Source organism: Lupinus angustifolius, chromosome LG07, assembly GCF_001865875.1.
Source record: "Lupinus angustifolius cultivar Tanjil chromosome LG07, LupAngTanjil_v1.0, whole genome shotgun sequence".
NCBI classification, from domain to species: domain Eukaryota; kingdom Viridiplantae; phylum Streptophyta; class Magnoliopsida; order Fabales; family Fabaceae; genus Lupinus; species Lupinus angustifolius.
In genome coordinates this window covers 6,165,000-6,309,178 of record NC_032015.1, presented here as the reverse complement: position 1 = coordinate 6,309,178, position 144,179 = coordinate 6,165,000, and the positions used below count along the sequence as shown (strand labels likewise).

General features: G+C 32.8%; 14 protein-coding genes and 2 long non-coding RNA genes across 28 annotated transcripts; 9 read left to right on the top strand and 7 right to left on the bottom strand.

The window, feature by feature from the left end:
• On the bottom strand, positions 1,469-4,416 carry LOC109352036. Of its 2 annotated transcripts, none has more exons than XR_002108318.1 (5): positions 2,872-4,416; positions 2,426-2,534; positions 2,250-2,357; positions 2,013-2,105; positions 1,469-1,925 (listed from the first exon to the last, which is right to left on the bottom strand). It is a non-coding gene; the product is annotated as an uncharacterized LOC109352036 (long non-coding RNA). The 2 variants fall into 2 exon arrangements; XR_002108317.1 differs by having other exon boundaries at positions 1,469-1,917.
• LOC109352871 lies at positions 6,419-11,542 on the top strand. The gene has a single exon (XM_019595052.1). It carries the CDS (start codon positions 6,419-6,421, stop codon positions 11,540-11,542), a length of 5,124 nt encoding a protein of 1,707 aa, XP_019450597.1.
• LOC109352395 (ethylene-responsive transcription factor WRI1-like) lies at positions 26,598-30,905 on the top strand. Its single transcript, XM_019594371.1, has 7 exons — positions 26,598-27,006; positions 27,088-27,170; positions 27,371-27,379; positions 27,585-27,673; positions 27,782-27,906; positions 28,354-28,430; positions 30,142-30,905. The coding sequence occupies exons 1-7, from the start codon at positions 26,831-26,833 to the stop codon at positions 30,771-30,773; spliced, it is 1,191 nt and encodes a 396-aa protein (XP_019449916.1). The 5' UTR covers positions 26,598-26,830; the 3' UTR covers positions 30,774-30,905.
• Positions 32,729-38,232, top strand: LOC109352034 (protein FAR1-RELATED SEQUENCE 3-like). Of its 2 annotated transcripts, XM_019593809.1 has the most exons (6): positions 32,729-32,973; positions 33,985-36,293; positions 36,378-36,467; positions 36,577-36,726; positions 37,200-37,315; positions 37,848-38,232. In XM_019593809.1, exons 2-5 carry the CDS (start codon positions 34,092-34,094, stop codon positions 37,308-37,310), a joined length of 2,553 nt encoding a protein of 850 aa, XP_019449354.1. In that variant the 5' UTR covers positions 32,729-32,973; positions 33,985-34,091; the 3' UTR covers positions 37,311-37,315; positions 37,848-38,232. The 2 variants fall into 2 exon arrangements, with proteins under 2 accessions (XP_019449354.1, XP_019449353.1); XM_019593808.1 differs by lacking the exon at positions 37,848-38,232 and having other exon boundaries at positions 37,200-37,334.
• LOC109352032 (serrate RNA effector molecule-like) lies at positions 38,653-48,397 on the bottom strand. Of its 3 annotated transcripts, none has more exons than XM_019593805.1 (12): positions 47,827-48,397; positions 45,298-45,425; positions 44,495-44,546; positions 42,635-42,709; positions 42,457-42,531; positions 42,280-42,327; positions 42,068-42,136; positions 41,158-41,952; positions 41,028-41,073; positions 39,645-39,913; positions 39,363-39,545; positions 38,653-38,955 (listed from the first exon to the last, which is right to left on the bottom strand). In XM_019593805.1, the coding sequence occupies exons 1-12, from the start codon at positions 48,219-48,221 to the stop codon at positions 38,895-38,897; spliced, it is 2,196 nt and encodes a 731-aa protein (XP_019449350.1). In that variant the 5' UTR covers positions 48,222-48,397; the 3' UTR covers positions 38,653-38,894. The 3 variants fall into 3 exon arrangements, with proteins under 3 accessions (XP_019449350.1, XP_019449351.1, XP_019449352.1); XM_019593806.1 differs by having other exon boundaries at positions 45,298-45,422; XM_019593807.1 differs by lacking the exon at positions 47,827-48,397 and adding an exon at positions 46,284-46,312.
• Positions 50,926-52,503, bottom strand: LOC109352870 (ETHYLENE INSENSITIVE 3-like 1 protein). Its single transcript, XM_019595051.1, has one exon. The coding sequence runs from the start codon at positions 52,501-52,503 to the stop codon at positions 50,926-50,928; it is 1,578 nt and encodes a 525-aa protein (XP_019450596.1).
• LOC109352508 (probable pectinesterase/pectinesterase inhibitor 46) lies at positions 60,928-64,458 on the top strand. The gene is made up of 3 exons (XM_019594520.1): positions 60,928-61,513; positions 62,397-62,897; positions 63,499-64,458. Exons 1-3 carry the CDS (start codon positions 60,967-60,969, stop codon positions 64,176-64,178), a joined length of 1,728 nt encoding a protein of 575 aa, XP_019450065.1. The 5' UTR covers positions 60,928-60,966; the 3' UTR covers positions 64,179-64,458.
• LOC109352774 (probable pectinesterase/pectinesterase inhibitor 47) lies at positions 64,797-69,314 on the bottom strand. Its single transcript, XM_019594970.1, has 3 exons — positions 68,594-69,314; positions 65,847-66,201; positions 64,797-65,585 (listed from the first exon to the last, which is right to left on the bottom strand). Exons 1-3 carry the CDS (start codon positions 69,245-69,247, stop codon positions 64,894-64,896), a joined length of 1,701 nt encoding a protein of 566 aa, XP_019450515.1. The 5' UTR covers positions 69,248-69,314; the 3' UTR covers positions 64,797-64,893.
• Positions 74,030-78,979, bottom strand: LOC109352030 (type I inositol polyphosphate 5-phosphatase 10). Of its 5 annotated transcripts, none has more exons than XM_019593800.1 (10): positions 78,533-78,979; positions 78,091-78,162; positions 77,746-77,827; positions 76,658-76,736; positions 76,463-76,567; positions 75,539-76,058; positions 75,230-75,417; positions 74,992-75,100; positions 74,373-74,524; positions 74,030-74,298 (listed from the first exon to the last, which is right to left on the bottom strand). In XM_019593800.1, the coding sequence occupies exons 2-10, from the start codon at positions 78,160-78,162 to the stop codon at positions 74,094-74,096; spliced, it is 1,512 nt and encodes a 503-aa protein (XP_019449345.1). In that variant the 5' UTR covers positions 78,533-78,979; the 3' UTR covers positions 74,030-74,093. The 5 variants fall into 5 exon arrangements, with proteins under 5 accessions (XP_019449345.1, XP_019449346.1, XP_019449348.1 ...); XM_019593801.1 differs by having other exon boundaries at positions 74,373-74,518; XM_019593802.1 differs by having other exon boundaries at positions 74,094-74,298; positions 78,091-78,131; positions 78,533-78,842.
• Positions 84,488-87,782, bottom strand: LOC109352029 (protein SAD1/UNC-84 domain protein 1-like). Of its 2 annotated transcripts, XM_019593799.1 has the most exons (3): positions 87,028-87,782; positions 86,330-86,901; positions 84,488-85,018 (listed from the first exon to the last, which is right to left on the bottom strand). In XM_019593799.1, the coding sequence occupies exons 1-3, from the start codon at positions 87,452-87,454 to the stop codon at positions 84,716-84,718; spliced, it is 1,302 nt and encodes a 433-aa protein (XP_019449344.1). In that variant the 5' UTR covers positions 87,455-87,782; the 3' UTR covers positions 84,488-84,715. The 2 variants fall into 2 exon arrangements, with proteins under 2 accessions (XP_019449344.1, XP_019449343.1); XM_019593798.1 differs by having other exon boundaries at positions 86,330-87,657.
• Positions 89,989-93,233, top strand: LOC109353040 (cation/H(+) antiporter 15-like). Its single transcript, XM_019595227.1, has 3 exons — positions 89,989-90,207; positions 90,469-91,479; positions 91,962-93,233. Exons 1-3 carry the CDS (start codon positions 90,001-90,003, stop codon positions 93,225-93,227), a joined length of 2,484 nt encoding a protein of 827 aa, XP_019450772.1. The 5' UTR covers positions 89,989-90,000; the 3' UTR covers positions 93,228-93,233.
• Positions 94,243-98,350, top strand: LOC109352028. Of its 2 annotated transcripts, none has more exons than XM_019593795.1 (6): positions 94,243-94,438; positions 94,671-94,966; positions 95,561-96,212; positions 96,314-96,513; positions 96,596-96,840; positions 97,044-98,350. In XM_019593795.1, the coding sequence occupies exons 2-6, from the start codon at positions 94,698-94,700 to the stop codon at positions 97,835-97,837; spliced, it is 2,160 nt and encodes a 719-aa protein (XP_019449340.1). In that variant the 5' UTR covers positions 94,243-94,438; positions 94,671-94,697; the 3' UTR covers positions 97,838-98,350. The 2 variants fall into 2 exon arrangements, with proteins under 2 accessions (XP_019449340.1, XP_019449342.1); XM_019593797.1 differs by lacking the exon at positions 94,243-94,438 and adding an exon at positions 95,141-95,243 and having other exon boundaries at positions 94,869-94,966.
• LOC109352024 (ABSCISIC ACID-INSENSITIVE 5-like protein 2) lies at positions 102,313-106,456 on the top strand. 2 transcript variants are annotated; one of them, XM_019593793.1, is made up of 4 exons: positions 102,313-102,527; positions 103,430-104,378; positions 104,495-104,566; positions 106,129-106,456. In XM_019593793.1, the coding sequence occupies exons 2-4, from the start codon at positions 103,539-103,541 to the stop codon at positions 106,207-106,209; spliced, it is 993 nt and encodes a 330-aa protein (XP_019449338.1). In that variant the 5' UTR covers positions 102,313-102,527; positions 103,430-103,538; the 3' UTR covers positions 106,210-106,456. The 2 variants fall into 2 exon arrangements, with proteins under 2 accessions (XP_019449338.1, XP_019449337.1); XM_019593792.1 differs by having other exon boundaries at positions 102,313-102,530; positions 103,432-104,378.
• On the top strand, positions 113,432-122,295 carry LOC109352026 (protein ZINC INDUCED FACILITATOR-LIKE 1-like). Its single transcript, XM_019593794.1, has 12 exons — positions 113,432-113,562; positions 114,035-114,235; positions 115,321-115,361; positions 115,742-115,802; positions 115,899-116,001; positions 116,084-116,186; positions 116,358-116,411; positions 116,498-116,560; positions 116,856-116,905; positions 117,044-117,120; positions 121,891-122,078; positions 122,207-122,295. Exons 2-11 carry the CDS (start codon positions 114,088-114,090, stop codon positions 121,947-121,949), a joined length of 759 nt encoding a protein of 252 aa, XP_019449339.1. The 5' UTR covers positions 113,432-113,562; positions 114,035-114,087; the 3' UTR covers positions 121,950-122,078; positions 122,207-122,295.
• On the top strand, positions 126,270-131,654 carry LOC109352027. Of its 2 annotated transcripts, XR_002108316.1 has the most exons (6): positions 126,270-126,429; positions 126,528-126,626; positions 126,717-126,821; positions 127,066-127,873; positions 127,952-128,369; positions 131,503-131,654. It is a non-coding gene; the product is annotated as an uncharacterized LOC109352027 (long non-coding RNA). The 2 variants fall into 2 exon arrangements; XR_002108315.1 differs by having other exon boundaries at positions 127,066-128,369.
• Positions 133,815-140,753, bottom strand: LOC109352023 (CO(2)-response secreted protease-like). Its single transcript, XM_019593791.1, has 11 exons — positions 140,479-140,753; positions 140,286-140,389; positions 140,056-140,153; positions 138,779-138,940; positions 137,058-137,169; positions 136,381-136,918; positions 136,173-136,273; positions 135,762-136,004; positions 135,332-135,446; positions 134,984-135,200; positions 133,815-134,651 (listed from the first exon to the last, which is right to left on the bottom strand). The coding sequence occupies exons 1-11, from the start codon at positions 140,563-140,565 to the stop codon at positions 134,101-134,103; spliced, it is 2,328 nt and encodes a 775-aa protein (XP_019449336.1). The 5' UTR covers positions 140,566-140,753; the 3' UTR covers positions 133,815-134,100.

The window sequence follows — 144,179 nt, the reverse complement described above, 5'->3', positions numbered from 1 at the left end:
CAATTTTCTACGATTAATAATTATCTATAAACAGAATATAATTATCTATAAACGTTTAATAATTATTTATAAATCTCTACTCATAATGATATTGAAGTAATATATTTCTCATTTTTATGTAAACAGAGTAAAATAAAATATTAGAGTAATAATCTGTTTTATAATTTTAAGTGAACCATCAATTCATTTTCCAATTTAATTGGACTTAACATGGTCAGACCGAAATTTCTCCGATGGTTCACCTCTCATTCAGTTAAGACGGCAAATCATAATTGTTTTTAAGTCCGGTCAACTATAGGACTAGTCCGAATATACCATCCGGTCTTCACAGTGCTCTTTAGCCCCACGACATATTTTTGAACAACAACTCACTTGTGTTTTGGTATGGTGGTTGAGGGATTTGAGTTTGGAAAGAGATTCCATTGTTATTAACGGTGGTTGTGGATTAGAGAAAATGGGGTGGTTTTGTTGATGATGGCTAGAAGTGAGATATAAAAGATGTAGAGATGGAGTTAATGTTTGTAAATGTTGAATGTGAGTGAAAGGTTGTTGTTTTTATTCCTGTGAAAAAGCAATTTTACAATGACAAGTTGCTTTCAGATGCGAAAATTGGAGTCCCAGTTGGAGCAAAAGAGTGGAGAAACTGGAACTAGTTTGGGAATGAAGTATACCTTAGATCAACCAAATGGAGGCCTTGACTTAGGTTTAGGATACCTTAGATCAAATTTTCATTTGGGTATGAAGTATAATTATGCTAAATTACAAATATTTTATCCAAATATCTTAGATTGTGATTGTTTACTATTAATTCTACTGCTAAGGATTCCCATCAGTTGGGAAAATGTTGAATAAATGGTGCCAGGGAAATGTCATTGTAATGGCCACCACCTAAACTACATCGGTATATTAGAATCTTTCCAATGGCCACATTTAGACCTTACATAAGTTCTACTCTGCATTTGCACTGACTTCCCTTCTTCTAATAACCATAAAACTATTCATAACATTCAAATTATAGTCATTTAGTTTTTTTTTAATTAAAAATGTGATATATTTATCAAATGAATTTACATTGAGGAGTGGGTTGTGTAATGCAATGTCACACCTATTAGTGTTGAATTACCTCTGGATCCCACCCAAACCATATGGCATATCCTATGTCTACAAAATTAACAAGAACTAATTTTTCAAACTACAAAAACCATCTAATCATTCTATTCCTAGATAACTCAAAAAGGCTCTGTCTGCAATAGTGCATTTTTTAGGCAAGATAGTCCTTATTCAAACTCTCACCTCAGCTTATATTTTCTCTATCAAGTCTTTTACCTATTGTGCAGAAAATTACTCTATTTCTTGCACAGCCTATATGATAAGCCAATGCTGATACACGCATACCATACTCTCTGTATTTATTTTATCAGTTGGTCTAGTTAATTTCTATTATAAGCAGTGCTCAATTGGTGGTGAGATAGTCATCATAGTATAATAGTTATTGTAACCTGAGTTATATGTGAATCATTACAGGAGTTAGAATAGTTCAGAAAAGCCTATATATCAGTGTAAAACTGCCTGATGGGACATGAAATAGCTCCTAAGCATAATTTGGGGGCCGTTTGTTTAGGCTTAAGAAAGTAATTTTACCTAGTGATTATTCGAGAAGCTGAAAAATATTGCTTAGAAAAAAATATGCAAGTGTCAGAAGTTACTTTGTTGAAATGGAACTTAAACAAACACATCCTCATTTGAGATCCACTTCAGAAATGGAACTAGAAATAGCCACCGAAGTTAAAAGTAAACCAGAAATTCATGCAGAGCTCGATCACCTTTGTTGGACCACTGATACCCGAAGCTATTAAATTCTTCATATTTTCCGCTGGCAGCATTATAGCCATATCTTGCATGGCCACTGGAAAGAACCTGTAAGGCTGTAACCATCACTTTGAGTTGTCATCACAAGCATATTAACATTTGACAGATCAAATAGAAATACTAATTCTGCCAGATCATAATACCTTCTCACTCACTACATTGCCATTTACTCCAGCATTCCTGGCAATTACTTTAAGAACATAACTAAGAGCTCTTTTCAAAATGTTATCTCCAACCTGCATTGAATCAAGTCAGAATTCTAGGCAATAGACATGTGAGGCTACTGAACAGAAAATGCCAAGGACATTTCGGAACACCAAAAACAAAAAACATCACATTCAAGAAATTTGAGTTTTTGCCAAATAAAAAGAATGGCTTACTTTTTCAACACCGTTGTCAGTGCTCTCCTTGATTGCATCCACATTTGATGCCAGTCTCAGCAGAGTGTACGCAACTACCACAACTACAATACCTTCCTCCGCGGCTGCCTGATTATTAATTTACATGAACTAAATCCAAAACAAATGACTGTGCATTTTGGATAAGATAATAGCACCTTTATAGCATCAAGAGCATCTTCAACTCTCAGTTTCTTTTCTTTGAGCTCTGTCTCAGTTTATGCTCCAACCAATACATGTATATAACAGAAACTCCACTGCTTACATCTGCATTACATATGTCAAAAACTTGAATATTATCAGAGGTCAGTGAGTTAGCTGTATCACAGTGACACCACCTGAAAGTTTTGCAATTCTTTCAATAAAGTTTTTTTCCTTTCATAATCCTACTCTGCAACATGTAACAACATATAACCATTTTAGAACTTAGAGTAAAGGCAGAGAAGAATGAGCATCTCTCTCGATATATCATTTCTACAGTATTTCTCTGTACATGTGACTTTTCTTAACCTCAATATAACATTTAATCCTTCTTGAGTATTATAGTATGCATGCATTCTATACAAAAGCCCGCATAGAGAGATAGGGAGCGAGAGAGGCAAACCTCACTTCGGTTTCTAATCTGGGAAACTCTCTTGTTCACTACTTCCTAGGTAGCTCCATCACTGATTATAATCACGGTATTCTTGGTGATGATGTTGATGGAAGGAAGTATCTTGAAGGGACTCTAAGAGCTCAAAGATAGCTCTCTCGCAGACAAGGGAAAAGACCTTTTATACCTGAATTTGTTAGGATCACCAAATCCTCTCCTTAGCCATTCCTACAGAAACAGGATGTCAGATTGTCCTGAGATTTCATTATATAATACCACAGTTTTAAATGTATCGGCGCATGGAAGGATGTCACTCCAACTGTTGTTGAATATATTATAATCACGGTAAGCATGTGAATGGTTTAGCTACTGAATTTCCTATCCCTCTCTACCCTCCTTGAAGAGGTATTGGAACCCCTTTTATCCCTGCCCATGTTGTACTACATATTTAATAGTTTCTTTTCATCCACTTGGGTGTAAATAACTGAATGAATGAATGACATGCATTGAGGTACAAATAAACATTTACCAAAACTGACCAACAAGAGAATCATTTATGGAGAAAGCAAGATTGACTACAAAAGAGAACTAAGCCAAATAGAGTACTTAAAACAGAATACAACATTAACTATGACAAAGTAAACTAGTGCATCTACAAAATCACCACAAAACACACACATTTACATGCTAAATCAAAAATGGAGCCCATGGAGAAGCAGTGAAGGTAATTTTGGTGGAAACCAAACTACCATTAACTATGATGTGAACTTTCACACTCGATATGAATGAAAAAGTTTATAAGTAGAAAGGGGCACGAAATTATTGCCTTTAAGATTTTTGACATATTGTCTCATGTTTCTCCATTCTTCCCATGTCGTAGTAACAACGAAACTCCTTGGTAGTTAGACTATCGGAAGCTCCCTAGTCGTAGATGGGTAAACAAATTATGTAATGGGCTATAAGCTATAATCCTTTAAGTTAACACAACAATTGAATGTCCCACAAATGACCAATGAGCCTGAAAATCTCCCTTCTCAGAGTCCCAAAAATTTGATACCAAGTTGACAGAAAACTAAAAAAACGATAAAGTATGGCAAAAGCCTATAACATATGTCAAATGCCAAAAGCAGTTCCACTTGTAAATTCATTCAAGGTTATCGAACCAGGTTACAAAACTCAGAAAACTACATCTAACGCGACAAAAAATTCAAGAAGTAAACAACCCAGAAATTAATATCAACACTTTTCACGGCACCAATTAATTATTGGCCAAAACCCCCACTTTTGGGGATAAACCAAACACCATGAACGAATAAAGAGGATAGCAGTTTGTGAACGGAGGAGAATACCAATCAAAAGAAACAAAAAAAAATTTGGACCATTTCTCGATTTGTGCGTGTCATCCTTGCGCAGGGGCCATGCTAATCTTCTCTGTATCGTTCCAATTTTATCGGATGTCCCCGAAGGGACAGACATCTCTGTATGCCTACGCTATATAAACTCCCTTGTTATCTTAGTAATACAGGATGTGGGACTTGTTTAGCTATGCCCAATAACTTTGTTTCTCAAATGTTGAAATAAAGTGCCGGATAAAACTAAAAACAGGTATTAAACAGAGAGGGTGAATAACAATTATATTTTGCATAGATAATAAAAAACCTCTTTTATTTTTAAGCACACGATCAAGTCTTCCAAAATGTACATGTACTTGAAAACGTAAGTGCCTACAAATTTTCAGTGTATTAATTTGTCACACGAAAATGAAATCTACCAAGTAAACCTCAAATATTTTTAAATATAGGTTAAATTGATTTGTATGATAAACTTCAAGAGATATTAGTAATTATCATTATTTGCTTGCTCAAACTAGGAACTCATCTTCTCTCATATAATATGTATCATACAAAAATATAACGCTAATTTATATTTAATTCATGATTTACTTTTTTAATTATGATTAATAAATGAAATGGTATACACTCTAAGATAATAGACGTGGCTCTCTTTACCATTGATCCTTTCATATTTTTCTCACATGATGGTTCCACCCTTCAAATCTTCTCCTCCAAGATGCAACCAATTGTTCTGCAATAAAGCTCTCATTCCCTCGTCAATGAGTGTGTGTGTACCATTATGAGTGGCCCATATTTTTCTCCAAATTAGAGCATACTTCCTTAGCAAATTGCAACTTGTTCAGTGTGATAATAAATTTGTTTAAAAGACTCATTCAAAATGTATGCTGGATCAATTTGATTTCTCAGTAGCTCAATTTATTTAGTTTTTAAATTGTGCATACTCACTCAGACTCAACTCTCTAATGGAGAGAAAAAAAATTAAATCAATAAGACGTCTTGTTGTGTCAATATGAATTATAATTAAAAAATCATTTATAATTAGTGTTAGATCGACATCACTTTTAAGTAACCTAATTTTTAAAATTGTGGGTATATTATAAATTTAAAAAAAAATAAGAATGATAATTGTTATTATAATTTATATTCTTAATTTAAGAAACAAAATTTATAAATTATAAAATAATGATTGAAACTCGTAAAAATTGAAAATCCCCATGATCTTATGTAATACAAACTTAAAGATATTAAAATGTTGGTTTAAAAATGTTTGTGTCTACAATAACTAGAACACATTATTTAGTAGGATTTCATTAAAGTATTTATATACTATGCAGAACGACATTTTGGATGTTTGGCTGCATAAATTATAAAATATGTTTGTCTTATTTTAGATCGTGTACAGAAGAAAAAAACAAATTATATGATTGACCTTAAATAGTTCGACAAAAATAAAAGTTGTTGCAAAAAAGATGGAGTAACTCAATTCTTTACATTGCTGATGATATCTCGCCGAACCATTTTGGCACAGTTTCTCTTAACATGCTTTCCCATAGTTAGGTCCTAGATTGGCTGAGAATTCAACAAAAAATATCCATTAATTATCGTGTACAAATATATATGAACTAAATCTAGTAATGTGCTACTCATGTAGGGGTACATTTCTTTAATATGTTCAATTCTTAGGCAAACCTTGCATTGGGTGTGAGGATAATACTATTTAGCTCTCAGCTCTAAATAGGTTGCCATCATGCATTTTATTTATTTTATTGAATAACTTTCATGTTGTTGCATGCTATCAAGATAATAATATGTATGGATTGTGAGAGTAAATATTTATATATTGCATGTACATCATTCATTACTTATTTATAGGGAGGGTGATAGGGCTGAAGGCACACAAAGGCCCATTCGCATAAAACATAGACCCAATTGGTTATCTGATTTTGTGGTTAAAAAGTAATTACTGTCATTTTACAATTTTTATGTCAATTCGGGCCTCATGTATTTAGCCCATCACTAGTAGTTGAAACCCTAAATTCTCTAGCTCATGTATTTAACCTTATCCAGCTGATGCATGGAGGCTAGGAATGAAATGAATTATCTTTTTTTTCTGCATTAAATTCCTTTTAAATTCCTTGTTTTAGTTCACTGTTCTTCAAACCTTAATCAAAACCCTATCAATTTGGTGCTTTCATTCCTGTACTATGCCTCCTAAGACTACTTCCAAGGATATTGATGAGTCTTTGTTACAAATCTTTGCTGATAAACTTAAAGAACAACAAGAACAGCAAGATTCCAGACATGAGACTATTACAGAAGCTCTTCACACAATCACTGAAAAATTGGCAAATATATCTACCTTACCCCCTCAACCACCAGACCCCCCACAACCATCTTCAAACCAACCTGAATCCTCCAATGTATCACACCCTAATCCAACAGCCCCGGTACCCCCCATTCCACCTCATCAACCATCACCTACCCATTTTCCTAACTATCCACATTCTCCTGTTTCTCCATTTTTCACTCCTAATAACCCTTACATTCGCCGCAACTTTCCCTATATGCCCCCACCCACAACCCAACCAAGACCCCCAAAATTACAACTTACCCCTTTTGACGGATCAGAACCTTTGGATTGGTTATTCCAAGCTGAGCAATTTTTTCAGCTTTACCAAGTCCCTCCAGATCATCGTCTCCATATCATTTCATTTTATATGAATGGGGAAGCCTTAAGCTGGTTCAAATGGGCCTTCCATAATTCTACTTTTACTGATTGGGAGAGTTTCACTAGATCATTGGAGGCACGGTTTGGACCCTCTTGCTATGAAAATCATCAAGCGGAGCTATTCAAGCTTCGACAAACAGGCACAGTAGCTGAATATCAACGGCAGTTTGAAACGCTCTGTAACAGAATTTGGGGTCTGTCCCCGGAGGTAATTCTAAACTGTTTCATTTCTGGGCTTTTGACAGAGATTAGGCGTGAGCTGGCTGTACTTCGCCCCTCTAATATTGCTGAAGCTTTGGGCCTTGCTAAACTTGTGGAATCAAAAATCAAAGACTCCAAACACCCACCACACAGACCATTTCGTTACCCATCTGCCAATACCCAACCCACCCACTTCAACAACCCCCGACCCAATACACTACCTAACCCCCCTCCAACCACACAATCAAACTCACCATCCTTTCCTATACGCCGTCTCACTATGGCCCAAATGCAAGAGAGACGTGCCCAAGGTCTTTGCTATAACTGCGATGAAAAGTTTCACAACGGCCATAAATGTCAACCTAGACGTTTTTTGTTGCTGCTCGATGATGATTTCCAGCAAACAGATGACACTCACACGTCCTCTCTCGAAACTGCAGAGGAGGATCTCACAGTTACTGATGACCTTATTCATTTTCAATTATCTGAACAAGCTCTCGAGGGACAAACTTCCCCTAAGACATTGCGATTTCAGGGATCAATCGCAGGCCATCCGATCATAATTTTGGTCGACACTGGAAGTTCTCATAATGTCATTCAGCCTCGATTGGCAAGCTATCTGCAATTGGAGATTGACCCAACTCCAATGTTTCCAGTTATGGTGGGAAATGGCGCTCACATATATTGTACAGGTTTGTGTTCTAATACACCAGTCAGGATGCAAAACCAGTTGTTTCACATTCCACTTTATTTACTGCCAATTAAGGGAGCTGATATTGTTCTCGGCATTGAATGGCTCCGCACTCTAGGACCAGTCACTTCTGACTTTGCCATTCCGTCCATGACTTTTAGAGTGGGGAATGACACCATCACCCTCCAAGGAGACAATGCCAGCCCCATTTTGCCTTCTTCACTTCATCAACTCACCCGTTTCCTAAGCACAGACTCTATCGCTTCTCTTCACACAATACTCTTTTTACCCATCCTACCCACCACCCACTTACCCCAACAAACAACTCATGAAATCAACCCACAAATACAGACCCTCCTCCACAAACATGAGACCATTTTCCAGACCCCACATAGCCTGCCACTAGACCGCCCTCATAACCACTACATTCCCTTACTACCAAATTCTACACCCATCTCCATTAAACCCTACCGTTATCCACATTCTCAGAAAGACACTATGACCACTATGATTCATGAAATGCTAAAAGATGGAATTATCACACCCAGCAATAGTCCCTTTTCATCCCCAGTTTTGCTAGTTAAAAAGAAGGACGGGACTTGGCGTTTTTGCGTTGATTATCGGGCTTTAAATGCAATCACCATCCGTGATCGCTTTCCAATTCCAACTATTGACGAATTGTTGGATGAATTAGGGGGCTTTACCATTTTTTCAAAGATTTATCTCCGTTCTGGTTATCATCAAATTAAAGTGCAAGAACAAGATACACATAAAACCGCATTCAGGACCTTCGATGGTCATTACGAGTTTTTGGTTATGCCGTTTGGGCTAACTAATGCTCCAGCCACTTTTCAAGCAGCTATGAATGACCTATTGCGCCCTCATTTGCGAAGGTTTGTTTTGGTAGATGATATACTAATTTACAGTTCTAATTTGCATGATCACTTAGTGCACTTGGGCATCATATTAGACCTATTAGTTACTAACCAGTTTTATGCCAAGTTGTCCAAATGTCAGTTTGGTGTTTCTACGGTTGGTTACTTAGGTCACATCATCTCAGCAGGGGTAGTTAAACCGGATCCTGATAAGATCCAAGCAATGCTCGAATGGCCTCAGCCACGTTCACTCACGACACTCAGGGGATTTTTGGGTCTCACCGGTTTCTATCGGAAGTTTGTCAAGCACTACGCCACACTCGCCGCTCCCCTCACCGACCTGTTAAAATTACAGACATTTAAATGGACTACAGAGGCACAAGTCACCTTTCAAGAATTAAAAACAGCAATGTCTACCACCCCGGTCCTACAACTACCCAATTTCTCCAAGGCTTTTGTTGTTGAAACAGATGCTTCCGTGGTGGCCATTGGGGCTGTCCTCTCTCAAGATAGGCATCCAGTGGCGTTCTTCAGCAAGAAAATGACTCTTCGGATGCAACATGCTTCGGCGTATGTCCGTGAGATGTTTGCTGTGACAGAATCTGTAAAAAAATGGCGTCAGTACCTTATTGGTCGGCAATTTTACATTTACACAGATCAACAAAGCTTGAAATATCTAATGACACAGGGTTTACACACACCAGAACAACAAAAGTGGGCAACAAAACTGATAGGTTTTGACTATGAAATAAAATACAGGACGGGTACCTCTAATCGCGTCGTGGATGCCTTATCCAGATGCCATAGTGAGGAGTCAACCACATGCTTTTCCATGTCCTCGTCCTTTCCAACAATTCTGGAACAGATCCGTGCATATTACAGTTCCTCATGTGGACAGCAATTTATACACAAATTAGTATCTGAGGCAGCACAAAGTTCAAAGTTTCATATTTCACAGGGTTTGGTATTTTTTCAAAATCGCATTTTCATACCTGATACTGCAGATCTGCGGGTCACATTGTTGAAGGAGTTCCATGAGGCACCATCTGCGGGTCATTCTGGGTGGAAATCTACTTTGGCTCGACTTACAGCCTCGTGTCAGTGGCCTGGGCTCGCCAAGGATGTCAAGAGCTTCGTCCAACAGTGTGTGGTTTGCCAATCTAACAAGCCCCTAACACAAAAGTCTCAGGGGTTATTACAGCCACTTCCAATACCAGAAAAAGTATGGGACGAAATATCTATGGACTTTATAACACACTTACCCTCATCACAAGGCCATACAGTCATATGGGTTGTCGTGGATCGGCTTACCAAATACGCCCATTTCACCGCACTTCCTACTCGGTTCTCAGCTGAGACACTAGCACGACGGTTTCTGAATGACATTTGCAAGCTCCATGGTGTCCCTAAGAGTATCGTTTCTGACCGTGACCCGTTGTTCCTCAGTGCGTTCTGGAAGGGACTTTTTAAGCTCCTGGGCACTTCCTTATGCTATAGCACCGCCTACCACCCGCAGTCAGACGGTCAAACCGAAGTTGTGAATCGAGGACTCCAAACGTATCTCCGGTGCTTCACAGGGACTCAACCGAACAGATGGTTTTCTCACCTTTCTCTGGCCGAGTATTGGTACAATACAAACCATCACTCAACCCTTCAAGTCACACCCTTTGAAGCACTGTATGGACGACCTCCACCAACATTGCGTGACTACCTTCCCGGTTCCACAAATGACACACCAATCCGGGATATCCTGCAATCCAGAACCGAGATGTTAGTAACACTCAAACAGCATCTCCTTCATGCCCAACAACGTATGAAAGCACAAGCGGATTCAGGTAGAAAAGATGTTACCTTTGAGGTGGGCGAATGGGTTCTTCTCCGCCTTCAACCGTATCGGCAGCAAACAATGGCACGCCGCCGGTCACAGAAACTGTCTCGGCGCTTCCACGGGCCGTTCCAGGTTGTTCGGCGAGTTGGGCAGGTTGCGTATGAACTCAAACTTCCACCAACGGCTCGCATCCACCCGGTGTTTCACGTCTCACTCTTAAGACGTTTTTATGGTGCACCACCGGGACAAAACGAGGACACCTTCCTCACCGGTTCTCTGCCAGAAACAGTGGTGGAACCACCCTTTGACCCCCCAATCGTTCCGTTCATGGAGCCAGGGGTTCAACCGTGTGGGAATGAACACGGCATGCGTGTTGAAGAAGAAGAGAAGAGGAGCACGGGAACAACCAGATTGGTTGGAGAAGAGAATAGCATAAAAGAAAAACTCTTTGTTGAGGCTCACAATGAAAATATGGAAAAAGAAAGTATGGGCAATGAAATGGTTAAGGTGGGAGAAAAACCAGGAGAAGGGGTTTTGGAAAGGGAAAGTACAATGAATATGGGCAATGAAAGATTCCCAACCCACTTGATTAGGTCTCCTGGTGCAAACCGAGGAGTTCAAAGAGGACCGTTAGATTGGGGAGTTTTATCTCCACTGTTGGATGCACTGCACCATTCTGAACCATCTTTAATGCAATCCGGTACTCGAGGCGTGATTGAAGGGATTACACATTCCCCCTTGCTGACTAAATCCCCACCATCCACGCCCCCTCCTCTTTTGGCGCCACACACAATCGCAGCATCCATTCCAACCAGCTGTCATCCACACACATTTTCCACCCGTTTGAATTCAGTCCCACGTGGCCTTGCTGGTGACTCTTCATCACACCTTGAGGACAAGGTGTCTCTCCAAGGGTTGGGCAATGATAGGGCTGAAGGCACACAAAGGCCCATTCGCATAAAACATAGACCCAATTGGTTATCTGATTTTGTGGTTAAAAAGTAATTACTGTCATTTTATAATTTTATGTCAATTCGGGCCTCATGTATTTAGCCCATCACTAGTAGTTGAAACCCTAAATTCTCTAGCTCATGTATTTAACCTTATCCAGCTGATGCATGGAGGCTAGGAATGAAATGAATTATCTTTTTTTTTCTGCATTAAATTCCTTGTTTTAGTTCACTGTTCTTCAAACCTTAATCAAAACCCTATCAGAGGGGATCCACTTATTCTAAGAGTAAGTTTTTTAAACTTACTTCTTCTCATCTTAGCCATCAATTCTAGAGAATTCTAATGATTTGAATTAGTGAGTAAATCTAAATCATTATATGTCCCTAAAATTTTTCACTAGAATGAGGAGTAAGTTTAAAAAACTCACTCTTAGAATAAGTGGATCCACACTCTCATTTATATTACTTTTACTTAATAATCAATGATTATTAAATATGAATCACGAATGATATAAAATCTCTCTAATTTGACTAATTAGTAAAGTGGGCCAAAATGTTGAATTCACTAAGCTAACCTTAACAAATTGTGATAATAACTCTTAAACCATTAAAACTTGATGAAAAGTTGTTGTTTCTGTAGCTCGCAACAATTCTAATAACACAAGATAATATTTACTGGATGAGTCACGACCAGGTCGCTCTCTTTAATTTGTTTCGCGGTACTTCTAAAATTGTACAAGCAGACTATCAACCACGTCGTCCCCAGGATAAAACAGCTCAATTCTCTGTTATACGATATCTTACTACACTGTAAGAATCGCTCTCGAATACACCCACAATACTGACTATCAGTGTCAGTTCTCGAATTCCACAGTATGACTACCTGTGCCAATTCTTTACCCACAATACTGACTATCAGTGTCAGTTCTCGAAATCCCACTTTGGTTGCCTATGCCAATTCTGAAGTACCACGGAAAGAAAGGGGGAGAAGGTAGCCAGAAATGCGTCAACGGAGTATTAGGGGGAGAAAGAAAATTTGAGAAAAACGCCTTCAACTTGGTGCGAATAATAATGAGGGGAGAATGCCTCTATTTATAGCCTGAGGCCTCCAACGAATCCCCCATCCGACGATGCAAAAACACTAACGGTCATCTCACACGGACTTGCCTCCCACTGACCGAATTATTCTCCTTTGGTCGAGTTTCTCTCACACGGATCTCCTCCACTCTCCAACCGTGTTGACTTCATCAAACACGTGTGGAATACATGTGTTGACTTGGTCAACACACGGTCCAAGCCCATATAACCCAAAAATAAATAAAATAAATATTTATTTATTTAAAAAGAATGGTCGTGGTGGTGCGCGCGTCTGGAGGGGTGGTGTGCACGTGTGTGTAGAGGGGTTTTGTTTGTGTGAGTCATCACCCACTCACAAAATCCATTGTATCCCTTGGAGCACACCTCAATGATAAAACTTAAGGCTTATAAAGCCTTCAAACTTCCCTCCTCCAAGGAATGTGAGACTAGTGAGTTTTTTTATTTCACAAACTCAAAAGTCACCATAAATGACCTCATTAATGTACATTAAAACCACTTCAAAAACTTATCATTTTCAACATAATTCAAAAATCCCCTACTTGGAATTAAAAAACGATTTCCGGGAATTTCTTTGGTCACAATAAGATTGTGCATAAACAAAGGTGTCATACGACTTGAACCTTTGCATAGTGAATAAGATCCAGATTTTACTAGAGTGACTAGTAGTCTTAAACTCTATCTCCGGCATCAAACCACATGCAACATTTTCAAAGGTATATTCTGTAAAGCATGTGCGTTAAATGCCATGCACATCTATCCCAGTATAGTGAACGCTTTAGAAATTTATGCCGCAAAATTTCATAGGAAGTGGCCCTCACTTCCACATTCACATAGGTGAGTCTATCTAGAGTACTCATATAGCCTAGGTACTCCACTCCAATTGGAGTATAGATTTCATTCAGAGTTTAACTCATCTTTACATATGCTGCAGGAATCATGTTTCTCATAATTTTATAGCATGTTCATTCTCATATCACTTCACAACTTATTATTACCCATTGAACCTATTTCTTGGGATCTCCAGTCAGTTAGGTCGGGTTACCATCATGAGCGATCATCGTTTTAAGGGCAATAGTCCCATAATCTTAAAAGTATAATGGACTTTCTCTCTAGCTAGTCCTTTCGCCAAAGGATCTGCTAAGTTATTCTCAGTGCGTACATGATCCACTCTAAGAGCTCCTGTAGATAGTAATTCTCTAATGGTGTTGTGCTTACGATGAATTTCTCGTTTCTTACCGTTATAAAATCGATTCTCAAATTTTGCAATAGTTGCGACACTATCATAATGGATCAACACGATTGGAATCAGTTTTTCCCATATGGGAATCTCTACAAGCAAGCTTCTCAGCCAACTTGCTTCTTCACTAGCTGTTGCTAGTGCTATCATCTCAGCTTTCATAGTGGATTGAGCCAAAATAGTTTGTTTCTTTGACTTCCAAGAAATAGCTCCAACATTTATGCTAAATATATAGTCACTAGTTGCTTTGGAATCATCTAAAAGAGTGTTCCAATCAGCATCGCTGAATCCTACTAGGACAGCTGGAAACCTTCGGTAATGTAATCCAAGGTTCATTGTTTTCTTAAGATATCTTATTACCCTTTCTATAGTATACCAATGCTCCATAATAGGTCTACTGGTAAACCTGCATAATAATCCCACAACATAGGTAATGTCGGGTCTAGTGCAATCAGTGGTACACCGGAGGCTGTCAATGATGCTACCATACTTAAAGTTTTACACTTGGATCGTATGGTGTGCTAGCAGGTTTATAGTCAAAGTATTTATATTTCTTTAGGATCTTTTCCACATAGTGAGATTGATCCAAAGAAATTCCTTCTTTTGACATAATAATTTTTATACCAAGGATTACACTTGCCTCTCCAAGGTCTTTCATATCAATGTTGTTACACAACAATGATTTCACATTATTCACAACATGAATGTTGGAACCAAATATGAGTAGATCGTCTACATAGACACATATGATAGTGTAAATGTCATTTTCTGATTTGTAATAAATGCATTTGTCACTTTCATTCACCTTAAACTCATTCGAGATTATTAAGTCGTTAAACTTTTCATGCCACTGTTTAGGTGCTTGCTTAAGACCATATAATGACTTATCTAACTTGTAGACCTTATTTTCTTGCTCATGTATTACAAAACCTTCAAGTTGTTCCATAAAGATTTCTTCTTCTAAATCACCATTTAAAAAGTCAGTCTTAACATCTAGCTGATGTACTACTAAATTATGTATCGCAGCGATCAATATTAGTACTCTAATGGATATAATTCTAGTAATAGGTGAAAATGTGTCGAAGAAATCTACATTTTCTCTTTGCCTGAAACCCTTAGCTACAAGGCGAGCTTGTATTTATCCAGTATGCCATCAGGTTTCAGTTTCTTTTTCAATATCAACTTACAACCAATAGGTTTGCAGCTAGGAGGCAAGTCAGCTAAATGTCAGGTCTTGTTAGACTCTAGAGAATCCATCTCATCATTTATGGCTTCTTGCCACAAATCAGCATCCAAAGAAGTCAAAGCTTCTTAGAGTGTTGATGGATCATCTTCCAATGTATAGACTATATAATCAGATCCATACTCACTAGAAGTTCTTGCTCTCTTACTTCTTCTAGGTTATGTTTCTAACTCATCGTTATTATCATTATTGTTAATCATAGGTATGCGACTAGTTATTGTGCCCCCAATATTCCTCAATTTAAAAGGGAATTTCATTTCATTGAAGTCATCATCGTTAGACTCAATGATCACTTTTGCGTTAAGGTCATAAACTTGTACGCTTTGTTGTTTATAACATACCCAATGAATACACATTCATAGGCTCTACTTACGAGTTTAACTCTCTTGGGGTCTGGTATCTGGATATAAGCCAGACAACCACAAGTTCTCAAATAAGACAAGTTTGGTGGTCTATTCTTAATAATTTCATATGGAGAAATTTTGCTTTTAGTCTTGGGGACTCTATTTAGCACATAACACACAGTTAATAAAATTTCACCCTACTCCACCAAGAGGGTGCTACACCAGAACTTAACATAATAGCTACAACTAACTCAGTTAAAGTTCTATTCTTTCTTTCAGCTTTACCATTCATTTCAGGTGAATATGGTGTATTTGTTTCATGAATAATGTCATTTAATTTATAAAAATCATTAAACATGTTAGAGTCATACTCAATGCCTCTATCACTTATGAGTTTCTTTATTTTCTTGTTGAGTTGATTTTCAATTTCAGTTACATCTAACTTAAACATGTCAAGTGCTTTACTTTTATTTTTCATAAGATATACATAGGTAAAATTAGAACAATCATATATAAAAGTGATAAGATAACGTTTTCCATTTCTAGTTAACGTTCCATCTAATTCAAATATGTTTGAGTGTATTAAATCTAAAGGCTCAGATTCTCGCATAACTGATTTATGTGGTTTTTTTGAAATTTTTGCTTGACTGCATGATTCACAAATTTCAAAATCAATTTTTAGATAACTTTGGAATTAAACCTAAGCTACTCAAATTTGAAATTGCACGTTTATTAATATGACAAAGTCTAAAATGTCAAATATTAAAATCACACAACATGTAAACAGAATCAGAAATTTTATTAATAGAAACATCAACATTTAATTTAAAAATTGTCATCACTGGCGTACCCTTTCCCAACAAATATCTCATTCCTAGTAAGAGTATACAAGTCTGCTCCTATGGTCTGGGTAAAACCAACCTTATTAAGAAGAAAACCATAAACTAGATTCTTCCTCATCTCTGGAGTGTGTCTCACATCTTTGAGAATCAGAGTCTTCCTAGATGTAAACTTCAGCTCCACATCACCAGTTCCAGCAACAATAGTGGTGTAGGAGTCACCCGACAACACCTTCTTATCATCAGCGTCCATGTATGTTCTGAATATAGCACGGTCATAGTAGACATGGCGGGATGTGCCAGTATCTACCCACCACCCATCAGTTCCTCCAACCATAGTGCCCTCAGATAGTACATCCACAAATGGTTCATCAACCATGTTGGCCTGTGGAGGACGATCCATATGTTTATTTTTGCACTTGCGTGCCATATGACATAGCTTCCCACATTTGAAGCAGATGAACAGGTTCCCAGAGTCATTCTTAGTAGGTGGCTTAGCATATTGGACCTTTTGGGGTTCCAATTCTTGTTTTGACTGATGTTCTTAGTCTTATTCTCACTGCGGCGGTTCTGATTCTTGAAGTTAGTGCCAAAGGCTTTAGAACCGCAGGTGACAATTTTTTCTTAGTGCTATTGTTAGAGACAATCAGCACCTCATCTTTCTGATTTTGCTTATGAGCCTCTTCTTCAATATGAAGACGAGTGATCAGAGATTCCAAAGAGATTTCTTTGGTCTTATGCCTCAAAAGGTTTTTGAAGTCCTTCCAACTAGGAAGCAACTTGTTAATTATGACAGCCGCTTGAAATTGTCCATCTAGGGGCATACCCTCAGAAATGATCTCATGAGCAATTTTCTGAATCTCGTGGGACTAAGACTTTACTGATTTATCATCAGTCATTTGATACTTGAGGTAGCGGCTAACAACATATTTCTTAGTCTCAGCATCCTCAATATCATATTTTTTTCTCAAGTGCATACCAAATTAGTTTGGCAGACTTGTATGGGTTGTGGTAATCATAAAGATCATCAGACAACTCATTCAGAATGAAGTTCTTACATAAGTAATCACTTTCATTTTAGAGAGTTATTTCAATAGCCAGTTTATCCCTTTCTTTTTTTTCAGCCTCATCCGACACCACTGGGATATCGGTTTTCAGAACGTGGACAACATTTCTCATAGTGAGGAAAAAATTCATCTTATGTTGTCAACGTTTGAAATTTGTCCCGTCAAATCGAAATGGTTTGTTAAGGTCATAGTTGTTCGGTCTAGTAATATTATCTACAAATGACATTGCAGTCGAAACATCTTAAAAATGTTGTTTGCGTAGCTCGCAACAATTCTAATAGCACGAGATAATCTTTATTGGCTGAGTCATGATCAGGTCGCTCTCTTTAAGACGTTTCGTGGTACTGCTAAAATTGTGCAAGCAGACTATCAATCATGTCGTCCCCAGGATAAAACAACTCAATTCTCTATTATACGATATCTTACTGCACTATAAGAATCGCTCTCGAATACATCCACAATACTCACTATTAGTGTCAGTTCTTGAATTGCCACAGTTTGGTTACCCGTGCCAATTTTTTACCCACAATACTGGCTACTAGTGTCAGTTCTCGGAATCTCACTTTGTCTGCATGTGCCAATTCTCAAGTACCACAGAAAGAAAGGGGGAGAAGGTAGCCGGAAATGCGTCGGCGGAGTATTAGGAGGGAGAAAGAAAAGTTGAGAGGAAATGTCTTCAACTTGGTGCGAGTCTCCTTTGATCGAATTCGTCAAACACATGTGGAATGCATGTGTTGACTTGGTCAACACACAGTCCAAGCCCACATAGCCCAAAAATAAATAAATGTTTATTTAAAAATAATGTTGGGCCCAAGCCCTCGGCCGGACAGCAGCGGTGGTGTGCACGTGTGTGTGGAGGGGTTTTGTTTGTGTGAGTCATCACTCACTCACAAAACCTATTGTATCCCTTGGAGCACACCTTAATGATGAAACTTAAGGCTTATAAAGCCTTCAAACTTCCCTCCTCCAATGAATGTGGGACTAATGAGTTTTTTCATTTCACAAACTCAAAAATCACCATAAATGGTCTCATCAAAACCATTTCAAAAACTCATCATTTTCAACAAAATTCAACAAAAGTTTTTAAAGTGTTCCCCATAATATAGAATCACAATCGTTTGAACTCAAGTTGTGTTGTTTTTCAAATACCTAAAGTTTAATCACAAGTGCTTACTAATTCCTCATGCTTTCCATGTTATTAAATGTCTTAAAACTAGAGATAAGTTACAAATTATAATCATTAATTTTTTTTTTGCAATACATATGGTTAACATCTCGACATTAATATGGATCCTAGAGTTGGGAAAAGTCTCTTTCAATTAAGTTTTGGTATAAAGTGAACAAATAATGTTATACCACCATTAATTTAACATGAAATGCATTGAGATATTAAGTTACTTAAATTTAATGGCGAAAAATCCTAAGGTAGTTCATGCTCCCCCGGCCCATGCAATGCGTTTATAATCACCTCATGATCTCAAATTAGTTTCTTTGTTAATTAGAATAGTCTAAGCTCATTCTTGAATTAGAGAAATTGTAAGACTCATTATCAAAGAAAAGCAACTATAGCAATCAACATTTCTTAAGTATTATATATTTTGTTTTTTCATATATATTAATCATTTAAATAACTTAATAATATTTAAATACAAAAACTTGTTATTTATATTTATTTTTTCATTTAATAATCTATTTATACTTACTATACTATACAAATATTTTTTTTTTACTAACAATGGTATTATCTCACCATTTTGGGTAAGAAACTAATTTCTTTCGAGGTGTGTGGTTGTCAATATCAACAAGTGTCACTCCTAAGAGTCAAACATTTGATATTTTGATCATCTTAGGATCTAACAAAACTTTATATCACTTAACCAATACATTGTTGGTCTATACTATACAGATATTGATAAATGTAATCAATAGTGACACGATATAATTTTCCTTTATCCAATTTTACTGTTATTAAAAAAATTATATTTTCAACTTATATTTTATTTATGTTATTATATCTCTAAAATTAAATATTTCATTATAACTAATAATAAATTTTATAAAATATATTTTTAAATTTTTAATATGTTCCATGTGACATTTATTTATGGTAGTATTAGTATAAAATATTAATAATAATATCTAAGTCTTTAAATTTATTTTTAATTATTTCTCACTTACAATACAATGTTTCAAATTGGGGAATATGATTTTTTTTAATGAAACTATAAGATAAATAATCTCAACATATTCACTTAATAAAAAAGATCTTGAAATTTTTGAATTTATAATTAAAAATAAGTAGAAAATATGGGATTAAAATAAGGGACAACTTATTAATAAGAAAAGGGAGAGGGAGGAAATTGTGCAGCAACCAAGTATTTAACAATTCTACCAAATGTATAACATCTATGTTAAAAATAATATGGGACAAATTAAAGGGGTATTTACTTGCATGAATTTATTTAGCTAGAAACATGATACATGGGTAAGTTTTATTCCATTGTTGGATTATCATATTTGGCTGATATATTGAATTCAAAAAATACCTTTAGTTGAAATAAAATGGTAGAAAAAATAAAAATGAAATAATTTCACAATAGAAATTTGACATTTATATGGGAACCATTGAACATTGCCACTTTACCCATCCAATAGGAATATATCAAATATAACTCCTATTTGTTAACTAAAATTTATATTATATTATCTAAATTAAAAACATTGGTACAATACACAAAAATATTTGTTAATGCTCCATGCTTTCCATGCGTTTTAGATATTATTTACGCTTCATGTTTTCCATGTGCTTTACATATGTTACTAGTTAGACATGAAGTTTTAAATTATAATAATTAATTATTTTAGTCATATGTACTACCAATGTTAGTCCATATTTATATAAGTATAATTTTTTTGGTACTACTAATATTATCTCCTCATCCTCATCTTATTGGTAAGAAATTAATCTCCTTTCAAGTGTGTAATTGCACCTCTCAACAAGCATAACTCTCAGAAATTGAATCATTAGCATTTTGGTCATCGTGAAAATTTAATGAGGCCTTACATTACTTTTAGACTGAGTAAAAAGTCTCACTTGTTTAGTTTATTTTTAAATTAACTGTATCTATCATTTATTTAATATGGAGTAGATTGCAATCTCAATGCATTAATATTTAATAGCTAAAGGATCTTAGAGAGGTTAATATTTATACTTAGGTCCGTGACCCCTCAAACTCATTTTTTTTTCAATTACTAATAGTTTACTCATTAATGCTTGCCGATGCTTCATGCTTTTAAATTTTAACACATGGGTGTTGGAGGTCGGTTTGTAGTATTGTTTAGGCAAAAATTCATCCGATCCAAACACATATTTAAGATGTCGTCCAGTCTGATTTGTTTATATTAAGAAATTCTGGTACAACTGATTCAAATATTATATGAAATTTGAACCCATTTTTATAAAAGATTGGCACTCTACACATACATTTCAAAAATTATAAACATAACTAAAATACTAAGTTTAATATACTTTAAAGTGATAAGTTTATATGCATTTATCTTAATATTGTTACAACATTATCACAATATCGTTTACATACACTATAAAGACGTAACTTTCCCACAACCATGTTATTTTAAAAAAACAAACAACTATTATATAAATTAAAAATATATATATATCAAAGATCGCAACATAATTATGATCACGACAATGGGTAAGAACGTTATATTCATAAATAGATATTCTCATTAAAAATAAAGAAACATGTGCATATCTTGATAGTTGGTATTGATTAATTTTTCATTGTGATTATATTGTATATAAGAAGAAGAAAAACAAATCTAACAAAGTTGTATTTATTATTAAGAGAAAATCATTTCTATAGTCTAATTTTAATATATTACTTAATGATCCTTTATTTTTAAGTCATATCAAATAAACACTACTAAATCTATCATATGACTAAATGAACGATGAATTTGCATTTTAATTTATTTAATAACTTTATTGAACTGAATTATTAAATAGTTAAATACACAATCTTATTTGTGCATATCCTAATAAGTAAAATAAATTTGGTCCAATTACAATTAAAATGATTCATAGAGTCGGATTCAAAAATCGATCAGGACTCCATCACTTTTTTCAAAATCAATCCCCGCAACCTAAAAATGGCTCACCCATATTATCCGTCAATAGCCAACCTAACTCCAATTAATAGTTTAGTCGGTGATGCATCATAAATGCAAGATATGTTCAGGGCTAAACATACAATTGTTTATATAAAATATAATTTAAATGGGGAGTGCTTTTTAAAGTATATTGCTTAAGGTGGATAAATGTACACAATTGAATATGATCCATAATTAAGATTATTAAACATGATTAAAGAATCAATAACATAATTTTATAAGTACATTAGTCACTAAACTGCAGGTAGGGATGGCAACGGATGCAGGCGAGCATGGGTAGTGCTTTCCTGTACCTAAATCCGCAATATTTGCGGGTACACGTAATGGATATTTGCGAGTACCCATTGAGTTTTTAATTTTAATTATATATTTATATAATTTGTAATAATCAATATGTAAAAATAATTGTTACATGAATACTATGATATTTATATGATAAATTTATGACCATAGTCAAATATGTGTAATTTATTATGAAATAATAATAAAATATATGATATATAATCTTAAAATAATAATAAATATATATATAAAAATTTAACTAAAAACTAAATATATAAATTTGTGGGTACCTGCGGGGCGGGTATCACAAAACCCGTTTCCGACCATAAGCTATTATTGCGGGTACCGGTTGTGGGTTTTTCCACGCATACTCACAGGTTGGACTTTTTTGTCATCCCTAACTACAGGTTACATTTTAGAGGAATCCTCAGTAAAATTAATAAAAACTTAATATTTATGTATTATTGATATAATTTTTTACATCATAAATATATTATTTATCATTCATATGTATTACTTTTATAACATACATAATTTCTAATAATATGTTAATAGTATAAAAAATTCTTATATTATGAGTACACAAATATTAAACTCATGAGTTAATTACATTGACACCCCATGAGTTTTAATGAAATTACACAAATCATCCCTCACTTTTCTACACCTACACAAATCTTCCTTAGTTTTTATACTTTCATTACACTGATGTGATAAATGCAATTAAGTTAAAAAAACGTGATATATTGTGAGAAAAATCCAAATAATATACAAATTAATGTATCTTTATTATTTCTGGTTACAAATTGCATCAACAATTCTAAAAAGATATTGTTTAAATCGCTCTTATACTATATCGTAACGAACCAAAAATAATAATGAGGTATCGACTCATATATTATTTGGACTTGTCTCCACAATATATAATGTTTTGTTTAACTTAATTGCATTTATCATATTTTTTGTTCACAGAATTACACTTATTTCTCAGTGTAATGAAAGCATAAAAAGGAGGGGGTTTGTGTAGGTGTAGAATAGTGATTTGTGTAATTTCACTAAAACTCATGGGTGTGAGTATAATTTACTCTAAACTCAATTATTATTATTATTATTATTATCAATATTTCAATATATTACATTAAAGGGAGAGAATCCATTTACTTCAATAGTAAGTTTAAAAACTTATCTCACATCTCATCCATCAATTTTAGGGAAATCCAATTGTTTAAATTAGTGAATAAATTAAAACCATTATATTTTTCTATAATTGATGGCTAAAATGACATTGGAGTAAGTGGAGAACATTCTCCCTGCATTTAAAAGATAATGTTAAATTAATTGATGAATAAATAAATAGCAACTTATACATTACATGAGTTAAAATGTACTTTTTATCCCTTTACTATTAATACACTTTTAATATATATTTTTTTACGCAATAATACTAATTATCATTCATTTATATTATTATTGTTAAAAGAGTGTATGATAATATAATTAACATATAAATGGTGGATAACACTAACAATTTGGGTTACCTTGCTCGTGGTTGCATAATGTCCACCTAAATTAGGTCGAACATGTGAATACTTGTTTGTAAAAAGGACATAAAATATCACGCACACTCTAAATATGGGAAAGATGACTTGCGAGGCACCCACCATACAATTAAAAAAATAAAAATACATAAAACAAAACAAAATTTAAAAATTAATCTTATATTACTATCACATTTTTAAAATTATACCTAGTAAAGTGTTAGTTCAAACTATTAATATTTTATATCTAGTCCAATAAAAAATTAAAATATAATACTTAATAAGTAAAATTGTACCCAACCTACTCTTTCCATAAGAAAAATCCATAAGAGAAACAAATTTTTAGGCTAATAAACATATTTTTAATATTATGTCCATTCAATAACCACAAGAGAACAGACTCATAAACTTAACCCAAATTGCCAATAATAATTATGAGTAAAGTAGTGATAATATAATAAAACTTAGGTTTATACATATCAAATTTTCTATTTAAAAATTGGAACATTTATTGAAGCAAACTTATTGAGCAAAGTATTTACTTCCCACAACTTATAGGAAGGGTATATCATTTATTGTGGCCATTTCCAAATCAGATGATGGCACATGCAGAATTGGGGAGGTGGATTATAACCAGCTCGTTTGGGTAGGTGTAATACATATCCCACATTATTGTAAATATTTATGCACACTCTTGAGTTCATTATTTATTTGAGTTAATTTTTTTAATAATCAATAATTATTATATATGAAAAATAAATCATGGAAAATGTAATAACATTATATAAAAATCATATATATATTATCTTACCTATATTCTCCTAAAATAATTCCTTGAGAATTAGCAAATTTTTAGTACATTTTGAGAAGGAAAAAGTGAGTAGTAAATAAGAGCGTGTTAATGACGTGCCGTCCTCATAAAAATATTCAAAATTAGACTATTACTTTCAGTGATTCAACTTCCAAGTTAGTGGCAATTCCCAATCTTGCACAACAAATTTGACAAGCTTTACTATAATACGTATGTGAGAGGGAAATTTTTATTTCTCATTTGTTTTAAATAACAAATATATTACTTTATTGTAATTAAAAAGATAAATATATTATAATAAATTATATTATTATTTTTATTATTGAAGATGATTTTTACTCGCTTTACTATACTCACGAGAATTGCCACAATAAAAATATCAATATTAAAGGGAAAAGGCCACACAAAAAAATGAATTTTAAGGAGAATATCTATCAATATTTGTTTCCTACCATTATTAGTTGAATTCAAGACCTTACATAACATTCTTAATTAATTGAGATTAAGACATTTATCTTCCTCTCAATCTCCTCTTCTAACATGTAATATATACTAGTGAGAATTTTATTAAAGAACTAGGAGTATAGCTGTCCATTTGCACTGATTGCTATGTTTTTTGAAATTGATTCTCTGAGCAGAAAGTGGAATTTCAAATTTTTTTATTTTAAAATTCATACATCCATCAAAATTAAATATCTTTTATTGTTATACCTTACAAAGTTCAAGTATCTACAATATCATAATATTGAACAACTTGATTTTATGATTTTGAAGACAAAAAATTATAAGTAAATTCATAAATTGATGAGTTAACATGTTGAATATCTGACCTCATTAACACTACACATATTAATAGAACCTGAATTGTTATTTTTCGTCACCTACAATTTTACATATAGAAATATATTAGTATAAATTAAAAAATATTTGCTTTAACTTAATAAAATTATAAATATTTTTACTTGGAATTAGACTCCAAATATATTCATTTATTTGATCTATAATTTCACTAGTTGATGCAGGTATTGTCCTTGCTTGTAAAACTCCTTAGTGTTTTAGGGTTAGTCAAAGAGACAGAATTTAGAGGGGAAAACTTGTGAATCATATCACAAGTGTATTTCATGATTCTTAAACCTTTTATTTCTTTTTATTTCTCTTCAAAATCTAACTTTCAAACTAACCCTTAGTAATATTGTAAATTTAGATAAGTACAAGTCTTTGCTTGTAAGTAGGAAATGTATTAGTAGGAAATCACGTAGTGATGAAAATTGTAAATAAAAAATAAATAATTTAACTATAACTAAAATAGATCAATGTTATTATTATTTTTTTGTAAGCAAATACATACAATTACCAATATTTGCAATAATATTTTTAAGTTCTATCATTCTCTTGAACTATGGTGAGAGAGATTAATATTGTTTATTTCAATATAACATTTTAATTTAATAATAGTTCTTTCAAGAAATGTGTACGTTTTTATGCGGATAAATAACTTACTAATATTATAATAAAAAGCTTGGGTTCATCTTAATTAATGCCACCAATTCCCATAAATATTTTGGAACTATCTATCTTTATTCTATTCTAATAAGTATTAAAAATATTTATTTTTAAGAAATAAATTTATTATCTATTATTTTTTATGTCAGACAGATTATCAATATATCTTCTTATTAACTGTGATATCATAATTCATTTTATTAATAATAATATTGGATTCATACTATTGAAGTTTTAAAAAATAATTAAATGATATGAATTGAGAATGTTTTAAAATTTATTTAAATAATTAGTATTAAAAATAATTATTTATATGAAATAAATTCATTGTCTAATCATTTTTTAAGCGACATGGAATATCAACAAATTTCCTTATTAATTGTAATATCATATTTCATTCTATTAATACTAAGATTGAACTCCTACTATTTAGTTTTAAAAAATAATTAAATAACATTAGTTGAACATGTTTTAAGATATATTTAAATACATAATTACTACATATTCTATTTAGCATTTTAAAATATTTTTTGAAAGTTTCATATCAACTTTAAAATATTATAATATGTCAATTTTAGATTTTAAATATAATGTGATAAATATTATAATACCTTTACCATGATATAATTTACTTCTATAATATGAGAGATAATTCTTTTTCTAATACACATTCCCACTTCCACTTAGGCTAAAATAGAGCACAAGGCAGGTGAGTTATAAAATTTCCATATTTTCTTTCTAATTCATCAGTTTAAGATAATGAACAAAAAGGTTAAGATAGGAATCCAGCTTAAAATAAAAGAACCCCATTGGTAGCATGGCCTGCACCACCTTGACAAGTGTTGGTCAAATATGAAGCCATTTGATTAACCTATGGTTAATTGAAACAAGTTAAATTTCAACCCAAGGTTATAACTTATAACCATTCCCCAAACCCCACAATCCAGAAAACACAGATTCATTTCCTTTATTTAAATATTCTCTTCCTTTTATTACTCACCCAATTCCCTTTACTTTTCCCACTGTCTCTCTTTCTCTATGTTTTGGTAAACCACTTTAGCTAACAAGAAAGATTACACACTGCAAAATACAAAGAGGGTCATTGTTGTATAATTCATCATCTCATTCATATTTGTATTGTTGCTTGTTGTTTTTGGCTTAAAGGGTCATTGAAAGTGAGGCCTAAAATGAAGAGGTCTCATGCATCTTCTTGTTCATCATCTTCATCTTCTTCTGTTGAGTTTGAAACTCCCATTGAAAAAAGAAGACCTAAGCATCCAAGAAGGATTGGTAAGTCACAAGAATGTAATAAGCAGAAACAAAACACTGGCAAAAGAAGCTCCATTTATAGAGGAGTTACAAGGTTTGTGTAACTTTTTTTGTTTTCATTTAAATTTGCATTCTTCTTAATTGCATGTGTGTTAATTATGTGCTTAATTAATAGACATAGATGGACTGGAAGGTTTGAAGCTCACCTATGGGATAAGAGTTCTTGGAACAACATTCAGAAAAAGAAGGGTAGACAAGGTAATTTCCTTTGTTGTGGTGAGAAATTTTGATTAAATTAAGGTTTAAAAAAAACAGTGATAAAGCCAAGGAGATCTATTGTGTTTTGTTTTATGTTTATTTTTTATAATGGTGATTATTATTATTATTATTATCTATTCTGACTTTGTTTTTATTCCTCATATTGCAACGTTCACAAACAACCTTTGGGACTTCTTTAGTTTATTTGGGTAAGTCTTTTCTCATGCACTTAGATTTCACATAATCCTTGTCAACTTTTCCATTTTCTAAATTATTAATTTAATACTATACCCTTTTTTTTCAAATTATACATAAGATCAAGAAAGATTCTGATAATGACATGGTTACTTAGCTTGGATCCAATTCTCTTATTTTATTTATTTACTTACAATATATTATTTTTTTCCCATATAGGGGCATATGATATTGAAGAAGCTGCAGCACGTACCTATGATCTTGCAGCTCTTAAGTATTGGGGAAAGGATGCAACTTTAAATTTCCCGGTATATTAATTTATTTTATATGTCTATATCTAAATGTGTTATAATAATATAATACAAAAATATTGTAATTAAATTTATTTCTTAATTAATTATTAATGAACTTTTCAGATTGAAACTTATAGCAAGGACCTTGAGGAAATGAACAAGGTCACAAAAGAAGAATTCTTGGCCAATTTAAGGCGTCAAAGCAGTGGTTTTTCTAGAGGTGTTTCTAAGTACCGTGGGGTAGCAAGGTTAGTTGCATTGGGGGAAAAAATTGCACATTACTTTTATATCTTGCATTATTTAATTACCTTATTTTTCTTACCCATTCTTGTTCAAAAAAGTTAATTTCTTTAAATTTTACATTACTTTAGTAATTTCTAAGTACCTTGTGTTGTTATTAGTTGCATTGGTTTTAATGAAAATGAATCTCTCTCTAGTAATGGAGGGTCCGATACTATACTATCAGATAAGATTATGACATGTGACTTTTTAAAAATAACAATAGAGATTTTAAAATATTTTTAAACAAAAAATTATTATAAATGATGAAACTAATCTAAGCCTCATATTCTAATATTAAACTCTCGAATACTGGAGAGGATCTACAACCGATTTTAATAATCTCGTATGTTACAAATTCCTTAATAAATACTAATTCTTGGGATGTTGAACACAATGTTTTCTTTGTTCAATAGGCATCACCACAATGGCCGTTGGGAAGCTCGCATTGGGAGAGTGTGTGGTAACAAGTACCTTTACTTAGGGACATATAGTAAGGACTCACTTGCATTTATTTTCGTACTACCCTTTCTCATTTTTATGGTTGATTGGTTGAATAACAAATTAAAAACTCTTATTGAATAAGTAAATATTAATTTATTGAATAATATTCATTATAAGATTAGGCACGAAGTACATATAGAATATTTTACAGCTAGGAAAAGTATAGTTCTCATAATGAATGACACTAGATTCTGTTAAAGCTGCTATTTTGGGCTATTTTGTGTGATTGTGCTGTTTCCATGAGTAGTGAGAGTATTACTATTGTCCCCTAGCTGCAGAGTATATTAATTTGTGGTGACACTATATATGTTAGATCATATAGATATAAAAAATATGATAAGAAAAGTTACATCTAAAAACACTAAGCACCATGTCACGTGCCTAATCCCTCTTCCCTTGTTCAAAAGTGGTCACCACGAGGGGCTGATGTGTAGAGATAAGGGAAAATGCCTTTTTCTCTTTGCTTTTAATACAGCCAAAGCTGTTCCTGTTCCTGTTCTGTGGATCCCCATATCAATTACTGGGAAAATTTAGTATTTTGTACATTTTTACCACACCATTTATCATTCACACCTTTTTACCTAAGAGAAAAAAATAAATGCATTGACATCATAAGAGTTTCTTACACTGTCAATATATTATTCACCATTCATTTTCAATTACATTGATATTTTAAACAAAAGTAATACAAATGAATGATAAATAATGCACTGACTGTTTATAAATCTTTACACTATCATTGCATAGATTTTACCCTCGTTACTTAATGATACTTAATTATCATTGCCTCCTTAGAAAAATATTCCAAGTTAATGGTGAACGATGACTTAAAGCATATTTTTCAACTACCCGGATGAGATATAGTTGTTTTTGTATTTATGTATTTGCATATTTGTTTGATGGAAAAATGTTTATGCCATACCTTTAATTAAAATTTGCAGTAGCTAGTTACATGCAGAATTAGTTGGCCTAGTCCAATCAAACATTTGACTATTGAGACCTAAAATAGACAAGCATGTTGGAAGATACATCAGATTCTTGACTTTATACTTGTTCATGAATGATGATGTGAGTTCATTCATTCAGTGTCCACAATCTCCAGCCAACATGTCAGTTATAAAAGAAATAATAAATTAAAAAGTTAGCAATCTTGAGAGCAGAATAAAATAATAAATACAAATCAAAGTTTCGCAGGAGCAAATATAAAATAAGTAATTTAGTATAGTTTTAAGTTTTAACATTTATAGAACTAGATCAGGCACATGACACTACCAACTTCTAACTAAAACCCACTGGGCACGTGCTGCTGCAACCAATCAACTTTTTGTGATTTTATTTCACAAAGTTATCTTTTTACAAATTTTTAATCTATTAATTAATGAGAAAATAGGCTGCTGTAAGATTCTTTTATGGTATTAGACAATCATTATTAACCCTGATAATTTTTTTTGCTATTAGTAATGGTATGATCTAAAGAACTAATTTCTTTTAGGATGTATGAGAATCTAACGGGACCTTATACCACTAAATTAAGAAGTTGGTTTAGTAATACATTTGAATATGATGAATAATATAATATGTAAAAAACTTTACACTACTTATACATCAAAATTAAACTCTTATTAATATTGGATATAGTTTTTATGTAATACATTATTTCTTATTGCTAATGTATGATTTTTTTTTTGTTTAATTTGAAGAAACTCAAGAGGAAGCAGCTATAGCATATGACATGGCAGCAATAGAACACAGAGGACTAAATGCAGTGACCAATTTTGACATAAGCAACTACATTAACAGGAAAAATGAGCAATCCCAAGAAACTGAAACAGCACCTAGTTCAATTGATTCTGAAGAAGCTGAAGCTGAAGCTGAAGTTGAACAGAAAAACACAGCACCACCACCACCAGAAAATGTAAACAATGAGCCTCAACAAGTTCAAAATACCAATGTTATTCTAAGTGAAGAATCATCACTATTTATTCCTATGGACCATGTTTTTGAGAAGGACATGCCATGGAACTTCATGGATACTAGTTTAACTCAGTTTCAAGACATAGACTTGGGTTTGAGCAAAGAAGAGAATTTATCAAGCATGTTTAATGGTGGAGGCTTTGAGGATGATATTGATTATTTGTTCAGCACAGAACCTAGTGATGGTGATTTTAACTTCAATGCAGTTTTGGATAGTATAATTGAGTGTGGAAATATTGATGGTGCTGCTGGAACAATGGTGGATAATAATAACAATCAAAAGATGTTATCTTCAGCTTCTTATTCACCATCAACATCATCTACAACAACTACAGTTTCATGTTACTATTCTCTATGATCTTTAGAGAGATGTTTGGAACATGTTAGAGATTGTTGGGTTTCTTTTGAAATTTGTTGGGATATGTTGTGATAGGTGGATGGGTTTGGACATTAGGTGAAGTGTGTAAGTGTTCATTGTTTTTTGGTTTTACCTTTTTTTCTCGCTCATTCTCTTTCATTTTAGACACAGATTTTAGTTCACAGAAATAGCTAGTAGACCTACAAAGGAGCAAAAATAATAATAAAAAAAGTGATTTGGGTGTAAACATCAAACACATTTTTTTCTTGTTTAACAATGTGAGTTTTCAGTTCCCAAACCTATATATCTTTTTATGTGTTGTTGTCTTTTTCTTTTTATGGGTTGTTGTCTTTTAAGTTTTAATGAGATTATAGTTTTTGTTTGCGACAATGAGAGTGATAGTATAAATTAGTTGGTATAAAATGAATCTATATTAATTGTATAGCATCAAACATTTAAAAGTATGAAAATAAGTATGTACTTTAAATGCTTTAAAATGGGTTTGGTGATGATATTATCTTAAGACCAGTGACTACGAAATAAAAGAAAAAAGATAAGTTTTCATTAGTATAGGATATTTAATAAATAAAAAATAAAGTGAAATTTAATGATAGTAAAGAGTAACCTCAATTTTGGGGATAGAGATCGACCGTCCAAACAGTGTCTCACAACATGTCACAAGTCAATCAAAATGTTTCGTTTTTTATTTTTTGCTTTTAAAATTTTTATTTTATCCACATGTTAATATGCTAATGAGACAACAGGATCCCATCCCAATTTTGATACATTAACCTCTTAATTCTACATAAAGAGGGATGTGGATACATATCCTCATTTATATCCCAACTTAGTGTACCAAACCAAACAAATCTCCATAAAGAGTAACCTTAAATTCAATTGATTATGGAGTGACCTCAATTCAGTGGAATTGGAGGGTATAAAATTTTAGTGGGTTAAAATGACAATTCACTTTAGGTTTAATCAATTATGTACACATCATTACTTACTTCTTCTTTTTTGAAGAGTTTGTAAAGTTTTTTACACTGTCAGTATATATTCATTATTAATTTGTATTACTTTTGTTTGAGAGTTAATGAAGATTAATAAATTAATGGTAAATAATTTACTGACAATGTAAAAAACTCTTATACTGTTAGTATACACGTATTAACTTCAATTCCAATATAACGAGAACAATTATAAACTTGCAAATAGTTAAATAATGACAACACTTAAAAAACCGTATAACACATCTTCTAATACCTACGGAGAATCTTGCAATCAAATTAAATGGAGTAGAGGCTGTTATAGATTAGACCCTAATATGGTAACAATTTTAAATCCCATAAAGTTTATCTATGAGTCAAATACATGTTCTTTCTTAGATACACCTCAACATCTGAATTGCAAACAACTAAATAATTAATGATTGTATTATTTTTATACCTCATCTCCACCCTTTAACATATCTAGCACCCAATGCAAGTTAGAATAAACTTGATATATAAGTTTTTGGGGTCAATATAAGTTTGTCCTTTAAGAGTGCATTTTGACAATGTTCCCAAGTAATTTATAAGTCAATCAACAAACGTAGCATAAATCATATGGTTATGTTTAACAAATGAGCTTTTTTAAGTCAGTAAAATGACTTCTAAGCTCATTGGGCAATATATTTTCTCTAAAAGTTTGTTAGTTGATTTTCCTTGGTAAAGAATAGAGATGAAAAACTTGATAACCATATTAGAGTGTATTTAGTTTCTCATTCAAAACCCAATCATAAATAAAGTCTAAATTTAAATTGAAAGAAAAAATAAATAAAAATATGCACGAGATATCTATGAAAAATTTAATTAAATTTCTGAGAACAGTACTAGTTAAAAGACAAAGAAGGAACTCTCAAAAAAGAAAAGGGAAAAGGGTGATAATCCTCTTGGTAATACTAAATAATAAGGAAAGGGTGGGCAACTACGCAAGTGTCATCTGCAACAAAAACTGGGTTTGTTTCTGGGTTCGCAAGTCCAACTCGTCCTCCTAACTCGGACTCGCTCATCTGCTATTCTCAAATTCATGCTCCTCTTCCTCTTAACTCAAAATCCCTAATCACTAACACAAATTCTGAAAGATTGCGTGGACAATAAACGCAGCGTTTTGATTCCACCCAAAGTCTCAGCTTAAACCCAACTCTACTTCTTCCCCTCAGGTTGGTGAACTTTGCATTTTGGCTCTAATTTCTTGTTCATTGACAACATATAACGCAAAAAGTTTGGATTTTGAGAATAAGGGTTTTCTGGTTTTGTAATGTACCAATTACCATTCTTCACTGCGTTTTTTTGTTGGAAATGGGTGATGGGAAAACCAAGTGATCAAATCATTGTCAATGAGTTATAATGACAATGGTCTTTGAGAAATTTGAAACTGTAAACATGATTTTGGGTCAGCAATTGTAGTGGATATTATTGTGTATATATTCGTGATAATGTGATATTTTCGTTGTAATATTTTTTTTATTGAATTGTATGTTTGTTGAAGCAATAATAGACTTGTGTTCTGAAATTTGCTTCTTACTAAGGGTAGTTTGTAGAATCTCTATATGGTTAGAATTTTCTTTCCACAAGGCAATGCTCATGTATTTTCAAATTAAAGGATTTCTTAATATATATACAATATTTTAAATAAAAGGGGGAGGCCAGGTGAATGTGGCTATCACATAGTGTAGGCAGTCTTACCCCGGCAAACAGATAGATTATTTTCAAGATTTGAAGCCGTAATCTCCTCCTTACCGTAATGTTGAGGCTTACCATCATATGTAAAAAAATATTTTTATTAAATATTTATCGAAGTGGTAATTTTGTCATCAGAGTCAGTTATGGTTAAAACCTCATCATTTTGTTGTGTCTTTGAGTGAAACTGTTAGATGCTGCCTACAAGGCTATAACACAACCACAGCTCCAGGGTTTGAGTAAACCAGTATTTGCATGCTGAAGGATCTATTGATCTCTGTAATCAGTTGACATTTGGCAATGTTGGTGATTTAGCATTTTAAACTTTTGGCAATTCCTTCATCTTAATTATTTTCTTGCTCTCCTTCCAGTAATCAACATTTCTGGATTCTAGAATTTGAAAATCATTGTTTGTACATGATCATATATTTTCTTGGCATTTTCGGGACATAATATACTTAGCCAATGCCTTGTGTATTTGGATAATGCAGGTGATTTCCATCATTACTTTATAAGGACAAGCATGAGTCACCTTTTCTAGTCCTTACAAGAACGGCCTTTAAGGTGCTCTTATCATTAGCAACACTGTGACACTGACATGGATGTTGTAGCAGTAGACGAAGGGGAAAACACTGCTTCGGAAAATGTTTTAAATGAAAAAGACCAGAAACAAGTTATGATTGTAAACTTGGGTGAAAGACAAGTAAATAATCAGGATGATAATGCATATATGAAACCACAACTGGGCATGCTGTTTGAATCTGAAGATGCTGCAAAAACATTTTATTATGCATATGCAAGGCATGTAGGATTTAGCATCCATGTCGGTCAATTCAGTCGTACTAAGCCTGATGGTCCAATTATAAGTTGGGACTTTGCATGTTCTAGAGAGGTATTGAAAAGGAAGAATGTAGTAAGTTGCAATGCAATGCTTAGGATAGAGAGAAAAGATGCAAACTGGACAGTGACAAAGTTTGTTGAGGACCATAGTCATTCCCTGGCTTCCGCAAGTAAGGTGCACCACCTTCGACCCCGTAGGCACTTTGCAGGTGCTACAAGGAATGTTATGGAGACATTTGATGCTAGTAATGATATGTATGCTTCCATGGATGACATTCCTTTAGAACGAATTGGTAATGCTAGGAGTTCTTCTCCAGCAGAAAAATGTCACCCAACCCGAAACAACGGACCTTTTACCTGTGTAGGATATTCTCAAAAGAGAACACTTGGAAGAGATGCTCACACTCTTCTGAATTATTTTCAGAAGATGCAAGCAGAAAACTCTGGCTTCTATTATGCAATACAGCTTGATGATGAGAACCGCATGACAAACGTATTCTGGGCTGATGCAAGGTCGAGAACAGCTTATAATTACTTTGGTGATGCCGTAATTTTTGACACGATGTATAGACCAAATCATTATCAGGTCCCATTTGCTCCCTTTACAGGAGTCAATCATCACGGTCAGCTGGTTTTATTTGGTTGTGCATTAGTTTTGGACGAATCTGAGTCATCCTTTACTTGGCTGTTCAGGACATGGCTATCTGCTATGAATAATCGACCACCTGCTTCTATAACCACCGACCAAGATCGAGCCATACAAGTAGCTGTTACCCAGGTGTTTCCAGAAACTAGGCACCGTATTTGTAAGTGGCACATTTTAAGAGAGGGTCAAGAACGTTTGGCTCATATTTACCTTGCTCATCCTTCATTCTATGGGGAGCTATATAGCTGCATCAGTTTCTCTGAGAGTATAGAAGATTTCGAATCTACGTGGAAGTCTCTCTTAGATAAATATGACCTCCAAAAAAATGATTGGCTTCAGGCAGTGTATAATGCTCGCAAACAATGGGCCCCTGTTTACTTTCATGGTACTTTCTTTGCTTCACTTACTCCAAGTCATGGGATTAGCTCCTTTTTTGATGGCTATGTAAATCAACAGACATCCCTACCTTTATTTTTTAAGCAGTATGAAAGAGCTCTTGAACATTCATTGGAAAATGAAATAGAAGCAGATAACGACACCATTTGTACAACACCTGAATTGAAGACTCCATCACCAATGGAACAGCAGGCTGCAAATTTGTACACTAAGAAGATTTTTACAAAGTTTCAGGAGGAACTTGTGGAAACTTTTGTATATACTGCAAATAATGTTGAGGATGATGGCGTGGTCAGTAAATACAGGGTTGCAAAATATGAACACGATCACGAGGCATTCATGGTCACATTAGATATTTCTGAAATGAAGGCGAAATGCAGCTGTCAGATGTTTGAGTACTCAGGCATTCTTTGCCGTCATATATTGACTGTCTACACTGTTACAAACGTTCTCACTCTTCCATCGCACTACATTTTGAAACGATGGACAAGGAATGCGAAAACCAATTTTGGAACAGATGAAAGAATACCCGATCCACTTGGCATTGAAAGTCTCACCTTACGTTTTAATAGTTTATGTCGAGAAGCAATTAAGCTTGCAGAAGAAGGGGCAATAGCTGTAGAGACTTATAACACTGCAATGAATGCTTTAAGAGAGGTTGGTAAAAAGGTTACTGTCGTGAAGAAACATGTTGCAAAAGTCACACCTTCAAGCACTCAGGGTAATGGAAGCAGTCAGCAAGACAATGGCAAGATGAGTCCGTCAACTTCTGAAGTCATCCCATCATTATGGCCTTCGCAAGATTCAGTGACACAACACTTTAATCTTAATGATGTTGGCCTTCCTGTTACTGATTTGAATCATCCTACTATGGCTCCTATTTCCATTCACCGAGATGGTGGCCCTCTTGATAACACAGTATTGATCTGAATTGCCCTTATAATTATTATTGCTCACAAGTTGCCCATCATTGCTTTAATTGACTATCATTTACTGATATAGGTTGTCCTTACTTGTTTCAAGTCTATGACTTGGGTTATAGAAAATACAAATTCAAACCCATCCAGTAAAGTCGCAGTGATCAACATGAAGGTAATTGCTCTCTACCTGTGCTATAATGTAGTAGTTGTGTTTAGATAACATGCACACATTGCCGAAAATATTCTTATCGCCTGTTAATTATTTTTCCTGTATCCTGTAGCTGCAAGATTATGGCCAGAGTCCTTCTGGAGAGAGAGAAGTGCAATTCAGGCTGACAAGGGTCACTTTGGAGCCTATGTTGAGGTCTATGGCTCACATCAGTCAGCAGCTCGCTGTACCAGTCAATAGAGTTGCTCTTATCAATCTAAAGGTATGAAAACTTGGACCACAGACTTCTACTTTTCTTATTTCCCAATCATTTTACAGTCAACTGTAAGATTCGTGTTGTAATAATTTGCTCCTTCAGTTGTTCTGACATATCAATGAAACTGCCGAACGGGAGGCATGAAGCATCTGATAAATTGAACGTTTCTTGATTTTGATTGAAATATGCCTGGCATAACCTTTTTGAAAATGTATCAGACTAGGAATTAAAGTTTATGCATTTCTTGTCCCCCTATGTGTTTCTTGTATCAACTCTGAGTTTCTGATTAATAAGGGCATAGAAATTTTATAGGACATGTATGATGAGAACATCCAACAGTTAATACTGCAGTGAAGGATATCTTGAAATGCTTAATAAAACTTAATAGTGCAATCTAAGCAAGTTTGCCATCTTGTGTCTTCTAGAAGATTGTATGTTATGTATTTTAGCATATCTTTTTACTGTTTTACTTGTTTCAGCTCCAGGATACAAAGACAAGTAGTGGGGAAACAGAGGTGAAATTCCAAGTTTCTAAAGATACACTAGGTTCCATGCTGAGATCTATGAACTACATCCGAGACCAGCTATAAGAGTTGTAAGCATTACATTTCCAGCAATTCAATGATATACTTGTTACAATATACGGTTCTTATCATTTTAGGAGTTTTATTATATTGTGCTATTAGGCTCGTCAGCTTGTACTAGTTGTAATGCGCTACTTCTTCACCTGTAATAATATTAACATAAATAGGTTTTCAAGGCTATAATGATCTCATCCTCATGTTATCATATCATAACATAATAACCAAAAATGTATTGTTCTAGTAGTGTGAGGTCCCATTAGATTCCAAGGATGACCAAAAGGTTAAGAGTTCAATTCTTGTGAGCGACACTTATTGAAAAAGTCAGTCACGCACTCCGAAAAGAATTAGTTTTTTACCTATAGGATGAGGGATATCATCGGTGTACAAAAAAAAATCATAACATAATACCTTTCAGAATCCGTACTCCTTTTCTCTTCAAGTAAATTGCCACAACCTCTCTTAAACTGCCTTGTTTTTTAACTTCAACAAACAAACCCTTTGCACTTTTCGGCTCATATATCACCTCAATATGTTCTTGTACAGGGGTGTGATTTGTGAACATAATTCAATCCAAGGTTTAAACAAAACAAGAGACAAGCAAAAATCAAGAGACAGTACAGAAGGAAGGGACCGAGACAATAAGGAAGCGATCCACATTTGATAAAACTGTCTAGCCTAACACAGAAGTGGATGGAATAGTTTAAATGTATCTGTCGATAAACTTTCTACATCAAAGGGAGTATCAAAATTTTCAAGGCTTCTGATGTGTTTAAAGAGGGACACCAAAACATCTGCTTATAATCTCAACACTCTAAAGTTTATCAAGTTTCCCCAATAATCTAGAAGACAAGTTTGAGCAAATCTCCCTCTTCATATTGTGTATTATATACTTGTCCATAAACATATTATTAAAGTTGGAAGCTGCATAATGATAATGTAATCATTGGGGGAAAAATAGTCATTTAATGTCTAATATTTGACCATTGAAATAAGATCCAACCATAAAACTAAAAAAAGCACTCTTAGGATTAATTATTCTCAATTCACACCATGAAAAACAAGTATTCTCACTAATACTAAGACCAGACCTATAAAACTAATGAACAAAGAAGTCATCCAAAGAAAATGCATATGGTTCGATAATTGATGTATATATATATATATATATATATATATATATATATATATATATATATATATATATATATATATATATATATATATATATATATATATATATATATATATATATATATCAATTATGTATAAAAAAATGACACTTGCTATGACTTTAATCTTCTACAGCATAAAAATATTCTTAACATAAATATTCAAAAGTTGTAATTTCAAATCTAAAAGGTTTCATACAAATGTATCTCGTCACATTCAAGATTTAATTATCGGATATTTCTGTAAAAACAAAATCAGTCATACAATAAAAGTAAGATGTAAACTCTAGCACAATATTAAAGTTACTATGCCAGAAGTCTAATTTCTGTAAATAAGAAAATAAAATTGTCCAACAAATTCAATAGAGCCTGGTCCCATGACTGCGTTTTTCCAACTATGAAGGGTGGCCAGCAATGACATCTATAAACTGCGATAGTCTATGACAGTGACCTCGTCATCTGGGGCATCCAGATCTTGATAACTGCACCACCGTTACCCATATAAGTACAAAGTCAATCACAGACCATAACAACTTCAACTACAAAATTGATATCCTCTTCACCTTTGCAAGTTATAAAAATAAAGTCCCCTTTTCTATTTTTCTGGCCAAAATAGCTAAGGAAAGAATAAAAAGAACTACCCTTTCAAAGAAAATATAAATAAATAAAAGGCACTGTTGATCTATCAGGTTATTATGAAAAAATAAACGTAGCAAAGAAGTATTACCTAAGAAATTTTATAACCAAAGTAAAAAGAACATGAAAATATAATATGCTATTTGAGAGGTTCTCCAGAGCAAATATCAGAGAAATGAGTGGGGAAGGGGCTGATTAGAAATACCAAATGAAAATATCAGAGCAATGGTCATTGGTCAAGCAGAACATTTACCTTCGCATCTGTCGAGGATCAGGTCTAAAACCTGGAGGAACAGATATTATTCGTGTCGGTCCACCCATATGAGGGCCAGACTGCAACTTTCTTACAGGGTTATCATATGAAGATGGTCCTCCTTGCTCTCTCAACATCTGCATTGCAACTTCTGGTGGAGCAGGAATAAAGGGTCCCAAAGGCCTGTACAGTTACAAATCTATAAGCTCTAACCAAATCTTAAGAAATTAAAAAAGTGCATAAGATTGTGAAGAGGAAGGAAAATTGGAAGGGGTAACTAACCCGGCACCAGGTACAGGCATCAACACCTGTGGAGGAGGAGGCATATCTGAGGCAAATGGAGGTACACCAGGCCCGCCATATGTATCATACATTGTTTCATCATGGTTTCCCATCTCATGTGCTTTCAACTGCCTATCACGGGATGGAGAATTATCAGGCCTATCTCCATTTATTCTGTCATTCTGATCATAGTCTATCCGGTTACCACGATCATCTCTCAATCGGCCCTCAAGACCAAATCTTCGCCTTAAAGGTAAAGGTTTCTCCTTCTACAAGTAGTACAAAAATGGACTGTAAGAATATGAAACTCACACCTCTGATATTGCGCAGAAATACAATGCTAAGTTTAAGCCATAAAATCCTAAAGGCTGGTACATCAGATTATTGGCAATCAGACGTGCAGCATGCATTTAGAAGAAATTTAAAAAACTGACTATTTGAAATGATGTACTGATCCACATAATTGCCAAAATGCCAAATTAGGGATATAAAACTACCAAAACATATACACCAAAAGGTTACCACAACACATTTATAAAGATAGTTTTATCAGATCATGCATCACTTTTTGTAATATCTTTCTTCTAGGTGTTGAGAATATGTAAATATTTGTCTAGATTGTAATTCAGACACCGTTTCATAATTCATCATATATATATATATATATATAATACACACATATATATATATAATATAGGAAGTGGCTCAGGTGAGAACACTTGTTATTGGGAGAAATGAGAACAGTTAATATGGACAATTGGATCTTATTTGAACAGTTAAGATTAAAATAAATGATCATGTGACCAATAACTAACTTTTAATCCTAATCATCCATGTATGGTTGTAAGGCCCGATTTATTATTCTCACAATTTTTATATGAGAAATGTGCTCACTTGAGTCAATCTTTATATATATATAGAGGGAGCAACTCACATGAGAACAATGTACTATTGTGAGAAATGAGAACAATTAATATAGACCATTGGATCTTATTTGAATGGTCAAGATTAAAAGATACATGCACATGACTATCATGTGTCTAATAACTAACTTTTAATCCTAACCATCCTTAATTGGTTATAAGACCCAAATTTATTGTTCTCATAGTTCTTATATGAAAACTATTCTCACTTGATTCGCTCCCTATATATATATATTCTTTACCTCGGTGTGGTATCAAAGCCTCTAAAGACAAGATATCTAGAGTTTAATCCTCTCCACCCTCATTCTTCTAAATAAAAAGTTAAATTTCAGCACATGGTAAAGATGAGCGTCCACATTGGCCACGATCCAAGCTCAGAAGGCTCTTGTATGAGGGGCATACTAGATACATGAAACCATTAGTGCTTCATGTATATTGCAAATCAAAATTTGTAGTCTACCTGAGATTGCTGCATGACAGGCGTTCCACCAACAGCATCTGGATCACTACAACAACAGTTAGACCATTATAAGTCATATTTCCACCAACATTTGCAATGCAAACAGAAAGAAGCCTCAGTTATTACTTACTTCATGTAATTTTGAAAATATACATCCTCGCGCACTTTTGAAGTTTGTTCCACTACAAGCTCTGGATGTTTTAGCTTAAGATGTTTCTGCACAAATTCAGATGCATGGAAAAGCTTTGTGCAACCCTTAGCTCCACAACCATACTTCCACCCATACTTCTCATCCCTGATTTTTCTTACATATGGATCCAATACTTCAGCTGCTGCAGCCTCTATCTTCTCCTTACCAGTCATTACTTCCAAGGGATCCTGACCATTCAGCCTCCCCTGCCAAAATAAGTCAATTTTCTTCTCCCATTCAGAACTTGACTTATCTGTTTTTTCATGGACAGTTCCTTCCGGCCTCATATGCCTTAAATCCTTGGCCTCATTAGTCTCAATCATACCATAATAATCTACACCATGAATCCGCCAAAGATATGTAATAATTATGTCCAGAAGCTCAACACCCTCCAAACCTTTAACAGATGTTTGGCCCCGTATAATTACTACTGGACCCACAGATCCACTGTGAGACTTATCACCATTTTGATTGTGATCACTGCTGCATAAAATATTATCTTCAATCCCCTTTTCTTTGTCAAGCAAACAAACAAGGGCCTGAGCCTGTTGAATATCTGCCTGTATGCGTCTAGGTTCAGAACTGATAGGGTGAGCCTTTGGAGCAGCTGAGAAATCATTATCTTTATTAGGACCATGTCTTCTTCGTTTACCTCCATTCTCTGCTTCCTCCTCTGAATTTGGCTCACTAGCTTGCCCTGATTTGCTGGATTTAGAGGCATCTAAACCAGGATTTCTGCATTCAGTGTGGTACAGGATATAAAGCATAGGAAGAATATTAAAACACAGGGAGGAAGGATAGAGACATGTCTGTGTGTGTGGGTGGGGGGGGGGCAATGATGAGAACATACATGTCTAATGTTCCACTCTGCAAGTCAAGCAAGAAATCCTTTGCCCGCTGTCGAGCATTTTTATTCCTCCTAAAAGATGATGAACCAAATTACAAATTAGATATCTTAATGAAAGCTATAGTCCACCTGCCTATCGAGGTGATGATCCATCAATATTAAGAGGATAAAATGTAAGTTCTTAATTACCGGGCTGTGAGATGATATAAACTCACCTTTCGATGACTGTAAGTAAATTTGTTGGATGATATTTATCTTTCAACCTACATGAAAAAGTAAAACAAATAATGAAAAAAATATCAGATCTATTGAACTATTCACAATATGGTGATATGACTTTAAGTAACATTTCAGGACTGAACAACAATCTTTACAAGGCAAAAAACACATACCATTCCTCATCCTTATGAGCATTAAAATATGCTCGTTTTTGGGTGGAAATGTACTCTGATTTGTATTCTTGATACCTAGAAAAATCATATGCAAAAGCCATTCATCAATGAGCATCCCGAAAATCATTAAGTTGGATGCCTGGACACAATGTGAAGGATATTACTTTCCAGAACATACCTATGTTCTGCTTCAGCTGGTAGTATATCATCTTCAAGCTCCTGAATGAATTGCTTATAAGACATCAACCCTTCTCTGAAACAACTCACAAATATCATAAAGTTAATGTTTTCCAAGAAAGATCTATTGCGAAACAGATTAAAATAAAGGCAGTATAAAATCACTAAACCAGCAATAATGTAAACATCAAAATGTTACTTCACAATTTAATGAGGAAACTCAAAGTCGAAGACACGCTTAGGCATAGAAATATCACAAGTAGATATGCAGTGATGAGCACAGAACACAACAGTTTGACAGGTTGAAAGTAACAAAATCAAAATAGTAAAAAAGGTAAGGCAAAAGAATAATGACCTAGGTGGTCCTAGAGTTCAGGAAGATCATAACTATTAAAAATATGGAAAATATTTTTCTCAAGATTTCTCTAGCTTAGGCTACAGTTTGTGCTTCTTAGTGACCAAGAGGCCATGGGTTCAAATCCTGATAACAGACTTTCCCCTTGTGGAGGTAAGGTTGCATATTTGCGTACATCTACCCTCCCGAAACCCCACTAGTTGGAGCCTTGTGCACTAGGCTGCTAAAAATGGCTACAGTTTGTGCTGCCATTATTTGATGTGACAACGATGTTAAGTAGAATGAAAAATAAAATAGTGCAGAAGGTAATTCAAGGTTGTTAGATTGAGCCATCGCTAAAACCCAACCAGTAACAAAGAAATTAAGCAATGAACTGGTAGATGATACACTCTCATCAACTAAGTAAGTTGAGGAGACTGTTATCTGTATTCAGTTAGCTATAAGGCTCTCAATACATATATTAAACATATGTAAGCTAGTTACCATGTCTTGATAGATGAAGTGCAGAAAATATATTTTTTTAATGGTAAATTAGAATTGTGTGTGCCAAAAGAACACTATATATATCCTACCTTTAATTCAAAGTCCAAATAAAATAAAACTTCACACCTGTGGTGAGAATTTAAGACAATGCTGAAAAGAACAACTTGATTGAAAAGTCTACAGTGGAGACGTATCAAAGGAAACAGATAAATACAAAGATATAAAACCATAAGTAAGATTTAATTCAACTCAAGACAAATTGAGAAAAAATAATGATAGTAAGACAGTTTAAGATGATTTTAGTTGTATGATGAAAAACCCTAATAGGAAAGAAACATCTATACTATAATCAATATAAGAGGATACAGGGATTGTGGAAAACCAAAAACAATGATGGTGCAGTTAGGAAGGGAGATGAGTGGAATAAAAGCTTACTACTACCATTTTTATAAGGCTTCCTCTCTTTTCAAATTTTCACAAGCTAACCCATACCATAGGGTTCTCAAGATACTACTGTCCTCATCCTCAAGATTACTTACAAAAATTTACTTCCATTACAGAATAGGTTCTTTCTTAAATTTCCTTTGTCAATGGTATCCTTCTTTTTGAATGCAATCTGTTTTCGCACTTAACTAGTCCCATATTATTAGGATTTCAAGCCAGTACTATCATAAATTAATAATATGGCTAAAAAAATTCAAGTTGATTTTTATATCCTTGATATGTAATTAACACCAAATTTGTCTAAGAACATCCATAATTGCAACAGTAAGTTATACCATATATCCTTGATTTTTTATCTTTGATAGTAATTAACACCAATCGTAGCAGTAGGTTTTGTGCGTTGAAATTGAGACTTTGAGACTATACCATATAGGTGTGTTTGTCATATGTCCTTAAATGAAGTACTTCCTACTGATAAATTCCTTATCTATGTTGCTATGTTTGAGAAGAAACACATGATACATGGAAGGTAATATTATTCATTAATGGTTTGGTTTAAAAGAAAATTATAAAGCTGACCTTTGTGCACCGCCACTAGGCAAGTTTGCATACCCACGATTGGATTCCACATCTACAAAAAGTAACACCAAAAACCTTAGAACATAACAGTAAGTTGACTCTATCCCAAAAAGAAATGTCACGACCTGAATCTTGATACTGCATAAGAGTTAGGATGTGCTGCTCTTCAATTAAGTGGACAACACTAGTTCCACATTTAGACACAAGAATTAGAAATTTACAAGATAAAATTAGGAGAATAATGATGAACCGTCTATCGTTCTTCACTGAAGATAAAAATGTATGTACTATGCTTAATTGCTTACTGATTTGTATTATTGCGAATTTGCAGCCTTTACTCTTCTCTGGTTTATTGTTGGGTGATCAGAGTAAGTTTTAAACGTTGGATTTTAGCTTTGGGGGACATTGGGTAAGTCTGGGGATTAGGACTAGGTATCTTTTGCTTGCTCGATGTACTTTACGGGGGTTTAGAAGTTCAGTAGAAAACCTAGAGCTAGAACATTATGGAAATGGCATTTATCATATGGTATAATTTCAATGTTTTATCACAATTGTACCTCTAGTGGTACTAGTACATGTACTCATAGCCATACAAAAGTAAGCAATAACAATATCAATTCAACAAACATCACAGATAACACCATACAATGAAGAAAGAATCATAAGTTGCTGTGCATATATACTTATTAAAAAACAAGAGATGATGAGTATAACTTAGTTCAAATTAAAAAAAAAAGAAAGACAATAAGACTAGAATTAATGATACAGATAAAATGGAATTATATTAGCTACTATTAACATACCAGGAAACCCATTTTGATATCCCCCTCCAGAACGACGTCCAAACCTCCCATAAGACTTCTCATCTACATAACCACCTCTTCCACCAAGTCCCCGTTCATAGCCACCATAATGATCATACCCAAATCTGCTATAATCAGATGATTAGATAAAGTAAGAAACAAACTTATTTGACAAAGTATGATGTATAACTTAGGATAACAAAGAAAGAAAGATAAGTGAAGGAACTAAATTCAACTAGCAGAGAGAAACTACATTGTGTTAAGCAATATATCTAAAACATCTTCGCATTACAACATAAAGAATAACATCCTATCCTGCCTTACATCTCTCAAAGGAACAGTTTAAATAACAACATATAGCATATACAGTACTAAATCTCTCCAAATATAACAATTCATCTTCAAGTAGTCCAAAAATTGTATAATTTTTATTCTTTCAATGATTACGATGTTAGAAATCATAAAAATGGGCATGCCCAGATGTTCATTGGTATTATACATGGAGTGACAGAACTATAGAAAACACACAAATGGTCTTTGTGCAATTTATATTACTTCTTTTAAAGCATAACATAAGAAACACTCAATTCCAATATATACCAGATTCTAGGAAAGCATTATTATTTGATAGGAAACTTGATTGGATTAAAATGATCTCTTCCTCTACATGGTGAAACCATGGTTATCAAATTGTGAATCCAAAAGGCCTACTTTTGAATCGTGAATTGAAACGTATAATGAATCAGATTGTTATAACATATATTTTAACATAACTGTAAATATATAAAAATAGAATAATAGATTTATTTCCTTTTCTATGCACATTAATTTTTTAGACTTCTTCATAATTTTCTCTCTTAAAATTAATTATATTTACACGGATAAAAAACTTACATTATTATTTATTATAACTTCAGGTTTTTGGTATTTTTCATAACTTTCTTTCTAGTCATTAATTACTATATAGTAGAGTATGTATTAGAAACCTAATTTTGTTCATCAGTCCTTAAGTTTCTCTCTTTTCGGCCGCCGCTGGGCATCTCGGATCTACAGATCTGAGGTGTGTTTACCTCCCATCGACCCCACCACTCTCGTCATCAGTGCTAGGAAGCCCATCCAGACACTTGAATCTCAAACAACCATGCATCCACACACTCAAATCTCTTTTTGATGCTTCTATCCATTTGATCCCTTTTTCGGAAGCCAATTTCTCAGATCTCTCCGCCAATGTGATTCCAACGGCAGCCATCATCCCCGCCTCGGTTCATCAACTCGAAGTGGCTGTTTGGCTACCTATCGCTTTGAGATCTGTACAGTTGTAAATGAAGTAGAATCGAGATTCAAGTGCGATTCTTCAATTCAGTATGTGATTCCAGACACAAAACAAAGGTCCATGCAACATGTACAGCTGGAATGATGACTGACATGAGTTGAATTCCGACTACCATAGGTGAGACTACTGCCAGTTTAAACAAGAATTAAAACACTAAATAGAACATCAGAAGCAGTTGACTTCATCTTCCACAGTCTTCTCATAGTTTCTACATATCTCAGGTACTTTGGTAGAAGTTCTCTTTTACAATTTCGGAATTAATTATCAGCAGTTGAGCATCCTCAGTTTTCTCAATTGAATACCAAAAGACTCCCAAGGAATAGGGCCTAGATTTCATGCATAGTTGACTAGCACAGTAGGGTTGTGAATCATTTTACTTGCTAATATCCTATGATTGTTTGAAGTTCAACAATTTACTCAGGCCACAATTCAAAGAGACCTAAAAAGATGTTACTGTTTGTTCTGGGGTGGGGCTGAAATAGAACTTAAATTTGAAACGGATAACATAACAGAATGACCCAGAACATCAGATCAATGGAAAGGGAAAAAGAACTAAAAAAATACAAGAGCAACACAATGATGTTCAATCTGAACCCTGATAACTTACAATTACAAAAATGATTGAGTGAGCCATCCGACTAAACCCTTTTGAGATACCCAAACCAACTTGCAAGTTGGTTTATCCTTCTTTTTTATAGGTATCCACAACATATACATATTATTCCCATTGTAAATAAATTTCAATAAAAGTAAACACAATCTGTAACATCTATGAATATTGTAAAATCCTCAAAAATAGTCTAACACATCAACCGTGCCTTAGCGAACCAGATGGCAAAATTAAGAAATGTAACAATTACTTAACAAAGAACACAGTGTTCAACAAATGCAAACAATTTCCTGCATAAACTTAAAAGTATGTCATAACATCCACCGTTTATTTAGTAAATCCATGATCAGTTTTGATAAATGTATGCCATGGACATGGAGATTAACTGATTCCTTAGACTAGATTATCCTGCAAACATCTAAAAATAAAACAGAGAAAATTGAAGTTCATTGCTGCAGCTGACTAAAATCATAACGAGTAGCTAATAATCAAATGAATTCAGTTCTTGTAATCAAACAACTAGCTATTAACAGTTACATTTGAAGGCAGTTCATTTGAAGGCAGTTAAACAAATTAATTGCATCACCTGTCATCAGGCCCATAACCACCGCGAGGACTGCCTCTCCTGGACCGCTTATAAGGCGGAGGGGAGCGCCGGGAAGGCGGAGAATAGCGGCGACCTCGGTTGGCAGGGCTAGGGCTACGGCGGCGCTTGAAGTCCCTATCTCTGTCTCTAGGAGGTAGCGGTGGAGGCGGCGATCGGTGATCATAGTAATCCGAGGGAGGAGGAGGCTGACGACGGTTATGGTGGCGATCGAAGTCCCTGTCGTCCCTCCTATCACGCCTCCGTGGAGGAGGAGGCGGAGGAGGAAGGTCTTGGTGGTGGTCGAGGTCGACAGCGGGTGAGGGAGAATGAGGAGGAGATTGAGATTTGGAATTGTTGAGAGAAGAATCAATGGGGAAGTTGATAACCTCCGCCATTGAAATTGAAAGAATGAAAGAAAAGTGAACCCTAATTGGTGTGAGATAGTTTCAGATATTGAGATTCAGAAAATGAGAGAGGAGTGTGTGGAAGTGTGACAAGTTTATTGCAAGACACACCTCAACGTGGATAAACCAATAAAGAACCACATACACTCCACACAAGCACTTTTTCTTTGTCTTCTTCTATTCTCTATTCATACTTGCTAACTCTTTCAAACATATTTAATCATCAAACTATTTTGTATTATACTTTGTCTTTTAGAGTCTATTCACTTTATCAACAAGCCATTTTTTCTACAAACTAGTTATATCCTTGTAAAATATTAAAATGTTAACGGTTGGATTCATTTATTAAGAAAGACAGTCACGTAATAAAATAAAATTAGTTTTTTATCATATTAGATACTCTTATTAATACAAAAAACCTAAAGTTCTTATTAAATAGAAACTTAATAATAGAAAGTTTGTATTAGAAGTTGGTGTATTGAAGTTATAAAATTTTAAGTTTTCAATTAAAAATTATTATTTTTAACTCGGAGTAGATATTGGCATTAGTTAGAGATAGTTTTAATTTTAATTTGCATTATTTTCCTCCTAAAAATTATCATATCAGATTATATAAAAATAAACGACTAATAAGATGTTGGTCTAGGGGAGATCTCACGATAATCAAAAGATTAAGAGTTTGATTCTTAAGAGCAACACTTATCAGGAAGAGAAGTTACAAATTCCAAAAATTAGTTTCTTATCTAATAAGGTGAGGGAATACATTTGATACATTAAAAAAAATATAAAGACAAACAAATCAATCATAACAATTCAAAAAATACTCAGATTTTTGTATGAGATTGTAGGAGGGATTCATCTAACTCTAGTTGTGGGACTTTGGGTTTTTTTGTTATAGTGACAAAGGTTAGGGGTTTTTGAGTGCTTTATGATTGGCTTAGCATAAATGGTGAAGTTGGGAGTGAGAAATGAATGTCCCATCGAATATATTGAGTGTTTGCCTACAATCCCTTGTGTAACTTTGGGAGATTGGCCAAGCAAACTATCACATTAAAAACAATATGAAAATAATGTATCTCCTCATATCAGGAGATAGCTTATCTTCTCTAACCCGTAAAAATATAACATGTGTGTTATCTTATTTATTATTTAAAAATATTTTTATAGAAAATGATAAAACATGACACATGTCATGATTCATTGGCAGGAGGAGATACTCCATTCCCAAACAATATATATATTGGTTGGCAAGTGTTTCTCACTTGCACCCTTTAGATTTACATTTCTTGTTTACCAAACATACATAGTAATTGATATGATTTCATTTCATAAATGTTTGTATATTATATTTAATATTTTATCATATTGTTTCTTAATCGTATAAAAAGGTCATTCCAATATTAACATAAATTATTGGACCAGATTGCGACCGAAGAACCTCCAACCATTAGAGTGAAGAATGAAGAGTAAATAGTCACGAATGAGACATTATATTTTGAACAAAAAAAATTTAAACAATGGTTTCATGGTTCTATTTGACTTATAAATTATTTTATTCATTCATCATATACAGTTTAATTTGAAACTTCATATTTGAATGATGGAATTAAAGGGTAACTTATGATGTTTAAGATTTCTTTTAAGGAGAACTCCTTGTTAGAGAAAATCATGTGAAGTTGATACATATATGTGTATTTTTGTATGTTCATTTTTTTAGTCTAATAATTTGGTCTGATCTATAATGTCTTGAAGTCGGTAAACTCCAGGGCAGATTAATTAAAGTGGCATATGTAACAAATCAGTGTAGAAATGTAAATGTCTAATTCTTTTCACAAAGGTCAAATTGCATTTTTCTAATCAGACAAAGTGTTAATATGTGGTGTGTCACAAATGTTCTATACATGTGTCTAATTCTTTTCACAGGTGAATAACAATATGAGAAATTTGGATGCCCAATTTTATGAGTTAAATGAAATTTTAATTTTAAGGATCATGGAAGATTAGAATGCATAGATTCCTAACCGATAGAAGCTCTCATATATCTTGACCATGGTCAACTTAGTGGCCAACCAATATGAAGAAAATACTTCAAGGGTTTATAAAAAAGGGCGTGGGAAACATAGTATTTTGCAATCCTGACAATTAAAAATATGAAACCAGATTTTGAATTTGTCAATGGCTTTTGTGCACAGCTGTATGAATATATATGTAAGATATTGTTACTAATTAATTGCATCGAAAAAAATTATTGGGTGAAATGAGATGAATATCCTAGGAGTTGATCTTCAAGAGGGACTAAAGTAAGAAGTAAGTAGAGACTATTTCCTATGAATTTTAAAAGTGTAGGACCAAAACCAAAATAATGAAAGCTATAGTGATCAAAATTACATTTACGTCAAATGTTTATAAATAAATAAGACATTCTATTTCAAATTTTCCAAAAGAAGTTCAAGTCTATTTCAACATATAACTAACATCACAAGATGTAAAACTCTTGCTGTTTTAGACTTAGAAAGCAAAATAAAACTTCAACAGTTAAGGAAGAGTGCCCTTCACTTTATTTGACTAGATTAAGAAAGACTAAAAGAACAACATCAAAAACTCAGTACAATATCTTATGCACCTCATGGTCTCCTCAGGGAGCTTATTCTTCAATTTGTTGCACCCACCAACCAAGGAAAAGGAACACTTTTCCTTAATTATACCTTGTAGAGAAACTTTCACTAGATCCCTGTTTCATAGTAGAGCCAATAAATATTTGGTTGAAGCAAGTACTGTCAAATTGAGAAGTAATTGGGTTCACCTCAGGACCAATGCATGGTGCAGCAGGGTATCTGGTTACTTCAGAATATGAGTTTCTACTGTCACTAGAATCATTAATCTCTGGACTAAAGATATTCATGTCCATCTGAAGTTTAAGGCTTTGCTGATGTTGGTTATGGTTCATAGGAGGCATCATGTTCCAACTAGCCATAATGTTGTTTTCCTGAATGCTTTTATTGTAGCTTGACATTATATCCTGAACCATGTTCATACCATTTTCTGTAGGTTTAAGAATGTGATCATCTTGAAGATTTGACAACTTAGGCATTTGGAAAGTGTTGTTTCCATTTGAATGATTTAGTTGGTGACTGCTTCTTGTGGTTATGTCACTGAGACCAAGGTGGTAGTTATTGTAAGGCTGTGAAAGGTTACCATAAGTATAAATGTCTTCACTTAGTTTCCTTGCTCTCTTATTAGCAGTTGGTCTAATAACAGTGCTGTTTTCTGAAATATTTGCTTCCATTTGAACCATATTGGCATTATCCAGTTCCTTGTGCTCTTCCAAATTCTGAAATTTTGCACCATCATTAGTAAATTCTACATCAAAATCGCTGATCTCGTCGAACATGTCAGCAGGATCAATATTGCTTCCATTCAAAACAGGTGGGAATCTTTCAGGGTACATCTGTCTAGCCAAGCTTTCTTCTTGATTTATAATAGCTGTCCAAATGGAAACCTCCTTACCAGTCATCTTGTCTTGCAGGCACTTCGATTGGCGCACAACTCGACGAATCTTGTCAAAATCCGGGGCAATGTGCTTAATCACAGCAGTGAGCACAACAATCTTCCAAGCCTTCTTCAAATCATGAGGCTTCTTATAAGGAGGAGGACCCGGATCCATAGCGAAACACAATTGAGGCATCCATTCCTCATTCCCTTTAGGCCACCATGGTGGTGCAACACCATTATCCAAAGGGAACTTCCTTTGTGGAGGGTTACAATGAAACATAAGAGCTGATAAAATTGAACCAAGGATAGTGTCCTGTAGTTCATGCAAATTATGATCAAAAGTTGCATTACTAGTACTATCTTCATTCAACCCTCCATTCATTGTAACATTTTTTCCATTCTCTGCCTCATATTTGGCTACTGCAGCAGGCCCATTGCGATCAAACTTGACCTTTTCCTTCCACCATTGGCGAAGATTCTCCGAAGCTCCGATTATCGGCTTTCCGTTGTCAGGAACTATGCCATAAACAAAACCTTGAGCATTACAAACTTCCATCAGTTTTATCATATGCTTCAATATACCATTTTGTGCATCAGACATAATCTCCCTTTTGCATTGTTCTGATAAATGGACTTCTTCATTTTCCACAGCCTCTCCCTTAAGCTGTTTCAATAGCTTTCTATCATTCCTTATTCTCTCTTCAAGTTCATCCACAGTTAGTCCTACATTGCCATTTCTTTCTTTACTTGAGAAACTAAAATTGTTGAAAATAGGTTCCATTGCTTCTTATATCATCTATCACAATTATTTCAGCACCACAGGCTTCAAATTAGGACCTTTTGCTGTAAACATAAATCAGTTATTAGTGTCACATTCCTAAAATAATCAACAAAATGAACAAACACCACTAATGCATTTTATGACATAGCATCCCATTACAAAGTTTATGGCTTTTTAGGAAAATGTGGGAATGATGATGTGGAGTAATCATAGACTAGTCATTCAATAAATAAATATAAATAAGAAAATAATGTATGCTACTATGCTCTAACAATATAAGAATTTTATACATTCTCAATTTATTATCCACAATTTATTTTCAATTATTATTAACTTTTTAAAAAAGTAATATATGTGAATGTAAAATATATATACTGGCAATGTATAACAAGAGAAGATTTTATGTATATCGGACAAGTGGGCAGCATACAAGGGCCTTTATAAAAAATTTAAAAACAAGTTAAGAATAAAGATAATATTAAATAAAAATTTCAAAACTTATTGTTCAAATAATAGAAATGACTAATTGATTATAATATACATCATACAATCTTTCCCTATAAAAAAATAATTGACCTTAAGACTAATGGAAGAATGTCAAAATAAACTATTTAACTGAAGAGAGAGAAGATGGAGACACAGTCAATTTCAACATAAAGGTGACAATGGAAATTAGTCATCAACATTTATAACAAGCTAATAATTAAAATTTTAAAACTAGAATAACAAATTCATGCATCCATTCTAGCAAAAAAAAAAATTATTATATTTCATTGCATAGTTATGTGTTGAACCAGAAAATTGGTTTTAATATCGATATAATACAACAATTATAACGATTATACAATTATACTAATTAAAATTGGCTAAAAATAACTATATCAACCAATTTTCATTTATTATTTTATGAAATTAACTTCATTTTGATCCAAAAAATATTGTTTGTGATGATGGAACATATCATCCACATTTATTTATATTTTTAAAACAAAATCTATCACTAAATTACAAATTTTGTTTTAACAAATGATAAAATAAAAGTATTTATTAACATCCTTATTAGTTTTCCATTATTATAAGTATTATATATAATTTTACCCGGACCATTGTACCACATTCCAACATCCTCACCAAATTATACCACATCCGAAATTAATTTGATGAAAAATTTGATATTAGTAATATTGTTTCATTATCTATATTCTTTGCATAAAATATATTGTCATAAATATCCTATCAAATCAATTAATTTCCTTAATATAAAAAATGAATGTCTACATAATAATATATTATATGTTTTTTATCAACAAGGAAACTCATTTGAATTTTATTGACTATAATTAATCAAGCAGAGAATATAACAAAAAAAACTATGTAAGTATTTTGAGTGATAGAAGAAGAAAATATAATTAAAAACCAAAGGGATGCAACAATGAAAGTATAAAATAACAAATTCCACAATGCAGAATGATTAGTGACCCTTACATAAATTTAATCTCATGAGCGATGAATATGAGACAAAAATATCACATTACTTGACCATGATTACATATCTCTACACATTTGGAGGACTTGTAGTCTAATGTAATTTATCAATCAATAGTTTGTTTTTCTATTTTTAAGTTGCAAATTCCTTTATCTAAAATTCATGGTCAAACAATTCCAATATTTCATTTTCCTCTTCAATAAATAATATGACTAGTCCATTCAAATTATCTTGTAAATATTATATCTTGAATAAGATTTAAGAAATTTAAAAAAAAAATATTTTTCAATGATAGAAATAGGCACATGTATTAATACCAACAATATTTTTTAAGCAATAAAAACATTTGAAAAATAATCTAATATTTTTCTATAGCAATAATTTGGGAATTCGTTATTTGTAATAAATCATAGAAATAATTTACACTTGGAGCAAATAACAATAATTTAGACTCGGTTGTTTAAAAGTAACCACACCTTCTATATATATATTGAAAAATATTTTTTTTTTAAATTTCTTAAATCTTATTCAAGATATAATATTTACAAGATAAATTGAATGGACTAGTCATATTATTTATTGAAAATGGTATATACATATTGAAGAGGAAAATGAAATATTGGAATTGTTTGACCGTGAATTTTAGATAAAGGAATTTGCAGCTTAAAAATAGAAAAAATAAACTATTTATCTCTTATCCTACGAAGTGTGACGCTCTATATAACATCAGTTCTAATTGGTTATAGAAATATTTAATAATTAAACTTAAATATACATTTTTAAATGATACATAAAATGATATATTTTATATTTAATAATTAAACTTAAATATACATTTTTAAACGATACATAAAGTGATATATTTTATGGGATAAAATATGTGTTCATTTTTTTACCAAGTAACCATGACTATGAATATGATAATAAGATTAACAAAGATGGTAATGTTTCACAAGTCATCCTCAATTTTAGACCCAATAAAATACATTACTTATCAAATTACCGAGAAATTTCACCTTTAATAGTAAAAAAACCAAAAATAGATAAATATGTATGAAACAAGTATTCAAATGTAATCAAAGTATCTAATGTACTACACAAATAAGACCAATATGATGATCGTATTAAAGTATGTCATCTTAATTCACAATAGGCTTACATGAGAAATGGAATGGATCAAAATAAATTGTACTATTTTATGAATGGCAAACCAAAGATCCAATGCAAATTATGAAAGACCAATATATAAAATATGAGATATAAAAAAGCTGATGAAAATTGAAATGCATGTTTTAAATATATCTCTTTCATATCATATAAAGTGTATAGGGAAGAGAAAGAGAAGTGAAAATATACCAGAAATTATGTGGCATTAAGTACGTAGAGAAGGTTATAGAGATGAAGAAGTTGTGAGAAAAGAGTGCCGACGGGAAAGGAGTAGTGAGGTAAGAAATGAGAGAGAAATCTATGTAATATACAACATGTATTCAATAAAAAATAGAAATGAGAGAGATATATATGTAGCAAGAATGATTCAAAACTTTAACTCAACTGTTGTATGTACTAAATAAATTGTTGTTTATAACATAGTTAGTCATTAGACAATTTTAATAATTAAGTTATATGCTGCAAATATAATTATTAATATTCACTAAATGTGTTAATTTATTATAATATATAACTCAATCGATGTGCAAAATAATTAATAAATCATTGACCTAGTTATTGTGTCATTATATTATAGTGTGAGAGAAAACCTTGATTAAACAAAAAAATATTTCATTACTCTAATCAATATGATGTTAATAAAGGTCAATATGTGTTAAATACAATATAATAAAATATTTCATCATGAGGTAAATTATCTTCTCAAACCATTAATATCATGCTATTTTTTTAGTTTTTAGAAATATTTTTGTAAAAAGTAATAAATATAACAAATGCTATAATTTTAGTAGCTGAATAATATAATAATATAGTTTATTCTCTAAATAAAAAGATAGAAATAAGAGATAAAAAGATAGAGATAAGAGATAAGTGATAAAAAGATAGAAATTATATATTATATGTGTTGAAATAAAAAGATAGAGATTAGTGACAATAAGGGAGAAAAGGGGCTATGTCAATTCATGTCTTCCGTTTAATTAATAAGCTCTACCAATTTTCACCATTTTTTTTACATAACGATAGTATATGAGTTTTATACATTGTTAATATATCATTTACCATTCATATTTAATCATTATTGATTTTCCAAAAAAAAACTAATCTAAATAAATGGTAAATAATATAGTAGTTGTATATAAATCTTTACATTGATAATACATACATATAACACTCATTTTTTTAAGGTGTACCATTTTATAAGCATGTTTAAGGGCATATTTAAACAAATTTTAAGGGGTACTATGCTTTCAAAGCCCGTTTGAAGGCATATTTCTGCAATAAAACCGTTAATTATCATAACACGTCTTAACATTTAATTGGTCCATGCCTTTAAATGTGATTGTAAAGGAAATTAGTTATATATAAATAATAGAGTGTCATATATATAACTAATTAAACGTGTTGAACTACTAAAGCCTAAAAGGAAATTTCAATACTTGGATCTTCACACATATGACTAAATAGAGTTTTCAAAAAAACAAAATTAATAATATTGATTTTACGTTTTTATTACACGCACAAAAAGTCTATGACAGATCATAAACTCACCGAACAATAATATGAATAAATAAATATAACTAATGTACACGAAAAAAATAATTTTGATCTTACATTATGTTTCAATGAGAAACTAAATTTTATAAGGAAATCAGTATAATTCTATCTTTGTGAATAGGAATGTTGTTTTTAATAATTCAACTTGTAATCAATGTGCTGTGGGATCCACTTCTCACTTAGTTAAAAAATTATCCTTTAAGATCTTTCTTTCAATTATCCGATGGTTATTACAGTAAAAAGAATATCAACAATTGATATTACCAAAAATATCAACAATTGATCGATATTCAATATAAATATTATCGCTTACTGTTTCTGAAGTTGGGCTTCAACATGGTTATTTCAAGTTTGGGTTTTGATGGCCCAAATATCGAAAGAAAGCTTCATACAAAATGCTTCGATGTCTCACATGACTTGAAGTTAGGGGCACTTTTGTTCTCAAATTTGGACCTGTAGAACTCCACCCTTGTGACGAGGCCCACAAAGAAGACCTAATAATATAATAATAATAATATTTCATCACAAGTAGGAAGGTTCAAAAGGAAAAAAACATTGGTCAAATGATATAAGACTCGACTAGATTTTTAAATAGACTAAAAAATCAAGTGTTCAATTCATGTAAACAATACTTATTCGGAAGGACAATCACATATATCGAAAGAAATTTATTTCTTACTTATAAAGTAAATGAATACCCTTAATGTGTAAAAAATATTCTACAACCACCATTGAGGTAGAGAATAGAGTCAAGCATGGGATCAAGGTACCGTGGGATTCACATTAAAAGGAAAATAAATGAATAAGTGAGAAGGATTTAGATTTTTATTAATGAAGTTTTTGATAAGAAATGTTGTGAGTAGAGATTAAAATGTAGATGTTCACAATTTAAATCAGCCTAATTTCTAATCTTTTATTGATTTATTCATACTTTTAAAAAGCATATTTTTATCTGGAAAAAAAGTGTTGTAAAAAATCATGTAAGATTCCACTTCAGAAGCTTATTTGACATATAATTAGTTCGTGTAACATTTCAAATAAAAAATTATCAATATATATTTATATTTCATTTAATTATTATATACGTGTCACAAATATCAACACCTATATCATAGTCTTATTAAACTCGGACCATTCAATAACTCAGTTAGGATATTGGGTCAATGAATCACTGGTTTAATCAGTGGGTCAACAGTTGGACCAGTTAACTCGGTTTACTTAAAAATATATAAAAAATTCATAAAATTATGTAACAACATTTAATAATGATATACTCAAAATTTAAAAATATTATCACGCATAATTAAACAAAAAAAGATTTTACTACTATAAAATGACACAAGTAAGTTGATGACAACATCAAACAACATATGAATTATACTTTAACTACACAAAAAACGTATAATAAGTTTAAAATTTAATTATACAACGAATATTTTTTATAATGTAAACTAACAAATGACAAACATAACTATGAATAAGTTAAATTTTTTTGTTTTTTTACTGAAAACGAAATCGATTTGGTTGTTTTTAAAAAAAAAATATTTTTTGATTGACTTGGTCGATCCGACCACACGAATCACTAGTTTTAGGCTTAAACTAACTCAGTCAACCCGATTTGATCCAAAACCGGTTAGATAAGAGACTCGGACCGATTAGATGTCCGGTTCATGGTTGAACCAGACGGTTCGAGCCGAATTTTATAACACTGCTATATTATATTGAGAAAAAGATGTATACATCAATACTGTATAAATTTTATATACTGGCATTGTATCATCACCATTTATTTTTAGTTTCATCAACTCTTTAAAAAAATTAATCAAAATGACGATAAATAATACACCAACTATATATAAATATTTAAACGCTCATTACATAAATATTACCCTTTATTATAATTTGCCATACCGGTATAGAAGGAAAGTATTTCAAGGAAGAATCAATTGGAAGTGCCACGTGGATTTATTAATGAAGTTCGTAAAAGATAAAATTATAAAAAAATCAATTGCTATTGATAATTTAATCAAATATCATCCCATTTTATTTTAACCAATAAGATATTAGTCTAATGATTAAGGTTCCGCTAGATTTTTAGGATGACCAAAATGTCAGATTTCAATTTCTATGAGCAACATTTGTTGGAATGGAAAATCACATACCCTAAAAATGATTAATTATATACCAAAAACGTGAAGAAACACTATCGGCAGTACAAAAAAATATTATTATTTTAAAAAATAATATTTAATTGTCATAATTTTCAAATATTGATTGCAATCAATGTGATCGTAATTAAGATGGTTTTATTTGTAACTTCCATAGAAATATCATTATTTACATCAAGCATATTGGCTTTAATATAAAAAATAAAAAGTAAAATAATATTTAACTAGTGACCAAAATGTATACGTATTATTTTTTTATAATAAAAGAATTTGTGCGGTAGCTATAAATAAAGTAATTTTGATGTAGTCAATTGTTAATTTGGACAATACATCTATATCCACCCTTATAGATAAAAAGAAAACATAAAATAACTATCCATGAAATAATTTATGTTTTCATAATTTTACCCTTTCATATTTCTAATTTCGTATCTTTACTTTATACTATAATAAAGATATAACAAGTAATAACTACCACAATGATATAATTTTTATATTCTAAACTTAGCATTTTGTAACTTCTCTTATCAATAACTAATATAAACTTCTACATATTCATTCAAATGTTTTCAATTTTATATTAATATATCATTAATCTTCTACATATTCTATTATTTATATCTTCTCTATTTCTCTATACGAGAAGAATACACAATAACACAAAAAACATTCAACAACTCTCTAATGATTATTAGAGACACAAAATTAGAACTTATATAAATTTTATGTATATTATATTAATTACCATAAATTATCTTCTTAAATCTTTACTCTCTATTGAGTTTATATATTACATTTCTTATATTTAAATTATTTTTTTTTAAATAATATAACATGATGAAGATGATACACTTTATATTATCAGAAAAAATAAGAATATGTGTATGTCGACACAGAATGCCAATCTATACACTCTAGTGATAATAAGGAGGATTCTAGACTAAATTTGTATTTAAGGAAATCCATCTAATCATTTCAACCTTAAGGAGTTCTAGTGATTTAAGTTTTATCAAGCTAAGGTTTTACTAAACCACATTGTATTGTATTAGTACATCTTGTTATATATGTAAGGATGATTAAAATGTTAAGAGTTCGATTTTTATGAGCAATATTGATTGAGAAAGACAGTCACATATCTTAAAGGAGATTATTTACTTACCCAAAAAAGTGATAGAATACCCTTAATAATACAAAAAAGTCTAAAATTTTGAGGTTTAATTCCTAATTTATTATTTGTTTGGAGGTAGTCAAACAACTCGAAAGGAATTATTTAAAATTATACCGTTGGTAATAGAAAACTCTAATGAAAAACACATAGTGTAATTAGTCTTTTTTCGAGTTTAGTTTTAAAGGGAAAGAAAAGAAAATGAATATTTAAAATTATAAAATATACTTGTAGAATAACTCCAAAAAAATTTCATTCCTCTTTCTTTCCTTTTATAATCTAACTTACAAATCAATGGTAAAAATATCAGTTAATTAATAATGTTTGCAACTTTCCAAGGTCTAATGGTGTATAATTATTTTTGCTCCCTTAACCTTAAACAACCCTTTTAGCAAAAGAAATTTAGAAATGACAGATCCTGTTTATTTCTCTCATTTACTTTCCATATAAGATGCTGACACATAATACTACATACTTATAAAATTCCAATCCCAAACCTTTATTATTAGTACACATACACATAATAATAACCACAAATTCTACTTCCTTCTCTGGTTGACTTATTTGCATTATTATTACTACTACTAATACTTTCTGATAGATCAACTTCAGAATTCAAATAATATATAACGAAAAAGATTGAACATTATAATTAAGAAAAGAAAACTGGTAAACCAATTACAAATAAAAAATACATACATGTCTAACATGTTAGCCACTACAATATTATTCAACATGCAACAAATGTTTTGGTGCCTCGCACGTAACACCGCGTTACGCTATACCAAATTTCCACTCTTCCTTTCATCTACAGTAATCTATACTTATATATATCTATATATATATATATACTTTGACAAACATGTTAGTGTCACCAAGCATAACAAGTTTCATTACAACACAAGCTAGCAAAACCTTAAACCATGTCTTCCTCACAATTCTATGGTAAAGTAGATGAATCTGAGCATGCTATGCTCCAAGTTCGCCAAAGAACTCGAAAAAGAATCACTATCATAGCATTGTCTACAATAGTCCTTGTTGCTGTTGTATGTGCTGCTGTGTTTGGAACTGTTGCTCACAAAAATGCTCATGATAATTCAAATGGTAATGGCAATAATGGTGAACCTATATCCAACGCTGTGAAAGCTGTTTGTGATGTGACTTTATACAAGGATGCATGTTATAGAAGCTTTGGTCCTTTGGTGCAGTCAGATCATCTTACACCTGAGGATTTGTTCAAGTTATCAATCCAAGTGGCTTTGGTTGAGGTTTCCAATGCTGTTCAGAAATTCTCTGATCAGGGTTATTTTGAGGGGTTAAATAGTGATAATAGGACCAAGGAAGCTTTGAATAATTGCAAGGATCTTTTGGGTCTTGCTGTTGATCATCTTAATAGTTCTTTGTCTTCTGAGGGAAACTCTTCCTTGTTTGATGTTTTTGATGATCTTACAACTTGGTTGAGTGCTGCAGGTATTGTTATTTATAATTATAAGCATTAAGCTTTTTCTTTTTGTACTTTTCAAACTTACATGCTTCATGCAGCAACTTATTTTTTTGGCACCCCTGAAACTTTTATAAAAAGATGAGATTCTCACGTTGCATTTTACCCAGTCCCTTTTTTCTTACCTCTATATTTTATAGTTGTTGATAAAGAAAGACTTGTCTATGCAAACAATAATAGGTGCCCAATAATAAATGATCAATAGTTATGAAGTAGATATAAAAAGAGTATAGGAAAAAAAAGATAAAGTGAGCATTTGCATTAAGGCTTAATATTTTTATATAACATGTCCTCCTCTATGAGACTTAGTCATCTATATATCTTCTGCTAAAAATGGTTTTATATATAATTCCTTAAGAGTTATATATTATTTGACTAACTGAACATTAAATTTTTTAACTATTTTAAGAATAATGACAGTAAAGATGAAACTCTAAATTACTTGATATAAAAGCTATGATAAAATTTCATAAACCAGTGATTCCAAAAGCTGAAACAATAGGTGAGTGGTTATAAATGGTTTTATATCTATCAACTTTCCTTAATATTTCATCCTGTTTAAGAGCTATGTTTAAATAACATTTCCCTTCTTGCTCTCTCTTTTCAATAAGGGCTGCTTTAAGAGTTTGGTTTTGGAGATGAGAGAAGGGAAAGAGAATGTTTCAACATCTCATAAGTATATTTCATGACTCTTAAGCCTTCATTTTCCATCGCTTCAAAAACTCAATTCACAAACAGACCTTAAAAGAATAGGTGATTGCTCTCATAAGTTGTCCTAGGACAACTCCAACGAAAATCGAACATAAAAGAAGCATTTTTTAAGAACAATGTCTGTTTTTTGTGCTGAAACAGGTACTTACCAGCAGACATGCATTGATGGATTGGAGGAAACAAAACAAACATTGAAGAACACTGTTGAGAGCTACCTCCAAAACTCTACAGAGTTCACTAGTAACAGTCTTTCAATCATAACATGGATTAACAATGCTGCAAACACAGTAAACTTGAGGCGCTTATTGAGTTTACCTTATCAAAATGAAGAACCAAAGTGGCTTCATTCCAAAGACAGGAAGCTACTTCAAACAGTTGATTTGAAAAAGAAAGCTGATATTGTTGTGGCCAAAGATGGCAGTGGAAAATATAGAAAAATTTCTGATGCACTTAAAGCTGTCAAAGATAAAAATAAGAAGAGGACTGTGATATATGTGAAGAAAGGGATTTACTATGAAAATGTTAGGGTGGAGAAGAACAAATGGAATGTAATGATCATTGGTGATGGTATGAGTGCTTCAATTGTATCTGGCAGTCTTAACTTTGTGGATGGTACCCCAACATTTTCATCTGCAACATTTGGTATGTCACACTTTTCATTAAATGTTATTTACATTTAAAAACACAATTTTGATTTCAATAATCAAATTTGCACATCAAAAGATCTATGTAACTTTTACATCAGTATTATCTTAGATAGTAAATTAGGGGTTCAAATTTTGGACTGTCATAAAGCGATCTATTACTTGATATAAGAAAAATAAAAAACTTGAATGGTGATTGGATTAATGTTAAAATAGAATCCTGGGTCTCAAACATCGATTCGATTGAGGATAAAGAAAGAGAACTTTTGGTTCAGTTCTCAACTTTAACGACAGAAAAAGGATTGAAATTCTATTGAGTCTGACTAATAGTGATCATTTATCAAAGAATAACTTTGGTTATCAAATGATTGAACAACCGGGAGCAGTGGACTTTATTTATCCATAATCCTAACTATGATTAGCCTCAAAGTTATATATATGTGGGGTATGATCAAAGACAAAATACACATTCTAATGCACTCTCCACTTTCATTTTATCAAACTGGTAAAGTTTAGATATAATGATTTTGATGTGAAAATATAATATATGTTTGGATGAATGGATAATATTTTATGTCTCTCGTTGTGGTGCAATTCAGCTGCATTTGGGAAGAATTTCATTGCTAGGGACATGGGATTTCGCAACACAGCAGGTCCACAAAAGCATCAAGCAGTGGCAGTAATGACAGGTTCTGATCAATCAGTTTACTATAGGTGTCAATTTGATGCATTTCAAGACACTCTCTATGCCCACTCCAATCGCCAATTCTACAGAGAATGCAACATTTATGGAACAGTTGATTTCATTTTTGGAAACTCTGCAGTTGTAATACAAAACTCCAACATTCTGCCTAAGGCTCCTATGAAAGGCCAACAGAACACAATCACAGCACAAGGCAAAAGTGACCCTAACATGAACACAGGAATCTCAATTCAGAATTGCACCATTTCACCCTTTGGGAACTTAAATTCTGTCCAAACTTTCCTTGGAAGGCCTTGGAAGACTTACTCAACCACAGTGTTTATTCAGTCTCATATTGCAAGCTTCATTAACCCAAAGGGTTGGTTACCATGGGTAGGGAATTCAGCACCAGATACCATATTTTATGCAGAGTATCAGAATGATGGACTAGGTGCTTCAACAAAGAATAGGGTGAAGTGGAAGGGTTTGAAAACCACCCTTAATAGTAATCAAGTTAACAAGTTTACTGTCAAGGCCTTTCTTTCAGGAGACAAATGGATTCCGGCTTCGGGTGCCTCCTATAAATTATCTCTGTGATAACTTTTGATGCATACACAATTTATGATGCTTTATGATATTTGTTTGTAATTTTGTTATTTATGTCCAACTTCCTATTGATTTATCTTGGCATTGCATATTGATTAATTTAATTTGAGGCTTCTTTTGAGACTCTCTAGAGGCATTTTCAGTACCAGATTATTTTTCAACATACATAATATGATACCTATCTTAGATATCATGTCACAATGAGTGTAATTCATTAGTATACTATATGTTATTCTGAAATAAAACTCATATGACCAGAATATTATTTAAATGTTCTGATATGATACTCAAATAGCACAAATCTTTCAGATTTTTTTTGCAGTATGTTTAGACCAAGTTTTTTTTAGTTCAAGCTTGATAAGGAAGTGAAATGAAACAAAACAGAAGGCCTTAAACTTTTTAACCTTCAACTTTGTAACTATTCAATTGAACAAAAAAATCACTTTTATTTTTCCCATGTTTAGCAAACATAACAACCAATACAAGGATGAAATTATTCCAATGCCATTGGTATTTGAAAGGATGTTCTAAATAATCAACAAGGATAACTTATTTATTCTGATACAAAGTTTTGAATTTCATCTTAACACTCATACCCTCAACCCTTCTGAAAGTTTAATTATCCAAAACCCAAAAAATGATATAGTTAAACTATCACATCTAACACAATGAATCAAATTTATTACTTCAATATAAACTCAGTTATCTAATGTAGACCTTCAGCATAGGGTATATCTGTGTTGGGTAGCCATGTATTCCCCAAGGTAAAATTAAGGACAGTAAAGTTCCAAGCTTGTGTAGCATTCAACAGATTGTAACCATGCCATTGTACCCTTTTGTGGGTATTAGAACCTGGTCCATGGTTTTTGAACTCACCATAAAAAAGTGTGTCTAATCCAACTGTGCCATTCCACTCTAACCAACCCAAAGGATGAATCAGATCTCCAATGTATGATTGCAAGTATACAGTCCTTGAATACTGTTTCCATGGCCTACCTAAGTAGTTTTCTGTGGAATTTATCTCTGCTGCCAAATCTGGTGCAGCATCAATTTTACAATTTTGTATGGAAATTCCAGTTACTTGGTTTGGATCATTTCGCCCTTGTGCTGTGATAGCATTCTTCTGGTTTGGCAATGATTTTCTGGCATAGATGTTACACTTTTGGAAAACTACAGCAGCATTGCCAAAAATGAAATCCACAGTGCCATAGATATCACATTCTCTATAGAATTGCCTGAGAGAGTGAACATAGAGAGTGTCTTGGTATCCTTCAAAACTACAACGGTAGAAGACAGATAGGTCTGCATTGTTCCTCACAGCTACTGCTTGGTGCTTTGTAGGGCCTGCTGTGTTTCTGAATGTTACATCCACAGCAATGAAATTTTCTCCAGAAACAGCTGCATTAAACATGCAAGGAAATATGGAATTAGATTTAGCAAAGAACAGCTCAACGACAACGACCAATTCTTTATCTCACTGGGTGTGATCGGCTAAATTAATTAAAGGAGACTTCCTTCGTTACAAACTTTAGGGATATGATCTTAGAGCATTTCCATCCATGCATTGTTATTGAAGCAAGAACATTGTTAAGGTTATTCTTATAAGAGAGTAATGCATTAATTGAATTTTCAAGCAAAAAAGAGGAATAGTACACTGACCAAAGGTTGAAGAATTGAAAGTTGTCCAGCCATCTATAACACTATGATTCCCTGTGATGACAGTGTTGTTGATACCATCTCCTATAAGCAAGATATTCTTCTTGTGTTTGGGAACAATGACATATTCATTATAGTATCCTTCTGTGACATATATAAGGAAATAACCATCTTCTGGTTTTGTGTCATTAGGTGCAGCAGAAACAGCATCTTCAATGGAAGTGAAGTTGTGTGTTCCATCAAGGCTCACAACAACAAATTCATTCAGCAATATTCCTTTGCTTTCACTTTGTTTCAGAATCCTTTCACTTCTAGTACAATTCGATGATTTTTTGCAATGAAACTCTTTGCGAACAGTCTGCACCAAAGTAATGCTTCAATTTTCGCCTTTCAATAAACCATTTTGGATTTACAATATATAACCATTATTTACTAAGATTAAGTGACTTCAAGACAAAAATTAGGCATAGATTATCATATTTTATTTCACCCGTAAAAGCTACATTTTTTTTCCTCCAAAAGGTGATTTGATTAAATATTTAAGTTACATTCATATAAACAATTTTCCTTTAACATGTTAATTTATAGGATGTTATGTATTCAGGAGTTTAAATCCAAGTTCATTAAGTTGTTCAAATTTTGTTTGCTTCTACAGTCATATTGCAACTACAACAATTATGACTACGTTAGTCATAATAATCTGCAATCTAATAAACATAACTGCAAAAATTATTGCAGTTAACATGAGCGGTTTCTTTTTTCCTAAATTTTCGTGAAAGAAAATTATTGAGCGCATCTGAGAATCATTTGTTTTCAAAAGGCATCATTATTAAGCTAACCGATTAAGCATGGAAGTGATATATATTGTTTCTCAACAGGCTTGGTAGAATTTGAAGACGAGAAATGGTACATATTTTGTTAATCTAAAATGCAAGAATATGGTATAAAAAACTGTCATTTATGAAACTTCTTACGAATATGGGGTGTGACGAACATGCCAAAGGATATATTTAAGTTTTTGCTCATGTATAACTTCGTGCAAATTAAGATTGTTAAATATGAATTAACATGAAGAAGATGTAGCGTAGTTAAGACTGGAAAGCTGGAAAAAAATTCTCTCTGAGTTATTGATATTATCTTTATATTTGACTAGCGTGTTGACATGCACTCTCGTATCTGTCAACTCACTTTCCTATCGTTTATAATGTATAGTTTGTATTTTATAAATTCAAATATAATTTTTTGCGTTCAATTTACGGTTGAATTTACTCAATTGGTCTAATATTCAATTTTTTAAATGCACTTTTAAAATAAGAAGATAATAAGGATAAAATAAGAAAATAATATTATATGGTTTTTGGTAGAAATAAAAAGATATTTAGGGCAAAATAAGAAAACACAAATTATACCATGATGGTTGGTTATTTTGTGTTTTCCTTTTATTAATAGTATAAATTAATAGTATAGATGGTAAAAAAATATTATCATATCACATCTAAAGGATAAAATGATCTTTATCAAAAAAAATTCTCTATGTTTTTTGTTTACTTCTATTTTAGGGATGACAAAAATGACTGTGAGACCAGTAGAAATAACCATAACGGATATCCACAATAATAGCTTTTGTGAGATTGTATATCATATATTTTATTACATGCGGGAGCGGGTTTTGTGATACCCGCAAAGTTATATATTTAGTTTTTAATTAATTTTTTATATATTTACTATTATTTTGAGATTATATATCATATATTTTATTATTATTTTATAATAAATTACACCTATTTGATTATGATTATAAAATTTATCATATTATTCATAAAAAAATTATTTTACATGTTAATTATTACAAAGTATATAAATATATAATTAAAATTAAATACTCATTACCCGTATGGGTATCGGCAAATATGGTGGACTTGGGAAAGGGAAAGTACTACTACCCATTCTTATCTGTCTCCATGGATAAGATCTTAACTACATAATAACACAAAAAAATAATATGTAATAATACTTTTATCCATTTGTTTACCATGAAATCACATTTTTATTATTAAGAATATGTAAAAACAATTATTTACAAGGAGGATATTTGTACTCATTAATACCATTTAACTCTAGTTATGATATAATATTAATATAATATAATGGCATGTGCATGGTCTGTGGCTAATGACATAACAAACATAACCCCACGTGACTGATCATCAAGTTGTCAGATTAGTACAAGGTTAAAAAAAGAACCAGGTTGACCTGCACCCATCCCATGATTTTCCGTCCAGGGATGTGGTTGACTTGCCTTATTCTTGTTAAATTTCTTGGAAGCTTAAATTAGATGACTTTAAGTTTGGCATCACCAACTAGGTCAGGTAGAAGCAACTTTAATGATAATTTATTTGACCAAATTGTTTATGTTGTCAAAAATTTACTTGACTGTCATGAGACTCATGAGCACATACAGATTAGAAAATTTTGAAAAATATATATATGTGTCCGTACTTTTTGTCATTAATCATTATATAAGATTTTGGTTACCCAATTTATAAGAAAGCTTATTGTTTGAACTTTGGATTACCAACAAAAATATATCATTTCAATAATCAGTTACTCCTATAATAGAATCAATGAAGAGCCATATGCATATTCCAAAGATATATATATATATATATACACACTTGGACATCTCATAGTACTTAGAAATGATAGAAAATAGAATATTAAAAAGTAAAAAGGAAGAAGAATTTGGTTACCTTAATGAGCTTTTCAAGTGGCTGCCTGACCTTGAAATCCTTGGTGGGAAGGCCATGTTTACGGGTCTTATGTTTTTTGAGGTTTTTGTTCAGAGACTGTGTAACCAATCCAAGCGACACACTATATAGTTGTGTAACATTGGAGAGAGGCACAGCAAGTGCATTTGCAATTTCACTCTTGGTCACCACCAACCCATCATAGCAAGTGTAATGGTTAGTGGCCACAGCACTGAGATATGTTTCAATAGTTTCCACCAACTCCTCGCTTGATGAAGAATTATAATCAGCAGATTTAAGCGCTTCTGACACTGATTCTAAGTAATCCACGTTGAGGTGGTTGAGCTCACTGCAATCATCAAGTGCTGCAACCTCTGCATGGTTAAGAGAAGAAGAGTTATGCTTCTTTTTGAGGAAATCTTGAAACACTTTGGCTAGTTTCTTGGCTTGTTTGAGGCTTTGTTTGATGGAGAATTTGCCTAAGTGGTATGGATCAGAAGGGGAGGAACCAATGGATGAGATAATGGAACGACATAGTTTTGGATAGAGTGTGGATTTGCATACTGAAGAGGGAGAAGGAGGAGGGGTTGGAGGTTGACCTAGGAGTAATGGTACAAAGAGGAAGAGAAGAAAGAAGGACAATGAAGGTGTTAACATTGTAGTAGTGTATTGAATATGAAGGTTGAGGTTTTGAATGTGATGCTTGGGGTGTATATGTTGTGTTTTGGTGTTGGAAGAATGAGACATTTATAGGCATAGAGAAGTTAAGACTTAAGAGGAAGCATATCTAAATGGGAGAGAAGAAGAATTATTAATGAATAGTAAGAACAAGTTGTGTGGGGTGTCGGTTCCAGCATGCAGAAAAGGCGAGAATTAATGCATCCTATACGATAGGAACGTGCATGGAATTATTGGGCTTGAAACAAGTGATATTAAGCTGAGTTTTCTGCTATACATTTATATTCATATACTATTTTATTTTTCTTGTATTACCAATTGTATTTTCTCATCAATTGGGTAAGAAATTAATCTTTTTTGATGTACGTAACTATCTCTACTAACTATCGATCACAAGAATCAAACTATTAACATTTTGATCATCTTAGTAATCTAGCGAGACCTTATATCATTAGACTAATACATTATTTGTAAGGTTATTTATATAGTAGTACAGGTAAACATTCTACTATTTAAATATTGTATTTTAGCTTATAGGTATCTCTTACTTTCTATTTTTGAGTTTATGTATTGTATCTTCATGAATACATGTATTAAGGATGCATTACCATTTAAAAAATTCTATAGACTTAGTTTTCTCGTTAGCATCATACATATCATACTTAATAATTTTCCATCAATATATATAGTAGAAAGACAATATACAATATAAACTTAGTCTTGACATGAAACCTTATGAGCCCATACAATTTTTGAGTGTGTCTACTTAAATACTTCAAACAATATTTTATTCCTTCAGGATAGAGTCTCGATGACTCATATCTATTACCCCATGAATTTATTATAGTCATTGATTCCAATTATATATGTATTGGAGCACTTGAGATAATTAAGGAATTATGTTTTTGTGAAACACTTGCTATTGGTACAACTAATAAAGTTATCGACCACCTTTTCTTTCTTTTGTTCCCCCCTCTCTGATGTATCACATAGTTGGGAAATTAATTTTGTCTTTCGAAGGACACTGTCACATGCAATATTTGAGTCTATTTCCGCATAAAGATATACAATTAGTTTATATGTACAGAATAGTAAAAGTGTAGTCTATATCTATGTACACACAAAAATGTGTTGAATGTGTTTAAGTACAAGTAGTTTAAATACTTGTTGGCGTGACTTTGTGGTTTAATCAAGGTATCTCTCCATACTATTGTTTACTTATCCAAGAATTTAAATATGTATGCATTATATTCACAAGAAATACATTATATTCTTTTCATTCTTTCCTATATCACTTAAGACATGTGAAAACAGCTACTACGTCCAACATACTAACCTATTTATTTGATATCATATGATTTATTAAATTATAAATTAGTATATATATATATATATATATATATATATATTATTCCTTTTTAAGAGAATAGTGCTTATTTTATATAAAATTAATAAACTTGTTAAAGGTATGTAGTTAACTTTTGTTAATAAATTAATATGTTTCTTGACCAAGAGAAAGGTATCATCCTGTAAAAGTTATTCATGACAATGGAAAGTTATTATTCAAAAATATGCAAATTGCAAGGTTGACACCACTAGAATACATTGACCATAAAGTCTAAGGTAGGAATATATTTTTTTATATTTTATTTTGACAGTTAATTTATGTTTTTATTTACAATGTATGGTTTTGACATTGGAAATAATGTGGTGTGGTGCCTAAAATCATAGAGGGTAAGTAGATGTAACAATAAAGACTTCTACTCATCCTAATATTTTGTAGAAGAATTTTTATCTCTAAATATAAATTATTTTATAATATTTAGGTTATATTAAATAATTCATACAAAATATACCCCTAAAAGTTACCCTCTATGATTATTATTATCTTTATATTCCAATAATCATTTAACTCTCCCAATGTTTACATATTTTTTTATAAATTTGAAAATATATTTATTTTTACTTATTTTTTTAGCACATATAAATCACCTAAAAATGACTTATAATTAGTAATAGATGAGAGATAATACTATTTTCACTCAATCATATTATTTGTCCAAGCATGCTAATAGTTGGGGGAGTTGCAAATGGGATATAGTGCATAGTGCTAATTTGATTATTACATCAATTTTTGAATGTGGTATTCCAGACAATTTAAATTGCTAGGTTTCATTTGTTGACTGTAAAATATTCTAACATAAACATACATCGATCTCTTAAAAACTATATCTTTTATATTCACAAATAGTTGTATTATAAGGCTTTAACACTAGAAAATATTATTCTAGAAGTTGCAAATAACAAGGTTGACTTGACCGTAGAAGATTACAGCTAATTGGTTGACTATATATAAAATCTTATTAACCTAAGTTACTATGTCTAATTCAGATGATGTTTCCCAAGCTAGTGACCATGCAATATAATAGGGGTTGACGCTTAGGAAATGTGCAATGTTAAATATATGAAGCTTCTTTGTGATTCCAACATAAAAGAAAATAGGTAGTGGCCATCATTTTTATATTCATGAACATGTAGAATGTGAGATACCAGTTCTATACATGACATATTTTAACACATCATTTATATCCCAAATGTATTTTCTGTCATGGGAAAAAGATATATACAACCGACAGTTTAAATGTTTTTTATACTGTCACTCCATTATCTACCATTGATTTTTAGTCATCATTGACTTTTAAATAAAAGTATTGCAAATGAATGGTAGATGATACATTGACTGTGTATAAATCTTTATACTGTCAATGCTAATATTTTACACTCTTATGTTATTTAGTTGTCATTGACGGTCCAAAAACATAGACTAAGTAAACTGAGTTTAGGGTAAGCAAACTCATGTGCATGATAAGTCCAGTGGTTTAGGGTATAGCTTGTAGATTATGATGCAATTAAGTCCTGTGGTCCCAAAAGGGATCTCCCCAGCTATACTACAGAAAAATTGATTTTTATTATCAAGTATTTTGTGATTAATGGATATTAGTGAGTAAAAAATTGTTTATGGTAGCAACATCTAGGATGGATTCTTACTCACACTTTTATAGAGTATATATGAGCTGATTTTTTATGAAGTGAAGTATAACTTTTGCTATTAATCATATCCTACAATATTGCTGGAAACTCAGATTCAGACAACATTATACTCACATATATAAAGTGTCACTACTCATATCATGGAGAATTTGTTTTATGATTTAGAATTAGAGAAAAAAGATGTTATCCTTAACAATGTATGAGTTTTATATACGGTATCATCTGTCATTCGTATTTATTATCATTGATTCTTCATAAAAAAAATAATTCAAATGAATTGTGAATGCTCTATTGATTGTGTTAGGTGCCTCTCGTTACTATGCCTTAAAAGAATTTTATGACTATTTTATGGCTCTCTTTTAAGGGCATTTTATGTCACTTTTATGGCTTTGTTTCCAAGCATCCAATACTTCATATCCAAGATACCAAGACTTTGCTTGCCTATAAAAGGACACATATAGAGAGCTTCAAAATCATCTTCACAACACACAACATTTCTTTCATTTACACATATATTGTGAGTGCATTCTTGGTGAGAATTCTTGTTCCATTTGAGAGAGTATTTGTGAGAAAAAATATTGTCATTTGTCCTCATCATTATAAGAGGATTTCTTGTACTCTTCTTTTTTACATAGTGGAATTTTGCTTTTGATCGCCCGTGGTTTTTTCTTCTCACACTGAGGGGTTTTTCCACGTTAAATTTTGTGTGTTATTTTCTTTATCCTTTGCTTACTTCTCTTTTGTTCTCAATTGATTCAATCCTGTGTTTCCGCATTGTGCTCTACCCTTATATAAATCTTTACATTAATGATGCATATATATTATACTCTTGTAATTAATTACCCCAATCACATTTAAATGATGTATTAATGAATTAAAGTTACATAAGTTTAACACAATCAATGTTTAGATATAATAACACCCCCAAGCAAAGGAACTGGATCAGAGTTTATGTCCCCGTGTCCCAATTCAATCACTCTTTGCCAACAAATAAAAATAACACTTTATTTTAATTTTATTTTATAAAATTAAAATATTTAATCCATATGTTTAAATATAAATGGTATGGGATAGAATTGGGGACATCATTTTGGGACAGGTGATCCCCATCCCAAGCCAAGATTCCTATGGTGGAGGGAATCATGGACATTACCATGCAAAGGGAGCCGAGGCAAGGGCGTAGAAACTAGGCTCCTATCTTTGCTGAGTTTTTCTGACTATTAGGGTTACCCTAATAATGTGGGCCTCTTTGCCCAGTATACGAATGTTGGGCCTGACTTCAGCATATAACAGAAGCAATGCTCATTAATTTGGCAGAGGTAGTAGTTTTCTTTCCTTGTAGCTCATACAATCTCAAACTCAACAACACTCAAGAGTTATATGTATTTTAACTCACCTAAAATCTAATACATTCCAATTGTTTTGACCCATAAGAGTTTATATGTATTTGCATTGATAAAAAAAATAAAAACAACTAGCCCATAAACTGCTGAAATTAGAATCTCACATGTATACCATTTCCAAGGAGCAGATAAGAAGTGTATCTGAAAAGGTTGACTAAAGAAGTTAATAGTTCGAATATGTCTTACTTTATAAATTATTATTTCATTATTAAATATCTTATTTTTCATAAAAATCAGATATTGGGTTTCATAGCAAATCTTACTCTCTAAAATGCAATGGTCAAACTATTCCTCTTGCAATACCATGTAATATTATCAAGATTCATGCATGCTGTTTTTTCATGATATATATCATAAACTCAGTGGTTACATTATGAATAAAATGAACTTCTTGTGGGTACTAGATCTTCAATGTCAAAGTTTAAACTTGAAACTTTCTTCTTTTGTCCCTTGAACATAACTTCAACTTGTACTAAAAAATTTGCACAAACAGGTCTGTGGTCAGAAAACTTTAGTTCTTTACGTATGTAGGAAAGTTGCTGAATTCCCCTTCCATGCCACAAGATTCTATCACACCTGCAATCCTTCATCATTCAGATTTAAAAGAATATATGATTTGTATTAAACTCGAACCGACAAATATTACATACCAAGCTGGAGTTCGCCTTTTGTTCTTTGAAACTTTTACACCTTCAAGATAGTAAGTATCTGAGTTTAAGGGATATTTATAAGTAGGTGCAAAGTAAATCTTCCCCTCTTTCCACCCCTTAAATACACGACCTGCTTCCCTTTCCATCTTGAGCTATGAAAAGAAGAAATATTATATATAGATGTATAATTAGAAAGGTAACTAAATGTCACCACAAAATTACAGATACATGTAAGGTGGAACTCTAGCTGAATTTTCAGAAGATTATGAACAAAGTATATCAAAATCAATATCTTCCCTTTCAAGTTTCAGTTTTTTGTTGTTGGTGTAACTGAAAATTATGAAACATAAGCACCAGAACTAGGAAGGAATTATATGAGAGTAATGCTACACATAGGATTTTGATAAGTCATAGTAGTAAGGATCAATTTCACTTATCCATCTAAAGGTCAAATAGAAACAATGCCTAAGCATTCTAGCGAAAACTTCCGCATATTAAAGTTATGCTATTTAGTATTTTCCAAAGTATAATATCTCTTGGGGACCAAATCGAAAAAGGGTATGGGCGTAATTTACAAATCACAAAGCATGGCATTAAATTTACAGGCAAGGGAAACTACCTGATCCTTAGCAAAAAGTGCAGGCCAGTTCTCCTTTTCTACAAGCCTTTTTGCATCATCATAGCTCAAAGAAATTCTGTAATTCAAGTCCCCAAACCATATGATCTGACTGGAGACAAATTTTCCCCATCTAATCAGAAATTTTGGGAGCAAGGATATTCAAATTTATTGAAAGTTATAAGCAATTGAAAAATCTTTGCAGTATAACTCCTTATATATAGTTTCAAGTGATGCTCACTCATGATCTAAAATTTTGTCAGGTATCCTACTAGTCTTGCAAATCCGTGGAAACTGAGTGTTCTTTAGTATTTCTATGACATCAAGATTTCTGCGAAGCTCGTCTCCCTCTTTCTCGCCAGAGGCCAAATGACTACAGATAAAACAAAAACTTGTCGTATAAAATGACATGCTCACAGATATACACCCCTGCAGCCACAGTACAGATATAGTGATGTTAGACTAAAAAAATATTGTCTTTTATTGATACTTTGTACACATTTGCATTGAAAAGTAATGATCCTTTTCCACAAATTAAATTTTAGACTACCTTGTTTCCGAGGCAACCCATGATCCCACGACTAGTGCAACATATTCTCAAATGGCCTACATGCTGAACAAGTTCCTTCCTCATCCAAACACATACAAACATTCCAACCATTTGCTTACATGCAACAAGGCTATATTTCATCTCATTCTTAGCTAAATCAACAGAAATTGGAAAACTGTCATCCTCGTCTTCAGTGGAAGAATCATCTGGCTTTAAATTTGATTCTTGGCATCGAAAACAGAAATCCTTAGCAGCCTTTCTTTCCATTTCAAGAGAACAGTTACAATTTTTTAACCTTTTTCCATTTATTTTCTTGAAAGTTTTCTTAATCTTCTTATATGAAGGCTTTTGGAATGACAATGACCCTCCAAATGATGCAGTAGGTTTTAGTCCTCTAGAGGCCAATTCTGAAGGAGGACCGTTGAGTGATTGATTGATAAGAGAAAGCCATTTTGCAGCAGGTTCATTATCCTCTAATACTAGCACGTTTCCCGCATTTAAAGGGACAATCTCCTGAAAGCTAAAATGATGAATAAAGACACATTACAATTAGAATAAATCAAAGCAGAAATCACCAATTTTAGTGTTTCGTAGCTAGCAAGGCATGGCTTGTTACCCAAATATTTTTTAAGGTTCAAGAAGATAACAACACATGTACTACGAGCAAAGGGAGCATCAGTGCATGCATATATTGCACTATTGCAGTGAGTTTGTTCCGAGATCAAAAGTCATACAGCTCAGTTTTAAACTTAGAATATGATAAAATATTGATGGATTGTTGTTAGTTAACTTAAGTAGGTAACGAATGATAGTTAGTGAAGTCCCTTAAAAGAAAGGGCATATTCTGGATTAAAACTGTTTCATGGATTAATATAATTAACATATGAAGTATTAGAGAGATAGATGGAGAGAAAGAGAGCATACCCCAGAACAAATATATCATGTTCATTTCGGATCTGGAGAAATTCACTCAGATCAAGGTTCCCACTGGGGCATTGACCTCCTAAATTCCATGTTGCTGTGAATACTCTTGAAGAGTAAAAATAATCAAATGACTGATCATAAATATTGTAACAACAGAAGGTTATAAACAACCAAAAAACAAAATCTTATAAATACCTGAAATTCTGAATTGTTTCACCAGAAGACATAGTTGGTTCTGAGCCTCGATACGAAATAGATGTATGAGAAAGTTCTTCTGCAAGTAAACTCAAGCTATTATGATTTTTTACCCAAAAAAAACAAGGTAAATGAGAGATTGGTCAAAAAGATAAGGCCAAGAGAAACTTTGTTTTAGAGTGAAAGTGTAGCTCAAATATGTGATGAGGAAGTGATAAGGGAACTTATGTACAGTTAAAGTTAAAGGGCATATTGTGTATAATGAAGATGAGGAAATGATAAGAAGAGATATATAATTCATTCTTGCACGCCAGGTTAAAGTCTAAACTTAAAAATATTCTGATATTTGGATCATATCATTAGATGCTCCACCGCCAATTGTATAGTTTTATATGTCAATTTTCCAAAAATACAAAACCAAAATGATAAAAATCTTCTTACAACTAGTAATGTGTAGGGATATTATATTACCAAGCACAAAAGGTATATGCTTTTCTTCATTCCCACCTGTTATCTTCTATCAGTAAGAAGGAATTTTGTGTGTCAAGATTAAAAGAGATTTGTGGATAATTAACAGAGAAAAAGAAAATGCTACTTGATCCATCTATTACACTAGGTAAAGACCAAGCATGAATATATTCTTATATATTACATCAAATAGCCTTGGATGTTCCACTCAGCACATTTGAACTTTCTGTTATCTGTTAGGCCAGCTCATCTAACCATTACGCTTCCGATAGAATTTTTACAAAATATCATGCTTATAAGATAGAATAGAAAAAGGTTCCATTCAAAGGGAAACAAAGACATAAGGAATAAGTCAATAAACATTGTCTTCCAACAGAAAAGTAGTGATTTTAATAAATGTTCTCTTCAATAGAATAGTAGTGATTCCACTTTTTGAGGAAGGCAAGTTGAAGTGTTGAAAGGTATCTCCAAAGAAAACAAATAAAAGATAAATCAATGTGTTTACTAGTTACCCATAATGGGAAAAATATCATTGTAGCTTTCTCACATCTTTAGATACATAGCCAGAACATTGTCTGTCTCAATTTAGTTGAACCAGAATGAATTTCCATGGAACTCACCAGATGAATCAACCGAACCTCTTCGAGTTGACATTGTCTTTCCATTTCTCTCTTTCATGGTCAAAACTTTCTGAATAAACGACTGAAATAACATTCAAAAGAATATTACAAAAATCAACATTTAATCAAGAATGTGCTATAAACATTACACAACCAAATCAAACAGTTACATGACTTGAGAGTTTTAGGAGTGTCAGCCCTTAAATATTTCCATGGCAGTGAATTAGAGACACAGACACACCCAAGAAATCTCAAATAATTAAAATAAGGATGATTTTCTTAACCTTAACCCAAATAAGGAACCAAAAGTGTGTAAGTTTTATTGAATAACTAAAGATATAAAACCTGTTTTTTCCTCTGCTGATTGCTTTGTATCATATCTGAAACTGCATGTCTATCCTCAAATTCATTGTCCATCTAAATTCCCAATCACATGCATTAGGTCAGAGGAAATTAATTAATGAACATAACATGATTGTATCTCAAAGGGTTTATTCACACTCAAAGAAACCAAAGGGTATGACCCAGATTGGAAGAAGATAAAAAAAGAACTCACTAGTACCAAGAAAACAATATAACAAGCATTAATATCTCAGAATGAGCCTAAAACTCCAACAGCACAACAATTTTTAACGCTTAATGGCATAAATGAAGAAAGAAATCAAAGCCATTTAAAAACATTGCCACCTTTGGAAATGTTTTTCAAGCATCAATAATAAATACAAAAAAGAACATTAACAGGGAAACACAATAATTTGGAAGGTGAAAAGGAAAAAAGAAAAGAAACCTTAGAAATCCTTGTTCTAGAACTGAAAACTCTCTGCCAAAGGGTCCAAAGTTCCTCTTCCAAAGAGTATAAAAAATAAAGATATATATTACCAAACCAGTATTTTGATGTTTCCCAATAAGATAGGAGATGAGACAGTAAATTGGGTATATGTGCATATAAGGGGGATGTGTCTTCCTTGCACCAAACACTAGAATTGAAAATAGAGGAAGAGAAAAACAATAAATAAAAGAGTCAATATGGAGAATGGATTCAATGGAATGGAATATCTTGCATATGTCCCTTCATTCACATGTTTCATTCATATTTGAGAGAGTACATTTTCAGTCAAAACAATAAAGAATTATTTTGTATGAATGCATTCAGAATTGACATTAAAGTTTGAACCTCGTCCCTAGTACAGTTTGAGTGATAAAAAGGAAAATGCTAGTGTGTGGTCAAAGTGTAGAGAGAACCCATAAGGATTTGATTTAGAGGAGTAAGACGGATAGATTAAAAGTTTTAAAGGTTGGTAAAATGCGATATTTGTCGGAAGAAACAGCTACATATTCCGTAATTACGGGATACATTGATTATACAAAAAAAATTAGAGAGCAAGGAATGAAGGAAGGAAACCCCACGTGTCTGACTGCAAAGAAGATCACATAGTATGTGTCTATCAAGTAAAGTTGACGGCTTCTTCTATGTCCCCTTTCAGCGTGGCACCACAACAGGTAACTTCTGCCTCGTGCTATGAATATTCTTTCCCTTATTAATACTTTAACAAACTACACAATATTGATACTTGTGAGAAGCAATTACGTACTAGATAGTTTGTTCGGTCTGATTGATGATCAGATTTAAAAACGGTGTTGGTTTACTGTCTTAATCGAGTGATTGTTGAACTGCTTTGAACCTAAAAAATTAGTCGGACTATATTAAACTGAATTAACCCTAAAAGTAAAACGGACGATTCACTTAATAATTAAAAAAATAGAATACTACTTTAAGTTAATTCAATCACATTTATATATAATAATATATTTATAAATAAAAATTATTAATTATGTATGAAATCACCCGGTCAGACCAAATGACTTAACTATTTAAATCAGTTAAACCTAATACGAGACATTTTCTGGTTTGATGTCCGACTCGAGTTTCACAATATTGATTGATAATATAATATAGAGTAGTTTTACTAATTAAAATTATATATCATAATAGTATAAAATTTCAAAATTAATCTTCTTTGTTTGAAAGATGTTGTTCTTTGATGTTAATATTGATCTTGTTCTCAATTTAAAGTAAAATAACTCCCGCTAATTAATTATTGGTAGGAAAATATTATTTGATTCTAATATCAACATTTATATTTTACTAATTGATGTCTAGCTTACTATTGTGAAATATAATCTTCATCTTTAGATGGAAATATACACAACTATTTCTAAGAGTTGGATATGGTATACCAACTTTTGTTATAAATTGAGAAAAAATATTTAATCTCGAGTAAACTTTACTATCACATTTAGGTGAGTTTTCTTTCCTTACAATGAAAATCAACATATGATTAATATGAAAATGCCAAAATACTCATTTACCCTATCACCCACCCCATCTCTAACTTATTCTCTCTTCCTTTTTTCGTCAAAATGCAAACCTTTGGGTCAATGTATATAAAAATATGATAGGTATAATAAATGTACCCAAAAAACGCAATAAGTATATAATGAATATAAGAGAGTAAATGTACAAAATACGGGTTGAATCTACTCGCAAATGTAAATTTTAACAACCAACGCAACCTACAAAATAAGGGTTGAATTGGATTTACCAGTTTAGTCAAATTTAAAAAAACACTCCAATTTATTTGGTGTGGGTCAAATAATAAGTCTAAGAAATGTTAAATTTCACAAATATTCCACAATCAAGGGAATTGCCATGCATGGACTGAGACGTCTATTGGAGCAATTATGAAAATGTCTGTATTTGAGATATGGTGCATTAGAACTTCAAATGTTTTAGAACTTGTAATTTGATATTCTTTTTTTTTTTTTGGTATTCTACTAACGAAAGATTTTATATTAAAAAGTATAAAAAAAAGAAGGGAAAAGTTCACAAAACCCCATTAAAATTTATGTGTTTTGCAAGTAGACATCGTAAACTATTTTTTCTTATTAATTACTCGTTAAACTTTAAATATTGATAAAATTGATCTATACATATATACAATTTTAAATTATTAACATTGGAATTAACATAAACACCTACCTCAGCATTATATGACGTAAATAAATATATGAAAAACACAGGTAATATATATGAAATTTCAACTATTAGGCTTACGAAGGATTGATTATGATGACTTTGATGTTAATTCTAATTTCACCGTTAGTAATTTAAAGTTGTATGTATGTAGGGATTAATTTCACAATGGTTAAAGTTTAAAGAGTAATTAGGAAAAAAAAATAGTTTACGGAATCTAGTTGTAAAATATATAAAGTTTAAGTGAGTTTTATAAAAAAATTCCTACAAAGAATAACGAGCATCTCTATCCTATTATTATACAAATCTTTTAATATATGGATACTTTTATAATAAGAGTTTAAAATTTATGTATTATCTGTGTTTTTTATACTGTTAATACATTATTTATCATTGATTTGTATTACTTTTATTGGAGAGTCAATAGATAATATATGAATGATTAATGATTTACAGATAGTACAAAAAACACTTCAACTGTCAATATATATATACTAACTCTTATAATAACTTAGTTTTTGGAACAAAAAAGAGCATGGGAGAGACTTTTATTTTCAATGACAAAAGTCATACTTAAAAAGATAAAAATGTTGTTGAATTTTCTTTTATTTTTAATGACTTGTGTTTCTATTACTTGAGAGGTAAAAAGTTATAAGTTTCAAGCTAAACCATGATATCAATTAATGTCAAGTATGTACACGGTAGAAAGAGTGGAAAAGTGTGTGTCATCTAATTTCAATCCATGAATAAGAGGGTACACATCTATTTTCACATACATTGTGTCATTCCATGTATCATGAGTTTATGATTGGTCAGAAAATATATATTTAAGTTAAAATTTAATTATTAAATATTTTTCTGACCAATCATAAGCTTATAGTACATGGAGTGTCACAAAGTATGGGATAGCAGATATGCTACCGAATAACAGTGGGTCATTTACCAACTTCTTAAAACTTCATAAGTCAAAACCATTGCATCAAGTGCTCTTCCAAATGGATGAATGGGCAGTCAAAGTCAAGTCCGCCAATCTCAAAGTAACTAAATAAATCATGCCGCTTCTTAACCATAATTGATTCAAAAGCACAAAGAAAACAAGGACTCAAAATTGAAGCTACTTAGATAGGTATTATTAATATGGAATCATATCTTCTATCTCACATTTTGTGTTACTCTTGTTAAAAAAAATATATTTAAGTTAAAATTTAAATATTAAATATTTTTTTGATCAATCATAACTCATGTTACATGAAGTGACACAATGTTATATGATAGAAGAGGTAATCCATGTTAATATGGTTTCAAAGATAATTTTGCTCATAAATTATTCATTCCACCTCCTTTTACTCTAACTTTTGTGGTACCATGCTAACTTACAAAGAGACCAAGTCAGCCTACGGAAAGATAGTGACTCAATCCAAAAGAAGTTAAGTGGAGTGGATATACATAGTCTTACTTTCTCATAAGTGAATATGTTATTTCGGAGCCAACTTAGAATACCACCAAAATGAAGGATGGCCATTTGCTTTACAAATATATGGCAAAGTAGGGTTGCTTCAATCCCACTTCACAGACACACTCCTTTATTTTCCTGCTTTCATGCTTCATTAACCAAAACCAAGCCACACCAATATTCAATTTATCTTTCCATAGTTTTGAGCTCTATATTATTCTAAGGAATGAGGACAATGAACCTTTGTCCCATTTTTTAACATATGGTGTTAATAATGACCCATCTATAGACAAGTTGTGTCTTTTCCCCTTCCATTCAGGATCATGTTTTAGAGCCTAGTTGAACACATGAAGAATAACAGTGGCAGATTGTTTCAGCATGACATATCAATTATCATATTATATATAAGAAAATGCTATTTTCTTACACACTGTGGCTGTTGTGTCACATTGTCTGACCTCAGAACTTTTAAGGTTTCCAATTGCTGTTTTTCATTAATTAATTATATACACAAAATCTTAATAACAAAAAGTTATGTGATTTGCTAGATGCTTCAGACAGCAGCATCTGATTATTAAATCATAGATCGTACATGGAATATAGTATTGTCCTGTTTGAGTAATATGCTGCACCATATAAAATTTAATAAAAAAATGGTACAGGGTTACATTTTCAATATTTTTAGAATTACTTTAGCATATTTAAAAGTTTTTGCAGTTTTTGAAACTACAATATAAAGGCAAATTGAATAGTGCAGTTTTTAAACTACTAATCTACTATATTAAAAGAGTAGTAAATTGAATTGAATAGGGCAAATTGTAACCATTATAGTGATATCTCAGATTCATTATTTTTTGACAGTGGAGTTTTGCAAAGTAAGTTCGACTTCCATTGTTTATTCTTTTGTTGTTTTTTTGTACTAAGGAATTCTCTTTATCCTATGACTAAAAATTAATCTTTTTTGAAGTGTGTGACTACCCTCTTAACAAGTTTTGTTTAGAGGAATCGAACGTTTGATATTTTGATCATCACTTTACACCAATAGATCAATATATTGTTGGTAATCTTTTATTGTCTCATCACCATAAATATATTCTTAATTCATTTTCAACATAGGAAAGACATGAATTGGTTAAAAACATATTAACGGAATGTCTGCATAAAAGAAAACATATTGTGTGAAAATTTATTGTGATAATTTTTTTTATTGTAATAATAACCCATGAAAGCGTGTATTGATGAAGTACTTTTTATTTTACAATTCACAAGAGACATGTCAAGGAATGACTTTACATTTTCATCAGTTTAAGTGTATTTTTTCTACGAGAATTGCAGTTCTATTGGTGTTAACAAAAAGAAAGATATCTCGTTTATATACCATTTTCTCTCATATAAGGAAGTTTTTTGAACTAGAGATTCTTTTTTTAAATAAAACTAGTAAATTACTTGTGTATACATACGAGATGATATTTTTTGTCATATGATTAGAACATACATGTTATTGTATATCGCACGAAATTGATTAATTTTGATATATGTTTAAAATTATATAAGTATTAATCTTATATATATCAATGTGGTATAATAATTTCATAAAACCAATGTCCCTAACTTATTAAAGTCAACGTTTCTAATTAAAAAATGGAAGATAGAAGAAGAGGAAGATGAAACAAAACTACAGAGAAAAAAAGAAGTAAATGAAATGTGAAAGGGGATTCAAATCCAATTTAATTGAGATATAATTTTAAAACAAATGAACCAATCAATTATTAGCATTAAATTAATAAAATATACAATATATAAAAAGAGAAGACGCAATGTGAGAAATACATAAGAATAACGTGAACATGTTTTTTAAGAAAAATTTTAGTTGAGAAAATAACGTGTATCATGAGGAACATTTTTTTCTTACATAAGTAAATAGATAGATAAATTCAAGTCTTTGATTTTTTTTGTTTTTTCTTTTGAGTTGACTTTTGATTCCTCATAGCTTTTCTTTCTCCATAGCCAATAACAAGAAATCAAAACTTATATGTGCGAAAAGCCTGAAAGCCTACTACGTATAGGGGAGGAATCATAACACATTTTGTGAAAAAAAGATCATCACTTCAATGCTCAACTAATAAATGATAATAATGAGATCATCACATCAATGCTCATATTTCATTAAATCACTAATTTGCAAACAGATCATTATTTGGATATTCATGTATAAGAATAAATTCTATGCACTATATACAATGCAAACAGATATAGCTTGAATTTTGGTTGGTATTCCTCATCAAATAATGAATTTCAAAAAAGATAAAACAGTGATTCCAAATGCATCTGCCTAATTCAGAAAACATACACTAAATACAAAATCCATTAGAAGTAGCAGTAAGAAGGTAAATACATCTATCTGGTAACAGCAGGGTCCATGACTTCCTATCCTATATCTAAACAAATTAATATTGGACAATTACATGAATACTGAGATGACATTAAGACTGCAATGCCATCAAAGAAGCTAAGTCCGGCTCATGACCATGAACTCTGAAGCGATATATACAAGTATGTGGGCTTCCATGGTTTGATGTAAAGTCGAGCCTCACTGTGTCTATGAGACCAGAACCAGTAGAATTTAGCACATTGAAAGTTTGAGCTTTGCTCTTCTCGAGGTCGTATGTAAATTCTACTACAAGATACATATTTTCAGTATCAATCAGAGCATCGGTATTACGCCCCTGCAGCCAACCAGATACCCTGCAGTCTTTGGGAGCACTCGATCTGTCATATGCAACATTCTGTTGAAAAAATTAAATATCAGTACTACAACTATCAGCGATATTTTATCCCCTTTTTGGTCCAATCAGTAATCAATCTTAAAACATATCATGCCAAGCAAAAGCAGATAATGAGAAATCAAAATCGGCATACCCATAATGTCTTTTATCCACTTCTCAAACTGATTAATGAATGGAAAACAAAAAGTAATTGAATCTTATCTAATATCTATAAAAGCATACAGGAAATTATTAATTCAATAATACAGATATCTATTAAAATGTAAAATGTAGAGGAAACTATAAATGAAGAAAAGAGCTGAAAAGATGGTTGAGCAGAAGCAAGGGAGAAGATACAGCTTGAAAACAGGCGACGTAGCACTAGCATATATTTAACCTTATTTTCTCTTATATATCTCATAAGAATAACTTATTGCTCTCAGAAAACTAGGAGAAGCTATAGTTAGTCCTTCTCTAATTTAGTTTCTAGTGTCTACAAATGGATACAATAAATGGTAAAAGTTTGACAAGTGCTAAAGGCCGCCATCAAGAGTCATAAAATTACCACTTAAAGTTAATTATGAAACCCGAGGGGAAAACATGAAAGCCATTTAAAACTAAATCGCATGCCAATGTGGCAATTAACAGAAATGAGAGCTTAATCTAGCACCAGCACTGCATTCTTTCAACAGGTAAACTAGTTCAATGAGGCTGACTTTTGTTTCAACATCCACACAAGGAGAGACAAGCAAAGGAAAGAAGTAGAATAGAAAGGAAAGACAACAATGAACATTAATCGGTCTCCCATATTCTGAAAGATGAAAACAATGTTTCATTTACTGAATAACATGCCTTAAAACTCATCCCACCATGAAATCATACATGTAACTATTTAATTGAATTATCCAATCATGATGAAACACCCAATTTTGTCTTAGCCTATTTTACATAGTAGAGCGAGAGAAAATGGCCCATTAATTGCTTCTTTTATCATAAGCTTTTATTTTAAAAATCCAGCCATATATGGTCATCCCCAATCCCTAACAATTACTTTAATCATAAATCGTCACATCTAGCACCCTAAGTACAAGAATAAAATCCGGCATCTTCTACAAACCACAACAATAAGACAACTAAAGGCCAAAACTTATCAATTATAAACTACTTGAACGAATTGACACATATGGGTATCACAAAAATAAACTTAATTCAGAGCACATCATGCAAATTGCCACCATCAGAAAGTATGCATGCATATAATAAAAAACACATCAAAGAGTTCATACTAACAGGTTGCCATGCAAATAGCAATTTTTAGAATAAAGCCATTACCTTTGCAACATGTTCCAATGTGACAGCCTCCGGAATGATGGCTGTGCGTAACTTAATCTGAACAAATCCACTGCTACCCTTCAATGGAAAACACTGCCCGGGCTCACCAAAACTCGGTTTCAACATCCTTTCAGCATTATGGTGGACACCATTTGTGGCAGCAGACATGAACCAGTCCCCCCACCTCGTATCAAACGGCTCCGAATGCTTCACCACTCTTGCTCCACCGCTGGCAAGAGCATAGTCCACCCTCCCAAGCCCATCAGCAGCATACTTCTCAAGCTCCTTCTCAATCATTCCTCTTGCAATCTCCCTTATCTCATCCAAACCCCCGACGTTACTCTCATTTCCCTTCGCATTTTTCAAACCCTCGAAAATCTTCTCAAACTCTTCCTTTGATAACCAATCTTCTGTCTTCAACTCATTCAAATACCTCTCCAATTCATCATTCTTGGCCTCCAATTTCTTCAACCCAGATTCCAAAATTGCACCTTTCTCATCGATTTTATCACTTAACTCCTTCCTCAATCCTCCAACCTCATCCACAATCTTCTTATTCACCACCTCGACTTGCACCTGAACCATCTTCGCCGTCCTTTTCAATGACCCCTCCATGTCCGAAATTCGCCCTTCGATATCAAACAACCCCACATTATCCCCGGAAACACCATCACCGGATTTCAACGCCAGCCTCCGAATCAATTGAACCAAACCCAAAAGCACGACAATGAGCGCGAAATTCTTCGCGAAAATGCTCAGCACCGTAGTCCACCGCGCCTTCTCGGCCTTCCCATTGGGCTTCCGCGTCCTCCGTGTTGCCAAGCCATTCGAATTGGGGCCACCGGCAATGACACCATTAACAGAAGATTTCTTTGCCGGTGTCAAATCCTTGGCAGATCTTTCAAGAACCGCCTCACCTCGGATCGAGTGATGGCTGATGTCACGGGCATTTCCGGCGGAGGTGGGATTTCTACCTTCACCGGCGCCGGAAGTGGCGGCAGGCGTAGATAGAGCGGAGTCGACGGGGAGGAGTTCGATGTTGGTGGAGGTTGTCTTCTCGGTGGCGACGACGGCCCTCCGACGCGCAGCGGAGGGGTTGGCCGCCGTGATAGAGACGGTTGACATCGGAATGGGTGAGAAGCGGTGAATTGAAATAAGAAGAAGAAAATATGTAAATGTTGGAAACCCTAATTGTGTGGTGTTGAAGAAGAAAAGAGTCAGAGTGAGAAAAGAAAAGAAAAGAATTGAATAGAAAATGTTAAGAAGAAGGATTGAAAGAATAGAAATAAGTGATAGGGATGAAGAGACACAGACACTAATTGGTTTCTTTCGTTCTTTTTGATTTGGACCGAACGACGCGACTAACCAGTGCGTGGTTCGGAAATCAGATTCATCTCTTCATTCACGTACTAGGGCCTAACCTACCCTTCTTTTGGGCCCACATATTTCAACTTACTATTCATTAAAACTGATAGATGAAGTTTATGATATAAATGGCTTGATTAGACCAAGATTATTGGATCCAAATTAACCAATTGGTACAAATTTCACCATCAAATTTCAAGGACTGAATATGTGGTAGAGGTTTACCATATATCATATGTGTCCAAGTATATGTTGGGTTTTTTAAGTGAGAAAAAATTGTATGTACTAATAGTGTAAGAGTTTTTTACACTATCACTATATCATTTATATTTAATCAATATTGACATTTAAATATAAGTAACAAAAATGAATGATAAATTATATATTGCTTGTATACTAACAATACATAGACATTATACTTTTTTATAATTACAAGATCACAATTGATATTTTTTGATCTAGTAGATAAGTTTTTGTAATCTTATGAATCAAATTGATGTTTTCCAAAATCCCTCTAGAATTTTTCTAAACTACATTGAAGCAGTGAAACTTAAAATAATAATTCATCAGACCAACATGAAAATATAAAACATGCACCTATTTGAAACAAACTAATATAGCTACTTAAAAACATTGTTAAAGGGTGTGTGACAAGAAGAGTTTAATTTTTTAAGCTTCTCATTCAGATAATCTAAATAATCATATTACTACTATATTTAGAACAAGAGCATTAGATGTGAAGGTGTTTTTGGTTAATGTAGTATTAATGAGTACCACTCGCGTTTATCCATACAATAAGGTTGCAATGTCGCGAAGCAGATCTGTTTTCCAAAAAAGTGTTGGTCCAAGTAGCCAAGGCTCACTAGGAATCAAGGACTGGTAGTGCTGTAGCCTGTGATCCCTCCACTGTTGAGAGCAGAAGGTAGTCGCTGCTCTGTGAAGCCAGCCTCACGCTGTGCCCTCCATTCTAGGAATCATGAAGCTTTTGCCTTAGCATAAGCTCCATGGCTCAACTCTCAACTTGGAGTGGGCAAGCCAACCAAATGCACAAACCAATCCATCCTAGCAAGCCAAAGCAATGTCCCAACACCCTATTGCCCCCACTTGGGTTACAAGCTGGTGTTACCCAACTCGGCAAACACTCATGCTTGTCACAGGTTTATAAACGTTAAATTGTTACATATTCTGGAAGATGTGGGACTAGAAAAGCATTACTGAACTCATATGTTAATTTATAGACATTGATGAAAGATTGATCCAATATGGTTCACTCCTCAGTCCTCACCATGGGGAACATGTAGTTGCAGTAGTAGTAGTAACACCGTTCAAATAAATAATTTTTTTTGTAGATGGTGAATGGTGATGGTCTTTATTCTCATATTTATTAACTATTTAGTTTAATCTTCTTACTTTTAGTATAGAGTGAGAATAATGCTTAACGTTTTTTTACCTACATATTCTCTAATTTTTATAACCTCAATTCGTGTTAAGTATTCATTCCACGTCCATGTATATACCAGGTAATTGAATTAAACATATTATGCAAGTTAAGGATATTACGCTCAAAGTTCCTATAATATGCTTAGCATGTATGAACACGAATCAACCAAGCTAGCTCATAAGCTTCTCAGATGCTTTATAAACACTGATCTGTTTCATGTTCCTTGGATGATTTGCACAAGTAAATAATACTTTTTTCTCTCAATATAGTTAACCTTTGTTGTTTAGTGCACCTTCTTAGAAATAAAAATTCAAATAAATTCACCACCTTTTGAATTATATGTATTTTTTCTATCCATTTATATTTTTTAATTTTGTATGATATATAATAAAACGAGTAACCGAAAAATTAGTTGTGATGTCTAGTAATAGTAATTAACTAATTTAGGTTAAAAGATTGATGATGGGTAAACAAAGACAACCTTGTAACTTACAACTTGTAACGTTAGAATGGGCAATAAAACAACTCATAACAGATATAGGAATTAGTAATTCCATATGGTATAACAATAAGATCACTAAAGGTGTTTAAAATTCTTAACTAGAAATGAGAAAAGTAGTTACAAATTTGTAACAAGAAATTATTTCAACAGAATCCAGTAACAATCAATGACATCAATTCACCAACGAAATGTACCCAAACTGAATTCAAAAGAACACTAAGACATGGCTGTTTTTGTTGTCTTCTATATATACATTCATTCCCTTTATGATAAAGTTTCATTACATGACAAAGGTGTCTAACTTATAGTATCACATTGGTATCAATTGATATCACATTGCAAATCATCAAAAGAAAGGGAGCTATGACAGTGAAAGGTCCCAAGCTTTCTGAGCAAGGATGGTACAGTTTGACTATATCCAATCCCAATGATATATGGAAAAGTCAAAATGTTCTAACATCCCAAGTTACTACCTTTGCATCCCAAGTTGCTTTCGTTTTGTTCACAACTCGGTTTATATACTACATTCTCAGACCCCTCAATCAACCTCTCATTGTTATTCAAATTATTGTATGTGTTTACAAGTTTGTTTCCATATTTGACATCTGAACTATGTTATAATTCAAGATTATTATGTATATTGTATAGTATTCAAGAAAGCACAGACATACATCGATATTAGACACAACTCATAACGTATTCTATAACATTTCTTTTGTCTTTCCCATGCATATTTGTGCTTCCTTGTTAGTTACACTTACATAATATTTTCTTCATATATTGAGCATTTTTACCATTATGATTAATTTGTGGTGTAACTAATCTTAATAGGTAGGTTGCTTAATGAGTCCAGACATTCTTGGGAAATATGATCTTTTTCAGAAACTCTTCCCTTTATCCTCAGTCATATCTAGTGAATCTATAGCACATGTGGGACTTATTTATTATGTCTTCCTCATTGGTTTGGACATGAACTTGGACACTATCCTAAAAGCGCGAAAGAAAGTTATAAGCATTGCTCTTGCTGGTACTTTCATTCCAATGGCAATGGGGGCTGGCATATATACTCTGCTTCACATTTATGGCAACGATGATCTTGATTTCTCTGGTACATACAAGACAGGTGGTGCCTATTTGTTCTGGACCTTACCTTATAGTATCACAGGTTTTCCTATCCTAGCTCACATCCTTGCAGACCTCAAGCTTCTCTATACAGGTTTAGGAAAAGTGGCCTTAACAGTAGCAATGATCAGTGACTTCTATAACTGGGTCATGTTTTCTTTGTTGACTCCATTTGCTACTCATAGTAATTTATCTTCAGCCATATACTCACTGCTTTGCACCATAGCCTTTTTCCTATTTCTCTTCTTCGTGCTACGACCTTTTTTGGTGACGCTAATAGTGCGCAAGACCATTCAAGACGAGTGGGACGACTATCAGTTGCTATATGTAGTCATGGGAGCTTTTGCTTGTGCACTTGTCACAGATGTACTTGGGTCACATCCTATTATGGGGGCTCTAGTGTATGGTATATTGATACCTCGCGGGAAATTTACAACTATGCTGATAGAGAGATCAGAGGACTTTGTAACCAATTATCTGGTACCCTTGTTCTTCTTTGGTTGTGGCATGAGACTGAGATTTAGTCATATTTTTGAAGGAGGAAATTGGATGGTTGTGCTGGCAGTTGTGTTCTTCTCATGCATCCCCAAGATTTTAAGCACTGTAATAGCAACCTACTTCTTAGGTATGACTATTCGTGACGGCGTGGCTCTTGGACTACTCATGAACACCAAAGGGATGTTAGCAGTAATAATGCTCAACATTGGCTTGGACAAACAGGTATTAACTAGCTCCATAAATATATAATTACTTTTCTACTTTCTTTCCATTCTAAGTTAGATTAAAAGAAGTATCATACATATTAAAAGAAAATCCTTTGGTAGGTTATTCTACACTAAAACATATAACAAACAATTAAACAGGTATGCAATGATGGTGTACAACTTTTTACACAGACATCTACTAATATTTTGACATCCATGCTTTTATTTTAATGATTAAGAGATAGAAATAGCAAAAATGTTGCTTTATTAAAATATCAATGGTTGTGAATGTAAACTGAAAAAACAAAGCAAGTTGCTTTAAATGTAATTTTGGTTATTTAATTTCATGTATGAAGCCTGACTAATAACATATTCTAGATCATGTAGTTGACTCTACCTACATATGAAACATGTTTTTTAGTGTTGTTGATGAATATTTCTCAGATTGTTCATGATTACTCCAATTATAGTTACTAACTAGCTCCTTTTCTCTCTCAGATTCTGAGTCACGGGTCCTTCACAACTTTACTGCTAGCTGTTTTAGTAATGACTCTAATGGTGCCTCTTATCATCAATGCCATATACAAGCCAAGAAAGCGATATGCGCAAAACAAGCTAAGAACTATACAGAATTTAAAGGTTGATGCAGAGCTCAAAGTTTTGGCTTGTGTCTATAACACTCGCCACGCCAAGGGAATGATCAACCTTTTAGAAGCATGCAATTCCATTAAAGTTTCCCCTTTACATGTGTTTGCTGTTCTACTCATTGAACATACTGGAAATGCCACTGCCCTTCTGGCTGCTCATATAGAACAACCACATCACCAACAAGAAGCATCACAAGCCCTCACCAAAGCACAAGAGGATATGGAAAACATTGCTAGTGATTTTCAATCATATGTGCAGGAAAATAATAATAACAACACTAAAGCAGATACCCTAGTTGCAGTGTCTTCTTATTCAACCATTCATGAAGATTTATTCAGCTTAGCACAAGAGAAACAAACAACTTTTATCCTCCTTCCTTTCCACAAACACTTAAGCTTAGAAGGTTTTCTAGAGTCAACAAATAATGCATATAAGAATGTAAACCAAAATGTCATGGGAAATGCACCTTGTTCTGTTGGAATCTTTGTTGATCGCGGTCTAGGGTCATTGTTCAAATTAGACTTGCGTGTCCTTGTCATATTTATCGGCGGACCCGATGACCGTGAAGCCTTAGCTGTTGGTTGGAGAATGTCAAAGCATCAAGGGATACAACTTTCAATGGTAAGGATTATTTTGTTAGGGAAAGCTGCTGAAGTGGAACAATCATCAGATACCAAAAATAATGGACTAATGTCTGCATCACTAGACAATGAAAAACAAAAAGAGTTGGATGATGAGTATGTTAGTTCATTTAGACTAAAAGCAGTGAACAATGAGGATTCTATAAGTTACTTAGAAAAAGAAGTAAATTCAAGTGAGGATATTACAAAAGTGCTTAAAGAATTGGACAAACTTGGATTTGATTTATACATTGTAGGACAAGGGATGGGTAGGGACTATATCATCTTATCAAATTTGTTGAAATGGGCTGATTGCCCTGAACTTGGAGTTATAGGGGACATAATAGCATCAAATAATTTTTCTTCAACTTCTTCACTTCTTGTTGTACAACAATATGGGTTTGGTGGAATGGTATTTCAGGCTAAAAATCACCATCCTGATGAAATTAGTGCAGATAATGATGCCTCTGAGGAGGTTTCTGTGAAGGTAGAATAGCTTCATACATTCATAAGGGTATTGCTTATGTAAAGAAGGAAAAAGGGATATCATTTGTTGAAGTAGGAAAAAGTTTTGGTGTATTGTTGGAGAATGAAAATAGAGTAAATGAAAATACAATCATTCATTTCTAATTTATGTGCTCAAACAAAAATCATCACTAATTTATTACAAGGTAATAAACTAATATACTAACATGCTTCCATAATTCTCTTACAAATATATTTTATCATTCTTAAGTTTTCTATCACTCTTCATTTTCATTCTTTTTTATTCTATCTCTTTAATTTAGTGTTTATCAATGCTCAAAAATCAAGAATGACTCATTAGCTAACTTTAAAACATGTAAAACGTGATATTTTTTTCAAAAATAGTAAACAGATACATCTGATTCCTATGTTTTGATTTACAATTTACAAATTAGAACTAGATAAAATTGTTAAGGGACCAAAATAAAGTTTTTCCTTCCTCAAACAATGTTTTAAGAGAATTTAGGACAATTTTATATCCATTCATAAAAAGTCATAAAAATAAGAGAAAGAAATCAAAATTGCTCCTTGAAAAAAATTAAAGTACCTTACTTATTGAATTTTTTTAAAGTATCTTACTTATTGAAAAAAATCACATTATAATTTAGTACTTGAAAAATAAAGTCATGAATTAGTCCCTAAAACTTCTTACATGAAACTATTTGGTATTTTAAAATTCTTATTTATTTAAAATTTAACTCATATATTATTTTTTAATTATCAAATATATTTATTATTCTATAAGTAAAAACTTAATTTTTTTATGTGTATGCTTGTATCTTCTAAGAAATGTCACTGAATTGAATGAAATCAATTTTTTTCATAAACCAATTTATCACTTTGAAAAGATTTGGGACCAACTCATAACTTTATTGTTTGAGAGACAAATCTATTTTATAAATAAAATTTGAAAAAATATATTCTATTACTTCATTTTTTTGATGTACCAAAAAAGAGAAATAGATAAGAGGTGTCGTTTCCCTATGTTAGGATGTGTCGTTTTTTGCCCTAACTTCCACCTTGCATCCCATTCCTCATTCTTCGCCTTTCTTTGGTGTCTGATTCGCCAAAACCATTCATTTTTATTCTAAAACCCAAAACCCTTTCTTCTCTTATGCTTCTTGTTCCAAACCCACCACTACAAACACACGTATCCATCTCCTCAATATTTCAACAAACAGGGTATGCCCTTCAATTTTTAATCTTTGTTTGAATTCCTTCTAGTTTAGTTGCTCAGAACTATGAATCCCTTATCAAAATCAAGTCTTTAACTACTTATCTCAAATGGGTCATTTTATATGTTTGTTTCATTGTCTATTTATGCTTCAACAATATTATCATGTGTCTTTCATTGCCTGTTTATGCTTCAACAATATTATTATACGTTTGTTTCATTGTCTTTTATTCAATATAGGAAGGAAACTCTGGCTTTGTTGTGGACATGGCAATAGTTGAATCAGTGAGGAAGGTCCCTTTGCAAGACCCATCTGAGGAGGAGTTCTGTGCTTCTGATTTGACTTGGACCAAGCTTGGAAATGCTGAGCACCATGATGAGGTTGCCCTTATTCCCTATGACCGAGTTGATGCTTTTATAATCGGTGAATGCTCTAATGTTGAGTGCCCAACTCGCTTCCATATCGAGAGAACAAAGAAACGAGTTATTGGTAGCTTGAAGGAGTACAAGGATGATGAGTATCTTGAGTACAGGAAGTAAGTTTTTGTTATGCCTCTTATCACACTCCATTCAAAATAGATTTTATTTGTTTTTTTTTTCTAAATTTATTTTCTCTTCGGTGTATTTGAACAGAAGATTGTTAGACATTTGGAACGTTTGTTTTAATTTTCTAGTATTTTTTCTGCTTGTTTGTTACTTTTTAAATTTAGTTTATTTTTGGAGAGGGGAGCTTGGCGCATTGATTAAAGTTGTTGCTATGTGACAAGGAGGTCATAGGTTCGAGTCATGGAATCAGCCACTTGCAAATGCAAGGTAAGGCTGCCTACTATATAGACTCACATAGTGGGCCGAAACCTTCCCTGGACACTGTGCACAGCAAAAGCTCTAAAGCACTTTTACCCTTTTAATGTATTTTCTAAAAGAGAGTTTGAACCTGAAAGTGTGAAATCAAAATTCTCTTTTATAAAATATTGATACTTGTTAAGTTCCCTAATGATAATTACCATTTTCATGTTGTTTTCTGGGGTTTGCAATCAACATCAGACTAGCAAACAAATTTAAAACCTAAGTGGTGCGCAGTCAGGATTCTGATAGACATGTTGTAAAGTTGAAGTGTTTTTTTTTTGTAGGTACTGGTGCTCATTTGGCCCAGAAAATTATGGGGAAGGTGGAGGTATATTGCCTAGTCGAAGGCATCGACTTAATACTCGTAATCGTGCTGCTAGACCGCAATCAATGCGTGGTTGCACTTGTCATTTCGTTGTCAAACGTCTTTATGCTCGTCCATCACTTGCTCTTATTATATACAAGGAGAGGCGCCACATTAACATGTCTGGTTTTGTATGCCATGGACCACTAGATAGAGATGCCATTGGTCCAGGTGCCAAAAAAATTCCATACATATGTAATGAAATTCAGCAGCAAACTATGTCCATGATTTATCTGGGCATTCCAGAAGAGAATATCTTGGAGAAACACATTGAAGGAATTGAGCGGTATTGCGGTTCAAACTCCAAAGTTAATAGTCTTGCCTCTCAGTATGTTCATAAGCTAGGGATGATTATCAAAAGGTCTACCCATGAGCTGGATTTAGATGATCAAGCTAGCATCAGTATGTGGGTTGAGCGTAATAGAAAGTCTGTGTTTTTTCATCAGGATACTTCAGAGTCACACCCTTTCATCTTGGGGATCCAAACAGAATGGCAGTTGCAACAAATGGTCCGTTTTGGTCATCGCAGTATTGTTGCAGCAGACTCAACCTTTGGCATAAAGAGACTTAAAGTATTGTTTTTTCCCCTTCAAACTTGACTTTTATGTTATGCTAGATCTAAAATAAGACAGCTATGTCAGTCGGCCTAATAGTTATCTTTTCATATGAGCAGTATCCCTTGTTCACATTAGTTGTTTTTGATTCAAGACAACATGCACTTCCTGTCGCATGGGTCATTACGCGTAGCTTTGCAAAGCCTGATATGTCTAAGTGGCTGAAAGCTTTAATTGATCAAGCTCGTAGTGTTGAACCAGGCTGGAGAGCCAGTGGATTTTTAATTGATGATGCTGCAGTTGAAATTGATCTTTTCAGGCAAGATTTATTGCTTTATAAAAGAATTTGGTTTAAAATTCTATGATTATGTATAATTTTCTTGTACCGACTGCTTTTACAGAGAGATATTTGGATGTCCTGTCCTCTTTTCACTATGGCGTGTCCGTAGATCGTGGCTAAGGAATATTGTTAAGAAATGCAGTAATATTGAGGTTCAGCGGGAGATTTTTAAGCGTCTTGGCACAATAGTGTACAGTATTTGGGATGGTAGTAATCTATCACTTGCCTTGGAGCAATTTATGATGGATTTTGTTGACCAAACTGCTTTCATGGAATATTTCAGAGCATCCTGGGTGCCTAAGCTTGGTTAGATATTTCTCCTTTTCCCGATTTTGCATGCACATAAAAAATACTAGTTTCGCTGAAGAAATATTGGCATGCCCGCTTGAAAACTGTATATTACAAATGACGTCTTGAAAATTTAGCTTATGAGTTATGGGCTTACTCGGTTTGTCATTCATTTATTAACTTCATTTCTCATTGCCTTTCCTTTTCACTGTGTTGTGCAGAAATGTGGCTTTCAACAATGAGAAATTATCCATTAGCGAGCCAGGAAGCTTCTGGAGCATTAGAGTCATATCATGTTAAACTGAAAGCCAAACTTTTTGATGATTCACATCTTGGAGCACTGCAAAGAGTAGATTGGTTAGTCCACAAGTTAACAACTGAGTTGCATTCAAGCTACTGGCTTGACCGCTATGCTGATGAAAGTGATTCTTTCCAGAATGTGAAGGAAGAGTATATTGCTTCGACGTCATGGCATCGAGCACTTCAAATTCCCAACTTCGCCGTCACCTTGGATGATAAAGACCACCTCTTTGCCAAAGTTGTAAGCCAGAAAGACAGCAGCTTAACACATTTAGTGTGGAATCCGGGATCTGAATTTGCCTTCTGTGATTGTCTTTGGTCAATGCAAGGGAACCTTTGCAAACATGTCATCAAAGTAAACATGATTTGTGAAACCCTTCAAGGTTGTCAACCATCCATGTCTTTTCGGTCATTTGAAGAGACTTTGATGGATCTATGGAGAAAACCAGTGGATGATTCATTTGCATTGGATCTGTCGTTGGCTTGGACCCACCAGATGCTAGATCAAGTCCAAAAACTTGTTGAACTGAATAATTCTACTGATATTGGAACTGTAGTTAACAATATGCCTCTGAAATGGGTTTCCAAGAAAGGTAGAACCTACACTGGCAAACGGTCATCAACTTTGGCCCTTCCCCCTAATAACAGTAAAGCAAAAAGTTCGGTGGTGCATAAGAAGAATCGGAAACGGAAAAGACTGTCTCGATTAACATGACCAATTTGATTGGTAGCTGTGAAGTTTGATCTGGGATAACTCATGCAAACTGGATTTCATTTACGAAAATACTGCAACTTTTAAATATCGGGCTTTCTCCTTCTGTTGCCTCTTCATATCTTAAAATTTGCAGCATCAACCAAGTATAAGCATACATCCTATCCCATTGAAGATCGATTGTCACTATTATTATAATAGCATGCTTGGAAGTTGGAGATAAAATGGAGGAAATAAAAGCAATTCTGGTGAGCATGTTTTGTAGAGTTTTCAGATCTAGATATACTTTCAGTTTCAGGTGATCACCTGAGATAGAGTAGTTGTCAATTTTGCTTAAAAAATGGAAGCCATTGTTCAGCATTTAGCAATTTTTCTTCATTTTAATACAGACAAATGCTAGCACATTATTTTATTCTTTTTTTTACTTTGTACCCCTAATATGTTTAGAAATTGAAGTCCTTTCAAGTTCATTGCAGAAGATATATCATTACATGGATAAAGATATTTTCTTTTTCATATTGTGTTCCTTGGTTTACATATTATGTATATAGACTGATCAATGGAAATTAAGTTGCAAGATATATACATTAAATTAGTCATTGTTTTGAGTTTAGTTCTTTCACTAGCCTTATGTAATTCATGAGGGTATAGTTTGAAATGGCTAGTTGTAAATGCTTTCCAATCCTGGTATGGTCAAACTGGCAAAATCATCAACTTCATAAGCAACAAGTGAATTGAGTCTCCTCTTTAGCTTGTCTAGTGATTCCAATGTGTTGCCAAAACTTGTAGCAGTGATGGATGGCAGCACTGAGTTTTGGCTATTGAACACTGAGACAACACTGGCATCTTGACAACCATGGTTTACAATAAAGTGAAACAAACCCTTTAGGAAAACAAAAACATCACCCACAAAGATAATTTTGGTTTTTGGTATCAATAAATCCTGCAACCAATACAAAGATAATGCAACTTTACCAGGCCCTCCCCATCAATATCAGTTCCCTTCCATTGATTTATATGGCTTGCTTTTTTGGTGAAACTGCTAGTCATCACCCATAGCATTCAAGACAATGGTAGCAAAAGCGTGAGACATTATATTATTGAAGCTTTAATTATTGTATTTTCACTAAAATATTATTTACCTATGCCAGACAATAAAAATAAATACAAACCTTAGTACCTAAAAATACAATAACAAGAAAGGTCCATACACATTTATGAAAATGAGTGATATAAAATAGTATAAACAATACTTCAGTCACCAATAGAATAAAGACAAAGGATTATACTTGAACTATAGGGTCTGCCAGGCCCATGTTATAGTGCAACACATGAGCGACACTAAAGGAACCCAATAGCTTGCAAGCTATTGTAATGGCCCCTTCCCTTCAAAAAAGTAATTTAATATCATGTAGGTCAATAACCCACATATCAGATATTAAACTGATAAGAACAGATACTACACTTGATCTTAGCCAAAAGGCCGAGAAAGGTATGAATTATTTAATGGCTAATCTTCATTTTTATATTATACCAACCTTGTTCTGCTTCTTAACTCTACCAATGTGGGACTATGTGACTGCTTTCACTTGATACACTGTTGCATTCTATTAACTAGTACTACCCCATTTTCTTCATCCTAAAGAAGGGATAAAAGAGATGGGAATAATCTTAAAATTATTATCTATTAGCTCCCAAACAGAATCATTATGGGTTACACAATAAGTAGAGACATGTTTTGCCATGTTTTTCAACCATTTTATGTCTATACCTTGTTTTTTTTAGACTTTAACTCATTTAGATATGCCCACTCCAAGTTGAGAGTTGATTCATGGGACTTGCGCTGAGGCATAGGTCTCATGATTCCTAGACCGGAGGGCACAACATGAGGCTGGATTTCACAGAACAGCGGCTACCTCCCTCTCTCAACAGTGGAGGGATAACATGCTGCTGCATTCTCAGTCCACAATGCCAAGTGAGCCTAATTGCTTGGACCATAACCTTTTTGGAAATCTTTGGTTACTGATTGCATTAATCACCTTTGCATTCACGAGTCAACAGATTCACATTTAGACAAAGTTAAGTTAAGGGTGTGATTGCTTTACTTATTTTATGTTTTCATTTTCAATAAAAAACAGAAAATAATGATGAATACATGTTTGCATTACTGTTTTTATTTCATATTTTTGAAAACATAGCTTTATTTCCAAAAAAATTGAAAATGAAAAAAATGTAATTTCTAATATTTTTAATGGTGAAGAAATGACACTTTATTGAAAATTTTAATTTTTTTGCTACAATCAGTTTAATATTTTTTGATGTTTTAATTTTTCCATCTTATTCCATTTTTTTATATTTTTTAAACTCAATGGATATTTATATTTTAGTTTCCAATTATACCTTAATTTATTACCCATCATTTCACCACCTTTTTTATTTCTTTTTTAATCTAGTTTTCAATGTGCATTAAACATAAGTTTTATTTCCACAAATTTTGAAAATGAAAAAAATGTCATTTCCAATATTTTTAATAATGAAGAAATGATATTTTATTGAAAATTTTAATTTTTTTGCTCTAATCAGTTTAATATCTTTTGATGTTTTAATTTTCCATCTTATTCCATTTTTTTGATATTTTTGAAACTCAATGGACATTTATATTTTAGTTTTTAATTATACTTTAATTTGTTACCCATCGTTTCACCACATTTTTTTATTTCTTTTTAATCTATTTTTTAATGTGCACTAGATTTGACTATTTAATTAAATTGTATCGAATTTTTATATCATTTGATAATTATTAAATTATGTGTATAACCTTAAATATCAAAATATGCAGAATAAGAGGAGTAAAATTTTCAATTACTCTATCTACTTATCAACAAAACCTAAGATCTATTCACAAGTTAAGTTTGAAAGAGAAAATAAATGTTTAACAACTATGTGACCAAAAAAAGTTCATTGGAGGCAAGGGAACTTATTAAAGCCAACGCAAACAAGAAAAGGGACAAGGGAAAAGAACAAGAAATATACAAGAGGCTTAAAATGATATTAATGCATAACAAGTGGTATTTATATCCGAGAATCATAGAGTGTATACAATTTCAAAAAAATAAAATAGAAGATAATATATAATAGAGTAAAGATAGTATTTGATTAATGATTTATAAAACTTAAATACTCAATATTATTTTAAACTCACTCACACGAATTTCAAAAATTATAAACAAATAATATAATAATAAAATAATATTTCTAACAAAATATATTTTTCAAACAAAAACTTATTTCCTTTTAGATAATAACAAAAATTCAACTGACTAAAAAATAACAAATAAAAACCTTATTGTAATAATAAAAAAGAATCACTAACACACTATATACTCACTTAAAGATAAAATGTGTATTTAAAATATATTTAATTTTGGATAACATACAAAAATAAATCAAAATTTTCACTCACATACAAAAAATTAAAACAAGAAAAATATGATATATTGTTCAATTTTCGTTGACCATATTTTGTCGTTATTTATAACTTATATAGTGAAAGAAAAACAAATATTCTTTAGTTGTTGTAAATTATTTGATTGAAAACTATAGAATCGCCCTTAATAAAAAATATAGAAGAAAGACAATTAACATAAAATCTAGAGAAAAAAAGTATTTGATATAAACAAAATATTAGATTGGGTATCCTATACTTAGCGGAAGTGATGATTAAATAATGTTATAGTCAAAATCAAAATTAAAAAAAAAATTGAATCTGCAAGAAAAAATTTAATTTTGCTTGAGGATATAGTTCATCATTCTTACACTTAATCTCGTGACATTAAATATACAAAAAAATCCATTTAATGTATTAATTAATTATTAAGTTTTAATAATTTACATCAAACATTGAGAGGAAAATATATTAAAAAATAATACTATATTAATTATCTTAAAAAATAATATTTAATAATTATAAAACATTTATTATGAGAATCCACAACTAAAAAATAAGTAGTGTAAAATTAACTTAAAGCACATTAAAAATGGTTGTTGAAATAAGATAAAAATTTAATATATGTATATTGTCATCTATCTATACTATATATAAAGACAAAACTTGAAATAACTTCCATCATGGTGTAATTTTCATTTCCTATATTACCCTTAATATTATTTAATTTTTACAAAAAAAACTATATAATCATAAACAACTACCACCAATACATTAATTAACCACATATCTCACCTTAAATTAAACATTATCATAAACACAAAAAATATAATATAAAGTACACCGAACACAACAAATATATTTTAATTCAAAAAAATGAAATATATAAAAATTGAATATATAGTAGTAATGAAATCCGTATGTATTTAAAGGTAAACTCATAATCAATTTGTTCAAATTGAGTGATTAAAATATAAAATAAAACAAATTACAAATGTAAAGTATTGTCCATTTTTTATGTATAAAAAATTGGTCTTTACATTGCTTTTCTTACATCTCTCACTAACCCACACAACCACCTGGGTTTGTCTTTCTGCGACTAAGCACAACATAATACAACAACATTGTACACACACTCTTGTTTTAAGCTTCATTCGGAACCCTTTTTCTCCAAAGGCTTCTGCTGATTTTGGCTTAAATTACCCACTCAATCGTTTCAGATCGGTTTCTGTCTCATACAAAAAAAAAAAGGTTTTTCTCTTCTTATTTTTTCAATGAAATTTTCTTCCTTACATTCTGTTCAAATTTGGAATTTTTATCACTGCATGTGAGAAATAGATACTGGGTTATGGTGGGTTTGATCTCACCTTTTTTGTTGTTGATATTTTTGTACATTGTTTTTTTTTTGTGTGTTTGAACAGTGACACTGAATTGGTTACATGCAAATGGGTCCTCTTTCAAATTATTTATTGAAATATCCTTTTTTGAATTCTGAGTGTTTTTCTTCACTTTGTCCTCTTGTCTCCCTTCTGTGATTTTCATTATGAGTGTCTAAGTCTTATGGGAAAATGAGCCCTGCTATTTTAACCTAAGGGGTTTTGAGTTGAAGTTTCAAAGGGCAATTTTTGTGTTTCAATGGAAATTTAATTTAGGTTCCTGTGTGTTTGAGCTTGCATGCAAGGGGTCAAAGTTCTAATAACCCTTTTGAATTTAATCTGGAAAGAAATGGAATTTATTTATTTCTGTCTATAAGAAGGGCAATTGTAAGATTTTAATTTTCTTCCCATCGACAAGTCTAAATTTGAAGATTATATTTATGTCTATAGGTTTTCATTGTTTTTTGTTATTGTTATAGTAAAGTGAGTAAAACAGACTAACAACACAATCTTTTATTTCAAAAACAAATTTTGAAAGGAAAATAATTTTTTCCCTCTCACTTCTCTTCTTGGATTAGTTTGAATTGCATGTATAATTATTATGCTTAAATGGCCCTTGCATTCCTACATGATATCTTGTTTGAATAAAAGTATAAAAATCCCCTCTCTTTTATTTTGTGTGTTAGAAGCTGGGCATGTAGATTGCTGTTGATCATAAAATTTCCATATGTTCTCCACAAGTAATGATTATGACTTTTGTATTTGCCATGTTCTAGTTTTCTTGGGAAGGATTGGATTTTAAGATTTGGATCAGGTGCTTTAAGTCTTGTAGTGGTTTTGAGTATGAGAAATGAAGTGAATTATCAGCAGTAATAATCGGTAAATGGGGATCCAAACTATGGGGTCTCAAGCTGCTGGTGGTGGTGGTGGTGGTGGAGGAGATAGTAATGGAAAAAGGGCACAGGTACAGCCTCTGGTGCGGCAAAACTCAATGTACAGTCTCACACTCGATGAGGTTCAGAATCAATTAGGTGTTTTAGGGAAGCCACTAAGTAGTATGAACCTTGACGAGCTTCTAAAAAATGTATGGACCATCGAGGCAAATCAGTCCATGGCTTTGGACACTGAGGGCACAATGCAAGTTAATCAAGCTGAGCTTCCGCATCAAGCTAGTCTGTCATTAACTGATGCACTAAGCAAGAAGACTGTTGATGACGTTTGGAGGGATATCCAACAAAGCAAAAATAATAACGAGAAGAAGTCTCAAGAAAGACAACCTACCTTGGGAGAGATGACATTGGAGGATTTCTTGGTGAAAGCAGGTATCGTCGCAGAAGGATCATCTAATGAAAAGAATGCTAGTACTGTAGCTGCGATTGATTCAAACGTAGCAATTCAGCAGTTTCCTCCGCAATGTCAGTGGATGCCGTATCCACAACCACATTATCAGCATCCACAACAAAGCTTAATGGGGATTTATATGCCTGGCCAGGGTATAGCACAGCCATTACACATGGGGGCTGGTGCTTCAATGGATGCTGTTCCATTTTCCGATAATCAGTTGGCATTGGCTTCACCTTTGATGGGAACAATGTCAGATACACAGACACCTGGAAGAAAAAGGAACGCTCCAGAAGACATGATGGAAAAGAGTGTAGAGAGGAGGCAAAAGAGGATGATCAAGAATCGGGAATCTGCTGCTCGTTCAAGAGCAAGGAAGCAGGTAGTCATTCTCCCTCATTCTTTTGAGTGCCATGTTATTTAACTCCTGTTCTTGAATGAGTTTTTCCCTTACTGAATCAAAAAACCCAAATCCCTAATGATAAATATTGTAATCAGGCATACACAAATGAATTGGAGAATAAAGTCTCGCGCCTGGAAGAGGAAAACGAAAGGCTGCGGAAACAAAAGGTTAGATTCTGCCTTTGAAGGTTTGATTGTTTTAAGAATGCTTTGCTGTTAATTCAAATTCCTGTATAGGCCTTCAGTCTTAAGACTGATTAGTTTCTCATTTTGGGGAGAGTATATCTTAAGTGTAAGTTAGGAGACGAGCTTGGTTTCAATCTTAAATTATTACTATGCAATTGCATCTTCTGGAGATAGGGAACTTTGCACTTCATGGTATTTTAAGCTAATACCGAAATTAACAATAAGGACAGAATTTTCTGTTGACCATGATATATCTACTTCTCAACTTCATTGTGCATACTTTTTGTTCACAATTCAAAGTTCTGTACAGTTGGTGGAGTTGTTTCTTATGAGGGTTGGGAAGTAAATCTGATACTTGGACATTATTAATAGCATTTTACTGCATTAATTTGTAATCTGTTTGTTGATCATGGTAGAAAACATAATATTTTACTCTTAACATAGTTATATGGGGGAATGTATTTTTCTATTAATCTATTTTTTATTATTTATATTTGTTCATTTCCATTCAGAATTTTTTATGTGCAAATGCACCAGTTAATGCTTTTTAGTTTTTGGAGTTTGAGGGGTTTTAATTTGTCAGTGTTTTCACTCATAAACATTAACATTTTTTACGCTGTCAAACATTTCATCTTAAGTAGCTATATATATATATATGTATATATATTAACTCAAGGAACAATAAATTTTGACTTCCTTTAGAAGAGAGAATGGAGGAAGAAGGCTGAGAAGCGCTTCTTTTCATTCATCTATTTGTTGAGGGATCACAAACAAGTGATATGAATATTTGAGTCTGGTATAATTTTGTATAAATAGACAGAAAAGAACATGTATACTTAGATGGCTCGCCTAGGAAGATATTACAATGAATCTCACTCGAGTGTACAAATTCACAAGATCTGGTTCGTGCAACTCAAACACTTAGAGCACCATAAGTTGTCACCCAACTTAATTATTACTATCATGCACTGAAGTTCCATATTTTGATTTACATGTCTTGGATTTTCTGCTACGATGATATTATGGTTTTTTGGGAATTGGGTGATCTGGATTCTGGACTTTGATCCAATGGCTTAACATCCATTGCTCCTTCAAAAATTGGTGTTTAATGTTAGGAATATCTTGGTTTAAATCCTTCATTCAGCCATACTATACAAAATCATTTTGCATGCATTCATATTGTGATTATTATCTTTTTTAAATGCTAAAATCATGAGAACAAGTGTATCAGTTAAATATTAGAGTCGTTCATGGCACGCTAGTAGAATCTCTATGACCAAGTAATCTAGAGTTCGCCTTTTGCCACCCCATTCTTCAAAATAAAAGTTGAATATTGGCACTGGTAAACACGGGCATGTGCGTTGTCCTTGTTCAAGTCCAAAGGGCTCTTGTGTCATGGATGTGTTAAGATGAATGACTACAAGCTTAAGCTTTCATGAGAGCTGGTTCATTATGATATCTTTGCTGCTCTTAAATACATGCATACTTCATTGTTTCTTACAATATATCAGAGTAGTTTATTAGTTTTCCCCCTGAAATTGCAGGAGCTAGAGAAGATGTTGCCATGTGCACCACCTCCCGAACCTAAATATCAACTTCGCCGAATAGCATCAGCTCCATTCTGAGGTCTATATTACATATAAATGGAGGTTTGTAGATAAGAGTATGAAGGAAATGTTTGTTATGGTTTAATGTGAGGTTGACAACCTGCCTTCTGGTCTCTTAGGAATATCCATTTGATGTATTCTGCATCCAATGGTTGCTTTCTTTTCTTTCTTAACTTTAGGTTCTTTATGAATATGAAATCCTTTGGTAAAAGTTTTATGACCAACAATGTAGTTTTACCATTCATTATATAGTTTTTTTTTATCATGGGTTGAGTTTATTTAGGCATCTTGGGAAAGACATAAGTTAAACTAGGAAAGGTTTATTACTTTATTTAATATAAAACTTTGGATATTTGAAAGTTAAACTAGGAAGCTAGAAACACTTTTTAACTCTTAGTTATTCCAAAACCAAAATTTAAAGAGAAAAATATATACTCAGTGCAAGATTTATTGCATCGAATTAAACTACATGCTCCACCTCGTGTGTGGGCTCCGTCAAATTCATAAAGTTGATGATAATGAATGGTGAGTGGTACAATAAATGTGTATAAATCTAGTGTTTGATTTCCATTAAAATACATATTATTGCATTTAAACTTTGAGTATAATATTTATACTCTCAGTGCAAAGATATATACACAATGTATATATATTTACCTTTCATTTGTATTATTTTTTTAGAATAATGAATGGTTAAATATGAATGATGAGTGATATAGTGAGAGAGTATAAAACTCATGTATAGTCGGTGCAAATATTTTTTCCTCTTAAACTTTGTCATATAAGTTTGTATTTTATATTTGGAAATCTGGCAATCGAATTAAGGTACCTCATTTTTTTTTTATAATGTTGTATTTTTTGGTACTATCTCTTACTCTAGGTAGGTAAAGAACTAATTACATTACTTGAATATTTATACCCCAACATGGAAACATATTAGAAATGGTTGTGATCTCCAATATATCAAATTACAACTAGTTTGTCTTTTCCCTGTCAGAAAGGAAATTGAAGTCATTTAGAAGAATTCAAGATTTGGTTGAGGAAAATTATTATACAAAAATTCTCTTAAGACATAACAAAAGAAGTAGATTTAAGAATATAGATTCATGTATGTATTCATATTATTATTTCTATTATATGTGTGAAAATTATGAGATTGAAAATATTTAGAGAATTAATTATTTACTAATCATAAGAAATTCTAACTTGTTGGTACATAACTTTTAGGCCATTGTTTGCTCTAAGATAAGCACAAAGTGCTTCAAGCTAGGCCATGATAGGAAATTATGACTAAAGCTAATGCTTTCGGCTAGGAGTAAATCAGTTTAAGCCCAACCTAACTCAATTTTCTGATGCATATAAATATATTTCCATGTTTACCTAAATATTCGCATATTGAGACTGGATGATGGATTGTTAAATTTCTTTTAGTTGATTTGGTTCTTTAATGCAAATTTCTTCTTCGTTTTAATGCTCATTTTCTAGTCTAAATGCTTTTCAAGGTTTAACAACTATGTAATTAGTTGTTGACTTTACTTGCAATTGGAAAATTATTTTGCAAGTCATGTTCATGAAATTTGAGAGCCTTGTGGTTCATGAAAATAGGATTAGATGTTGATTTACTTGTACTTATTAAAGTCTAATGATCAATGTTTGTAACACTTCAGTTCTGACATGCGACCTCATAAGCCTATGAATACTGAGTGTGTCACTGACCAACTTAAATACTTCATGCAGTAATTTTATTCCCCACTGTTGGTGCAGCGAAAGCGATCGTTGAGCAGCGTTGGCCACAAACAATCAAATAAAGGACATACAAGTAAATAGAAGAGCAGAAACAAGAGAATTTGTTAACGGAGTTCAGCCAATTGTGCCTAGTCCCCAGAGCGCTGAGCGGCTACCAAGATATTATTAGAGAATAAGGATTACAAACCCTAGCACACTCATGGGCCCACCTGCCCATGGCGTGTTTCTATTAGGTGCTTATATCTCGTGCACATTATAACAAGGACCTGAGTCCAATATATAACATTGATTACTCTACCCTATTCCAATACTAGACAATGTGGGACTAATACAATAACATATTTCAAGCATTCCCAACAATCTCCACCTTGATTGAAATAGACGAATATCTCGCTCTTTTTGAAATTCTACACAAGAATCTCCACCTTAGCGAATATCCAGCTTCTCCTTGCTCAGTGTCTAATTCTCTTTAACAATTCTTCCACAACATAGACCTTCTGAGTATCATTGACGATGTTACCAATAGTCTAACTCTCCAAACTTGTAGTGTAGCTTCCCGTACCGCCATCAAATGGAACACGCCGCCTAGCCACCTATTGCTAGGAAGTCTTTCGATATATTGGAACTTCTACACAAAAGTTCACCAACAATCGTCATCTTCAATACTCAGTCAAACTGAACGTTGGAGCTTCCTTGGAAAGCCTCAACCGCTACCACCATTGTCTACTCCGACAATCCTAGTTCAAAAGAACTATCATACCCCACTATAAGGAGTATACCCACATCACACACCTTGCGTCAATGTTAACTAATATTTGTCTCAAATCCTTGTATCCAAACCAATGCTCATGTCACACCCCTGCATCTCTATGAATGCTCGTGTTACAACTTGCATCCAATGCCCATGTCACACCCTACATCAAAGTCAGTCATCGCCCTTGTGCTTTTGTGGATCTGCTAACAATTAATATATTTCACTATGACGTCTCACACAAGCCATTACGATATTCTCTTTCTCATCTCCAATGAGAAAATTCTTTCAACATCTGGAGAGATATTGTCAGCATCTAACTCAACACATGAGTCTTTATCTCCACCTTGATCATAACATAATCCAATACATGAACTTATGGGGTTCTGGATCAACACATATATCGCCCACACTATAGTTCCGCCATGTTTCCTTCTCCTTCAACTCATCTACTATATCTTTGCCATTACCTTTCACGCACATTGTCTAGCCATCACGCCTTCACCCTCTTTAGCCATTATCTGACGTATGGGTTAAGAGCCATCTACCAATTGGCTCTGATACCAATTGTTGGTGCAACGGAAGCGATCGTTGCGCAGCGTTGGCCACAAGCAATCAAGTAAAGGACATACGAGTAAATAGAAGAGCAGAAACAAGAGAATTTGTTAACGGGGTTCAACCAAGCCAATTGTGCATACGTCCCCAGGAGCGCTGAGCGGCTGCCAATATATTATTAGAGAATAAGGATTATAAACCCTAGCACACCCATGGGCCCTGCCCATGGGGTGTTTCTATGAGGTGCTTATATCTGGTGCACATTATAACAAGGACCTGAGTCCAATATATAATAATGATTATTCTAATCTATTCCAATACTAGACAATGTGAGACTAATACAATAACATATTTCAATCATTCCCAACACCCACAAAGGAAGCCTCCCGCAACACAAACCCACGATCTCAAAAACAAATAGTCATTATTCACATTAGTCGCTAACATTTATGTTTTACTCTTTACTGATAAAATAACATTTACTCATCATTTAATCTAAAATGTATAGCAATCTTTATTTGTTTATTTTGATGTTAAATATATCACAACAATAAAAATTCACGGCCTACAGTTAAATCCTAAATGGTTTGTTATATCCTCATATTATATATCACCCTTGTGATAAATAAAACATTCATATATACTACCAAACATATATTAAATGAAAATTAAATGCCCCAATTTGTATAATTAAATATAAAAAGCAATAAAAGGTTTATCTATATTGTTTATGTGTGTTAATAAGGGTATTCTTAAATCACATGATTGCATCAACAACGCGTTTGTCTAATAATATAACCATACTAGATATGTAGTACGAGTAAAAAATTAATGATTCGACTCCTCGTATGGATGGCAAAAAACCCAACCTGTGGTTACCCGTAAAAATATCAGGCCAACAATAATATTTATGGATGAAAATAAGTTTTATAATACTTGCGTTATGGATACCCACATACTTATAAATTATTTTGTAAATTATTTTTTTATATTTATCTTTTTTATTATTATTTTAAGATAATACATTATCTACTTTATTATGATTTTATATTAAATTGTACTACTACAATCATAAATTAATTATATAAATATCTTATTGTTAAAGTAAATAATAATTATTTTTATATATTGATTATTAAATATATAATAAAAATTAAAAAGATATTGAGTGTCCAATGTCCACAAATATCCACTACTGACACAAGTATCCACTACCAGCATGGATACGTACTATTTGCACAATACCTACTATCGGCACGGATACCCAAAAATAGTACGGGTTTGGGAAGGGAAAAATCCATACCTGTAGGTAAAACCCATACGAGCACGAGTACGAGTCACAAACGAATACCCGCGGATATTTTAAACGAATTTTTAAAAATACCCATAGTACATAGGGACGGATAGGGATATTATGGTACTCGTGCGTGCAGGTACCCATTATTTATATGATTAATATATTATATTTAATTAAAATAAAAATTACATTATTCTAACATTATTTATGTACATTTTTTCCTTTTACTTTGTTTACATATTTTATTGAGTTTGGTGGACCCTACAAATATTGTTACATGTGTAGAAATACAAATGTTTTACAAAGAAAATATAAACTTTTTGTTAAGGAAATGAGAACAATAAATCACACAAATAGAAAACACCAATAAATTTAGCATTTTTGTTAAATATTAAATCAAAAGGTACAAAATTAATTAAGTTTTATCTCATTTGAAACATAATAGAAGTAAAAAATTAAAAATTCATTTATAATAGAGGAAAACTGCGCGTACCCGTTGTACCCGCTGGTACCCGGAAATACCTGCGAATACTCGCACACAGGTATCCTACGAGTACGGACGGGTATGAATAATATTCTCCTATTTTGAAATGGGTAGCTACTACCCGTGCCCGTCCGTGCCCGTTGCCATCCCTAGTATCCATAACCCACTACCAACATAGATACCTGCTATTTGCACATTACCTACTACCGACACGGGTACCCGAAAATAGTGTGGGTTTGGGAAGAGAAAACACTACTGAAGCTTACTTAATGCCATTATCAATTTTTATTCCTAGGAGCAAGACTTATTAAAAAAGACAATCACACACTAAAAAATTACCCGTAGGTTAAGGGAATACAAGTGGTACTTAACCCCTATCCATATTGTTTGTTGTTCATTTCAGCAAATCTCTTTCTTATGGATTAACATAGGCGTTTAACTTTATGAGAATATCATAATCAAATAGAATCTTAGAGAATATCATAATCAATTAATGAATTTTGAAGAGAGGGTGAATCAAATGAATTTAAAATTATTCTCCAAATAAATTTATATTTAGCTTAATAAGTAGAGTAAAAATTCAATAGAAAATGTTTATAGTGTAATTTTAGGAATTAATCAATAATTAATAGGAGAGATATTATAGCTCCAAAAGTAAGTTAAAAAAACTTACTTCATATCATAGTCATTCGTTATAAAGAAATTCAAGAATTTGAATTAGTGATCAAATTAGAATCATTATATTTCCCTAAAATGAATAGTTAAGATGTGACTTAAGTTTTTTAAATTGAATCTTAGAGTAAGTGGATTCCTTCTATAACTAACAAATATAAGACAACTTAGACACATTTTCATTTTCTCCATAATTAAATAAGAGAAATATATATGCATTGACAACGTACACTTTTTTATATATTCTCACTTCAAGTAATATTCTTATTAATATTATTGATTCTTCAAAAATTATTGGAAACAAATAATGAATGATATAATAAATATATACACTTCTTTAGATTATAAATATTATATTGATTAAATAATACAGTTGCAAATATCGTATTGTGTAAGCCCAACATACCCATTGTTGTGCATGATAGAAGAACGTGACCCAGATCCAATTATTCCCCTCAAACATTAATTAAACAGTTTACCCAATTAAAAACTCTTAAAAGCTGTGACAGCTAGTGAAGTGACAGTACACAGTTTTATTTTGACTTGATCATCTTATACTAACCAAATTAGTAATTTTTAATAAAATAGGAACATTCTTACTCTATTTTTTATTATATTATTTTTTAACTTTTTGTTCTTAAGTAAGAACAATTTTGAGTTGTTTTTAACAACAAAAAAAAGTGATGAAAGAGGTAGTTGTAGTGAAAAGAATGTAGATACTATAAGATGTAAATAAGAATAAGAATGATGCTTGCAATTGTGAGCAAAAAAAACATATGGACCCAAATAAAACAAATATTGTTTTTTATACGAAATGCTATCGCTTCCGTGTCCAAATTCGATTTTACCAAACACGTTTTCTTGCTGCTCAATGTCAGAAGTTTTGCTTTTTTTGGGCATGAGTTGTTAACTTATTATCTATACTTGATTTTTTTAAATATTAATCAATTAGTTACCAATTTTTTCATTTAGCAATCATCAATTTTATAGTAATGAATATGAGGTTCCCAAATTTTCAACATTGTGAGGCTCATGTTGCCTTTTCCTTTTCGTTTGCAAATGACCCTTTTGTTTTTTCTTTCTTCTTTTATGTCATTTATCATTTATTAACAGTCATTGAATTAATCAGCCAACCATTATTTATATTCACCTGTGGAATAAAAATATATAGAAAGTACGTATAACTGTATAAGTGGATATCTATATAATAATAATAATAATAATAATTTGAGTAAATTACATTAACACGTCATAAGTTTTAATGAAATTACACAAATCACACCCATTTTTTTATACCTACACAAATCCCTACTTTTTATACTTTCATTGATCACCCGTGAGCATGAAATAAAAACAAAAATGTGATAATGCAATTTAGTCAAACAAAACATAATATATTGTAGAGACAAATCCAAATAATATATAATTCAATTTCTATTTATTATTTTTGGTTGGTTATTATATAATATATGCACAATTGAAACAATATCTTTTTGAAATTGATGATGCATTTTCTAACCAAAAAAAAGAATAAAGATGCATTTATTTGTATATTATTTAGAAAGATTACATTTATTTCTCATACCTGAGTGGCCAGTGTAACAAAAGTATAAAAACTAGGAATCTGTGTAGGTATAAAAAAAATGATGGATAATTTCACTTTGTAATTTACACTAATACTCTATATTTTATCACATTTTACTATTATTTAACTATAATTAAGTTCATATAACATTCTAGACATATATACTTCAATTTTGATACGTAACACAAATGTGCATAACACCTTATATCGGTTTCCCTTCATTCCAAAAGTTCTTGCAGTATCTAGAGATTTTCCTTATTCTCTGGTGAGCTATGTAGATTTATTTGATTCATATCAGTAACTGTTGCATCTATTGAGTTTTCTACTGACAAACATCTCCCCCTGTTGCATTCAAGTTGGTCTACAATGCCAATTTAACCTTCTTAAGAGTTCAAACAAAGTATTTGATCTTACACGTAAAAATTGAAACTATGCCTTTTATTGTTCATTGTCATTTCATTTTTATTCCAAGGAGTGTTTCAAGAGTCTCTACTCAATCTTTAAAACACTTTAGATTGTTCTTTGTTTTATTTTCATTATTATTATTATTATCATCTTTATTGTATAGAATGATAATCTTCGGCGCAATGGTAAGGTTGTCATCTTATAATTTAGAGGTTACACATTCTAGATCTATAAACAGTTTTTTCGTTTGCGGGAGCACGAGAGCTAAGAGAGCATGCACATACTTCTTCTTCTAGTGCTCCACTTAGTGAAAACCTTCTGAAATAACGTTTTTTATTAATAATTTAGAATATAGGAAGGAAGATCCTAAGTGAAACAAGAATTGGAGTTGTGTAACAAAGATGGGAGAAGAGAGTTTTAGAGAGCCATTGTTGAAGAAGAAGTACTATGAAAACTGCCCTGGTTGTAAGGTAGATGAAGCCAAAGAACTGAAGAAGGGTATATCCATTCAAAGTCTCTTGATTGTTTGGATGGTGGTAATAAGTGCTTGTAAGCATCTTAAGCTCTATCTTTCACTTCTTGAATCATTGGTTGTTTCAAATTTGGCCTAATGTGTGGTGTCTTTTAGTGCTATCTTTGCTCATGCAGTTGTTCTAAATTACCACAAGTACATGTCAGTTTGCTTAATTTGTGGTGTCAAGTGTCAACTACCTTTTTTGTTTGAACAAGTCATGTGAATATTATCTAACCTTGTGCATACAAAAAAAGTAGCTCAGTTTCAGTTGCTTGCACAAGTTGCACAAAATAAATATCCAAAATTTTGATTGTTCAGGATAAAAATTGGTGTCTGATCTTAAATTTTTTAATTTTTATGCATTGTAAGTTTATGTTTGTTCAGGACAATATATGTGACTTTTGAGGTAGTATTAGTGTCAAATACCATATATGTGATTTTTGAGGTAGTTATTGTAAGTGCCAATTTTTTTTTGCAATGGCATATCACATGATTAGATGACACTGTAAAATCCATTTAAACAGACAATGTATTAAATTAAATCCAAATTTCTAAACCAAAATATTTCCCCTTCAATTTATGAATGAATTAAATTTTGCATATTCAGCTGAAACTGTAACTCTAGCATTTCACAACCTCAGTTGATAAACTTTCCTAACCTAAGTCAGTTGTTTCTTTCTTAGTCAAATTCTAAAAAAAAATGAAGTCATTCCTTATGACTAATTGAATTTCCTGTAATATGTAAGTTAGCTCAAAGGACAGAGATTACATGTTCGTAATAAGGCTGCTTCATTCTCAGTATCGGAACAATCAAAATGTTAATTTTTGTTTTAAATTTTTTTCTTTTATTTATGTATTAATATATGATTGATCCAGCACAGAGAATGAGACACCGTAGGAGACAAATGATGTCAAATTCTCCATCCCAGCTTAAAAAGAGGTGCCCCTTATATGGGTGGTGTGACAAAGTTAAAAGAAATTTTTTTTATGGTTTTTCAATCTAACCTTTTGAAATAAAAATCAGTATTGGATTTTCTGTGTTAATTAGCTATCAATATGTCTTCTTTTGAAACTGCTTCATCATTATGTGATGTTTCTTTCTTTCTTTTGTCTTGTGCAGCTTTGCCTATATCATCTCTATTTCCATTCCTTTATTTCATGGTGAGTTTTACTATCTACTTGGATTTACTCTTACCTTCCACATCATGCAAATTTCAAATCAAAATTATTTAAAAAAAAATATATGTGTACATGCAATTAAAAGTTGATCCTGATTTTTCTGAATTTTTCTTAATAATACATAGTATCATTCTTTGTTTTTATTCTATATTTCAATCTATGTTCCCTCTAAACCATTTAGTTTATAGTGTAATTCACAGTTGCCATGATATGTCAATGTCAATTTCTCATTGCTAATTGCTTTCTCTTTTGCATTCTCATCTGTTACGAAATACTCCAGTAATCAAATCTTTGGTTAATCATTAACTATAGTAACTAATGCACATAATATGTATTGTAAATAATGCAACATTAATTTTCAGGTAAGGGATTTCAATATTGCAAAAACAGAAGAAGATATAGGTTCCTATGCTGGTTATGTGGGTAAGATTACTTCCAGTATTTCCACTCTTTGAAGTCTACCACCACATTTTGTAATTATTTTATTGTTGATCTTCACATCACTACAACATTTTGTAGGATCTGCCTTCATGCTTGGCAGAGTTTTTACATCTGTATTGTGGGGAAAGATAGCTGATCGTTATGGTCGAAAACCTGTTATAGTTATAGGGATCATTATAGTGTATGTTTTCCTCTCAATGAGTTAAACACCTTCTTTAGCTCTCTTACCTGGATTTCCATGATGAATGATTACATGATTTCAGTGTCATTTTCAACACATTGTTTGGCCTGAGCACAAGTTTTTGGATGGCTGTTATCACAAGATTTCTTCTTGGAAGTTTATGTGGTGTGCTTGGACCAGTGAAGGTACCATTTCTTAATAACTACCGATATTTAACACTCAATGTTTCATCCACTAGCACCACAGAACAACTTAAAATTTGAGTTTGTGCACTTCAATACTTGATGTTGACTTCCTAGTTCAGTCTGATTCAAATTAAACTTGCATTTATATATGTATGTGACACTATTTATCAGGCCTATGCTACAGAACTTTTTCGAGAAGAACATCAAGCTATTGGATTATCAACTGTAAGCCTCACCAACTCATGTCTATCTATTATCAGTTTTTAGAGCTCCATGTTCATCATGATAATTCCAAGTGTATATGATTTTAGGTCAGTGCAGCTTGGGGCATAGGCTTAATCATTGGACCAGCATTGGGAGGCTATTTGGCTCAGGTGATCTTCTGAAGTAAAGAATACATGCTGAGAAAAGCCTCAAATATTTTTCATGAACATAAGAGGACTTGTTTTGAAAGGCTTTAGAGATATACCTGAACTACTTATCTAATTGAATATTAGGAATGATAAATTATAGAAATGCATTTGTATATTTAAACAAATGATTCCTTTCCTATATTTTTATTATTTTAAAATGCATTTTTAAGTTTTCTTCTATTTATATGCATGTTTGTGTGATCATTAGCACACTTGTACTTGTATCCCTAATACATTGAGAAATTTCATATTGCAGCCAGTAGAGAAATACCCACATGTATTTTTGAAAGGTTCATTTTGGGATAAGTAAGTGGACTTTTCCTCCCCTCCCCTTTAATTCAGTAAAGTAATGATTCAATTTTAGCATCCATCTTTGTCTTTCAATCGGTTTATCTTTTAATGTTGTCTAGATTTTCATTTGTCAAAACGTAAATCATCCTACAGGTTTCCATACTTCTTGCCCTGCTTTATAATATCAGGTTTGGTATTTGTAGCAGCAATTGTCTGTATCTGGATTTCGGTATGCGTCTAAAGTTCTAACATATGTGACTTTATCTAAACACTCTTATGCGGATTATTTTGAATGTATTACCATATTCTTTTAAAAAAATTCCTACTTTGTCGTTTTTGTTTATATTGCATTGCCTCCCTCAGAATAATTATCTTAAAATATTGACCCACGGTAGGAAACACTTTGATAGGAATAGGAATAGGCTTCCTATCAAACACGTGTATGTAAGGAGAAATAAGAGAAAAGAAGGGTAGTTATTTTTTTGTTTTCCTTGTTCTGTTTCAGTTGAGGGTTAGTTAGAGGAGAGAGTTTCTATAAATAGAAACTTGGAGATCATTAGAAGGTAGCTTGTAAAAAGTGAGGAGGAGAGATATAACTGATTTGGAATCAATTATCATCTAGGAGGGAAAATTCCAGAAAGCACAATTGGTGTAATCAATTGTACTTCCAGATTCATCAATAAAGATTCAAACATTGAAGATCATTTCTGATCTTGAATCATTCATTCATCTTTACATTCTGTCTTTTCTTTCTCTAAATCCAGTTCCTAACACTGGTATCAGAGCACCATCCTGGTGCCCTGATTACACGCTTCTCATAAGGTGGCAGTAATTAGGAGATTTCAATCATCAATGGTACAAAATCCCTTTGAGCAACTGTTAGCTTTAAAACAAGAGGGAACAGTGGAAGGGTATGTAGAGGAGTTTGAAAAGTATGTGGGAGCCCTTAAGGAGATTGATCCAGATTTTGTGAAGGGTATTTTCCTAAATGGACTCAAGGAAGAAATCAGAGCAGAGGTCAGACTTTATGATCATCCTACTCTATCTGAGGTAATTCAAAAATCCCTTATGATAGAGGACAAAAATTTAATAGTACAGAAGAAGGTGAACCCTAGACCTAATCAATATTCTAGGAATACATTCCCTAGTAAGTCAGTAACAGTGGAATCAAGAAATTGGGGGGATAAGAAGGGGGAGCAGGCAGGGGGGAGCAGTAATTCAATAGCTGTAAGTAGTGCAGGGTCTAGTAACAGTACTGGGGGGGAGGCTTCAAACATCTTACTGGGCCTGAGCTGAGGGAGAATGATAGACACTGGTATCCTAGTGAATAGAAAAAGAAGGATTTAGAAGAAGAAATGCCCCTAACACAGATTCCAACTTGGATCTGCTAGGGTTCTAGTATTTTTATTAGAGATTAGGAACAAGAATTACAAGAATTGAGATGGATCCCACGATCCTCTTCCACTGATTCCAAATCAGTTAGTTACAATGTAAAAAGCTAACTTCCCAACTAACTAAACTACTATTCATAGAATTCCCTCCCCTAACTGTCTTAACTACCCAGCTGGTAGTAAAAGGAAAGTTTGTTATTCTAACCAAACTTTCCTTTTACCCCTTCTGTACACATTAGTGACCCTTGGCTTGGTATGAGCCTTATCAGAGAGGAGGGAAAAATGGTTGTGTTTCAGGTGTGATGAGCCTTTTAGTAGGGAGCATAGGTGTAAAAATAGACAATTGAGAATGATCTTGTTTGAGGAGGATGAGGAGGAAGAAGAGTCAAACTTGGAGGAATCTGGAGTGGCTAACCTTAATTCCCTACAATTGTCCCTTTGGGCTATGGCTGGGTTAACTTCTACCCATTCTTGGAAGGTAACTAGGATGTTAGAGGGTAAGGAGGTGGTGGTACTAATAGATTGTGGAGCCTCACACAACTTTATAGCTACTGATCTGGTGGAAAGGTGGAAGCTCAAGGTGCAAGCCACTCCTAAATATGTGGTAGAAGTGGGGGATGGGCACAAGATTCACTGTAAGGGAAGATGTGATCAGTTGGCATTGGTAGTGCAGGGGTTGGAAATTCAGCAGAATCTGTACTTGTTTGCCTTACAGGGGGTAGATGTGGTGTTGGACCTAGAATGGTTGGCTAGTCTGGGCAAGGTCAAGGCAAATTTTGGCAAGTTAGAATTGACACTAAGGAAGAAGGGAGTGAAGTACACCATCAAGGGGGATCCTACTTTAACCAAAACACAACTTTCCTTGGGGGCCTTCATGCAAGTTTTGAGAGAAAAATGAGCAGGGTTGATGCTACATTGTCAAGAAACAGAAACTGGTTCCAAGTCTGTCCAGGGGATTCCAGCAGAAGTTGTTGAAGTATTGGGAAGTTTTGACAAGGTGTTTGAAGATCCTCAAGAATTACTACCAAAACGAAGACATGATCATGCTATTCACCTCAAGGAAGGTTCAAATATCCCCAATTTAAGACCTTACAAATATCCTCATTATTAAAAAAATGAGATTGAGAGATTGGTTCTGGAGATGTTGCAGGCTGGGGTGATAAGACCCAGTATCAGTCCATACTCAAGCCCTATCATTTTAGTAAGGAAGAATGATGGAGGGTGGAGGTTTTGTGTTGATTATAGGGCCCTTAACAAGGTAACTATTCCTAATAAGTTCCCTATTCCCATCATTGAGGAGTTGTTGGATGAGTTAGGACGGGCTAGTGTGTTCTCTAAACTTGATCTGAAATCAGGCTACCACCAGATCAGAATGAGAGAAGAAAACATAGAAAAAACTGCTTTCAGGACACATGAGGGGCATTATGAGTTTGTGGTAATGCCCTTTGGCCTCACCAATGCCCCCTCATCCTTTCAGGCTTTGATGAATGAGGTCATTAAGCCTTTTCTAAGGAGGTTTGTACTAGTTTTTTTTGATGATATCCTAGTATACAACAGGGATATCTCAACCCATCTTGAGCATCTACAAACAGTTTTGGAAGTAATGCAAAGACATTCTCTCAAGGCAAACAAGAAGAAATGTACATTTGCCCAAGAGAAGTTGGAGTACTTAGGCCATATGATCTCAGGCAAGGGGGTGGAAGCAGATGCATCAAAGATTGAGGCTATGAGCTCTTGGCCTATTCCTAAGGATCTTAAGGGGTTAAGAGGCTTTCTTGGACTAACTGGATACTATAGAAGGTTTGTCCAAGACTATGGCAAGATAGCCAAACCCCTCACTGAATTGCTGAAGAAGGACAACTACTGTTGGACTGAGCAAACCACAAAAGCCTTTGAGATGTTGAAAGTGGCAATGCAGAACCTTCCACTCTTGGCAATTCCTGACTTTTCTAAACAATTTGTGGTTGAAACAGATGCATCTAGCCAAGGGTTGGGGGCTGTCCTAATGCAGGATGGGAGGCCTCTAGCTTTTTGGAGTAAGGGGTTGTCATTGAGGTCTCAACAAAGATCTGTTTATGAGAGGGAGTTGATGGCTTTGGTGCAAGCTGTGCAAAAGTGGAGGCATTACCTACTTGGGAGACATTTTGTGGTGAAGACTGACCAGAGGAGCTTGAAATTTCTCACTGATCAAAGGCTGTTTACAAAGGAACAATTTAAATGGGTAGTCAAGCTCATAGGTATGGATTTTGAGATTCATTATAAACCTGGCAAGGATAACACTGCTGTTGATGCTCTCTCTAGGAAGGGGATGTATGCTGCTATTTCTCTAGTCTCTGTGCAGGAGATAGAAGATTGGACTCAAGGGGTGAATCAAGACCCCAGATGGAAACAAGTCATCCAAGACTTGATTGTTGCACCAGGGTCTCATGCAGGGTTTGAGTTCAAAGGGGGGTTATTGCTGAATAAAGGCAAATTGGTTCTTCCACGGGGGTCCAACAGATTGGCTTTGATTCTAAAGGAGTGTAATGAAACTCCTATGGGAGGTCACTCTGGTTTTTTCAGAACCTATAAGAGAATTGCTAGTTGTGTGTTCTGGATTGGAATGAAGAAGGATATCAAGAATTATGTGGAGGGGTGTGATGTATGCCAAAGAAACAAGCACTCTACCCTCACCCCTGGGCTTGCTGCAACCCTTACTTATTCCTACACAGGTTTGGGCTGATATTTCTCTGGATTTCATTGGTGGTCTACCTAGAGTGCAAGGGAGGGATACCATCTTGGTAGTAGTTGACAGATTTACCAAGTATGCTCACTTTTATGCCCTGGGTCATCCTTTTACTGCCAAGGAAGTAGCGCTGGTTTTTGTGATTGAGGTAGTGAAATTGCATGGATTCCCTTCTTCTATAGTCTCTGATAGAGATCCTATTTTTGTGAGCAGTTTTTGGAGAGAGTTGTTGAGGCTAGCAGACACTAATTTGAAGATGAGCACCTCTTATCACCCTCAAACTGATGGGCAAACAGAAGTGGTTAACAGGTGCTTAGAAGGGTACTTGAGATGTTTTGTAGGGTTTAGACCTAAACAGTGGATGAGGTGGTTGTCATGGGCTGAATTTTGGTACAATTCTACCTATCATGGCTCCACTGGTATGACTCATTTTAAGGCTCTCTATGGTAGAGATCCTCCTCTATTGATCAAGGCAGGAGAATTTCCATCTAAGGTAGCAGATGTCAATCAATTGTTGCACCAAAGAGACCTCATACTGGAAGAACTCAAACTTAACCTTACTAAGGCTCAAGACCAGATGAAGGGTAGTTATTTTTCTGTTTTCCTTATTCTGTTTCAGTTGAGGGTTAGTTAGAGGAGAGAGTTTCTATAAATAGAAACTTGGAGATCATTAGAAGGTAGCTTGTAAAAAGTGAGGAGGAGAGATATAACTGATTTGGAATCAGTTATCATCTAGGAGGGAAAATTCCAGAAAACACAATTGGTGTAATCAATTGTACTTCCAGATTCATCAATAAAGATTCAAACATTCAAGATCATTTCTGATCTTGAATCATTCATTCATCTTTACATTCTGTCTTTTCTTTCTCTAAATCCAGTTCCTAACACACTTCACAATCACAATGGCAGCAATGAGTCTTCAGGTGATGCGAAAGCTTTATAAAATGGAAGCACTGGAACTTGGGAAGACAATACAGTCCAAAAGATTGAATACCTACTTCTTAATTGGCCCTTAATGTCAGCTATTCTTATTTATAGTGTTTACACACTTTATGATATTGCTTACCAAGATGTATCCTTTCTTGTTAATGAGGTTAAAAATGGTCTATGCATCTTGATTTAACATAACATGTTTGGATTCCCTTGCTTCTTTCTGTCCATCCATGCATCAATAAGTGAACAACATTCTATTTTCTTTAGGTTTTTTCCTTATGGGCAGCCAGTCCTCGAAGGTTGGGTGGTTTAAACTATACAACTGATAATGTTGGTAATGTTATTTCAATATCAGGTACTCCTTTAGCTTACTCTATATATTACTATTAATGTTTGATTTGATACATGTTGCATTCCTAACTTTCCATGTACAAAGATTGCTCATTATTTTTTTGCATTTACATGACGCCATACAGTATCTCCCTGCAAGAAATTTCCTCTTAATCCGGTATCTGTTGAGTCATTTCACTTATTTTTATTTTCTAGCTTTGAAAATTTATTTCGGACACATCTGGGTTATGGATCCAATTTTGTATAGTGACTGTGACTTTATATAAGCATACTTTGATGTAGCATGGGAGGACTATTTTATCTTTCCCTTCTAAAAAATGTAAAGTAGGCAACTATACCACATAATCCAAAATTTTAATAGTTTGGGGCAGTATTCACAAAATCTGAAAATTCAAAATTGAGTGTCATATTCTTTTATCGTTCTATCCTTTTGGGCATGATGGTAACATGTTTTGATACTCTGATCTGAATTCTTCATCCTGTTGGGGGATGCATTTGAAATTGAATGCTATGATGGGATTCAACTTTAATAATAAAACAACTCTTTGACATAGTGAATTACAATTTGCAATGCCAGATAATCACAACTCTCCATTAACCGCTATACTAGGATTGGAAGAAACGATAGACAGATGGATCATCGTTTCAGAGACAGAATGTTATTCCTCTTTCCATCTAGCTGGTTTTCTATTTATGTTTGTGCTTTTTTTATCGGATTCTAGCTTTTGTGCAATGATAATGTTTCTTTCGGTGTGCTGTTTTCTAACCAGCAATTCAGTCAGATATATGAACAAATTTATTAAAACAAATCAAAATTCTTATAACATTTGCGGGAGGCTATGCCGAGCACACCAATTATTTTTGAAAAAGGGACCTGCCTATGTTGATGGAAACTGCACATATTTCTGCACACTACAGGTTAGTTTACAATTTTTTTCCTCTCATGTATTTGCATTCTTTCTAGTTCATTGAAACGTATCAAGTTCATTCAGGTTAAAGCAATAACTGCAAAGTTGAGTGTCTGTAATTGTTAGGTATGTTTGTCAAAGACCAACTATATAACTCCATCTCTCTCCTCTTACCTTCAATTTCATTGAGCACATGCATGAACCTATAATATGGTACAAATATCAGTCCCATATATTTCCACATATCCATAATATGTTGCAGTCCAACATGCAAGTGTTAGATGTGCAGTCACCATACTGGTCGTGTGCCATTCTAATTTATGATATCAGAGTGTTGTTTTCACACACTTCTTAAATTTTATCACAACATTTTTCATATTTGAAACCAAAGAGAGAGAAAAAGTAATCAACGGTTATAAATTAGTATTAACAAACATAGTAAAAACGTTTTCCTTTTAATCCTACCAAAAGAATAAATCCAGTAATGCACATAGTTGGTCCTACTAAGTAATTGATTTTTTGGCAATAATCAGATTTGGAGGTGCAGTCTCTCAGTCTCTATAACAGTAGCTTTTGAGATAGCTGTTACACACAATAACATAGGGGGAATGACAACGTTCTAAAGGGTGAGTAGTGTAAAATAAAAAATTGTGAAGTTCATTTTAAAAAAGTGATGGTTCATATATGAATTAGTAAAATAGTTAGATTGTGTAATTGTCAGTATGGAAAATTTAAATTAAAGTGTGAAATTCATTTAACAATAAAGTGTGAGTGCTCTTGTTGTGTGATTAAAAGTAATGAAGGGTATAACCACAAAGTGTGAGTGCTCAATCAGCCCAATAACTCGCATGATTGTTTCTAGCCTCTAAGTAATTAGTGAGAACTTGATTTTTGCTCTAGCATGAAAGTAGTTTACAAATACTATTCTAGCAACTCAAAATACTATTCTAGCAACTCAGAATACTAGTCTCTTTAACAGTAGGTTTTGTTATTGTTGCTACACGCTTAAGATAGTTAATTAATCATTGTGAATTTAAACATTACTGCACAAATCGTTTTCCCATGCTAGTTGCTATTATTAATACAGAATTAGAGTTTCATGTTTGTTAAAGGTTGTGGTTGTGGAGAAAGGAGGAATAATTACACAATGACATTGTAGAAAAAAAATCACAATCACAAGAGTTGAGCAATTTTGAATAGAAAAGAATAGTTGACATTTGTGAGAACTAGGAAGATTACAACTCCTCTCATTCTCGGGAAATCTGAGAGAACTAGAAATCATTTCTTCTTTTTTCACGGTCTCAGCAACAGAAGCCATAACTAGGAAGATGAAGGATATGATGTAGAAGCGGGGGGAATAGTCTATGAAAGCGAATCCATATAAAAATGTTATAGTATCCAAAAATAGATACATATATCAGGTTTCTTATTTCTTATTTTCTACTATTAGTACTCGTGCTAAGTTTTATTAATTTTCATTTTTTAAACTATTAATATATTCCACTCATTTAATATTATTTATTAATTGCTTGTCTTAATTATAAAAAATAATAATATGAGAATTAATAAATGTTTTACAAAAAAAAAGTATTAAATATCTTATAAAAAGAATTATCAATTTTTTAAATACTATCTTATTAAACAATTATCTTTTGTAAGTTGTACAAAAAATAAAGCATGAGGCGTTGGGCCAGGGCCCATATTTCGCGTGACAGTTACTTGCAACTCTGCGTCATATTTACGTCCAAACCACTCTATATATTTTCGTTGTTGCGTGTACAAGAGACAGAGTGAGAGATAGAGAATTTATGGCATTTCATCTATCTCAATTTCATCTCTTCCTTCAGCCATAGAGGCGATTCAATTTCTCCGTGTCATTGTTTTGAAGCGATTGATGAAACATCACTAATTCAATTCTTTTCTCACTGTTTTTTTTTCTCTTTCTTCCATTTCCCCGTTTTTAGTTTTACCATTTCAATTCTTTTTACTAATTGATTTCGCGAAAGTGGCGTCTTCGTCAAGAAAATCAAAACCCTAAAATCTTGAGCCAATATCTTCAGTGCTGTCTCTTTTGGTACACAGGTGTTTTATGTTGTACTTAGACTATTTTGTAAGCTCTCAATGCTCTTTCTTTCTAGATTCGATCTTATTTGATTAAGCTAACCCACTCTGATCCAAAACCCTAAAAATGTTATGAGCCAATTTCTTCAATCGTGGGTTGCGCCTGTAATGAAATATCATTGTCAATTAGTCAAGAATGTTCATTCTTGGTGGATCGAGATTGTGGGTAAACAATCTTGGTGGAATAGAGAGTGGGAGAAAGAATATGATTTCCTTATGGCGTGACAGCTCTCTCGGCATTTTCTTAGAAGACCAAGAATTTAGCCTATAAGAATTTGCAAGAAAAAGTTCGTGCCCCTAATTTATGAAAAGGTAATAAATATAAGGTAATAAATAAAAAGAATTATTTAACCTTTTTTCTTGTTTTGGAGATTCCTTTTAACACAAGTTAATAAAAAGAATTTAGCCTATTTGAGTTAAAACTTGAAGTTAGGAAGGTTGATGTGATTTTGTTCAATATTTAAACATGAAATTTACTAAGTAATAACATGAAATTTGAGTTAATTTAATAAGTCTGATCTTATGTCAATTGATGACATATTAGGCACACGCTTGGTTGTGTCAGTATGTGGTGATGAGCCTTCTGAGAAAGATGTTGATGCCTTATGTGGAGGACAAGATTAGCAGAGTACACTGTGATTAATTATTATTTGGTCCCAGCAATCTAGCAAAGTGAATGTAATCATCAATCTGTATATCTTTTGGCCTTGCTTGCTCAAATTCAATGTTAGACTCTTAATAGTAACACACTGACACCGATACTAATATCTTTATTGGCCTCAGGCTATTTGAATATTTAGCAAACAATTCTCTGAACTTCCCTGTCATTCACCACATTCAGTTTCCAAATGGGATTCACGGGTAACTTAAAAGTCCTTATTTGTTGCTTAAGATGCAAGAAATATGTGGAGACACCTTAAAAACTTTATCCATTCCGTTTCCACTCACGGGGATGACTTAGTGATTGGTGCTGGTGCTAATGCTGGAGCCCTTCATGTCGACGGGCTTGGAGATGGGCTTCTTTTAGAATCTCCAGACAAGGACTTTGACTTTCTTAGAAATACGTCTTTCAATTTGCTGCAAGGCTGCAGAATGAGAAATACAAAGACAGTAAGTAATTTAAACTTTAAAGCATGGACAAGAGCTTGATTGGATTTAAAAATATACATAGATGTGATGATTATTTGTATGCCTAAATTGTGTTGTAGGAGTAAGTGTCATGCCCATCCTGTGGTAGAACTTTGTTTGATCTTCAAGAAATAAGTGCAGAAATTCGGGAGAGGACATCACACCTGCCAGGTGTTTCAGTAAGGAACTAACCCTTTTTATGAGCCCTAGAATTGTAATATTTGTATAATGTATATTGCTATTTGTTTTATGCTTCATGCTTGTATCAGATTGCAATCATGGGTTGCACTGTGAATGGACCTGGGGAGACGGCTGATGCTTACTTTGGTTATGTGGGAGGTGTTCCTGGAAAGATTGACCTTTATGTTGGGAAGGTAACTTGTTCTCTGTGCCTAAATTACTAAAAGTTAACATTCTGAAACAGAAAAACCAACTTTTTATGCTGAATGAAGTTTGGCATTATTATTACAATCCAAAATGATTGGGTTATACAATTGTGTTATCACAAAATTTCAATAAAAAATTCCTATATTTGAGCTCTAACATTCACATACTTCAAAATGATTGTATTATATGTGTTGTATAAATAACATTACTTTCTTATAATTATATATACAGACTGTGGTAAAGCGTGGGATTGCAATGGAGCATGCAACCAATGCCTTGATCGAGCTCATAAAAGGGAATGGATGTTGGGTAGATCCTCCAACACAAGAGTAAACTCTAATAATTGCCAATGATCACAGTGGTTACTCTTCTGTTTTATTATATGTAATGTAAGTACTGATTTTTTTGCTCATGACAAAGTTGGCATAGCAGAAATAAGGAATTTCGTTTAATACAAAACTATAAATTTAACTGTGGTTTTATTAGGGAACTCAGCAATTGCAATCTGCTTATAACAACCACAATGTATATGCTTTGCACAGTGCACCTATCAACAATAATACAGTGATATACACATTATTTCCTGTAACATTGCCAATGCTAGATGTTATGGCACTTAGCATCATGTAAAGGTTAAGACATTAAGACTTGCTTACATATCTAGGCATAATAAAATGTAAATAGAAGAATGGAACTTAAAAAACTCACAATTTTCGCCACGCCAAAATCTGCGAGCTTGACAGTGCCTGATGCATTAACCAGCAAGTTTGAACCTTTGACGTCCCTAAAGAACCAATTACAGCAATTATGTAAAGTTTGTGCCCCTAATTTATAAAAAGGTTAATTATGTAAAGTTTTGATGTTAATTTTTGAAAGCGAAATAAAAATAAGTATCCATTAAAGTTTCACTCTGTGGGTTACATGTTGTGCTTTTCTTGTTTTTTTTACAATGGTTGAAACTTGAATATATATAGAATTTGATGAAATTCAAGCATACTCCATTATACAAAATGCTGATGATTGGAAATGTGGCTGTCAGGTATGCTAATAATTATCAGTATACTCTGACTGTTAGTATTATTAATGTAATTAATATTTCTAATTTCTTAACTGTTAGATTGCAATTCAGAGTCAAATGAAATGGGTAAGATGACAAAGCCGAAGAGGTGAGAGCTGAATCTAGGTTGAGTGAACCCATGTAGGGACAATTAGAAACTAGTGTCACTTAGCTGCTACAATCTAATGCCACAACTTATGAGACTAGTGGGGAAACTGAAAGGTTTCAGACTGGTTGCTGTGAAGAGGATACATTAGAGATGCTATGGTTGAGAAATTCCATATTGAATAAAAGTTTGATTAAGATCTGTGTTGAGCTCAATAAGGGTGAAAAATAGATATCTTCCAAGAGATATGGTGGACTTGCATTCAGATGTTTCTACTATATTGGTTAATGATTACAATGGTAACATGATTGCTGATGCTGGCCCTTCAAGCAATGTTGTAGGGACCAACGAGTCATGTTCCAAAAGAATAAGGTAACTGTTATTTGTTAGTGAATGATAGGGACTCAGTCCACAGGACACCTGGATTAGTATGAAATAAGAGTTATTATCCATTTCATACTTGAGCATTTTGGTAGTGTTGCATATTTGTTTTGATTTTTCATAAAAGGAAGTTAGAGGGTGAACAACAGGAAACATAATGAAGTTTAAACGATTGCTTGTAAAAGTTGGGTTTTCATTATCTAGTTAACTATAGAGCTTAAAGTTTCACTTCATTTAATGATTATTTTGTCACAAGTATGTATTCGTAACTACGATCTTGCTGTTACATTGTTTTACTTATTTTGACAAGAAACATTCAGGCTGTTATAACCTTTTAAGGTTCAGTTTCTCAATATTGATTGTATTTCTTATGGGACAAATTTTATACCACTAATAAGATGATTTGTGTACAAAATTTATGAGTGGATTTAAGGTAATGCTGCTATCTGAAAAGAAGAAAAAATTTAGATTGAAGGAAGAAAGTATATAAAAGTGAGGATAAGAGAGCAAAAACGACACAGGGAAACAAATGCTGAAGAGACAAACTTTTTAAAATAGTAGGGCTTTCAAAGCTTCATGTTTATCTTTTATTGTCATTACTCACCCAAACAGATAGTCTCTAGGCTAGGCTATGTACACAGACTGATGGGCCATCCACTTAGGTGGGAGCAATGGTATTGTATATGAATCAAAGAATGTTCTCTGTGATGTAGATTTTGGCCATGTATAGCAACATATGAGGTGTTCTTTATGTTTAAATATAATTTTACCAGGGTGTGTAGTTTGGATCATAAGATATGAAGGCACATGCAATGGCTATTGCTTTGTTGAAAGAAGTGATTTCAAATTACTTATTAAAATCAGAACTGATTGAATGTTATGATGTATCAAGCACATTTCCATAGAGATTTTTTTTTTGCTTTTGCTGCTTTCCTTGCGAAGATGATTCATATACGGAATGGGAGACATGAATTGAGTGTGAGAGTGAGCTTTTTGTTGATTGTGTTCACGTCACCTTTTCCCTTCTCTGCATTTCCTTTATTATTTTCAGTCATCCCTTTTTCCCATCATTATCTTTTTCTTATCATTATCTCTATTAAGTTCTAAACTTTTGCATTCTCTGTAAAGTTTTTTCCAACTTTAATTAATATTTTAATTGACTTTTAAAGGCTTCATTTGGGTATTCAAGCTTCAAATCAATTTTGCCAATATAGGAGCCAGCCTCAATTTAGCAATGTTCTTATGTTGTGATTTCTTGGACCCAAAATTGTTGAAGATTCAAAACTGAGTGTCATATTCTTTTGTTGTTCTATCCTTTTGAGCATGATGGTAACATGTGTTGATACTTTGAATCTGAATTCTTCATCCTGTTGGGGATGCATTTGAAATTGAATGCTAGGATGGGATTCAAATTTACTAATAAAACAACTCTTTGACATAGTGAATTACAATTTGCAAAGCCAGATAAGTTCACAACTCTTCAGTAACCGCTACACCAGGATTGGAAGAAACGACAGACAGATGGATCATCGTTTCAGAGACAGAATGTTGTTCTTCTTTTAATTAGAGTGAGTGGTGTGATATGTTGTAATTTATTTTAAAATATCTTTTACAAAATCCACAATAACATATAAGGTACAATATTCTAGCTAGTTTTCTGTTTATGTTTGTGCTTTTTTATCAGATTCTAGCTTTTATGCAATGATAATGTTTCTTTCGGTGTGCTGTTTTCTAACCAGCAATTCAATCAGATATATGAACAAAATTCTTATAACATTTGCGAGGCTATGCCAAGCACACCAATTATTTTTCTTTCACCTAGGCATCCAAAGAAGTGTCAAGGTTAGTTTACATTTTTTTCCCTCTCATATATTTGCATTTTTTCTAGCTCATTGAAATGTATCAAGTTCATTCAGATCAATGTTGATGAGTTGGATCAATGGGTGGTTAAAGCAGTAACTGCTAAGTTGAGTGTCTGTAATTGTTAGGTATGTTTGTCAAAGACCAACTATATTCTCAATTATTGAAGAATGTTCATTCATGGTGGATATGCATTCAGGTCTTTCTACTACATTGGTTAATGATGACAATGACAACTCGATTGCTAATACTGGTCCACAAGGAATGTCGTGGGGACCAGAGAGTCATGTTCCAAAAGGATAAGGTAACTATTGTGAGCGAATGCTAGGGACTCAGTCTACCATACACCTGAATTAATATGAAATAAGAGTTTCTACCCATTCCATACTTGGGCCTTTTGGTGTGTTCTATTGCTTTCATTAGGTTTGTCTTCCATGTAGTCTTAATCTTTCTATATAACTATATATATAAATATACTGAATAAGTTTGGGTTTTGTTATACTGTTACCGTCCCAAAATGTGTTTCTTTTTCTGGTTAGTTTGAAATTCTTGATCGTTTGACACATTTTTTATCGACAACTTAGCTTTATCCTACCAGATGAGGTGAGCTACATGGGTTAAGCCACACCAGTGGATTCTATCAAAAGCTGTAATTTCAGTAGAACTACTAGAGCAAGGTCTTTTTCTAAGGTTTCTCTTGATTTTTTCTAATATCCACTCAGCTACCTTTTTCAATTGAACCATCTTCCATATTTCCATTTGATCTTCTTTTTCAATATTTGTCTTTTTGTCACATAATCATAGCATCGTTTGATGACCATGATTCATGTAACCGACTCCACCTAGTCGGACAATGTTTGCTTGTTTTTATTGATGTTGTCATCTCATATGACCAGACCACCTTTTCAATCATAATTTTATTGTTGTCATTCTGGTTGGTTTTGGGTATTGTTGCATGTTTGTATTGACGCTTCATAAAAAAGCAAGTGAAAAGGTTAAAGAAGGGAAAGGTAATGAAGTTTATGTGAGTGCTTGTAAAAGTTGGGTTTTTTTGTTATCTAGTTAACGACAAAGCTTAAAGTTTCACTGCATCTAGTTAACAATAGACAAATTTTATACCATTAATAAGAGATGATTTGCTTACAAAACTTATGAGTGATTTATTGGATTTAAAGTAATGCTGCTATCTAAAAAGAAGAAAAAACCTTTCCTGGACATAGGCTTAATTTTAAAGCTTCTAATGTGTTTGGGATGATTTTTTTAGGCTGACCTCTTTACCGGATGTGCAGAGGAATCAGAGGAAATTGATCAATAATTTTTGTCAGCCTTCTTCAAAATCTAAAGATGAAAAGTTATCCAGTGGAAATAAGGAATGTTACTGGTCTCAGTTGTATTTAGTTTCAACTTATAATTACCCTACACATTTCAATGAGGTTGACTATCATGGATTATTGTGGCATTTGAAGTTTCTTGTACCCCCTGAAACCATTACAGGAAGGCCTGGAGATCCAGTAGGTAAGATCCCTAATTCTTGACTACTTCAAAGTGCTTGTGTTTTTATTTTAACATTTCTCTATGAAATCAAGAAATCCTTTGAGGCAAGGAAGGGGGTTTCTGGGATAGGTTCCCATCCCCTGTGACGCATCAATGGTAATGAGGCAACCTTGAGATACTACTATTACTTTGGTGTGACATATCAAGAAGTTTCTTTTTTCTTAATATTGCTGCTTCACTTTCAAGAGGTATCCACCCTGTCACACTGCTTGTCTGCTTCAAAGTGAGGTGGTTTGCAGAGCTGCTTCCCCGACCTGGCTTTTGCCTCAGGTTGACATTGGTTGCTAATTTATTCAATTTGAATTGCATATTTTATTGAATTTGTGAGGTTCTTCATCTCCCTGTATGCAGTTTGTTTTCTCATTCTTAAAGTTTTACTTACTGTTAGTTTTTTCCACTCTGGTCTTTTATCATTGACAAGAGTCCAATTTATATACCAGATTATTTTGGTGTTGATGAAACATGACAGCTGATATTGTACAAAAACTAGACAGTTAGTAATATTAATGTAAAAAGCAATCATTATTTGGTGGACTTGATAGGCCCAGTTGTGCTCTGGATGTTGGGATAGGTAACTAAACTTCTCTTAATTTTGCAGATGTTTTTGAAATTTGTGATTTTAGGTTATGTTGGAATAATGGAGTCTAAGTTTGAAGGGCAAGATCGTGGCTAAGTTGAAGAAACATTTTGATGGAATTTCTGATTGTGTCTGCTTTTAGTGTTTGGCATTGTTTAAGATGTTTGAAATACGAAAAGTAGTTTTAACCTGAAGTGGAATGAGATCACTTAAAATAGTAATTGGAAAGAGGGTAATGGGTTGGAAATGGCAGATGGAAAGTTGGGTCAAAAGTAATTAGATCAATTAGCTTTGGATCTACTACTCTAATAAGTATATTATTTGTTTTATTCTTATCAGGCCCTTTTTTAGAGCAAACAATCAATATATTATAAAGTCACTATAGGAAAAAAATATAAAGTAATTAATGAGAGCATATATATACTAATCTGCGCAAATTTATGAAGGGGGTTGCTGTTGACGGTTTAGTTTTTTTGGAGTGTGTTTTTGCCACTGATCAATTAATTTTGTTAGATATGAATACACTGAATATGCAGAAGTTCGAGCATCTGGTGCACCCGGAGTGCAGCAAGGTAATTATAATCTTGACTGCATATAATAAGAAAAACCTAATCCCGCCTCAGTTCCCTGCTAATTATGCTGACGCTAGGTAATGGTAGTAATTTCATGCCATGCATTTTTCTTCTTCTTTCTGTCTGAACAAGTTTCTACTTAAGCATTAAGCCATGCTCTGTGACTATATTTTCTGCTTGTAAACATATCTAAATGGTTGATGGCATTAAAATCTTTGTGAAGAGTTAACAGGGATAATATTGTGCTTCTATTATCGGTGTACTTTACATATTTTATCCCCTAAAGGGGGACAAAATGATAAAAAAAGTTGTGGATGGACCCTTTTGGTCTGGGATGTGGAGGGCATTGGAAATCAAGCATTCAAGTAAACATTGCATGGCAGTAACATAGTTAGCAAAGCATTTTCTGTGTTGTAAGGTGATGTGTGTTTATATTTTTGTAAACATCAGGATGTGTGTTTTTTTAGATGGGTAATTTTGTGTCTGTATATTTTTTCATACCATCCTTTTCATATTCTACCCTGCCTTTTTTCTATTTGTCCTTTCTATTCACTATCTTTTTCTAAGGTGCAAGTTCTGCACAACAATTATGTCACCTTTCAAGACCCCAAATTGCTACTCGTCCCTCTCTGGTTTGTAGTCCATCTTCCTGTGTGCCTTCAGCTAGTCTGCTAAGCTCATACATTTTTCAAGTAGCTCTCAGAATATGGTACCACCTCACCTCAAAAGCACTAATCTTCAGCAAGTTCAAAGCATCATCACTCAGCAATACATTCAAGAAGCACTTGCCTTTCAGATATAAATGTAATTTCTTGGATCATTTTGTTGAGTTTATGATGAACCAATCCATTGAATTTCAGATATATTTATAAAACAGAATTGACCAAATAGGATTAGAGAATTGCTAATTTAGAATGTCTGTCTCTCATGAGAAATTTATACCTTCAATTATGTGTCCAAAAACCCCCCTTCCCTTATACAGCATAAAGTTAGTTTTTTTGTGTGTAAATGTGTCTCTCTACCTTCAATCATGAAATCCAAAAATCTCATTTTCAATATACAGCATAAAGTTGTGTCTGTGTGTATGCTCATTACCATATACAACATCAACTTGTGTGTTTATGTGTGTGTTTGTGATGTGTGTTGTTTAGTGTGTGAATTATTCAACATTGACTGCAAACACTGTATGAACATAATGTCTACCATCAAGCCATGTTAGAGATCCAAAATTGTATCCAGCATGTGCCTCCTTGCCATAGAATGAGACTTTATAGGAGATTCTTTGAACACCCTCAGAAAACACAAGTTTATTCGGAGTAACCTTGACAACTAATCCCTTAGGTGAATGCACCGTTGCGATATATGTGGCATTAAGAGGTCCTACATTGGTAACTGTTCTTGTGATTACTTTTGCTTTTTGTTGCCTGATGAGTGTTTTTATAGAGATTGATGGGTAATTGATGTTGGAGATAAGATCTTCAGAAGAGTTCCTCGGGCAATTGATGTTAGTCTTAGACATTGACCTTATGTTTTTCTTTGAATAGCCATAATAACAAAGGAATCTGATGTAATCCACCACAACTGTTTCAAAGACTAGTCCAGGGTTGAGAGCTCTGAATGGATTGATTTCTCCAACTCCAATTTCATGTGGGTTTGCGAAGTAGTTTGAGGTGTTGGTCACAGATTTCCTCATGTTATTGTAGGTTGTAGCTAAAAAATGGAAGAACACAACAACATAAGTGCCACTTCTATTTTTATGTCTCATATATCCTTATAAGAAAGTAAAAGATAATTGCACACCAATTTTTGATCACCACTTTTACATCAGCCATCAATGTGCGTAGAATTCGTGATGAGCTTATATTTTGTGGTGATTAAAGATACTAACCTATTATCACTGATGATCGGATGTATTATGTGGTGGACAACATAAACGTGGAGATCAACATGGATTATGTAATGTTCAGTACAAAAGTGGTGTGCAATTTTTTTTGTGAATAGTGAAATTCTCTAAAGAATTGAAAAGGGATTTGGTCCAGAACCTGTTGTCATTAATGCTGATTTGATCATTGAAGGACTCCATCTTCCATGTATTGATTTAATGAATGCGGCAGCACCTGTCACATGTGGGCAAGCCATAGAAGTTCCAGATTTTATGGCAAACAGAGACGGTTTTTTCCCAATAGGCACACTTCCTGGCTCATTACTTGGGGGAATCATGGCAGCTAAAATGCCAGTGCCTGGAGCCATGACATCCGGCTGGACAAACAAAGTTACCATATTGTGAAAGAAACACCAAGTGCATTGTACTCAAGATGCTTATGTTATTCTGTGTTCAGCTATCCATTCATGAAATGAACTTCATGTAGGAACACAGGGAAGAAGAATACCTTGAGAATGTTTTCTGTAAGGCCTGAAGGACCTCTGGATGAGAAAGATGCGATAATAGGAGAAGGCCTATATCCATTAACTTCTTTTGTTGGAAGAATCGTTGCACTCGAGTTCCTGTCATGAAGGCACGACAGACTGAGCATACAGCTAGTATGATATTTCTTAACTTTTTCTAATCAACAAAGAATGAAGAACATTTTCTATTTATTTATGCACAGCATGCATTTTATATCAGCTGCAATCTCTTTAATTAACTGCACATTATTATCCACCATCTTCTTTGCACATAGAACATGAAAGCTACTTTAAGTCACTAATCAGTATGTGGTTAGAATTTAATCTAGGTTTGAATCCTACTAAAAGAACCAGTAGAACATGAAAGCTACTTTAAATAATTAATTAATACATGTTAAGTTTAATAATGCTTACTTGGTAGAGTTTATGTACTCAAGGATCTGATGCCCTTCAAGATTTCCAACCTGTGAGTAGGGAAATACATCTGCATCAAAGGGAACATCTTTATTGTCCTCACCAATGAGTACGATCCCCATGGCTCTTGCATCTTTTAAGAGTGTCTTCTTGATTTTCCTTGAAATAGTTGGATCGTCATTAACACAAACAACAATGTGGCCTGCGATCTTGTTATAATCTAGTGATCCAGGGTAACAGTTCCTGCATTTCAGCAAAAGTTTAACATACGTCATTTCGAGTCTTTGGTCATTACAGACTTAAAAGATTGTGAGACATGAAATGATAAGTAAAAGTGTAGACATGAAATTTTGAGACAAGGAAAGGATGCTCATAATATGATATGAATAATCCCAATTACCAACTAGGTACCTAGCTTCAGAGGCAGGTGCAAATTTGGCAGCAACTTTCTCCCCAAAGACAAGAGGATACATCTTCGAACGTGTGAGGTTTGAGAAGTTAATGCCCGTACCCTAACAACATAAACAAAGGAAAAATAATGTTTTAGATAAATTATTAGAAATTATGCTATGAAATCTACTACTTTATTTGGCTTGAAAGTGTTGATAAAGAAACTTACTTGGAAAGTTTTCCCATTTCCAAGGACAATAGTTGATAAGAAGTTCCTATCAATATTAGAAGCTGCAACTGTAAATATCCAGGGTGCTGTGTTCACAACTGTGTAGGGATCAGGACCATCATTCCCAGCAGAACATACCACCATGACCCCCATCTGTTCTGCATGAAATGCTCCAATGGCTATTGGATCATCTAAAAAATCTGATTGGAAAAGTGAGCTAAGTCCAATAGAGATTGAGATTATATCTACACCATCCTTAATAGCATCATCAATAGCCTTTAGTAAGGTTGCTCCGGAGCAGCCACCTTCGGAGCACGCTTTGTAGGCAGCAATCCTAGCAGAAGGTGAACCACCTCTTGCTATTCCTTGTGCTAAACCATAATAACTAGCATCTTTTACATGAGCACCAGCTGCTGTTGATGCAGTGTGAGTTCCATGTCCAACAGTATCTCTGGGAGAACTTCTAACTTCTTTAGTAAGAGTCTGGTTGCCACTTGATGTAAATTGGTTATTATAGTATCTTGCACCTATCAATTTTCTGCAGTTGTACTAAGAGAATTATAATGTAGAGTATAATCAATTTACAAATTTGCTAGTGTCAAAATATGATTATTGAAAGATGTTATAAATAGATATAAGATTTTTCTTAAAACATTTGTAAGAGAATGATTGATCACCTATTGCAATTGGATTTCTTGAAATCATGACCCTCCATGCAAACTCCTTTCCATCTTGAAGGAATCTTTCCTATACCCTCATCTCTAAAACTTGGAGACTCTGGCCATATTCCTTGATGAAAAATAGACATAGGCATAATATGATTGAATAATATTTACAAAATGTGTTCATAATAGTATGTACCTTGCAAAGTTACAATAAGATCTTTATAATTGTTGATCCTTAATGGATTAGTAACAGATGCAGTTTACCAAGGTTGTTTAGAGTATCAAAGTCAGGAAAGTCATTGCAAAACTGTGACAGCACAAAATAAAGTCTAGGTGCTGACTTCATTTTGATATTGTGGAATATTCAACATCATGTTATTCTAATTTTATAGAATGCTTTGTAGTTTCCCCTCTTTTTATATTTTACTTATTGATATGCATTCTCTCTCAATATCTTGCTAAACCTCAATGCCACTCTATCTAACTTTACATTCTATTCAAGCAATGAGATGGAAACAGTGCAGAATTAGTTTTTTAATACAAAATTACCTCTTCTTAAATCTTTAAACAATATCCTTATGTCATTTGTTAACATTCCTCAACTAATATATGCAGCTGGAGATGACTATAGCTAGAGCCTAGAACAGTACCTTGAGAATTTCCTCTCAAAGCTTTGTTGAAAGTGTGAGGAATTTTTTAGGTTAGTTTCAAACAAACCACTTGATTTATAAAGGGATCAACATTATAGGGTCTGAAGAGTTGTTGGTAGGGTATTCTTTTGATAAAAAAACTATATTATCATATTGCATTTGCAATTGAGAGGAATTAACTATGACTTCTGCAGTTATGGTGATATAACTTAAATTACACCTCTGCCCTATTCTTTGGTTTTGACTATGCTAGTAACAACAATGAGCATCACTAGAGGTCTGCATTTGAGAGGATAACCTCAGATCTCCTCTGCTTTAAACATAAAAAATGCACACTGCTTAAAAGAAACCCATGTTATATAATACACCAAGATAATAAAGTAAAGGTTTCAATGGACATATACTGATATTTTTCTACTTTTCTTGGTTACTGAATAAGTCATACTAGTTTAAATGAAAGTTATTGTGCTTGTTTTCTGTCAAAAAAGATGTTGGTAGCAAACATAACAGCTAGTTGAGGGCCACAATGAGTTGCCATTACTATAGATGTTGATGCTGCAACTGCCAATTGGCCTCAACCACAGGGAATGGGTAGTGACAGCTCAGTTTTCATTGAGACTATTTTGCACAAAATTATTATTGAAAATCATATTGTTAGATAATTTAGAGTGACAATAGTAATTTCCAATACCAGTAATATTATATAAGTTGCATATGATGTTATTGGGTGCACATCTACTGTTCCACAATGAGAACCACTCTATGTGCTATGAGTTTGTGATTAATTGTAAAAAATGTATTTAAGTTAAAATTTAATGATTAAATGTTTTTCTAACCAATCATAACTTATGGCATAGGGAGTGGTACAAATTATGGAACAAAAAAATCTGGTGCCTAAGTTATTAGTTTCCTTCAACTGTTATAAGATAAAAAACAGTATGTGCATAATGCTTCTAGTAACTATGTTAAGATGCTTAATAGAAATGAAGTGCTATGTCCAATTTTATATATGGTAGACTAGGTTAATTAGCTAAAATTCTTATTTAATATATACTTTGATATTATTTTTTTGTTATCTCTTACCAGTGTCAATAACACCAATAATGATATCACTTGATAAATGTTGTTGGTATGTAGGAGTGTCACTATGTTTCATTCCCAAATCTGATTCAATGAAATCCCAAGATCTAGTTGTATGTAACTGAAGAATTGGATCTGGGAACACTGACACCACACCATCGTGACCTGTTTGCAAATCATGTACCACTACTTAGCTCCAAGGGGACAATTCCACCAATATTTTTCATAAAATTATTTGATACCCTCCATATAAAAGTTAATGTTTTGAATATTCTTATAGTAGTTATACATCTTTATAAAAAGGATTTTCTATATATAGTGTAAGTTTCATTCAAGAAAAATAGATCTTGTTGTGCATACAGTTTTGGTAAGATAAATGATGTGTCCTAATAAAATGAAAAATAGGATATGGAAGTACCAAAAAGCTAATTCAATAAAAATGAAAAAAAAGATGTTAAATCACTTGATATAATTCTTGTTAGAAAAGTGCAAAATTTTGGAAGAATTTTTTACAGGTGTTTGGCTGCGCAAAAAACTTGTACATAACAATTGTGTCTACAAAATAAAATCTAAGAAATTAAATCAATTATCATGATTAACTGTAACAAATATTTTACATAAACTAATCGTTACTAAATTGAAATTAGTTTTAATTTATGATGAAGTTAGCTTACTGGAAAAGAATGTGCAGTTCTTAATACATTGGTAGTGTAGTGGAGTCAACAATCTTTGTAAAACTCCTACATTCTTACAGATTTGAGAAAAATAATACATTAACCAGGATTACTTTTAACATTGAAAATTCACAAAGGTTATAAGATCCCTTAACTTAATTAATCACTGGTACACAAATATAAATGTGAGTAGTACAGCCACTAAGGTTATCCCATAACTTAATTTTTTTAGTTTGTTTGATAAAAAGTTGTTAATAAATATATGCATATGCTTTTTATTTAAATAATCCATTTCACCAGCTTGTAGTTATTGTTGCTTTGTCTTCTACATCAATTTAAGCCTAGTACAGGTTGGTGAACAAGTTGAGTAATAATTGATATAATTTTGAAGTACTAATTACAGATATACTTAGCTTTAAATAAAAAACCAACATTATAAAATTAGTGTTCTTTTGTCTTTGTGATTAGAAACTAAATAATGGCCATAAACAATAAAGTGAATTGACAATGCATTCACAACAAAACAGTAGAAAAGTCAAAGAATCATGTGAGATAGGAATTTGTAGTAGAAAATGAAAAAGTAGCTAGCAGACAAGATCAAAATACCAGATATTGCAGAAGCTTCACTCTCTGTAAGCATGGCAGAGAACCCACTAAATGCATGACTGTAATGATGGATTAGTTCTATTCTTTCACTCTCTCTTCTGAGAAAATGTAAGGGAAAATAAAATGTTAATATTTATAAGCTAATTTGGTTTCAAATTTCAATGATTATTATATTTGAAAGTCTATGGTGTAAATTAAATGATGATGGTGGTAGTAGTGATGTGTGTAACCTTGGAATAATTGATGACAATAGCTCCAAATGAGATGATTCTGAAATTTGGCTATGTATCTGAATGCTGTTTGGTTCTGATTTTCCCATATATATAACATAAGGCTGCACAAAATTAGAGAAGTTTGGGTTATTTTCTGCCATAACAAAATGAAACAAAAAATAAAAAAGAAGAAAAACTATATATATTAGACCTTGGGAATTTGATATGGAGTTGCTGTAGTGCAGATAAGAAGAGAAGCTATAAAGATGAGAAGAAGGAATTGCATAAGGCACTCCATTGAAGATGAGATGAAATAATGCTAATGAAGAAAGTTGCTCATTTAATAGTCCATTTTATAGGCTAAGTGAGAGTATCATTTTAATACATGGGAGTTTATATGAAGCATGTGATGTGAGATCATTTCTGTTGATTCTTATGCTCCTCTTATATGCATCACTATGGTTACTACTACTATTATATTATTACTAATTTTCTTCAATCACTGTGCTTTTAACTAGTTCAACTAGAATAGTTGCTTGGCTAAATCAATAAAAATGTTACAGGAAATTTTATCATTTTCCCTTATGATATTATTGTTAAATTAGTGTAATAACTAGGAAACATTAGGTACAACAGTGTGACAGGAAAGTTTACTAATTATGACTTATGACCCCAGCCATGATTATATATTTGAGTTGGATGTATACACGTGTCACTTTAATATCCTCTTCTAAAAAACAGAAATAGCCATCACATCATCACATAAGAATGTGAAGTAATCCCATATAAGAATGTAACTTAATTCCATATAAGTGGGGTCAACTACAAAATGTCATACTCTTATATTATATCTAATATTATATTCAACCACAAAACATTTATTTCTAAATTTTTCTTAATTGTTTCACTTATAGCTTTTTTTTCACGGGTCAAAGGGTGAGCTTCGGCGTGATGGTAAGATTACTTATCAAGTGACCTGTATGTTATGACCAGTATGTAACCCTTTTTTGGTAGATAAAATAGAACCCTTAGAGTTAACAGCTCAGTTATGAATTTAATATTATGAAGTCATGTCTATCATATTTAAGTTTCAATTAAGCAGAATTGTAGTGAGAAAGAAAGGAAAAGAAAGAATCCAGTTAGCTGTATAGATGCTGTGTTTGTAAATTGTAATGAGATAAAGCAAAATGATATGCTTGAAATGCAAGTAAATTAGTCTCTTTATGTACACAAAAGCACAAGTCTTATACCCTTCCATAACCATGTGCAATTCTCTTCTTTGTGTTATGCGTGTCTCCTTTCATTCCTATTAATTTCTTGGTCTACACGCGTCTTCTATTCTCTTTGTATCTTCTTTGTTATAGATTCTCTATTCTATATTAGGCTCTCTGATCAAAGATATATATGCAGTGTGAATAGTGCAGCCTTGATAATGTATAAACAACAAATAATAACCAAACATTTATCTCGGATCTTTTTATCTCGGATCTTGATAATGTATAAATAATTACATAAATTACTAGAATAATTTTAATAACCAAACATTTATCTCGAATCTTGATAATGTATACATAATTACATAAATTACTAAAATGTTTTTAATACAGATTCTAAATATCTATCTGTTGCACACAAGTGATCAATGCCTTACTTAGAGGAGGCACAATTTGTGTTGCGTAGTTATGATTTTAACCTTCAATTAATTTAGTTTATAGTTTTTCTACACACATGTTTAGGATTAAAAAAGAAGAACAAATTAAAGTTTTCAATGAGAACTGATGTGATATCTTGAGAGATGATATATTTAACTTTCTACATAAGTACTTTCTTTTTCATGATAATATTAAACATGCGCAAATGAGGAAATAACAATTATAATAATGTCTTTATCTCATAGAGATACATAAAACTAATACTACATGCACGAAATAAAATATTTTGAGTTTTTTTACAATATAAAAATATCTAGCTGATCCATTATATTCCTCGCCATCTAACCATCACAATATCGGAATATTATACACAACATGCAGCAATTACAATCATAGACTCATGTTCAGGAAAATTTGAAGCACGTTTCTAATTTCCATGTTAGCGGCTCATTAAAATCAGGCCCATGGCTTATTGTTGGAATTTGTAGAAAATAATGATGTTTTGAAGTGAAATTAAAAAACTTACTAGTCTTATTTTGCTTAAAGGAAAGAAGTTGAAATTTTTTATAAACCTTAAGTTGCGGTCCAACAATTATTTAATTTTTTGGGACCTTTTGGTTTTGGGCTTGGACCGTAAGTCAACACACATATGAACAAGGAAAGAGCCGTTGGAGGCCACATGCTCTAAATATAGGCATTTTCCCATCATTTTAATTTGTACTAAGTTGAAGACGTTTACCTTTCAACTTCTCTTCCCCCATATTCCGCCAATGTATTTCCGGCAACTTCTCCATATCTCTTTCTGTGGCACTTGAGTTTGACATAGGGAGCCAAAGTGAAAATTTCGAGAACTAACACTGATAGTCAGTATTGTGGAAAAAGAATTGGCACAGGTAGCCATACCGTGGGAATTCGAGAATTGATACTGGTAGTCATACTGTGAGTGTATTCGAGAACGATTCTTACAATGCAGTAAGAAATCGTGTAAAGAGAAGTGAACTGTTTTATCCTGTGGACGGTGTTGTTGATAGTCTGCTTGCACAATTTTAGCAGCACCATGAAACGTCTTAAAGAGAGCGATCTGGTCGCGACTCAGCCAATAACGATTATTTCGTGCCATTCAGAATTGTTGCAAACTATAGTAACAACAAGACGTTTTTATTGCAATAGAATTCGTAGATAATATTATTGGACCGAACAACTATGACATGAACAAGTCATTTCGGTTTGACGGGACAAATTTCAAACGTTGATAACATAAAATGGAATTTTGCCTCACTATGAGAAAGGTTGCACAACTTCTGAAAACCGATATCCCAATGGTGTCGGATGAGGCTGGAAAAGACGGAAGGGATAAACTCTCTAGAATGAAAGTGATTACTTACGTTAGAACTTCATTCTGAATGGGTTGTCTGATGATCTCTATAATTACTACAACCCATACAAGTATGTCAAATTAATTTGGTATACACTTGAAAAGAAATATGATACCGATGAAGCTGACACTAAAAAGTATACATCAATTTCATGATTTTCACTGCATATCAAATTATGAGAGTTTGAATAGTAACAATGTGAAATTGAGTGTGAATTATGAAAGTTTGTTTGTTTATGAGAAAATTATAATGTATTTAGTTTGCTTAGCTTTAAACTTATGGATGAGTGTTACTTTACTTCATAAGTTTTAGGAAAAAATAATGTAAACAGTTTTTGTTATTGGTTTTGTTTTTATGGAGAAAGAGTTCACATTCCAAATCCAGATTTACTATATTTGGATATGCGCAAATAGTAATATTAGGAACTTTTTTTTCCTAAACCAAAATGAATTGTTAAATTCAAAATTGTATGTGATAATTACATCGCTAACAGTCTATCAATATTATACATAACTTTTTGTCGGTGCATATATATTTTTACTATCTTTAAGCATCTAAGGTAGAGTTTGGTATCCAGATTTTTTTTTATATTCATGGGCATCTCATTTGGTAATGTGTCTAGCAGGCAAATGGAATTCCTATATATTGCAATTGAGGAGTAAGTAGAAAATTTGAATTCCTAAATTTTTAGTAAGAATGTTTCTACTGTTTACATTATCTAGCATCACATTCCTGAGAATGTGCTTGACTGCCGGATACCAAACATCACCTAGTTATTTGGAAAGTAAAAATATAGATTCATCAAATATACAATTTGATAAATTCTCATTGAATAATTATTTAACTTCACTTTGAACTCCATGAGTGCATTTCAAGTGGCTCCA

Coding starts and splice junctions, on each gene's coding strand:
- LOC109352870 (XM_019595051.1), bottom strand. CDS start 52,503: ATGGAACCTATTTTCAACAATTTTAGTTTCTCAAGTAAAGAAAGAAAT.
- LOC109352029 (XM_019593798.1), bottom strand. CDS start 87,454: ATGTCAACCGTCTCTATCACGGCGGCCAACCCCTCCGCTGCGCGTCGG. Junction 85,019..86,329: donor CATTGGAACATGTTGCAAAG/GTAATGGCTTTA, acceptor TTTTTTCAACAG/AATGTTGCATATGACAGATC.
- LOC109352026 (XM_019593794.1), top strand. CDS start 114,088: ATGGGAGAAGAGAGTTTTAGAGAGCCATTGTTGAAGAAGAAGTACTAT. Junction 116,561..116,855: donor TGGGAGGCTATTTGGCTCAG/GTGATCTTCTGA, acceptor TTCATATTGCAG/CCAGTAGAGAAATACCCACA. Junction 117,121..121,890: donor TGTCTGTATCTGGATTTCGG/TATGCGTCTAAA, acceptor ATCCAGTTCCTA/ACACACTTCACAATCACAAT.
- LOC109352395 (XM_019594371.1), top strand. CDS start 26,831: ATGAAGAGGTCTCATGCATCTTCTTGTTCATCATCTTCATCTTCTTCT. Junction 27,674..27,781: donor ATGCAACTTTAAATTTCCCG/GTATATTAATTT, acceptor TGAACTTTTCAG/ATTGAAACTTATAGCAAGGA. Junction 28,431..30,141: donor CCTTTACTTAGGGACATATA/GTAAGGACTCAC, acceptor TTTAATTTGAAG/AAACTCAAGAGGAAGCAGCT.
- LOC109352032 (XM_019593805.1), bottom strand. CDS start 48,221: ATGGCGGAGGTTATCAACTTCCCCATTGATTCTTCTCTCAACAATTCC. Junction 42,137..42,279: donor TTACTTACAGTCATCGAAAG/GTGAGTTTATAT, acceptor ATCATCTTTTAG/GAGGAATAAAAATGCTCGAC. Junction 41,953..42,067: donor CAGAGTGGAACATTAGACAT/GTATGTTCTCAT, acceptor CACTGAATGCAG/AAATCCTGGTTTAGATGCCT.
- LOC109352030 (XM_019593800.1), bottom strand. CDS start 78,162: ATGGACAATGAATTTGAGGATAGACATGCAGTTTCAGATATGATACAA. Junction 76,059..76,462: donor CATGATATATTTGTTCTGGG/GTATGCTCTCTT, acceptor TCATCATTTTAG/CTTTCAGGAGATTGTCCCTT. Junction 74,299..74,372: donor AAAAGGCGAACTCCAGCTTG/GTATGTAATATT, acceptor GAAGGATTGCAG/GTGTGATAGAATCTTGTGGC.
- LOC109352028 (XM_019593795.1), top strand. CDS start 94,698: ATGGCAATAGTTGAATCAGTGAGGAAGGTCCCTTTGCAAGACCCATCT. Junction 94,967..95,560: donor GAGTATCTTGAGTACAGGAA/GTAAGTTTTTGT, acceptor TTTTTTTTGTAG/GTACTGGTGCTCATTTGGCC. Junction 96,213..96,313: donor TTGGCATAAAGAGACTTAAA/GTATTGTTTTTT, acceptor TCATATGAGCAG/TATCCCTTGTTCACATTAGT.
- LOC109352774 (XM_019594970.1), bottom strand. CDS start 69,247: ATGTTAACACCTTCATTGTCCTTCTTTCTTCTCTTCCTCTTTGTACCA. Junction 66,202..68,593: donor CACTTGAAAAGCTCATTAAG/GTAACCAAATTC, acceptor ACTTTGGTGCAG/ACTGTTCGCAAAGAGTTTCA. Junction 65,586..65,846: donor TTTCAATTCTTCAACCTTTG/GTCAGTGTACTA, acceptor TGTTTAATGCAG/CTGTTTCTGGAGAAAATTTC.
- LOC109352034 (XM_019593809.1), top strand. CDS start 34,092: ATGGATGTTGTAGCAGTAGACGAAGGGGAAAACACTGCTTCGGAAAAT. Junction 36,294..36,377: donor GTGGCCCTCTTGATAACACA/GTATTGATCTGA, acceptor TTACTGATATAG/GTTGTCCTTACTTGTTTCAA. Junction 36,468..36,576: donor TCGCAGTGATCAACATGAAG/GTAATTGCTCTC, acceptor TGTATCCTGTAG/CTGCAAGATTATGGCCAGAG.
- LOC109352508 (XM_019594520.1), top strand. CDS start 60,967: ATGTCTTCCTCACAATTCTATGGTAAAGTAGATGAATCTGAGCATGCT. Junction 61,514..62,396: donor AACTTGGTTGAGTGCTGCAG/GTATTGTTATTT, acceptor GTGCTGAAACAG/GTACTTACCAGCAGACATGC. Junction 62,898..63,498: donor ATTTTCATCTGCAACATTTG/GTATGTCACACT, acceptor GGTGCAATTCAG/CTGCATTTGGGAAGAATTTC.
- LOC109352024 (XM_019593793.1), top strand. CDS start 103,539: ATGGGGATCCAAACTATGGGGTCTCAAGCTGCTGGTGGTGGTGGTGGT. Junction 104,379..104,494: donor GTTCAAGAGCAAGGAAGCAG/GTAGTCATTCTC, acceptor TATTGTAATCAG/GCATACACAAATGAATTGGA. Junction 104,567..106,128: donor AAAGGCTGCGGAAACAAAAG/GTTAGATTCTGC, acceptor CTGAAATTGCAG/GAGCTAGAGAAGATGTTGCC.
- LOC109352871 (XM_019595052.1), top strand. CDS start 6,419: ATGCCTCCTAAGACTACTTCCAAGGATATTGATGAGTCTTTGTTACAA.
- LOC109352023 (XM_019593791.1), bottom strand. CDS start 140,565: ATGGAGTGCCTTATGCAATTCCTTCTTCTCATCTTTATAGCTTCTCTT. Junction 140,154..140,285: donor TTGTCATCAATTATTCCAAG/GTTACACACATC, acceptor ACATTTTCTCAG/AAGAGAGAGTGAAAGAATAG. Junction 136,005..136,172: donor GCACCTGCCTCTGAAGCTAG/GTACCTAGTTGG, acceptor GCTGAAATGCAG/GAACTGTTACCCTGGATCAC.
- LOC109353040 (XM_019595227.1), top strand. CDS start 90,001: ATGACAGTGAAAGGTCCCAAGCTTTCTGAGCAAGGATGGTACAGTTTG. Junction 90,208..90,468: donor TCATTGTTATTCAAATTATT/GTATGTGTTTAC, acceptor TAATCTTAATAG/GTAGGTTGCTTAATGAGTCC. Junction 91,480..91,961: donor ACATTGGCTTGGACAAACAG/GTATTAACTAGC, acceptor TTTCTCTCTCAG/ATTCTGAGTCACGGGTCCTT.